Source organism: Setaria italica, chromosome III (assembly GCF_000263155.2).
Source record: "Setaria italica strain Yugu1 chromosome III, Setaria_italica_v2.0, whole genome shotgun sequence".
Lineage (NCBI taxonomy): Eukaryota > Viridiplantae > Streptophyta > Magnoliopsida > Poales > Poaceae > Setaria > Setaria italica.
Genome location: NC_028452.1, coordinates 10,684,067 through 10,788,298, shown reverse-complemented (window position 1 = coordinate 10,788,298; position 104,232 = coordinate 10,684,067). Strand labels below are relative to the sequence as shown.

Genomic DNA, 104,232 nt, shown 5'->3' with positions numbered 1-104,232 from the left:
GGCCCGCACGTTCCGGATCGGCCCATCCACTCATCCGTCGATCTCCATCGCCCCCCGCCCGCCGCTGCATTATTGGCGGGGAAGGAAGAAGGAGCGCTCTGTGGTGTGGTCTGTGCACGGAAGGACAACCATGGATGCCCCTGTGTAATGTCTGCGTACGAAATAGGCCAATGCTCGTGCTTTGCACGTACGGATGTCGGAGGCGTAGTGAGAATGGGATGCATCACGTATCCTGGGCCATGTTTAGTTACTCCCAACTCCCAACTTTGACACTATGCAAAAAGAAGATTCCCCATCACATCAAACTTGCGGTACATGTATAGAGTACTAAATGTAGATGAAATTAAAAACTAATTGCACAGTTTTGTTGTACTTTGCGAGACGAATCTTTTGAGCCTAATTAGTCAATATTTGGACAATAATTCACAAATACAAACGAAACGCTACAGTGTGCTACAGTGCTGTAACAGTAATTTGGCACCCCCAAATTCGCCAAACTAAACACGGCCCTGATAGAGAAGGGGGGAATCAAACAAGGCAGGGGACACACACCACCCACAGGCCAGAGCTCACATGGCACGTTGTACGTGTGTACGTGCAGGCGTTAGTGCATGCTCATCGTTCGTCGTCGTTCGATGTTGGGTCGGACCTGCCCATTGGGCTGTTGGGCACCCGAGTAATTCGATTTATTACTGGTCATCACAGGATGAACATCGGACGGGCAACAATCATCTTCAACCTTCAGCAGCGGCACCAAGCTTAGCATCTCCCCTCGATGAGAATCGTCTCCACTTTCCTCTCAAGCTAATGACGAGCCCTCAATGTCAACGAAACACTCGAGCGAGAGTGTTACCTCTCCCTGTGATGTTTGATCTGTCACGTGGCTAGAGACACGATTCAAAGGTGCCATTGATGGATTTGGTGTGTAGACAGGCTATTGTAAACACTAGAATTTATTTTTAAAAAAAAATGTTATGGTGGGAACTATGCATATCCTTTTGTTTTTGTTTAGGATTTTATAAGAAAAAAATGTAGACATGCCTTGTGCGTGTGCGCCCACAACTCCTCAGATAACCAATGCAAGCTCCAACGGGAAACCACTGCTACAACTACAATGCAGACATGGAGCTGGGACTGAGCCACACACGCGGGGACCATGCCTCCATGCATGGCATAGTTCGTGTGTTCGTTTAAAGCCCCTCTCGCTTGTCTCGCAGAGCTACATGCCTGGGTGTTCATTTAAAGGAGGCCGGCACCGCGCATGTACGCGCGCGTGACATCCATAACTGCAAGTCTATTCTGCTGTCATCCAAACGCGTTCAAACAAACGGGCTCGGATCGATCTGCCATGATGCTCCAAGGAGAGCCGCCCCCGGCCGATGGGGCCACGCCAGCGGCACGCACCGGACGGCGACGGGGACAGGGGCCGGCCGTTGCGTTGCGCTTGCGCCCGCGCGCGCGTAGCAGCAGGAGCAGAAGCAGGCAGAGGGGGGCGGGCCCGCGGCCATGTGACCGGAGGGCGCCCGGCCACTGGGGCTGTCCGTCCCCCCGCGGCGCCGGGAGTCGCGTGGCGCGCAACTGGCCGCGCTCCGTCGCCGTCGCCCGCCACCGGTGGCACATCGGCATCGCGCGCGGGCGGGCGGCTGGTCCCTCCGCTCTCGTGAGAGCGCACGCGCGTGCGTATCGACACGTTCCCGGGCCGCGTAGCACGTGAGTGGCGGCGCGCGACGGCATTCATGGGCCGTGATATGTTACGTGACTCGGGGCCGCCCATCCTCTCTCGATATGGTCAATCGGCGGCCGGTTCTGGTTCCTGAAACGGTGGTGAGACGGGCGCTCGCGTCTCGATCGGTTCTCGTTTCCTTCCCGGCGGCTTGAAAAGAGGAAGCTCGGGATTTTGGTGACCTGGGGTGGTTTGGTTGCTGCCTCACGTACACAGGCAGCAGCATCCAACCTCAGGTCATCAAAATCCAACATCTGAGATGGTTGCCTGGACCAGGCAGCTTTGACCCAAATCAAACAAGCCCGATCCGTGTGATGTCAAGCACCCAAGCTCACGGCGCAGTGGTCCTCGGCTCGGGCGTGCCGTTGGTCCCCTTTGCGCGCCTGGTGATCCGGTCGCCACCAGGCTGCCGCGGAGCCCCCACGCCTCATCAATCCCTCGCCGCAGGGGGGGCCGTCCTTCTTCCTGATCGAATAATCATGGAGGGCAGCGGCGCCCGCGCCCGCGCTCGCGCCGCTCGGTACGGCAGCCCGGTTAAATGACCCGGCAGGACGGAGCACGGCTCGCCTCGGCCGGCCGGCCGGCCGGATTTACTGTGACTCACGTACGCACGCGCACAGACCAACCAGCGGTTGCGCATGACAACGTTAACGCTGGGCAGTGTAGACGCAGTCGATGGTGCGAACTGCACAACGGCACGAGCGCAAGGGATTGGAGGATCCCGATTCCCAAATTCGTGCTAAGAGGGCCGGCTTTTACAGTCGAGCTGCAGTTTGCGTTGTAGCATGCGGCAGCACTGTTTCGGCTGCCGAGGCGTAACGAACGCTTGTTCTCTTGCCGCAGCTGCAGCCTTGCAGCCAGACAGGCAAGTAAGCAGTTTCGCTAGCTTCGGATCCTTGAGGGCCTACAGCTACAAGGGTGTGGCACGGACCCGTTGGGAAATGGTGGCAGCGACTGGGGTCGTGACACAGTGGTGATCTGGAGCTGTTGCGATAGCTGGTATAACGCGCAGCGCTCCGGGATGGCCGACCGGATCTCGCCAAGCACCAGGCCGGGCGTATCCCCTTGTCGTCCAATGCTTCTGATCTATTCATCTGTGAAGCAAGGTCTCGATCCGGTTTTTCCTTGCTAAATATTGGCTTCACCTTTTATTTTTGGAAAAAGTTCAATTTCCACCCTCCAACTAGCTGAAATTTAATTTTCAACCTACAACTATAAAACCGGATAGGGATGGCCATCCAACTGTCCAAAACAGAGCAAATTTGGCCCAGTTTTACATTTTCTAGAAATTTTAAAAGTTTTGGTTAATAAAAAAGTTCATAACTAATTCATTTCAATTCCAAAAAATATGAAGTTGGTACAAAATTTTCTAAAAATGTAGGCTATTTGTTGGTACTCTACTTGGAGTTATTTACATCATATTTGTTAACATTCCTAGTGCTTTATTGCTCTTAATAAAATATAAGGAACTTGAACTACTAAGTTTCAAATAATGCCAAATACAACACCAACAGATAGGTTACATTTTTGGAAATTTTTTGGCGCCAATTTGATATTTTACTGATTTGCAATGAATTAGTTATAATTTTTTAATTAAACTTAAACTTTTACATTTCTAGAAAATGCAAAACCGCTCTCGAAACCGCCCAAAGGTCAAATTTGCCTGATTTTAACAGTTAGATACCGCCCAAAGGTCAAATTTACCTGATTTTAACAGTTGGGTGAAAATCGGACTTTTCCCTTTATTTTTCATTTTTGGAGTTCATTTTTGGAGGATGGACAACGCAATCGTGAAGTAAGCAATCGTATTGCAACTTGTTTGGATAGGTAGGCTTTGATTGTTAGGGGAAACAAGCCGTTTCTTTTGCAAATTCAAAGGGATTCTGTCTAATCTGACACCTGGCTTTCATCACATCAGGGATCCGAAGAACACGGCACGTACCTGACATGGATTTCAGAAGAACATCAATATAAGTGGGATCTGCTACTTCTTTAAAGGTAGAAACCGACCCCTGTATTGCGAAATGCATACAAGTGAGCTTATGATTAAGATCCCAAATTAGCTCAGCTTGACCTTCATTAGCCATGGAATATCCCGAATTCAGCCATAAATTGCCAAGTACGGGCCTGTTCGCTTCAGCTTATAAGCTAATACTGTTTGGTGGCTGATAAACTAGCTGAATAAGCTGAAACGAACAGGCTGCACAGTTCACTCAAAAAACAGGAGACCAATCCGATCATGGCTATTGTAACTTATGATTCTGATCCAACATAGAAGTGCAGAGGAATGTAAATGCAACATCACCTCAATGGTCAACTCAACAGAGTTATACTACCCGTTATCAGGCTATCAGGTAAGATATCAGAGCCGATTTACAGACTGAATGATTAGATTTTTTTTCCCCAATCGACTGAATAATTAGATTGACTTAAAAGCGCAGCACGGGAGAAATCGTATGTGACAACATGAACATTTTTTTTTACTTCTACGATGTGAAGTACAGACTTCTGAATATATAAGCAAACTGATGAAAGTATCATAGAGGAAGCAGTAAGCTACCGTGATCTTTCAGAGACAAAAGCGACCATCTACTATGACACATGACAACCTCGTGGGCAAAATGGGCGTCTTACAGTAGGCCACAGATCTCACTGCACATGTGGAAAAAGACTTAGCACTTCAGATAAAACATCGCTCCCTTCAGCGCCATCGTAAACTCTGTTACATTCACGATTCCGTGCACGGCAAGGCACCCTATTTGTTCCGTCCAATCTGTTCCAGTGATCTTGGAGCTGCAGGAATATTGAATATGATTCAATACAGAGCAACAAATTGTAATGAAACTGATGTACTTGTTAACTACACATTACAGCTAAATAAATGAGCAGCCAACATTCGCTGATGTCATGTATTAACAAAGAATTATGGTCCAAGATACAATTTTCTTTTCTGAAAAGCTTCAAGATACTTGGTTCCAGCATACAATGAGTTGGTCTTAATCGTTAACAGTTAATATGAGGACTATATTGAACTTCATCCAAGTCATAAGTACTAAAGAAGACAGCTACAATAACATTACACTGTAGTTCACACTGGACAGAGATGTGCATTCCAAACATTCAAATGAGAATGTGTTAAGCCAAGCATGTTGGCTATGTCGCCATGAAATAAGTATTCACTATGATTTGCCTTATCATAAGGTTAGTAGTTTCAGCACTAAAATATTTTTTCTAGAGACCAACAGCAATGTCAGATTGTAAGTGTGACCGATGCATGCTCTGTCCACACTTTTCCCATGTTTGCGTGCCTTCACATTATTACCTTCACATTTATTACAGCTTTTGTTGTGATTGCAGGACAAGAACATACATAATTCAAATGCATACTTCAGTTGATTCTAAATTACCACAAGGACGGGTAACAGTGATCAGCAACTAATATAGTATGCAACCCAGCAACCCAATATAAACAAAATCATAGCACAGAAGAAAATATAAAATTATGCTTAAGATTTAACGTTGAACAGATCCTTAAGCAATAAACAGTCAAAGATGGACGAATGCTAGTGTGTACACGTACCCATGCCAGCAGCATCAGAACCTCTCATGATTCTAAGTTTTCGACAAATCGTAGTGAACAAGCTGCAAAAAGGGCCAAAGATAAATATATATACCAGTCATCAGAAATAACTAGTAAATGTATAGCTACTTCAGCAATAAAAAGGAAAGGAAGATGCAAACAATTCATGTCAGGTATCACAAACAACACAAGATGAGGAAAAAACTAATGAACTGCACATGGAAAAATAAAGGAACTGGGCAGCAAAACAATAGAATAGCCTCTTCCAATATAAAATATAAAACTTTCACAGTTGTGTTCTTAAAAGTCATATGGGTGCACATTCTTAGTAAAATCAGCTGTTGCGTAGGGAAAATGTTTCTCTTAAGAAGGTGAAATGAGAAATTCATAGAAATTCACACATTACCCAAACTTAATCTGAATCCTCTAATCCAAATGCCCAAAACTGAACTTTCCAGAGAAGCTGGTAAAATAAAACCCAATAGAATAGCCAGTTTTGCACACTAGTGGATCTAAACATTTGATCAAATTACAGGCCCTTCACTTAACGTTTTTCCCCAAGTTTTCAGTTGCCATATCTTAAATGCAAGTGTGTCAACCAATTGCAATTAGTCTAGAGTGTTGACAAAAATTATATCAATCTCCATCACTTTCAAGATCTGAATTCCAATTCCTAACTACAGTTGCATTAACAGAAAGGGAATCCTATTATTTGGGTAATGAAAGTACGAAACTGAATGAATATCTCAAACCACACTAAGTTAGGAACTCACTCCCAAGGCAGATCACCAACAAGCATCCAGTCAGCATCTTTGTCTTCATAGGTAAGGACATATTCTTGGTCCTGAAGGGCATCAGCCCTAGAACCATCAGTAAGCCTCTCCCTTGGTGGCTTGACTGAACTGCTTTTACCTGTAATATCAAAAGTTTAAGCATATGCATTTATTTGAGAAGCATCGATATTTACGTAACAAAGTAAGGCCTTGGTCCTAAGTAGGGCTAACAATGATTCATGTAGACAATATACCTTATTTTTATGGACACGATGATAAATGGTGTTTAAAGTTCGCAGAGTGATAGATCCAGAGAATTCTGGAACACATGTTAACATACAACGCCTCTCATTGTTCCCATCCTTAAAGGCATTTATAATAACGTTTACTACCATTTTTCATTCGTTTGCTATACCTTGCAGGAGGATAAGACCTTTAGGACATACTCCCTCCGTGCTTAAATAAATGATGTTTCATTTTTTAACTAATTATCTTGTCATAAACATCATATATTTAAACTGAGGTAGTACTTTGCAACTTCGCCTTATATCCTTTTTCTTTTGAAAAAAGCATTCTAAACAATCCTGGTCAATACTTATTTCTTGATATACATGCTGATCATTGACTAGGCAAAATAGAGTAGGCGCAAACTTTCAGCTAGTGCAAACTACTAGTCACTCCTTTCGTTGCTATATATGCAGAAGATTTTTAGAACCTAGTTAACAGCATGACTTTCTCTCTTTTTTTCTTTTGAAAGGGCATTCTACCTAGCCCCTTAAACAAATTAATTTTTGATACATTATCATTGACTAGTCAAAATAGTGCAGCGGCCATCATCCATCAACAACTACTGCCCATGGACCCCTCAAGACTAGCAGAAAACATTATTCCTAATTGTACATGTACTGGTGACGCACTAGCTCGTTACATCAGAATAACAGGTGTCATAACCGCATGGAGTAAAATAAATTGAGAATTGCCACAGAAGAACTTAAGGAAAACAGAAGCACTTACCAGTGATGAAGCAACTGAACATTTTCTCAAGACCAAGCGAGAGATCCTCATAGCTCGAATAGGTCTTGAGGTCCACCTTCCTTAGGTATGGAGCTCCATCCATGCTGACTTTAACATAACAGCATCCTGCCTCACTCCTACCTTCATCTTCCCCCTTTGTCTTTGCGGCACTCGCAGCTAGTGTATGCTTTCGGTAATTCCGAACAGGAGGCCATCCAACAACTTGCACCCTAGAACATAAAGTCCCAAAGATAAGTCCACGCCACACCAAACAAAATGAAAAAAGATTGTTCAACAAATGACAAGACCCATGATTGTATTATGTCCAAGCCTCCAACCAGGAAACAACACATTCCGTTGTACCCTAGCTGTATTTAGAGCCTACATGATACAGACTCTGACTGCTTCTCTCACACAACTTCCTTAGGCTTCTGTGACAATACTAGCACAAGTGGCTATAACTTGTGCAGTCGGTTATAACTTGGAACTGCCGTTTATAAGTGTTGATTTTACCAGGAAAATTAGCCTTTTGATCCATAACAAACTGCCGTACTGATGCTGATCTTGATGGTGTGCAGGTAACCCAGCTTTCAAGTGTAAGATATCCTGTTAGATGCTTTCTACAAAAGCAGATGGGTGAGCAGTTCTATCTAAAAAACTAGCAGGAAATTTGTTCCTCATCGTACGTGCTTAGGTTTCAATTGCTTCACTTCTATATTCAGTACTTACCAGCCACAATCAAGGCATCAAAGCATCATCAATACTGTCATTACAGACCTAACGAACTATCATCGCATACCGACATACAAATCCTCCACAGCGAAGGCAAAAGTTGGCCTTTATGACGAGCTAAGCTAAGAACAGTCTGAAATCGGATCATCCTAATTCGAAAGTCGAAACCAATTAGTTGCAACACCAACTTACTTGGCAGCCCGCGGAGCTCCAGCAGCGGTTTCAGCCACACCCTTCTCCTCCTCCCCCCTCACGACCCCATCAGCGTCACCGGCATCAGCATCCCGCTTCGCGGGCCGGTCGAGGGAGTCAGCGAACCCGCGCTTGGCGCCACCCCTGGGAGGCGCGGGGCCGAGCGTGAGCGCGGCGTCGACGTGCTCCGCCCCCGCGCCGCGGCCGGGGGACTCGGACCCCGGCAGCCCGAGCCGTAGCGCGAGGTGCGGCCCCGCCGCCCCCTCGCTGCCGCCGGAGCAGCAGGACGACGAGGAGGAGGACGCGGCGGCGCCGAGGCCGATGTAGTCGCGCGCCTCGAGCGGCGGCGGCATCGGGTGGAGTCGCGGACGGAGGGAGGGCGAGGCGGCGAGAGAGGTTGAGCTGAGGAGACCCGGTGGGGGGAGAGGCGCAGTGCAGCAACAGGGCAGGGAAGCGATGCCTCCTTTTTGTTCGTTCGTTCGGGGAGGAGAGAGGGAGGGGACGAGCCGAGGTGGAGCAGCTGGTGGCGCCTCTGCCTTGTTAAAGAAGAAGGCTTTGGCGTGTGACAGAAAGAAGTGGCCGACCGGACGAGGGGGAGCGCTTTCTGTTCTGCTCCCCGCTTTTCGGGCCGTGTGGTTTCCCCGGGTGCGCGTAGCGAAGGCATCAGCGGAGAGGAATGGCCTGGCCCCGGATAGGGATGGGGAAAAACGTGTGCTTGCCACGGTAACGACCGTTTGACCCTTGGTCTATGGGCAAGTCAAAAGCTCAGCGGAGATGGTGACTTGCAGCGCCCTCTGGCCACTGCGAGGGCAGTGCTCGCGCCAGGAGGGCCGTGAGCGCTCGATCTCCGACGGCCCGCTACCATCCCGCCGCTTTTCATTTTCGAAAAGTTTTTAATCACGTGACTTTCCATTTTTAAATATTATAACTTATATACATGAGTTTGATACATAACTTCATAATATAATTTATTATGAGATAATTTTTTAGCACAACTTTAATAGCGTGCAGAATTTATACGTACAATTTGTAAGAATAACTTCGAATTTTATTTTTTAAAAGCTGTAACTTATATGCACAATTTGTACGCATAATTTTTTCCTAACAACAATTTAGGTGATAAATTTTGTAATACAACTCTTATAATATACATAACTTATACGTGTAACATTTGTCAAAAGCGTAACATTTGTCATAACTTTTGAGAGAATGGTGTTAACAGAATTTATGCACATCATTTATACGTATGTACAATATAACTTAGTATAGAAAAAATAATTCAAAAGAAAAAAAGAAAAAAAAAGTGAGTCGGGCGGGCCCCGCGTGGGACCCACCGGCTGCTGGGTCGCGGCGCTTCCCGCGCAGACTCATGAGAAAAGTCAAAGGGTCAAAGGAAGAGGCGTACTATTTCTAGCTCAACCGCAGCCAATCACGCTTGTTCGTGAAGTTTTTTTGAAAAGGGACGTTTGAAGTTTGAACACGTGCTTGACTGACCGGAGCGTTACCTGCCGTCCTGCCCTATGGGTGCACTGCGAGCTCCGTCTAAACGGCGTATTAAGCCGGAGCAGAGTGAGAACTAGAAGGGAGAACAAAAGGGCGAAAAGTTTTAGGGGTAAGAGAACGGGGGGAAATTCCAGCCTCGAGTGTGACAAAAAGCAGAGCGCGCAGTGCCGGCGGTTAATACATTCAACGCAAGTTAAATGTTTCTTTTGGCGGCGACAGGATCTCGGCCAGGATCCCCTTTTGGGTTTTTAATTCCAGACAGCTGCCGCGCCGCTCTCGCCACCCGCCTGGCAGGCAACCTGACAGAGGGCCCGCTCGCAGAAGGCACGGCCCCACAGGGTCGCCGCAACAAAACCTCCACCCGCTTGTGTTCCTCTAATCCTCTTCGGGGCTGTTTGGATATGAGGTGCTAAACTTTAACAGTGTCACATCGGATGTTCGGATGCTAATTAGGAGGACTAAATATGAGCTAATTATAAAACTAATTGCAGAACCTTGTGCTAATTCGCGAGACGAATCTATTAAGCCTAATTAATCCATCATTAGCAAATGGTTACTGTAGCACCACATTGTCAAATCATGGACTAATTAGGCTTAATAGATTCGTCTCGCGAATTATACTCCATCTGTGCAATTAGTTTTGTAATTAGCTTATGTTTAGTACTCCTAATTAGCATCCAAACATCCGATGTGACAGGTGTTAAACTTTAACAGGGGTTTCCCAAACACCCCCTTCGATTCTTGTTGATCGTGGTGGGGGTGTGCATCGTACTGATGATGAGGAAGACGATGCGCGCCGCGCGGGTCTGGTCTCGTGAGGAACGACGCGGATTAAACTAATGGGGCGCGGAAGGCGGTGGCGGCCACGGCGTTGGGGCGCAGCGAGAGGGCAGGGAGGGGGCAAAGCAGGACGACGCGCGCTGCCGTGCCGTGCTCCGAATCCACCGCTCCACCAGCCACCGATGCCGTGTTCCACGGCTCCGGTTCCAACTCCGGCTCCCACGTTTCAGCGCACGAGGGGGAGAGTGGGGGTGGAGCCCGAGCCCCATCGGCGGCTGGTGGCGAAGGCGAACGCGCTGTCTCAAGCCGTGCCATCCCCGTTCCTGTTCCGCGTCGCGCTCGTGCCGGCCCCTGAAGGAGCCGCGTGCACAGGGGAAGGTGCACACGGCACGGCAGGCCGCGCGTGTTAGGCGAGCTTGACCTGGTTTCATGGCGATTTCTTTGGTTGGGGACGCCTTGCCTCTTTCTTGGATGCGGCGAATTCCTCGCTTTCACATCGCGGAAAAGCTCCCGTCCTTTCTTTCCTCCACCAGCCTTCGGCGTTGATCCAGGCCTTTCCGCTGTCGAAAATGCTGTGCAGTACAATCGTCGTAGGGACTGGAACTCGAGACCTGAAAACTTTCGAGGCGAGCCGAACCCATCATTTGTACGTGCGGGCGTGCGGGCATTAGTCGCTCCGATTATAATGTCCGTGCGGGTGCTACTAAAACCCACGGCCAACTGGCCAAGGCCATCATCATCATCACGGGACAAAACTCCTCCGCTGTGGCGAGATTTCAGAGCAGGGACGCATCATCGGTGGATCAGAATTGATGGCGCTGCCGCTGGCGCCTTTGACGCGACAATACCTGCGCAGGCATTGCATGCACCGGCACCGGCAGCCGCAGCGGCTGCCAGCTGCGCCTGCACCTGCACCTGCAGCAGCAACAAGCAGTGGGTGGGAGCACTATACTGCGCCGCTAGGAGTAGTTACCACTACGCTGCTAGCCTTTGCCCCCTGCTCCCCTTCCATGCGCTGCGCGCATCATCACCGCGCGCTCACCTCGCCGGCCGCCCGGCCGGCCATCATGCCGGTGCCGGTGGTGGTGCTCGAGAGCACCGCATTTACTCGCTTGCGTGCCTGCTCGCTCCTGGTTCTGCTGCTAGCATTCATTCGCCGATCACTGCAAAAGAGCTACAAAGAATAGTCCACCACGACAGTGGAGCTGCAGTGTGCTGCTGCCCAGGCGCCCCAATGTGTTTTGCAGTTTAGGGGATCCCACTTTTCTTTGAGAAGATTTGCATCGTCCCAATGCATTAGGTTGACCCAAAAAGGTTAAAACCCATCCAAAAAAACTTAGCTGAATTTCAAAGGCCTGTTCGCTTCAGCTTATAAGCCGGCTGAAAAGCTGAAACGGCTGATTTGTTGTGAGAGGAAAACACTGTTTGGTGGCTGATAAGCCGGCTGAATAAGCTGAAGCGAACAGGCCGCAAAACTTGCTCGTTCCAAAGGGAGTCTTTTTGCAGCCGCGGGCACGAGGAGCTTCTCCGATCCATGTTTCTTTTCCAAGGCCGCTTCGCGTCCTGGTGCGTGTGCCAGCGGCTGCTGAACGACGCACAACTCCAGCACGAATGCAGGCATGCTGTTCGTGTGGGTGAGGAGGACAGCCAGAGCCCAGAGCCGGGCAGCCGGCCATGCCTGCTCTGCTCTGCTGCCACGCGTGGCCGCGCATGACCACCTCTGTCGATGTCTCCACTCCCCCGGGTCGTCCTGTTTGCCGTGCCGTGGCTGTGCATCACAGATTCAGGCTGGTGCAGGCGCGGCAGCCCAGCCCGTGTGGGGTTCTCTGGCGGGTGGTGCCCGCGGTGGCCGCGACTGATGAAACTGCACCCGGGTCCTGAACCTGATTCCCTGAAAGCCAAGCGTCGAATCCGGCCGGTGTTTCTGAAGTTTTTCGTATTCTCCTTGGGACTGAGATCAATAACGCAATCTTTTGTTGGGAGGGAGGCTTGTTAATCGTATGGGCTACATGTGGGCCTTAATTTGTATGGGCCAAGCTAGCCAGGATATAACTGGTAGGCCGCCGCCGGAAGAAATGAGGTTAGCAGGCCCAGACACTAACAACATCTAAGCACTGAACTACTCCGACTCCAATGATGCATCACCATCGGCATCGCCATGTGCAGGCGTGCGGCGTGGTTAGATCACCAACCCCCAGAGAGGAGGACCATCATGCCCAGGATGAAGCTACTAGCATGGACTGTTGGCACCAAAGAGACCCCATCAGATTAGCACAAAACTTTTCCAGGCCACAGAGCCACTTATCCGTACGTCGAAAACCTATTTTGTCGCGGCACCAGCTGCTCGACGCGGCGTTAGTTGGCAGAGCTGGCTCTTGCTACACCGCACCGACTTCGTCCGCGTCACGACTCACGAGTCATTTTCCCCCTTCGCTCTACGCTGCTGCGCTGTGCGGTGCCTCGTTTCACCTTGAGAGACTGATTGGGTGTGTAACGGGAAAACACGAGATTACTGACCGCGTGTCAAGTGCCATCGTGTGAACACAAAGGGTAAACAGGGACAAACAAGCATGGCAAAAGGGTAGTCTAAACTCTAAATGTCTAATCCATTTGTTTAATTTTTGCGAAAAGATTCCAGTTGTTTTTTAATGAACGTAGTGGGCGAAGGTCACATCCATCAGCTAATGGGAGTAGTTAGCGCTTTGCGCTTTCACTAGGCGTTAACTAAAGCCAACGACGGCAACATCTTTGGTGATGTGGTGGACCTATGGCGGAGGCAGATTTATGGTATACAAACACTCAGTGGTTGCTCCAACAACCGGGACGATGGAGATAGTATCATCGTTAGGCAAAAAGCAGGGCATATCTTTCATATTTTCAAATCAACAAGACGGCATTCCCATTAACATGCACAGTGTCAGTGTCACATGTCCTTAGATTCTTCGCGACACCAATAAGAGCCTGTTTGGACCGGAGGAATAAAAACAGAGCGATGGAGAAAAATCATGGGAATAGAGTTTGTATGTAATGGCAAAACAGAGGAAAGGAAACATGAAGAAAACGTAAGAAGTGGTGTTTGGAAGGCACGAATAAGATCGAAACCAGCATTAGGTGGGTCCCACGAGTGGAGGGGGAAAACAGCCACGCACTTATAACCATTTGCATCTCTTAACTACTTAGCTCCTGACATATGGACCCAAGCTGAGATCATCATCAAAGTCTCACATATCTATCTCTCGTCCGTCTGGTCTACTCGTTCTCATCCCCTCCGGCTGGCTCTTCATTCATTCTTCACTTCTCTCTCGTGCTCATCTAATCAATCCAGGGGAGAAGCCAAGAAAATTTGAGCGAATCTGGGTCACCGAGCAGCTAATATTGAGCGGAGCAGGGTAACAAGAGCGGCAAGCTAGCGCTGGTTGGTGGCCGCCCACAGGACAGCGACGGTGTCAGTCCAGACCGAAGAAGCTTGGGGTCGGAACAGTTCTTCTTTAGCGGCTCAACACAGCTCAATTTTCTTCTGGTCTTCATGTGCGCTGCCTCAGCATGCGAGGGAAAGAAAACAACTGATTGAAGTGGATGTTTTATTTCCTGTGAAATAGCTAGGCTGCTACAGGATTCCAAAAGAAAGGAACGGAGGATTCCTCCATTCCAAACGCTTTGAGCATCTTCCTTCCTACGTTTTAGATTCCTACATTTTTCCTATAAAATTCCTCCAATAGCACTTAGCCTGTAGCAGCAGGAATGATCGGGCAGTATAGTAGTTAATCCAACGGCTTAGTTTTTTTTGAACAAAAAGAGATGGCAGGTTACCAATCGCCAAATGAAGCAGTGTTTATAAAATTAAAGTTCTTGTGTTGACTTTGATGCCATTGGCAATGACCATTCGCTGGGAATAATGGGTGAAACAAACTGGTTAGTTGCATCGTCTGAAGAATAAGAAAGAGCGCCAGCTACTACACGGAGGGCCGGAGGCGCATTATAAACACGAGCTCGCGGGACATGTCGGTCGGGTCAGTATTTTGTGCTGCTGCTCCCACCGGTCGCGAGCACTCCCACCGGTCGCTCCACGTGCTCGCCGGCGCTAGGAGCACGGTACCACGTCTACGCCGTTGGATCTGTCGGCCGTACGGGAACGGACGGCCGCGATCCGTGCTTTCCCACGAAACGCTAACCAACGTGGCCACCACTCAACAACTAGCCCACGCTACAGGAAGCCGCTGGTAAGGCGGGACCACTTGTCATCGGGCACCTACTCCTGGAAGATAGATTGGCCGTTGGATCATCCGTTTGGTGTTTCGGATGGGCGCCACCTGGCCATGCGCGGGACGGTGGCGCGTCGCTCGTGGATCCCGGTACCGCACCGGTTAAAGCCGACGACTGTTTGCCGATATCACCCTGCTAATGATGGGATTTGCGGCTATTGCCTTGGAATTAGAGAGTTTTTTTTTTAAAAAAAGACTTATCATTTGGGAGATATTTTGGGTTATGTCTTTGATTGCACGTAAAGGAACATCATAAGGTGCTGAGAGGGGCAGGAGCTTGCATTATACTAGTATTTTTCTGCTCATCGCATAGCATACCGCGAGTCCATGATTAATTAGCGAGCACCACTCTGCTTCATCAGGAGAAGAGCTGATCAAGAGTAATTTTTCTTTTCAACGAATAATCAAGAGCAATATATTTTTTCGACGAATAATCAAGAGTAATATAATGCATATTGTTTCAACTTTCTCCCAACCCCCCAAGTGATTAGACCAAGTCTAAAAAAAATGTTGAGACCAAAGTCTACACATTTTCCAGGCTATTGTTACATATAATAAAACCCAAGCGTGTGTAGAAGTCAAAAGGAAATGGTCTTAGTATTGTGAACGTGTTCGTGTAGAAAAATACCAAAAGGATGACTTGATTTAGAAGAGATCATTATTGCCACGACAATGACATAGCTAATAAACAATTCTTATAGTGTGATATTGCTGGCATGCCGCGTTTTACTTAAAAAAACATACTCCCTCCGTTCCAAATTGCTATTCGTTTTAACTTTTCTAAATACATAGCTTTTGCTACGTATCTAAACATAATATATATCTACGCGCATAGTAAAAGCTACGTACCTAGAGAACTCAAAACAAATAGTAATTTAGGACGGAGGGAGTAGCAAGAAATGTTAAGATAGTAATTTGGGATGGAGGGAGTAGCAAGGAATGTTAAAGATAACTTCAGATAGTTCCAACCAAAGATATCAAAGAGAAATAGAACCGATAACTTATGTCTTAACATGCCATCCACCATGCCACACTTCCTTTTAGAGAAGAGGTAATTTCATTTTATGTTTTTTTTGCAAAATCAAGTAAATATTAGGACCAAATTGACGCACCCTCTCTAGTCACGGGAATATTAGGACCACTTACCGTACTGTCAATATACGAGTTTGATAACCATGTCATGGCAGCTACGTTGACATAGAACTGGTTTCTAGTACTGGAAGTACCCTCGCTGATCGCATCCAGGCCACCTCCCTCGCTAGGATCAAGAAAGTCAAATTCATGTACATCATCGTCACACTGTACAATATCTACATCCCCACATCATCTTTCTGGAATTTGCATCTCCAATTTTCAGATGACACTCCTCTTGCATCTAATTTTTAGTAACAGTCCTAAAGGTCAAGAAGGACCACTGTTCCCTGCTGCTAGTCACACACAGCTTGACCCATTCATTCATCATCATTTAACCTAGTCTTAACCTGCGGTACAAAAAGCACAAGAAGACCGTGCACACGGGAGTCGTGAATGCTGTGAATCACTAGAATTAGTGATCAATCAATTACTTCAATTATGTAATTAATTAAATATATGATTATCACATGGATTAGTGATGTCATTAGCATTTACTAATTAGGGAGACACCTTTTGATGAAAGGACCACTTCGTGAAGGAGCCATGCCCCTTCCGAACTGTCACCCTCATGCCCCTTAGGGTTATATAAATATGTAAACAGTACAACAATGAGATTATTCCATTCCATTACATCATTCCACTTTTCACTTTCTAACATGTCATCAGACACTTTGTTGTACAATGAGCACAAGAAGAAGGACAGAGGCCAGATGGCCTCACCACTAGAGGCTAAGATGGATTCTGGACACTTACGCTTCATTGCCATAGAAAATGGCTTCCTTGTTCTTCTTCTCGGTGGCCGACGCTGGAACCTTGGCAGACGCTCAAGGTTTTGCTTCTACAACAGAGGCGACAACTTTTTTGCACGCCATGGCCGTCGTCCTGCAGGATGCCGCGGTTGCCATGGTCGTCGCTTCCGTGGTGGTCGAGGATGCCGTGGCTTCACTGGATGGGGACGCTAGTCGTCTCAGTGACGCATTCCTCGCCGCACTCCACCACTAAGTCCAGGCTAGCAGCCCAGCCTCTCATGGCCTGCAACACGCCAGGCGCTAACGACCACAAGCAGTTCCACTAGTGCCTCCTCCGAGCGCACACTTACGGCTACACCACCGTACACCGCCGACATTGTATCCACTGGATGAGGCTCACCATCGGCGGCGCCTCTTCTACTGACACCCACACCACTAGAGGAGCCACCTCGCCATCCTCTTGTGTTGCGCATCCGTCGCCCAGGGAGCACCATGGAAGGCATCGGGGTCATCCTGACCTCAACTCACTGGCGGCGGCGACAATGGTGGCGGTTGCCATCGCCGACTTCGGTCCTCAGGCCAGTCCCTCCACCAACAGTAGCCGCCACACCGCCATCACCTCCTTCACCGCCGCCACCATGACCTCCGACCTCGTTGGGAGTACCACGGCCGCCCATCCGAGCTTCACCGTCGGGATCATGGCGGCTCACCGGGGTGTGCCGCCGTTCTTCAAAGATGACGGTGGGCCCTCGCCCGCGTCCTCTACGACGATCTAGGCGGCGGTGCCCGCCGCACCGAGCCCCCTCGGCCGCATCGTGGCCGTTGACCGCTGCCCAGGCATCCGGCGCGGCACCTGGAGCTCCACCGCGTTGGGGCTCTCCTCGGAGAGCTGAACGGCCGGCCGGCGGTAAGCCGACAACTGGGAGGGAGGGGGCGGCGCAATGGAGGCAGAGGCGTGGGGCGGCGTCAGCACCAGCGGTGACCGGCGATGATGCGGACAATAGCGGGCGTGGCTCCGCGCGGCTGGCCGGTGGCGGCGGCTTCGGGGGAGGCGCAGTTAGGGATTGGGAACCTTAACCGGTTCCTCCACCGTTTTGTACAGGCTGTGCCCGGATGGGCCACTTGGGCTGCCACAAGGTCGGAGCCGGCCCGTAGGCCAGACCGGTGGTGCGGCCTGCACAGCCTGCAGGCTGGTGGGATGCTACGGGCAGAGCCCAGGCCGGACCATGCTACCTTGCCTCTTCTGTTTTACAAGATAGTCCCAGGCTTACCTTTATTTACATGTTTAGAATATTCTATTCTGCCTGGATTGTTATGTAAATATCTGTTCTCATGCACATTGTTAGATATACCATCAGGAATTAGCACCCATGTAATAAGGATGCCAACTTTACTGCAATAATTGAGCATCATCATGATCCGCAGATCTTTCATTGGTGTTAGAACAATCTTTACATATGCAATTTATTTTTATTTGCATGATTAATACTTAATCAATATTCTACATCAAGTAGAACATAAAGCAAAATTAAAATTAAGGCATATGATTTTGGAACAACACAAGGTGATGCGACCTAGACACCGGCTGTGTTAAGTTCTTTTCTAAGAATTTATCTGCCCAGAGATCGTGCTTTTAGGCAGCTTTTGCTCATCACTGAGAGGTCTACATCTTTTTGATGATTACCTTCAAAGTGTACATCCAATTTTCATATAAATGGACAACATTGAATACGACTATCAAGTCATTTATTCCTACATGAATTAAAATATCCTATACCTTAATTTTTATTGTAAGAATCATCTTATATTCACTATTTTGCTCACTTTACAACATAAATTTACCTCAGTAAATTAATCCTATACATGGTTCTCTCATGTAGAAAAATGGCTCATTTAATCAACAAAGATTTCACAGAACTTGCAGCAGATGGTACCAACTATTTGACTTGGGCTATGGATGTAAAAATAGTGCTTACAGCAAAAGGTTTTATTGGAACACTCAATGAACCTAATCCACAAACTCCTATTCCTGAAGCAGACAAGTTTAGAACCTTGCACTTTCTAAGGCATCATCTTCATCCAGATGTAAAAAATGAATACATCATGGAAGATGATCCTAAGAAACTTTAGGATTCACTCAAAGAGCGCTATAATCAACAACAAAGTGTAATTCTGCCAGAAGCAAGGCGCGAGTAGTCTCTACTCCGTCTTATGGATTTCAAATCTGTTGCAGAATTATGCAGTTCACAAGATTTGTTCCAAGCTTTGTTTCTGTAATCAACCTTTGGATGATGCAGAAATGATTGAAAAGACTTTATCTACATTTCTCTCCGCAAATAGGATATTGCAACAACAATACCGCCGCCACAATTACACCAAATATTCTGACTTAATATATGATTTATTTCAAATAGAAAAATATGATGAGCTTTTAACAAAGAACCATCAACTGCGCCCCATGGGTGCAACACCTCTGTCCGAAGTTCACTTCAATGCTCATAATAATAACAAAAAGTTTGGTGGCAAGAAATTCAAAAAGAATTTCAAGGGAAAAATGGAAGAAACAGAATTACCAGAAAGGCAAAAGTTCTAACAAAGGTAAAGGCAGTTTTAAGAAACATACTCATCATGACAATTCTCAAGTTTGTCAAAGGTGTGGTTGTGATAACCACACCACTAGAAAGTGTCACACTGCCAAGCATTTCGTTGATTTATACCAAAAATATGCTGGAAAGCAAGTTCATAGGGCATGTTTGAAGCGCACTTCACTACTCAATCTACTGACGCCAGTTGCTCCAAAGATGTTCCTGCAGAACACAACAATGAGAAGATCCCACCGCAATTGGATAACTTATTCAGCACTGACGACATGCTCATGGATTTTCAATCCAATGACATGTTTGGAGACATGAATTAGTCTCCATGCTCCCCAAAAGAACTTAGTTCTATAAACCATATTTATGTAATATTGTGTTGTAAATATTTGTTGTCACAAGTATTGTAAGACATATGATACTTATTTAAATAAAGTATGTATATATATAACCTATGAGTCAAAATCTTAATTTTGATATACTTATTTTAGATTATCCTATGGGGACTGTTGGGGACCGCCCCACAACACACCCTAAACGAAGCCGGTGCGGAGCCCTCCCCGACACCAACTTGACTTCGTGGTTACACTCTTCCCCGAAGTCGATGACTAATCGAAGCTAACTCGTCCGAAGATATTCGTTCTGTGGTTTTGTAGGCGAGGATTCCCGAAGTTGAGGCCTCCACGGAACTCCCAGCGACTCGATTTCAAGGAGATGCCATGACCAAAGCCCGAGGTTGGCGGGTCTCGGCCAACGAAGGTGGAGCACGCATGGAGGCGCACTCGGTGCGGGCAAAGCTGACGAGTGGAGGAAGGAAAAGTCAGAGTAGTCCTGGAGTCGCTTCAACTATGGATCACTTTGGTAATAAAGACTTTGGGAGGGGCTAGAAATGTAATCTCACTTGAAAGCGACATCCTGTGTAAGGGTTAAGTTACTATCTTGTACGAAATATGCCTGGAATGTAGTGGTTGGGTATGGGTATAACAGGTATACGGAAATATAACTTTATGGCACTATAAAAGGATGTGAACAGTCCCCTTTGAAACCGTTACTATTCATTGATAAGACAACCAAAGTTACACTTGTTCGGCGTATTTTCGCCTTCGTGTCGTGACCTCGCCTTACTTGCTTTGACGAGGCTCCAACAGGGACAATTCAAATGGTGGAAGAAATTTGATTGGTGGATAGTTGCACCATCAACACCATACTATCGCGGGCCGCGATGCTGTGATTGTTGGTTCCGGTCGGGCCACAATAATTCTCCCTATGGATATTCAAATAGTAATTGAGGATGCACTCCTGTATCCTGATTCAACTCGTACCCTATTAATATTACAAAGATACCCGTCGCAATGGTTTCCATGTGGAAACATACAGTGACAACAAAGATGAATATCTATTCATCACTAAAAATGATGGATATAACAAGAAAATGCTTGAGAAAATTCCTTCCCTATCAACAGGATTGTATTACACATACATCAAACCCGTACAACAAGTTGCATACAAGATAATTTTTCAAAATCTTGATGTCTTCAAGGTTTGGCATGATCGCTTTGGTCATCCCAGAATTAGGATGATGAGAAAAATTATCGGCAATTCAATAGGTCACAAATTGAATACTTCAAAATATCCCAAGCCTTCAAACTTTGTGTGCACGACATGTGTTATGAGAAAAGTAATTTTAAGACCCTCTTATCTTAAAATTAAGGCTGAACCACTACAATTTCTTAAACACATTCAAGGAGATATTTGTGGACCTATTCATCCATTAATTGAACCATTTAGGTACTTCATGGTACTTATTGATGCATCTACTAGATGCTCACATGTATGTTTACTATCCACAAGAAATCATGCTTTTGCAAGGTTCATTGCTCAAATTATCAAATTAAGAGCACATTATCCTAAATATGCTATCCAATCCATCAGGATGGACAATGCCGCTGAGTTTTCCTCACATGCCTTCAATGTCTATTGTATGGCTCTAGGCATTAATGTGGAACATTCATTTCCTTATATACATACACAAAATGGATTAGCCGAATCTCTTATCAAGATAGCAAAATTAATTGCTAGACCATTACTACAGAATTGGAAATTACCAACATCATGTTGGGGTCATGCGGTCTTACACACGCCGCTGATTTGATTCAAATCAGATCTAATGCATATAATACGGTTTCCCCGTTGCAGTTAGTACGTGGGAATCAACCAAGTATTTCCCATTTGCGAAATTCGGTTGCGCTGTATACGTACCGATTTCACCATCGCAGCGTACATCAATGGTCCTCATAGAAAATTGGGGATATATGTGAGGTACAAATCACCGTCAATCATAAAGTACCTCGAACTCTTATAGGGACTTATTCACAGCCTGGCACGCTGATTGCATTTTCGATGCGGACAATTTCCCGGTATTAAGGGGAGACTACGTACCAAACAAAATGCTAGGAAATAAATTCGAATGCCACCGGTATTCAATCCTTTGATCCACGTACTACAGAATCTGAACGTGAAGTTTAAAAGATTATTCATTTGCAAAACATTGCAAATAATCTGATCAGAGGCATTTACTGACTACAAAGGTATCACAAAATTATATAATCCTCTTATTAATGTACCAGAAAGATTAGCAATTCCTACTCAAGATCTCCCAAATCAAAATAAGACGGGGACATGTACTGTTACAAAGGATAAGGTTGCACAAAAACCTCCGCAGAAACCAAGGAAGGTTACGCGGTAAATGCAAATCAACATCAAGTTGGTAGAAACCAATTTAATATTGTAAATCCAAATAATATTGATGTTCAACAGATATATCACATACCCAGCACAAGTGCATACAATAATATAAGTGCTGGGACATCGAAAGACCCTGACTCTATTATTATGGGAAATCATGATGAGTCACAAGGGGTAAATGAAATTTCCATCAACTACACTAATTCTGGAGAATCACTCAATAAAAAGACTACAAATGTTGATATTTATTTTGCCTCCAAGATTGCAAGTGACCTTCAACCTGATCCAGAAGCTAAGTCCATGGCAGAGTGCATCAATCGCTCCGACTGGATCAAATGGAAGGAAGCAATCAAGGCAGATTTGCACTCGCTCAAAAAACGAGAGGTATTCTCCGCAGTGATACTTACTCCTCATCATATTTTTCCTGTGAAATTAAAATGGGTTTTCATCCGTAAAAGGAATGAAAAAAATGAGGTGGTGAGATACAAAGTGAGGCTTGTAGCACAATGGTTCAGAGACCCGGCATTGATTTTGATGAAACATATTCTCCAGTTATGAGTGGTATAACATTCCGATATCTCATATCATTGGCAATACAAAATGGTCTGTCCATGCATCTCATGGATGTAGTGACATCATATCTTTATGGGTCACTAGATTCGGATATCTACATGAAAGTTCCTGAAGGACTTGATATTCCGAACAAGAATCATTCTCGCAAGATGTATTGTGTAAAACTTCAAAAGTCATTATATGGCTTAAAATAATCAGGAAGAATGTGGTACAACCGACTAAAGGAATTCCTTCTACATAAAGATTTTTTCAATAATGATGATTGCCCATGTGTATTCATTAAGAAATCCTTAACTGGATTTTGTATTATATCTATGTATGTTGATGGTCTCAATATCATTAGGAATACACAAGATATAAATGAAGCACGCAACCATCTTAAAACGGAATTTGAAATGAAAGATTTGGGTCAAACCAAATTTTGCTGACGCTTACAGCTTGGGCATCTCTCAACAAGGATTTTAATACATCAGTCTGCATATATCCAGAAAATTCTGCAGAAATTCATATGGATAAATCATATCCATCCAAAACACCTATGATCGTTCGATCTCTTAATATTGATAAAGATCAATTCAAACCAAAGGATAAAGATGAAGAGTTATTAGGACCAGAAGTTCCACATCTTAGTGTCGTTGGAGCGCTAATGTATATCGCAAATTGCACAAGGCGTGACATTGCATTTGCGGTAAACTTACTAGCTAGACATAGCACTGCTCCAACAAAATGCTGTTGGGTGGGAGTTAAGAATGTTTTCAGATATCTCCAAGTCACAATGGATCTTGGCTTATTTTATAAATTTGGCCAAGACAAAACTATAATTGAATATACATATGCTGGCTATTTATCTGATCCCCATAATGCCATATCTTAAACAGGCTTTATATTTTTACATGGTGGAATGGCTATATCATGGAAGTCATCAAAACAGACTCTTATAGCCACATCCATAAATCATTTTGAAATAATTGCATTATTTGAAGCTTCACTTGAATGCGTATAGCTTCGCAGAATGATTAATCACATGGCAGAATGATTAATCACATACAACAGTCATATGGTATAGGTTCGATCACGAATCCTACAATTATCTATGAAGATAATTCTGCTTGTATTGCACAAATGAATACAAGTTATATAAAGAGCAATATTACAAAACACATCGCTCCTAAATTATTCTATCCTCACGAATTACAGAAAAATGGTGAGATAGAAATCTTGCAAACCAAATCATGTGATAACCTTGCAGATTTATGCATAAAGCCCTTACCAACATCATTATTCTAGAAATATATTTTTGGAATAGGTATGAGACGACTCAAAGATTTGCAAGCATCAGGGGGATATACATAATCTTTTATTATGAATATTGCACTCTTTTCCTAATGAGTTTTTCCTATCAAGGTTTTCTCATATAGAGCTTTTTATGAGGCAATATGCATTACAAAGCAATAATATATATCATATAACATTTTCTCCTATATTTTCCCTAAGGGATTTTTAAAGGAGTTTTTCCTATGACATATCTACATTACTCCTTATATTTTTCCACATGATTTTTGAAGGAGTTATACAAACACTGTTTACAAGATCACATGAAGCAATTGATAAGCACTGGAATTAGTGATCAATTACCTTAATTATGTAATTAATTAAACATGTGATTATCATATGGATTAGTGACGTTGTTAGCCGTTATTAATTAGAGAGACATCTTTTGTTGAGAGGGCCACTTCATGTGATTATCACATGGATTAGTGACGTTATTAGCCGTTATTAATTAGAGAGACATCTTTTGTTGAAAGGGCCACTTCGTGAAGGGGAAGTATCACCCTCATGCTTCTTGGGCTTATATAAATATGTAAACAGTGCATCAACGTCATAATCCCATTCCATTACGTCGTTCCACCCTTCACCTTCTAACGGCGAACACTGGTCAGCATCCGTGAATAAAACAGCAAGAATCTAGGGGCCCGATTGCAACCGGACCGGAGGCGCAACCTCCCCCTCCGACGGCGACCGGGGCGAGTCGCCATTAGTTTACTCGCTCCCCGCGCCACCCTTTTCTATCTACCCATCGCCTCACGCCCTCACCAACTCCCCCTGTCTGTCTCGGTTAGCGTGGAGAGAGAAAGGTGGGGGAGGGAGGAGAGGGAGAGGTCAAGCCGGAGCCGAGAACAGCTCAACAGCAGAGGGCCGAGGAAAAGGAGAGGCGTGGGAAGGCGCCCAGCACCCTCGAGGGAGAGCCAGCCAGCCAGCCACCCCCACCGCACCGCGGCTGCCGTACGCGGAGCAAAAGCCCTGCATCTGGATCAGGCCTCCTCCTCGCGCCGCTTCCTGCGCTCGCCATCGCCACCCCGGGCCGCCGCCGAGTGGAGATCCGCCCCCGGGCCTGGGCGCAGGCTGGTGTCTTCCTTCCCTGGTAAGGAAGCCCCTGCACCCTGCTTGCTTGCTTGGACGGGCTGCTGGCTTGCTTTGCCCTGCGGAATCCGATCCGTCCGGCTAGTTCCGGATTCCCGTGCCGCGCGGCGCGGTGGAGTGCTTGTAGCAGTTAATTTCCCACAGTTCAGCTAATTTCCGTTAAGGTCCGCCGCTGCTGGTTTGGGAGAAATGGCTTGTTTTTTTAAGGCGATCTTCTTAGCTCCTAGAGCCTTCAGCCTTGGGTACCTTTAGCTTTGGATCTTGCTGCTCTTGCAATTTGGCTTGCTGTGATGACACAAAGACCATGTATTGTTTGATCTTTGAGCTGAGCTGAGGTAGTTCTGGAAACTGGTTGTTTTGCAGGTACAATTGATTTGATTACCTTCGAAAATCCGCACCCCTGTTTTCACGTGATTAGAAAGGACAGAAAGTGCAGCAATTGTGGACTAAAGGGCTTGTGCTTTTGAGAGTACTTCAGGAGGAATACATGCGTAACGAAACCTTGATTCGGGAATGGTGTCCACTCGAAGGAACAGCGGGATTATCCTACGGGAAGGGCCGGTTAGGGACTGGTCCGAGTTTAATGACCCCTCACCGTCCCCAAAACTGCTGTATTCACAGTCCTATGTTGCAATGAGGGGGTTGCTGGCCTCGGTGGTGTCCTTGGACTTTTTCCTGTTGTCAAGCAAGCTAAAATCTGCATGGGCAGGTATGACGTCCCATAGGCATATTCGATCTCAGGAGAGATCGAAAACAAGGGGATTGAGCTGCAAGAGAGCCGCAATTCATCTGTTGCTGTGTTTCATGGTTGGCATTTTCATTGGCTTCATGCCATTCTTCTCGGTTGATGTTTATAAGAAAATTGTCTCTGAAAATGAAAGGCTTCCGTTCCACGAGAATGTGATTGAGGCGGAGATGATGGATACTAAAGTTAAGGAGTTGGAGACAGTTGTAGTCGAGAAAGAGGTCGAACTGATTGATGAGCCAGAAGTTGGAGAGAGCCCTCCAGTTCCTGCAATGTTGGATGACGAGGCAGATTTTGCTGAATCAACACGTGCATTACCTGCTATTAAAGAATCAGACATCGCTGTGAAGAAGCTGTTGATAATCGTGACAATTACTTCTGTTCGGCCACAACAGCCATATTACTTGAATCGGTTAGCCCATGTCTTGAAAGATGTACATGCACCTCTTTTGTGGTTAGTGGTGGAATGGCCTGAACAGTCCTATGAAACAGCAGAGATTCTGAGGTCTTCTGGGGTTATGTACAGGCATCTTATATGTAGAAAGAATACTACAAGTGTACGAAAGATCGCTGTCTGTCAAAGGAATAATGCAATCTATCATGTCAAAAAGCATCACCTGGATGGTATAATGCATTTTGCAGATGAAGAGCGGTCATACTCAGCTGATGTATTTGAAGAAATGCAGAAAATCAGGTCAGAACGCTACAGCATTTTTTTTTTCTTGCTGTACTGGTATACTTGTAGTGAACTTATCTACAGATTGCCTTGATGGTTCATATTTAGCTGTTAGAAAGTTTTATCCATGTAATTTATATAGAGATTTTAATTTTTACCCTTTAGCTTAACACAAAAGATGTGTGTTTTGTTGACTCATAAGAGCATCAAGTTAGTCTTGATATGAATGATGCAGCCAGAAAACCACAATGCTCTGATGTCTGTTCTGAAACCGCTAACCAAAAGTTTCAGGTCAAAAGATCTGCTAGCCTAGCCATATTTCAGTAGAATTTAAATGAGACACCCCTGCTTCCCTTCTCATGAACCGCTATGCTTTTTTCAGGCGCTTTGGCTCGTGGCCTGTAGCAATCCATGTTGGAACTAAGTATAGGGCAGTTTTGGAAGGCCCTATTTGTAAAGGTAGCCGAGTCACTGGATGGCACACAATCCAGACAGCTCTAAAGAAGAGTATGATTCGTCGATTCCCAATTGGTTTCTCTGCATTTGCTTTCAACAGTACAATGTTGTGGGACCCTCAGAGATGGAACCGCCCAGCTATGGATTCTGTTATAGTCCACTCAGGTGGAAGAGGTGGTTTGCAGGTGTGTTTTTATCTAAACTTCTAATGTAAACAGTGAACTGCAGTTATCAGATTTAAGTAGTTTTTCACATAGTTGATGGAACTTCAATTGGGTAAAATCAGCACTCATCCTAGTTGGTAGTTAGGATTTTTTTTACAGCTCTCCATACAGCATACTGCATAGATGATTAGCAGTAGTTATCCGCAGAAATGACCAATTTTGCTACAGAGCATAATACATTTTTGCTCCTCCAATCATATAAGATTTATAACGAAGAAAATCAGAAGAAACCATAAGTATCTTATGGATCTCTTCAAGCTGTCACCATTTATACTATAATCAAACAAATTGGAATGCATCATGGCTAACAAACTGTATGGTGAAAAGTTATATCTACAATTGAGTTCTACTTGTCTACTTGATCATAATAATGAGAAAATGTTCTGGCCTGACATGTCTCTTTGCAGGAGTCGAGATTTATAGAGAAGCTTGTTAAAAATGAACGCCAAATAGAGGGTCTTCCAGACAATTGCAACAGGGTTATGGTCTGGAATTTCAACCTGGAACCTCCTCAACTAAACTACCCCACAGGCTGGGCACTATATAAGTACCTAGAAGCCAACATGCCTGTAATATAGTTTCTTGCTGCTGCACTATGTCTGCTCCGAGAGGTGATTTTTCTCAGTCAGCCAGAAGCTCAAAGGACGTTTCCAGTGGCACGATGGTTCGAAATTTCAACTTCCAGACTCCCAGTTGGGTTGCTGGATGATGCCATCCTGAAGAGGTTGCACCAAAGATTACATGGATATTACGTGCAGAGATCTGCCTTCAGCATTGTCAGATCTGTTGCAGGGCCAATCAAGACAGGATCTTTTTCTTCTCTTTCTTTTGTGTATTCCTTTTATGCTCTTTATTTTTTTCTCTCTCCTTATATTCACCAGCTAGATACTGCATGTAGAGTGTTTTTTTAGGTTCTTCTGTTTTTGCATATGTGTTACCTTACAGATGTAAAAGCTCGCATACATTGAAACTGTTTAAGAGCAAAGGCAAATACCGTCTTGATACGTGAAGAGATTCCCCGTTTGGAAGGGAACACCGGTGAAGCCAAAAATAGTGGCTTCAAGTTCATTTTAACCTTTTCGGCTTACAAAATGGTTTCGTGCTACATTGCCTCGTTTTATGCAAAACAGGTGAAGTTGAGGCTAATATAGCCGGAACGGATACTGAGGCCTGCCCTCCTAAGCTAACCTTTTGAGCTGTTGATCCAGTCGTTTGTTGGCTTTTCACGGGTTGCTTTCCCACGAAGCAATGGCATTGCAACACTACGCTTGTGATTTGTAACAGTGAGGTTGGCCTGTTTGTTACCTTCAAAAGAGGTTGGCCTGTTTGAGGTCTGATTTCTTGGTCATTTGATAAACCTCTCGGCCGACACAGGTCAGGCGTACTGAACGGCGGTATGAATGTATGCTACGGCGTATCTTGGATTCTTTTCGTCAGAGCTGTTGTGACTTTTTAATGGTGCAAGTCTGTTTTTTTTTTACAAGCATGAGCATTTCACAAACCGAAATTACACCAGAGTTTCAACTACAGGGAAACAAGATACCAGGACTCTGTGCGTAGACATGTTCTAGCACACGATCTGTGTTCTATGCTGAAGGCTTGACTGTTTCATACAGTGATCTTACATGAGGTCAAAGATGGGTCTACACTAGTTCAGGATGAACTGATGGATTTGTAATGACTAACACTTTATGTTATAAAATCGGAAAAAATTGCAAAGACACAAGCGTCGATATGTCCGAGTGGTTAAGGAGACAGACTCGAAATCTGTTGGGCTTTGCCTGCGCAGGTTCGAATCCTGCTGTCGACGATTTACGTTTTTCCCCCAATTCTCCTCGTATTTTTCCTGGCTTCTTGTACTTATTTTTATCTACGTTTTTAAATGTCATTTTTCAATATATTTATCAATATTTAATTTAATTTTTTATCTATGAATTTGGTGCTAAATTTTGTTTGAATTTCTTTTGCAGCAAACAGATCTCATGGAGTCATGGTAAAGGATCGAGCTAGAGCGACGTCTGCAGGACCAGCTAGTGCGTGTCTATGTTCTGACAGCTACTGAAGGGCGCTTCTTCGGCCTGCTACCTGAATCTGAATGGCTTTCTTTTGGCAACATTTGAGTTGGGCTGGTGGCCTCTGCTCAAGTCATACGCTTGACGATGCCAATGGGCAAATCGACATCAGCAACGTACAGGCACGGTCATTGACCGTTCGTTCTTGGATACATCGGACCACTGTCTCTTGTATTGTTATATGCATCGCATATCAGGTGAGTCCAGCTCATTTGCAGCGAGAATCATTGTGAACGACCAGTTAGTGACCAATACAGGCTAATCCAGCATCCAAGCACCCGGCTACTTCCGGGGATGCTTTCGAGTTTCGCCGGCACTATGGTTCAGCTGCCACATCACCCGGCTGTCAACCAACTAACCCCACGGAAACAACCATACGATGCACGGAGCTCTGAGCTATTTCTCGTGGCAAACACTGCAACCTTTCCATGTCTAGTACCTTCCTGCTTCGTTGCCACCGTCTGAAGCATACCAAACGCTCTCTGCAGGCAACAGAAAACCCCAAAGAATCGAAAGGTATCACCAGCATCGAATGCCACTCATGATGGTCCGCGTACGCCTCCTTCTCAGCTGGTCCGCCCGCGGGCACCTTCGCTGGCTCGCGAGATCAGCTACCCCGTGCACAGCAGCGTGCCCGCGGCGAGATGGCGACGCATCACCTGGACCTCCTCCTAGTCGCGCTCCTCTACGGCTGCGCCTTCTCCGGCGCGCTCCTCGCCGCCGTTTCCCTGGCGCTGCTGGCCTTCCTCGCCGGCGCGCTGCTCGCGGCGCTCGCGCTCGCGGCCTCCGACGCGCGCGGGCTCGCGGGGCCGGCCGCGCGCGTCGCCGCCGCGGCCGCGGCCGACCTGAGGCTGGCGCGCGCGGTCGCCGTGTACGCCGTGGTCAAGGCCGCGGTGCGGGTGGTGCACGCGGCCCGGCCCAAGGTTGGCGCGCTCGCGTCGCGCGTCAGGAGGCTCGGGGCGGAGGCGGACCGACCGCCGGCACGCCGGCTGCATTACGGCGTCGTGGCTTCGGCTTTGTTCTGCCGAGCTGCGCGTTTCACTGCTGTGTAGCATGACAAATTACACATGCTGACATGCTACAGTTATAAAAAATAAAGATCTGAATAAATATATTGCAAGTGTGGAGATAAGGATTTTGTATCGTCTATCCGCGCTACGATTAAAAACAAATTTGTCTTCGAATTTGCATTAGTTAGGCGAGATTTGATTTGATGAGGAGCATGTGGACACTACTTTCAAACAGAATTTCCCTACTCTCTTTTATATCTTTGCTGACAATGGGGAAGGAGATGAGAGAGAGAGAGAGAGATGAAACTTTGGAAGGCTTGAACAGAAACTCTGGAATAATCATTGTTGTAACTCATTACTGTATTTGCCTTCAACATGGTTTCCATGTCCGATCGGAAGAATAAAACTTAGAAAACATGAAAAGCGACAAAAGGGGCTCTTGATATTATTGATTGCATTCCTCTGAGGTACACATTGCAAATGGATTCTCAAATTCGATACACTAGATGAAAACAAATCGCAAAGAATACACGTAAAACTGTGAAACTATTCAGCCTAGTATACAACAACGTATCCTCCTAAACCCAACACCGAAGCTGCTTAAGATCATAAGATGTATACAAACGAATATTTTGAGTGTCGTTGTATGGTTACAAAATTTTGAATAAACATTCTCAAGTCTCTGACCTGTTATCTTGGACTTGGTCAATGCACTGAACAAGAATTTGATGACACGACAAAGCCGTACCAGCACTATACACGAGCACCCAATGCCTGGAGCTGGTAAAGGGAAAAACATGGGTTAGGGCAACGGCTCATGTAGGCCTTTGTCGTAAAAGGTGCGGTTTCAGCAGATAAGCAAGACTCAAACCTGGCTAACGAGAAGATCCACTTGCTCCCTGTACATCTCTTTTAGGTCAACGATATCATTTCTTAGTTCTTCCAGCTGCAAAACAGAATCAAAATTAAAGTACATTTTAGAATAAAAAGTACTTTTACATAGTTTCTTTATGCACTTCTTATTTTTCAAACTTAACCGCAAATGAGTGTTTGCATTCCATACTGCACACTGTTACCACTATGTTCAATACTCTAGCTTACAAATAATTACCAACCAACTTTTCACTATTGCATAATGCAAACGTGTAAAATGCATTGCTGACACTTTAACTCTTTCTTGAATTCATCATACCCCCTACGATCCTGAAAGGGTCCTGTTTCCCAGCTTATAAAACAAACTAGTTTTTGTCAGGACTGATAACTAGACCCATACAACATTCATAAGCCTATGCCTGTTGGCTGAGCTTACCTGAACCATTTTCTTTTTTTTTTCTCGAACTACGCAGGAGAGCTGCATGTCATTTCATTAAGATAGAAAAGAAAGTACATAGAGAGGGGAGAGCCCCCAGACTAAGTACCGAACACACCCCAACACTCACAAAACACTACACACCCAAAACAAGGAAAGACCGACCAGAGAGCACCAAGCCTAAGATGGTGCTACAAGCGACCTAGAAGCAGCTCTTTGAGCTTAGAAGCTCCAGCCAAGCACCACAGGGTGCTTTCATTTGTTATGGCCTGCAGGAGCACCTGGGAGTTAGGGAGAACACCTTCAAACATGCAAGAATTTCTATGTTTCCAAATCTCCCAAGCCACCAAAATGATGAGCGAATTTAAACCCTTTCGCCACTGATTTGGAGCAGCTCTAATGACTTTGCCCCACCAAGCCGAGAAGCTAGAGGAGTTTACCGGCACATCAACTACCAGATTGAGATGTGAGAAGTCCAAATTTGTCTGGTTAAAAAACAAGCTAACAGCAGGTGTGGGGCTGTTTCCTGCGCTTGGTCACAGAACAGGCATGCCGGGGGGTGCTGCAGGCCCCTCCTGACCAGCTGGTTATACCTGAACCATTTTCACTCCTAGCTTCATAAGGTTATAGCCTTATAGGCAGAATGTACCCAAGAAAATGTAAACAGAAACCAGCCAATCAATTACTGATTAGTGACAGCTTATGATGCGTTGCATGGGAGCGAGAGCGATACCTCTTCATCACGTTCACCCATAAGTTCTAGAGCTTGAAAGTGTCTTTGTTTCAGAGCTTCCAATTCAGCCCTTAAGCCAGGCAGAGCAGCAGCTTCTGTCCGTAACTTTTCACACTGCATAAAAGTTCAGTTCAGTTTGCACACATACAGATAAAGAAGTAAAACTCTGATTGGAATGCCAGGATTTACTTGTTCTGTCATTTTCACCAACTCCTCTGCCAGTGAATTCCGAATAGATTCCAAAGAGGCCTGAAACACACCACCAACATCATTTTCAGAGAAAAAACGTTCAGATCAGATCAGATCAGGGTAACAAATGAAAAAAAAATAAAATCATGAATTTTTTTAGTGACTTCCGCCTTAATCAATATTAAACAAACAATATGAAAGAAATAATATAGCTTGAAAGGTTGCCAACAGCGAAGCACATATGACTTCATATATTGTAGGAACATTTCTTTATCAGAATATGATTCCGAAACCACCCAAAACAGCAACTCCCACTTCTAGACATGATCCGCAAGATTATGTGTATAGATCTGAAGGTACTAAGGATTTTCGAACCAGTGCGGGATATGACACAGCTAGGCAGCAGATATCATTTCCAGGCAATAAATAACCTACTAAATTTTAGATGCTGTTAGATAGAAGTCATGTAGCCAGTTTTTGGCAAAAATACGGTTGGCTTAACTGTGCAGGCATTTTGAAAGTTGCACCATTTTTTAAAAAAAGTAGTGTGAAGATATATTTTGGACAAGAATAAACTCAGTTGTACAGTGAAAATCATCCATAGTTTTCAAACTTATATACTTACTGCAGCCCCAGCTCTAATAATCAACTACTGTGAGTTTCTTAAAGTTCACTATGATTGTTTACCAGCAGGAGAAAGGTGACAAAACTTAATGGGGTACTAACTGCAGAACTAAACAGTTTGAGGTGAAATAACAGGAGGACGCATATACATACCAAGCGTGACATGTAAGAAGCCAGCTCTCCATCCTTCTGACGAAGTGCTGATTCAAAAGCACTTGGAGTCATGGTCCTCAGATAATATGACATATTACTTTCTGAAGACATTCTCCTCTCTAATGAAGCATTGTCAGATAAATCCAATGATGCTTGAAGGAAATGGCTTTCTTCCAGACTATTTATACTTCCAGAACTAGAGAGCTTTCTGAGAGGGGCATTTCCTTTGAAGAGCAAAACAGGAAATTGTTAGAGGGATGGTAAGGTACCAAAGAGAGGCAAAGAAGTAGGGTCTCACTCGCATAAATTAATTGGAATAAAATAAAATGCGTACTTGTTTGATCAGGAAGTGGAACTTTAGGTGCTTCACGGGAAGATGTCTTCTCAATTTCTGCCCTAGCAGCCTTTTCCCTTTCAAGGTCCTGAAAGTGCAATTCATGAAAGAAATTATTGCAGGCTTTCTAAATTTCTAATTAAGTTGATCATGCACGAAGAAGCAAGGTAAACCGGCCTGATAATTTCTTATCATTTTTTCATAGCAATCGTATAATTAGTGACATTAAAAAACTGTTCAAGTGAAAGAAAACCAAAGATCCTAAAGAAATTATGCGATTTACTAAGTTAAAATTAGGTTCATTAATGAAATTGGCAAGAAAACATCACTTTCATACACAGTTCTCAAATCAATCAAACACATAACTAGTAAAACGATATTTTTCTGAAATTATTGAAGGTAATAGTTAACTACCTTCTCAAGCAGTTCCCTGTGTTCTGCTGCTTCTTGCATCTCCTTCTTGTGCCTAGCCCTAAGCTCCTTTATTTCTTCTTCGAGTTGTTTGGCCCGTCCTTCTTGTATCGCTGCCTCCTCTTTAATTGCAAGGTACTCCTGTCTACTTTCAGATGCTCTCTGCCTCTCCTTCTCAAGAGATCGGCTCAGCTGTGTCTGCTCTGTTCTAAGAATTGTAATCTGCATATACCATAGTCATCCCAACATTACTTGACTATAAATCTAAAACTGAGGTTTAAAACCCTAATAGTAGCATTTTTTGCAAGAGATTAACGCGCAAACCTGTGTCTCAAGAACAGTTATCCGGGATAAACTTTGTGACAATCGCTCATTTACAGACCGCTCCTTTTCTTCTGCAGCAGCAGCTTTAGCTTCTGCTTCCTGCATATTCAAGAAAAAGAACAGATTATACTATGTTCTTCAAATATATCTTCCTGTATTTCTGCCTGATGCATTAAGTTGACAGAACCCTTATACTTCAAGTTTTCTTCATTACTTTTATGCAGCTACAGTAAAACACATTTTTTAACAAACCTGAAGGCGAGAGTTTAAGGTTCTCTCCACACCAGCCCATGCTTCCTCCCTACGAGCAGCAGTCTCCTGTTAACATTATCACACAATTGATTAAAACAAAAGCAACAGGAGCTCAATATGGGGGGGAAAGCAGAAGTGCGACAAATACACCAAGAATAAATAACAAACTAAACGTGAAATAAGTTTAAGAAAAGCCACATAGAAAGACCAATACCTGCATTGCTTCAATTTGCCTCAGGAGTGGTCTGGTAGACTCAGGAACTTGTGTGACCAGTTCATTATAACGAAGTTCACTGGCCTGAAGTATTAAATAGCGAAAGTGAGAATTGGTCCATGACTATTTTACAGCTCGGTACCAGCTAACCAAGAAGAGCCTTGCTTACTTGATACCGCTTTTGAAGATCGTCATAGTCCCTTTTTAGCCTTTCTTCCCTGAAAGCAGCCTGAAACGGACCCAAAGAAACAGTTACAGTCAATGGAACTGACATTGAACAGCTACAAAGTAGATGGTCAAATAGGTCACTACTCTTGAGGCATACAGCTAGATGGCATAGATTACAGTCAGGTCAGCAAATAAAGTAGTTACATCTACTAAGGATATTAACAGTTAGGTAAAAGGTCTGGATATAAATGTTCAGCATTTACCTCCTGTTCTTGCCTGGTAAGAGAATGCCTCAACTCCTCAATTGTCTTAATCAGCATATTTTCTTTTTCGCCAGCTTCTCTTAAAAGGCTCTCCAGTTCAACTTTGGCTTCGCTGTTGACTCTTGCTTCAGCCAATGCCTCAGCCTCTTTAGCTGCATTAAGAGCATTGGTGTAGAATTCCTTCTGAGCTGCAAGTTCAGTCTGATTTCTTTCTATCGTTTCTTGAAGCAACTTCTCAGTTGCTGCCTTGTCTCTCTTAATGCTCTCAACCTTAGTCTCCTCAACCTGTTTAGTCATAAATTGCTAAGTGCATGCCTACTTTTGAGGACAAACAGAACACGACATCTTGTTCAAGAAACGGAACTAACTTCGCTCCATCTATCTAAACATAATATGGGGAGAAAAGCTTGTGTAATTTCTATATGATCACAAAAAACAGCTATACAGGTAAGCTTCTTTGATTGCAACCACATCATGAAATACATGTGATGTAAACCCCAGTTTAAATGCACCACAGCATCAGGTCATATCAAAAGTAACAAAGAGGAGAAAAAACTGACTCCATATTATGAAATCCAGCAAAAATATGTATTGTTCATGATTTTCAAAAAGGTAAGCAGATTTTAATTACTTTGCATCACAACGTCAATAAGAAAAGAACTCAGTTTGGATTACATTAAAAATTAAAAAAGTGTATTTGTTTTACCTGGATCTTTGAGTTCAGCCGTTGTTTTTCTTCTTCAAGCTCACGAATCTAGCTTCAACAGAAGAACAAAAAAGTAGCACAATTGGTCATACTGAGCAAAGCATTTTATTATTTGAGCATGGCATAGAGTTTTAGTCCATGCCTGTGCCCTCAGTTTTCGTATTGTGGCTTCTTGAGCAGCTTGCTTTTTGGATAACTCCTCACCTGTTTCATAGTAAAAACAAGATGTTGATGTCAATAGATGGCTCAAAACCAACTCAAAATAAAGTGGAAATATTTACTGGGGATCTAATTGGGCATCTGGACTTTGCAGCATAAGAAGTAACATCAGCATGATATATTGTATTCCATGGTGGTACCAATGCTTGAAAAAGTCATTAGAATTTAACAAAGAGAAACAATGATTTGTGTATTCACGACATGACACTAGGACAGACCTTTGAATAATGAGATCTAACATTGATTCACCATGAACATAGTAGAATAGGCATAATACATAGGTCCTGCATACCTTCAGCCATGACCTGAGTGATAATCTCATCCTTTTCTTTCAAAAGGGCAGCTGCATCACTTTTCTTATTCTGTTCTCTCCTTAGTGTATCCCGTTCTTTAGTTAGTGCATACACCTAGACACATCAAGGCGCGCAAATTACAAAAGATTATGCCCTAAGCATAATATAATAATGTATAGATGAACCATGGCAAAAAAGGAAAATAACTGTACAGGTTGAACCAGAAAATAGAAAAGGAAAGAAAAGGACAGAGAAAACACACTCTAGTAACTTATATGGCGTCCTGGCAGTGGCATTTCATTGATCCCAAAATGCAGCTTACTGTTGTTTCTCCTTTTATCATTAAATTTGTCTCAACCAACATGAATTAGAATAAATGCATGAACAGTAAAAAAAATCTTCAAGACTAGCAGCCAGAAAACACGAGGACTGAATCTAGTTTACATTTCTGGTGATTATACCAAAAAATAATGTCTCAAGAATAAAGATTGTTTTTTACTACTGATTTTCTGGAACAACAGAAAAAGGAAATGAAGCTTGCTGATCAACTTCACATAGCATTCATCACATATCAACCAATCTATCCTTGGTGAGTGGTGTAGCTAAATAGCTGGTTGTTAAACACAGAAGAAAATCATAAGCTATTCCCACAACTAGCACAAAGAGTAACAAATTTGGACCATCACGCAAAAAAGCAGGCGATACAGTTGCAATAATGCATGCAAGTGTAACACTGTCCATTCAAGAACTAATGGGTAAAATCGTAGCATTGTGTAACTACACCTTCGCTAATGGTCATTACTCTAAATCTGGAAGCCACAAGTGACTATAGAATCATCAAGTAACAAGTTTTTTTTGGGACCATCAAGTAACAAGTGGTAATGTGCCTCACCTTCCTTTCAAGAGTTGCTACTCTCTGGTGATATTCATCCTTAAGCGCATCCATTTCTGCTTCAGACGACTTACTCTGTATCATATTAAAAACCAATCAATCGAAGATTAAAAATGTTTAAGTGCACTGCAGCTTTAATGATCAATCCAGAGAACAGTTTTCCAACATTCATATCATTCAGCTTCCACAGAATTTTACTAAAAACAGCGGCAATATCCAAATTTAAGATGCCATGTAGTGCTTCCAGAAGCAAAAGATGGAAAATATGCTCACAAACATACCTTGAGATCATCAATTGTTGCTTTGAGTTGCTCATTCTCATTCATCAATCTTGCAATTTCATCAGCTTTGGACTGTGGAAAGAATTAAGTGCTGTTAGGCACAAAGTGAATATTAAAGAGACAAGTACGATGCGACTAAATGAAAGAAGATGGGACCCGTAAACTATTAAATGTTTTCAAATGTACTAATGTCCACTCAATAATCATAAAACAGGAATTGCACAAATTGCTAAAATGCTTCCCTTCTTTTCCACAAAAAGTATGAATTCACAAATTAAAAATATTCTCTTCTATGTGGGAAATAATCTGAGGGTAACTTTGTTAGCATACAACTCCAAAAGCTTTAACTGAATTGCCAGAGCAGAGATTAGGGCATGTGGAAATGATACCTGCGATTGTCTTGCAGCACCTTGCAATGCAGCTTCCATCATCTTCATTTCACGTCTTAATTTCTCTAGCTCAGCAACAGAACCAGCAAATTCCGGAGTCGGAGAATTTGTGCTTCCAACAGATTCCTGAATCTTTTCTTCTTTTTTAAAATCATTCGCAGGAGAATCTTCCACTAGTCCAGCAGGCATATCTGTCGAATTGACCACCGACTCATTCTGCGAATGTGAATCATGCTCTGCAATTATGGACTTTGATTTGAAGTCAACGGGCTGCTCCGATACATTCTCCTCCTGTCCAACAACAGATGCTGTCCCTGCCACTATCTTATTGCTTTCTTCCTTATTTTTTTCAGTATTAATGCTGCCATCACGTACTTTGACTTCAAGATTAGTAGTTTTGTCTACCTTATTGCTGCCATCCTGTGGACTACTCATTTCTTTTGGGGCATCAGATTTTTGAGCAATCTTGTCCTCAGCTTCAATTATATCATCTGAACTAGCTAACGTGGACTCTGCTGGTTGTGATTGCGAGGGGCTCCCATCAGATGCGTCTTCCTGACCAGTATGAATAGATTCCCCTGTTTCGGTGTCACCTGACTGATCTATTTTGGTAGGTGAAGAAGATGCTGTACCATCAGGGACGTCTCCAGCAGACTCTCCAAGCTGATTCGGCAGTGCTTCATCACTAGGGCCAGAATGTTTCCTATCTTGATTGTCCTGGTTCTCATTCATAACTGAACTTATATCCTCGATGGAGCCACTATGAGTTTCTTCCGGTGGTGAAGGATGCGACAGAGATTGTGACGTTTCTGATGCTTCAAAATCTTCCTCCTTAGATATGGGTGACTCAGCAGAGCCATCAAGCTTTTCTTCTGCTGCTGAAGGATGTGTTGAAGTTTGTGGCGTCATGGATTGCTCAGAAACAGGTGACTCAGTGGAGATGCTGCTGTGAGCTTCTTCCAATTTTGAAGGCTGCTTTGGAGATTTTATTGTTCCTGATACTTCAGAAGCATCTACCTCAGATGTCCGTTGCTTAGTGGAGGTGCTATGATTTTCTTCCTCTGGGGACGAATTCTTTGGAGATTGTGGCTTTTCTGATACATCAGTTCCATCCTCCTCGCCATTTTGTCCCATGAAAGCCATGACAGGATTGAAGAATCCCATTCTATCAGAGTTGGACGTCCGTGATCCAGAAGCTGCATTAACAAATAAACATTCTATTTGAGCATGTTGATAACCATGTAAAAAAATAATGTTAAGGTAACTTTAACTATCCATAGGAAACAGTAAAAAAAAGGCAAGCATAAAGTTATTGCTTAAACTGCCTAAACCAATCAATACTACAGAATTCAGCAACTCAGAAAGAATGCAAAATCCGTTACACTTCCAACACTGGTAAGAGAGTTTGAAGAACTGCCAAAGCAAATCAATAGTACACAATTCATCAAACTCATAGACCGAATTTGGACAATACATTGAAATGAAACCAGTGATAAGCAATTTTTTGCCAAAACCAAGTGATAAATAATTGGACATATGCCAATTATCAACCACCACAGTCCACAGACCGGTCAGATATCAATTGAACGTAACAACTAAGACCACTGATCGCTCCTTCACCGTCAATTCTGACAGGACTATAAAGTCCATACACAGCCAAGCATGCACCAATGCCTCCCCATACACTACATAGGCGAATGGCAGGATGGAGGGTTGTAGCATTAGTGAGTCCGTATCGTACCTTCTTCATCGTCGCGCTTCTCCTCTAGGCCGAGCGCGCTGTCGAAGTTCTTCTCGATGTTCTTCACGCTCTCGCTGATCTTGTTGACGGCTCCGGCGATGTCCTGCAGCCCGCCCAGCGACACCTTCCCCGACCACCACGCCATCCCTGTCCCCGGCCTCCGATTACCGCCGGCTCACCACCTCCACCTCCGCACCAGCCACCCTAGATCTCGGGCATAGATCTGATCCGCCCAGCCGATCCACCGCCCCGTCCCAGGCGCGCGAACGGGCGGGATCTGGCTCCGCAGCCTCGCCCCGCCAACAAATTCAGCTGAACCAGGAAACCGCGAGAACGCGAGGCGGTCGGCGGGAAGCCGACGTGGCTGCGGACGGGAGGCGCGGGGCGGGAGCGGAGGAAGCTCTTCGGCGAGCTCCCGCCGCGCGGTGGCGAGGCGGGAGATGTAGCTGCGGGAGGGAGGAGTGGGTGGGGTTGGGTTGGGTCGGGGAGCACGACGGCGAGCTTGTATGGTGCGTTCGGCCGTTGGCGTGGGGGCGCCGCGTCGGCGTCGGTGATCGCCCGCCGGTGCGGTGTGATCTGAGCCGCCCGCGCGCCCCGCTCGGCTCGGTGCAGTGAGGCGGAGTGGATCGGTGGATCTCGACCGGCCGGAGCTGAGCCGGTCTTGACGTGCGGTGCGGCCGTGCGGGTGCGAGTGGGACTCGTCCCTTCGCTCGTGCTGCCTGCGTCATCTTCAAGACTGCGAGCAGTACACGCAGCCTACCTGGCCAACCAAACCTGGGCGTCGTACGGCATGGCCGTGTGGGCCTGTCAGAGGAGAGAAAGGAAAGAGGGTACTCCTCGTAAGCGGGTGAGGCTCGCGTGGGCTGTTGCTTCGCGTGGAATCGAAATCCACAGGAAGTTTTGGGCCCGTTCGGCCTTCAAGAAGTTGGTTCGATCAGGCTAAGCCCAATAGTCTGATTAGAAGCTGTGTTGGGCCTAAACTAAAGAGCCTGGCTATATACTTCGACCATTTGACACACCAAGAAAAAAACAGTCGACATTGACTAGTCATCACTGATCGGTGATCACCATCCATCCTTCAAACATTAAGCAGCCGATTAAATCTAGTTACCAGCATCAAGATTTCACGAGGAGCTTTTCTGTGTCAATGGCTCAATCATAAGTTCATAATCCATGCACTGCACACGAGGCCCGAATCAGTAGAACTGAAACTGTTACGAGCGTGATTTCTTCTTCATTTGATTCCGAGGGTTGCGACTAGGCGGACAAGGACAGCAGAAACCAACAAAGCTAGTAGTACAGTGCAGCAGGCGGGCTCCATGTTGGCATGCCAAGTCAGCTCGCAGCAGAATCAGGAGATGAGGATAAGCCTATCCGGAGCCGGCCACATGGCACCCTCCCTATGGGCCTTCGCCATCTCCGAGCCGCGCGAAGCTGCCCCTTCCCACACACGTCTCGGATCCTTAGCACGATCCGCCGAATTAAGTTTGCGCACGTACGCACTTGGACACTACCGGTAGTAACCTCGACAGTACTCAGCGAACGCCATGGCCTCCCTCGCCGCCGTCTCCGTGCAGCCGGTCGCCGTGAAGGGCCTCGGCGGCAGCTCCATCTCCGGCAGGAGGCTCGCCGTCAGGCCGGCGCCCCGCGCCGCCTGCCGCTCCGCCCGCAGGCCCCGCGCCGCCGTGGTGGCCAAGTACGGCGACAAGAGCGTCTACTTCGACCTCGACGACATCGGCAACACCACCGGGCAGTGGGACCTCTACGGCTCCGACGCGCCCTCGCCCTACAACCCGCTTCAGGTTGTTATGATCGATGCATCAGCATCCACTTAATTTCTGCGGTTTTTTTTGCATGCGCAATCTTACTCAAAACTCTGTTTGCTTCGAACGATTCCTGCGTTTGCAGAGCAAGTTCTTCGAGACGTTCGCGGGGCCGTTCACCAAGAGGGGCCTGCTGCTCAAGTTCCTGCTGCTGGGCGGCGGATCCCTGCTGGCCTACGTCAGCGCGTCGGCGTCGCCGGACCTCCTGCCGATCAAGAAGGGGCCGCAGCAGCCGCCGGTGCCGGGCCCGCGCGGCAAGATCTAAGTTCAGTTGCTCCTCCGATCCTCCTCCATTCGCCTACTAGCTTTGCTTGTACTGCTAGCTCCGATCATCACCATGGATCTCTGCCTGTTATCCTGTTGATATTCGATCGCTGCCTCTTTTTATCGATGTTGATATTGTACTCCGGCATATACAATTAAAATTGGTGCTGCGTGCCTCGTACAGCCTGTCGGCTTTGTTATCAACCAAAGTTCGTATATAGATAGTTGGGGTGCGACAACATGCATGAAACAAAATATATGATTTTTAAAAGGAAAAAGTCATATTTTCACACTTTAATTATAGCATAAGTCTAATTTTCAACCCACAACTACAAAACCGGACAACGAGGACCATCCAACTATTAAAACTGAGCAAATGTGGCCCTTTGGGTGGTTTCAAGAGTGGTTTTGCATTTTCTAGAAATTTAAAAAGTTTACATTTCATCAAAAAATTCATAACTAATTCATTTCAAATCAAAAAATATCAAATTGGTGCCAAAAAAAGTCTGAAAATGTAAACTATTTGTTGGTGTACTATTTGGCATTATTTGAGTCTTAGTTGTTCATGTTTATTGTATTTTATTACAAGCAATAAAACATTATAATAGTAACAAATATGATGTAAACAACTCCAAATAGAGTATCAACAAGTAGACTACATTTTTAGAAAATTTTTGGTACCAACTTCGTATTTTTTTATTTTAAATGAATTAGTTATGATTTTTTTATTGAACCAAAACTTTTTAAACTTCTAGAAAATGTAAAACCACCCTCAAAACTACCAAAGGGCCAAATTTGTCCGGTTTTGACAGTTGAATGGCCCTTTCTGTCTGGTTTTGTAGTTATGGGTTGAAAATTAAACTTTTGCAATAATTGAAGGGTGAAAATATGACTTTTCCCTTTTTAAAATGAGATTCCATTGCTTACACCCCTCTAGGGTCCAAATCCAGTGACCCATCCCACACCAGTTTCTGACGAATTGCAGGACCAATATTTATCCACTCTGCCATTACAAATATAACGTGCACTGGTTCACTCCCGTCAGTTGGTTGCTCCACCATGTGACCTGTGGACAAAAGGAGAAATAGAGGGAATACGTTACCGCAGTTGGATTGGACCGAGAGTCCGAGTAACTGAGACCTTAATGGGAGGAGGAGCGAAGCATGCTCAGCTATGGTTGTGCTCTTTGTGAGCAAGTAGGAAAAAAGAGAGGTGGAAGGAAGAAAATAGTATACCTTACATGTAAGCTCGGATTTTAGCTCTGTGTTGCTCTTTTTTATCGACCGAGAGAAAATTTATGGAGCGAGTTGCATCCACGCAAAAACCACCATCACAAGCAAAGTACAGGAAGTTGGCTATACTCACTACTACAAAAACGGTTTTCAAAGCGGTTGAAACGACATTTGCAGGGACGGGTGCGCTACTCACTCCTAGCTTTCGTAGCTCCAAATAGCTGTTTATAAGAGCGGGTAACAGACCCACCCCTGTAAAGCCGTTTCCAGGGGCGGGTGACGCCATCACCTGCCCCTGGAAGTGCATTTTCATGAGCGCGTGACGCCATCACCCGCCCTGGAAAAGTTATCTTTAGGGGCGGGTAACGCCATGACCCGGCCCTGCAAATCAATTAAAAAATAAAAAAAATTGTATGCACGGCCGTGGCCACATGCCACTTCTACCCATCCCCGTCGATCCCCGAACCCCGACGACCCATAGGGATCAACCACTCGGCAAACAGATGGGAAAACAGAAGTTCAGAACAACCAATCTCGATAAACTAGTCACAGTCATAGTCATAGTCATGGATCGAATCGAAGTACATGGTCACAAATCGAGCACAAGCTAACAGATCAACCACAAAGCTATCAACCACAAAGCTAGTACAAGTAACACATCGAGTAAAAGCTAAGCTCCCTACTAATACTGATTGGCTACAGGATGCGGATGCAGAGATTTGCATGGCAGCTCGTGAGGTACCCGCGACGGATCGTAGCCTTCGTGGACAACAGACGGAGCAACCAATGGCGTTGGCGGCTTGTTCTTCTTCGCCGGCGCTGCGGCTCCTCTAGTGCCTGACCCTTCCCACCATCAACTCACGTTGCCCGTGCCCCACCGCAGGGGTCGGCCGTGGCGCTCGTGCCCCATCGCCCCGCCCGTGGCTTGGCTGCAGGGTCCGGCCACGCCGCCTGTGCCCCACCGCAGGGGCCGCTCGCGCCATGTGAGCGCGCTGCCCGTGCCTTGCTGCAGGCCCAGGCGTCACATATCTGGGCTGGCCCAGGCGTGCGTTGTCGTTGTGCCTCTTGTTGGGCCGAGCGTTGCGGAAAGGTGGTCCCATTGGGGACCTTGGGTCTATGGACCCGTCAGCAGCTCCCGAGACCCTTTGGTGCTTTTTGAAGCCATGGAGGGGCTATCGGATTTTGACCGGCAGGTTGCTGCCCTGTCAGGAGGGACATACGGGAGCGTCGTTCAGCTTTGTCTTTTTGAAAAAAGGACGAGCCACATGTGAACACTAGCTCTGGATTCCTGATGATAAGAATAAGCTTCACATGGATATTGTATCGTTGCCTCGTGCCCATCGCGCCGTGGAGGTGGGTTGTCGTTGGGACTTTGGCATATTTCCCCTTTGTTTGTGGTGCTGTGTAGGGTTGCCGAGTAGGATCAGGTTGTAACAACCTAGCCTAATTAGGCTATGTTTAAATCTTAAACAAAGTCATTAGTGCATAAAGAAGAACTTTGGCAGTGGTGAAGGCAAGTAAAAGGACACTTTTGCCCCTCACAAGCTAAAACGTTGTTTGAGCAGTAACTTAAATTTTTGCTTAAGAACTTAAAAATATGTCCAACTAAGAGTTGTAGAAATAACTTTCCTAACAACTTTTATTTTTGGTGTTTTGCTGCAATCTGAGCAGAAGATCTTCAAAAACTCGAAGTACAAGTATGTGTCCATTTAAGAAAAACAGACTAAGTCCCAACTTTGGGGCTCTTTATTTTGAAATATCCAATATAAACTCAAGCTGACCTCGATATCAAAGTTTTAGATCTTCAAGACCTTAACAACTTTGATTTAAGGAGTAAGTTCTAAATCTACCCTGAAAGCCTTCAAAATCTAGGTCAAAGTCACCTAGTTTGGTCAACTCAGCCCAAGACTTGCAATCTAGACCAAGTCTAGAAATCAGATCAATCCTGTATCTTGGCATGAGTTTATCTCTCAAAAATTGAACCAAACATCAAAAAAATCTTTTATAAGAGTTTGAGAACTAATCTTATGCCACAACTATGTCAATTGGACTCTAGTCCGATTCGCTTCCGAAGCTTTTCAAAACTGCAGCTCAAGTCAGCCAAACACCCTGAAAACAGCCAAGCTGCTGTTTTTGCCTAAGTCCAGGAAACTGGCGTTCCTCCAAACTTTGGAGTTTCGAATCTCCAAATCCACCGCAAATTTGAACTCAGTTCAATTACAAAAGTTGGACTTTCGCCTAAGGACTACATCTTTTGTAAAGGGAGTTAATGTTGTGGGGTTCAAGATTTGGAAGATCTCGCGCTTGGAAATCGGCCCGGCGAAACGATCCCGCGAATCCCTCAGCTAGAGCGCGCCCGCGCCCGCGAGCTTCGCGCCCCGCTCGCCGCCCGCCACATGGATGCCGCTCACCGGCGCAGCGCTTCCGCCGGTCTCCGGCCACGGCAGGAAGACGCCTCACACGCCCCGCGCCCAGTGAGCACGCGGTCGCCCTGCCCTGTTTGTGCCGCGCCCCGCTCCGCCCGAGGGCACACCCCGCCGCTGCCCTGTCGAACACGTGCCCCCGTGCCCGCCTGCCAGAGCACCGCCGCCTCCAGCCCCAGCCGCGACAACTCCTCCCTGTCTCGCCAGTGACGCGTCCCGGCAAAGCCAATGTCACTGCGCACGCCTGCTCGTTTCGCCCATGCCTGCACGCCTCATCTGCCGCACCACCCTCTCTCCTCTGTCCGCCAATGGCGTCCCCGCCATTAATGGCCGTGGCAGCGCCCCGACTCCCCTCCGGTCCCGCTCGCCAGAGCCACGGCCCCGCCTCATTCGCCGCTTCGCCCTAGCCCTATAAAAGGGAAGCCCAACGCCGCCGGTGCCCCCTTCCCCGCTCGCCCTTGCCTTGCCGAAGCTCCCCTGCCCTTGCTCTCTGCTTCCGCCGCTCGATCCTCCGTGGAGCTCCCACTTCCGCTCAACCCCGCACCCCGCCGACACCACCAGCCGCTTTGCCTCCCTCTCGCGCAGCTCTAGAGCCTGCTTGTTTCCCACGAAGAGTGCCACCGCCGCTAGAACACCGCCGCCCTTAGCCACTGCCGCCGCACACTGTCCGCTATCGCGTTCTACCTCGACCGAGCCTCCCCGTAGCCCCCAACTACTTCAAACCGGCCCAAGGTGAGCCCGTAAGCCTTCCCGACCCCTTACCGCTCCAAGGCCGCTGGCGAGTCATCGGAATTTTAGCCAACCGCCGCCGCCCGCGCCCAAGGACCCAATTGCGATTGGGAAAGTTGAATCAGGGGCTTTAGTGCTAAAACCAGGGATCTTTGCGCGATAAAACCGTAGATCTAGGGGCAAGACCGTAAGTTTGCCACAATTTATCTTTTTATATCGGTAGAATATATGTTTAACTTTGAAAATTCACCAAAACTCGTAGAAAATTTAGAAAAATATCAAACCAATTTTGCTAGACTCAGTATAAAGATTAGTTTTTAATAAAAATACGTTTGGCGCATGTCATTGGTAGAACTAATGTTATGTGTTTTAATTCTTGTTTAAGCTATTTAAATCATAACAAATCATAGAAAAATGATAAAAAGTTAAATCCAACTCTCAAGTGTTTGTTTCAGATAGTAGAAGCTTCGAAAAATGATTTGGAGCCCAGCTCCAATGTTTAATCCTCTGTTTATTTTTGTCATGGAAGTCTAAGTTTGTTTTTGCCTTTTTGCATATCAATTAAACGAGAACTGAGAAAAATATGAAACCTTTTGGAATAAGTCAGTGGTGTAATGTAATTTGTGGGAAAAATATGGAACCCACCAGAAATAAAAATAGGTACCACTTTCCGATTTAGGGAAGAATAAATAGGGTAAATGTACACAAAAAGATGAAAAGATGCCCTTCACTAAAAATCGTGAAAAATTCATCAAAGGCTCTGTATCACCCCTATAACTCACTGTTAAAACTTCATGACCAGTTTCATTAAGGTGTATGCTATAAAAATGTTTATGTATAAGCTACCTTAAGGTAATAAAGGTAATATTGGAAGAGATACAAAAAAAACATTCAAAAATAGGATAACTTTCCGATCTAAAGTGTAATAAAGTTGAGGTGCATATATGTATGCAATCGCCATCAAACCAACCCCCAGCTTCGCACTTATTTAGGTGAACGTGGCCCTAATATAACTTCTTCTTCAGCACTAACTCATATTTTACATCCTATGAGAAAGTTTGGGAAATTAACTTGATGCCTTGCATTTCGTGTAGAGCTGAACCTCGCAGACGGGACTTACGAGCTTCACCCGGCGCCAGAAGAAGGAGCCGTAGCCGATCTGTCGCCCGTCGGAGCCGAGCCCGAGCAAGCCGAAGACCTGTTTGCTACCTCCCCGCGTGAAGGCAAGCCCCGGAGCATAGATTCCTATGTTTAAATACTTGCAATATATATTGGTCGTTTTGATTGTGCATTTACATTTTAGGAATTGCTTGAAATCGTACATGCATGAATTAGTGCCCTTTGATCTGAACACTAGTATGATAGCCGAGTAGTTGCAATGCCTAATAGGACTCGGTAAAATTTGAATGATTGACTGTCACTCGCGAGTTATAGGAGTTGTTTGCTTTCCTTTTGTGATAACTATAAGGACGATGGACGGGGCAGGGCTCTATGAACTGTTTTTGAAGGTCGGTGGATTGCCCCGTCTGTCTACATGAAATTGGACTAAGGTTGAGATGTGATAGTGTTCGTGATCAAGTGTTTGAAAGTACTAATCTCATACCTAGTATGGGATGGGGAAGCCTAGTACCTGATTGAACCAGAACGTGAGCGGATCATTCCACTGTCTCTGCAATGGAGTTCCCTTGCGGCTGCATATGGTAACAAGTACGATCATAGAACGACAGAGGCCGGGTCTATGGAGCCTTGTACCAAGGAAAGTGGGCCTGACACAGGTCTGGGAATTGATGGGGACGGCGGACAAGTGAAGCGACCTTTCGTGGTGCGCGGATGTCGTGAGATTAGGTTCGCCATGCATGGTTAAGAAATTCGATTTGATTCATCTGCCTCTCATAGATTGGGACTGCTTCATCGCTATGCTACGCTGAGTAAGAATGAAACTTGATGATGATGTTAATATTAATGCTTGTCATAAATTGTTTGGGAAACTATGCTTGTTTAGTATAGTTGCTAACGTAGACGGGTAAATGAACTTAGAACTTGTGACTAAAATATTGAAAGTAAGGACCTACTCTAGTCACTTTTAGCAAAAACAAACCCCAGAGCTAAAAAGCTTGCATGTCTAATTGTTTGTGGATTAGTAACAATGGTCGGTTAAGTCTTGTTGCGGTAGTCGCTCAGCCTTGTTGTGGCATATGTCTTTCAGGTGATGTTGATGCCTCTGAGCTTGCTGCAACTGTCACTTAGCCTCCCCAGCTTCCTCCTGGATGGACGGTCGAGTGGGATCCCTACTCGGATGGTAAGGAACGGGATCATTCATGTCATGATTGGCTTCGTCATGATATCCTGCATCGACGTTAGCTTCCACCTATTTATTTCTGTTTCTTGAAACTCTACAAACTATGTTTGAATTTTGAAACTCGATATTGTAATAATTTGATGCACTTGATTAATCTAGATGGTCTATTGTAATCTCTAGAACCACTCACCTTCGTGTGAGCTATACTTTCTCGATCCTGTGTTAAGTGATTTATCGGATGAAATCCGACGGACTACCAAGTTAACTTGATTAAAGTACATGATCGTGTCTTAGGCGACTTAAATGTGCTTTAGCTAAGTTAATTTGAGCGGTTCCGCCACAGCTGGTACCAGCCCTCGAGAAGAGGACTTGCGAAGGCCGCGGAGGGGCACCAAGTAGATATAGGCACCCAGCCCCCAAGGAAAGGACTGGCGAAGGCCGCGGAGGCACGCCGAGTAGATATGGGCGCCCAACCCTCGAGGGGGGGGGGACTTCGCGCACCCGGTGGGTCTAGCCCCCGAGCCTGCGACCGACTGGGGAGTCGATCGGAGGCTGAATCTTTCCAAGGTTGCGGACTTTTGTGTCCCCACAGGTCGGTATGAGGCGATCCCTATTGCAAATCGAGGCGTCTGTCTGTGCGTGTTCCTAACCACGACCTGTGTCGTCGGTAGGATTCCCAAGTCAGGATCTAGCGGCCCGAGCCCCCAAGCCCCGTTGGGCTTGGTCGGGGTCGGTCGCATCTTTTCCAACATCACCCCGTCCACGGTTTCCGCAACCGGAGGGGTTGAGCTGACGCAACTTGCCTCGATGGCTCGAGTGGCGGGCTCGGTGAGCTCCTAACAGGCATGTCCAAGTGGAATCTGGGTCCATCATTCGTGATGGGGTTAGCATAACCCTCATGTGGCATTCCACTACTCCTTAACCCGCCTCCCAGCAGATGCCCGAGTCGTCTGACCGACTTGGGTGGCCCGCTGGCCTCTCCTCGATGGAGATTCTGTGGGCATGGCTCAAGGTCAGGATCGAACGAGAAGTTGATATAACCTTGTCCGCTTTTGAGTGGGTTGGACGGAGGCCACTGGGGCTCATCTGCTTTTCCCTCTGGCTCCATTTGACGTGAGGTGGCCTCGAGTCCTTCGCAGACTGGCCTTCAAACCTCGGTCGGTCGCGGCTCATTTTGAATGAGCCAACTATTGCTTTGTGACGCGACGCAAAGCAATGTAATGCAATGACTATATGTATGAGATGAATGTATGAATGCATGTATGCATGAGATGTATGAATGAATGAATGCATGAATGAATGCATGTGTGCATGAGATGGATGAATGAATGAATGCTCTTGCAATGGGAAAGAAAACCAAGGGTTGATAAAATTACCTCGGTCGGGTTTTTAGGCATCACCCCATCTGCGGTTTCCGCAACCGGAGGGGTTGTGCCGACGCCACTTACCTCGATGGCTCGAGTGACAGGCTCAAGGAGCTTTTAACGGACATGCCCGAGTGGAATCCGGATCCGTTGTTCGTGACGGGGTCGGCGTAGCCTTCGTGTGGCATTCCACTGCTCCTTACCCGTCTCTTACCAAATGCCCGAGTCGTCCAACCGACTCGGGTGGCAGTAGTAAAATTCCATATAAGTAGTTAGTTCTTTGTATTATAATGAATTTTGCGGGGGACTGAGTGCCCCCGAATGAACAATTTAAGTTCTTTGTGATTGTATTAATCGTGGAGGGGAGCTTGTCCCGCCCGTCCTCGTTTTTGCCCTTAAGTAATTCTGCTTTTTGCCCTTTTCCTTTCAAACCAGCATGTTGACTGTAGGATGCAACCTTTAGAACTCGGGCATGGCCCACGAGGCTCAGCTGCTCATAACCGTAGGTCGTGGTGGGGTTCAATCGGTCGGGGGACTGAAGCGTAAGTTACTTAGGGTAGTCAGAGGAACGGGACGCCCTTTCGTTTGGGCGCGGTGCGTGATTACACGAAAGCAAGGAGGGAGTGGTACCACACCCCCGTGTAGCCTCCGAGCGACCCAGGGCGAGAGTGCTCGGGCTGGGGCGCTATAGGAGCGAGTGTCAAATGGAAATGACTGTTAAAATCTGAGTTATGGAAAGAAACGACGTAATGCTCAATGTTCCATATGTTGGTGAGGATGTTGCCGTCGTCATCCTTCAGTCGGTAGGCGTCTGGTCGGATCACCTGAGCCACCGTGTACGGTCCTTCTTGTCTTTCTTGTCCTGCTGCGCGGAGGGGCCCTCGTCCTGGACCTCATGCTTGACCTTGCCCATGTCCCAATCACCGCTGAAGACCGCCTCGACCGCCTTCTCGCCGAAGGCGTGGTTCGTGGCGATGTCGAGTAGGTCGCGGGTGGTCCACGACTTCACGCAGCCAAGCTTGTGGACCAGGGATTTGCAGGTCATCCCGGAGAGGAACGCGCTGACGACGTCTGCGTCGACGACATCAGGAAGGGAGTTGTACTGCTTAGAGAACCTGTGGATGTAATCCTGCAGGGACTTGTGGGCTCCTGCTTGCAATTCTTGAGGTCCTAGGAGTTCCCGGGACGGATGTACGTCCCCTGGAAGTTCCTGACAAAGACCTTCTTGAGGTCCGCTCAGCCGTGGATGCTGTCGGGTGGGAGAAATTCGAGCCATTCCCAAACGAACTCCCCTACGCAGATGGGGAGGTACTGGAATCATCATCCGCTCCACCAACTTGGCAGGTAAGCCGGAAGTCTTCGAGCCATACATCGGGGTTCGTCTCCCCAGTGTACTTGGCGATGTTGGTGGGCGGTCTCCCCAGTGTACCTGGTCGGAGGTGTCGGTCGGTGGCCGGATCAAGGTCTCGGCCTGGCGTCACATATCTGGACCGGCCCAGGCGTGCATTGTCGATGTGCCTCTTGTTGGGCCAAGCGTTGTGGAAAGGCGGTTCCATTGGGGACACCGGGTCTATGGACCCGTCAGTTGTCAACTACAAAATTTTAGATCTCGTCGAGCTCTACAACTTTAATATAAAGTTTATTTTCATCTGATATCGTACTCATTCACATATACTTATACATTAACATATACTCACGCATGTACTCATTTATTTATTATATACTTATATATATTTAGATCTCGTTGAGTGTTACAACTTTCTTATAGAGCTTCTCTATAACAGAAAGCGTTTGAAAATTTTAAAATTTGTAGATTTCAAAACTAAAGAACTTATAATAATATTTTGAAGTAATAAATAATCTCAAATGAAAAACATGCCAACTTCAAAGTGTCTGGTTTCATCGACCTCTATAATTTTGATATAGAGCTTCTCTATAGTCGAAGTCATTTGAAAATTCAAAAAAATATATTTCAAAACTAGAGACTTTATATTGATATTTTGAAGTATTAAACAATCTCAAATAGAAAACTTATCAACTCCAAAGTTTTAGATCTACAAGTTTGATCTAGAGCTTATGTATAGCCGAAGTCATTTGAAACTTAGTTTTAGATTTCAAAACTAGAGAACTTATAATGATATTTTGAAGTACTAAACAATCTCAAATGAAAAACTTTTGAACTACAAAGTTTTAGCTCTCGTCAAGCTATACAATTTTGATAGAAGTTTGTCTTCATCCAAGATCATATGAAAAAGTTATAAATTTATTTTCACGGGACCATTTCTAGGGGCGGGCCACGTTATCACCCGCCCCTGGAAATCATTTTCTGGAGCGGGTGATACTGTCACCCGTCCTGAAAATAGATGCTATTTTCAAGGGCGGGGCGGGGCGTCCCATGGTCCGCGCCTGCAAATGGTTCTCTAGGGGCGAGCCGGATGCTACAGTAATGCTCCCGTTTTGTAGGTGTGGGTGGCAATTTCACCCGCCCCTAGATAAAACAGGGCACCCCTACAAATTGTTTTTGTAGTAGTGACTAACGCACTAATGAGATCCGTTTAGCGCGACTCCTTCTGACTTTAGGTTCACCTACTTTGACATTGCAGTAAGGAGCTAGTTCGAGAATCAAGACGAAAATGAATCGATCGGGAGCCGATGAATCTACTTTTTTTTTTCTCACATGCTCCGAGTTTTTTGCACCGTCGGTGTTAGCGTAGTGTATTCGTAGCTCAAAAAATCCTAGATATGGAGCTAGAAGTACGTTTAGAACATTTGAATCATTTTATGTACTGTTTAAATCTAATTATTTAAGCTATTTTAATTTAACCTATAAACATCATATCCAACTAGGATCCCGGAACTGCAACTGTTGCAAACAGACCCGTATCCTCAATTAGAGCTAGTGGCATCGGGGCTGGCCCGGCCGGGTGGCCGCGGAGGATTGGAATTCCCCAGCCCAAAGTCTTCGGCGACGGCGACATTGCTTGTCTCCCTCCCTCTATCAAGCCTTTCCCTCCTCTCGCTGGAACACGCATCGATACGAGTAGAATCCACGTTCGCGACGGGTCGTCGCACGTCGTTGGTGATGGCACGCACCACGCATGTGCTGCGGAGAACGCATTGGTGTCGCGAATGTGCCGCCATCGTCTCGTCCATCAGTTACTTGGCTTTTGCACTTGTGCATGAATGCAGTAGCCGCCTGAACTCTGAGCAATGAGCATCCTGCGCATCCATTCAGGCAAAAGCGTTGGGTCTTCGTTCGTCGCCCGGCCAGAACGGAGCATCAAATCAAGCATGCACGCATGTGGAGAAGGAAGGTTGCTCTCGCTGCTGCTGCCTGCTGGTGGTGGGAGCTACGAACGCGCGCTGCGTCATTGTCGATGGGAGGGACGACGAGACCAAAGGAGGCGCTAGGGCTACTACCAAAAGCTGTCACGTGGAGGCCACCCGGGCATCTCGTCACCACCCGCGAAACGAGGGGGGCCGAGCCGAGGGCGCGCGCTGCCCTTTTTGACCGTGCCACTCTGTATAACGTACGCGCGCCTTTGGCTCCATCATCCTGGCACGGGAATGATGGTGATGATGATCGTGTCAGTACTTGCTTTTTGAGCCCAAGTGAGGTCAATTCGCTTTTTACATAAGTTTTATATGATCCCTGTGATTACAGCAATAATGTTCAATAGATGGACATCAAGTGCGTACATGCCTCTAGCTCCTAAACTATGATCGGGTTGTTTGCAAATTTTGCATTTTGATAGCGGAGTTAACAATTTGTAGAGAGTGTGTTATGAGTCCGTGGGTGTAGTAGTAGTTTTCTTGGTCACCAGAGCATGGAGCCCAACCGTTTACACACGGGCCTTTGGGGTCCAACACTAAAAGGAGCATTCTACTGGGCCTCCTGTATTGCATCTACTTTTATTAGAGAAAGTCCTTTTTAGTGTCTACTAGAGCCAGATACTAGCACAAAGCATACAAAAAAATTATACAAAGATATGGAGGTTTTTTTTTTTGGTAAAAGCAATTGTGATGAGGACCACCAACATCAGACAAGAAGCTAGTACGCTCTTTGTTTTCGCATAATTATACGTTGATTCAATGGCGAGTGCTGAGGTTGTCTATACTTGCCTGCTGCTGTGACCTACACCATTCGATGATTTGCTCATTCCATCATCTTCTCCCTCGTTGATTGGTGTCAGGACCATTAAGCTCTTCTGTATCATCATGTGATGATGTCTCAGTCTCAACATTATAGGAGTGAGCAGTATATTTCCTTCCGATCCATTATATTGGAAGTTCTGGAACCAATGCAAGTGTATGTAGCACGGTTCGTGCGGCTTTCTATTTGGACAAAAGTCCGAGAAGGGCATGATCATAAATGAGAACAGAACAATAAGGACACGTTCAGTTATAAGTTGGTGCGCCGTCCATATGGAATTGAAACAGCTACTTACCGAATTTTAGAGGCACAAAGCTGGGCTGCGGCTTAAACGTCCAGATGGAGTATTCATCTTGCAAAATCACTATTCTAGCATATGCATTAGAATGTAATCTTGTGAATAGTCGTGAGATCTATATAGATGGGGTGTTGTGGATGATGTTGTGTAATAGCGCCTTGATTCGGCTAGATTATTAATGCAACGAGGCAGAAAAATCGTCTCGCGTTTCGGTTTGGTTCTTTAGTAGCTTGAGCTAGATTGGGTAACATTCCAACTTATCGTGAGCTAGCTGGCAAGAGTATCATTAACAGATCCAATGACTTTTACAAGATTTAGGAGGTGAAATAACCCATTTAACATAAAGATAACAGATTGAATGACTTAAAACGTATAGCCCCAACTCAAAAATCATTGTAAGACAAGCGATTGCACTCATGTAGACCACTAGCATAAGATTACAGTAGATACAAATAGAACATATTTGAAACATATACATTATGTCTCATTTTATCTCGCGCCTCATTAATATTACAGAAATGCAAAGAAAATTAAAAACAGAAACATGACGATGAGCTATATCATAGTTTAAAGCAATTAGTACATACTAGCTTTCGTGGTTTAGTTCAGCTACAATTGAAAAAACTATAACAGCTTGGATTTAGGCGTAATTTGTGGTATGAGATAGAAATCTAGAGGCGAGAAGGTGAGAGTTTAGTAATCTCTTATTTGTTTGGTGAAGTTTTAGTGAGATAGAGAATGAAATTTTAGAAAGATAGATGCATCACAACCATCAGTTCTTGTTCACAAAACCCACAAACCAAATAAAGGATACAAATATCTGTTAAAACTTCTCATCTTATTTTTCATCAGAGGTGATGGAAAAAAAAACTCTAGTTTGGCTTAACCTACGAAAACAAAGAAAACTCACCACCTCTAGCTTACACATTGTCACTCTTAAACCAACGTGGTAGATCACCTGCAACATGACATTTCTTTTTTGTTACGTATCTTTCCGCCGATCCATCCGCACCCACTTGCTACTCTTAAAATTGAGTAAATAGAAATACACGTCGCCTGTTTTAAACATGTACTAATTATACATTTAATTTTTTAAATTATATAGTTTTTAAAGTAACAAATTAAAAATAGTTTTCGTGATCTAATTTGGCTATTATCCGGGGAAAAAACGGTTCTCGTGTGCCCACCTATTCTGTGTTTTGACTCAACCCACGCAGCCATGCAGGTGAAGCGAACTCACCGTCTTGCTAGCCTAGACACACGGGCCGCGCTGGCCGCATCACGCATCAGCGGGGTCGCACGGGTTTTCTTTCCGTTTTTTCTTTCTCCTCGCCACTTCCTTCAGGCTTCAGTCCTCCCCCTCCCCACAGCGCTCTCTCGCTCTCTCACGCGCGCACACACACACGCGGGCGTGTTTGGAAACAGCCTACGCAGGGCAAAGTTTGCTCACCAAATCGAAGTTCTCCAGCACCAAATCGAGCTCCTTTGCCGCCGAATCGAGCTCTTCCACCACCAAATCGACCTCCGCACTCGCCGGATCTCCCACCACCAAATCGGCGCTAAACGGACCCCAGTTTCTCTCGGCCTTCCTTTCCTAGCGGCGACGACAGGGCGAGCGCCGCCGCCCTCGCCCAGTTCTTCGTCGGGTGCTTCGCCGGCGACGAGCATCCGACAGGTATACCCGCCCATTCCCTTCCCCTTCCAGCTGTGCGAAATCTAACACCCAAAGCCCTGATGTGTGCTATTTGCATTCGGATCTGACCATGTACTTCACCTACTAACTTCGATCTTTTGCAAAAATTATGGGTGTACACAGTCCTGCACTGGGTCCGCTCCTGAACTCAGGTGGGATCCGGAGAAATCTGGGAATACTTTTCAGGAGCATGTGATCCTGAGCAACGGTGGGTACAGTCAGAAATGTCTTCCGTTGGGAGCAGCAGTGGCACCAGGGCGACGAATGGTGCCGCTGCCATCAGTGCTGCCGCGACGGCAGCAGGTTCGGCCGACGCCAGATTCCACTCCCAACTACTACAGCAGGACAGGGTACATACACTACGCGATTTCTTTGTTCCATGGGCGCATGAAATCGGATTCGTGCTTTAGCTGCAGCTTTTGCCTCGCATGCTTTAGATGTGTGAGTGAGGACTGGAATTTCTAGCAGGCCTTGACGGCCTAGATTGGCACAGCCTTTGCGTACTTAGTACGAATCGTACTGCCCAGTAGTTGGTTAGAGCTTGAAACTGGGGCATCTTTACCACCAATAATTAGGCTTCAGTACTGCATGCTTGCTTGCTTCTGTTGGATATTTTTGTTCAATTGACTTTTGTTTTTGCTGCTGATGTTGAAATGCACGCACTTGGCACTCCTAATTTATTCTTTTCAGTTCCAGAACACTGTCTTGCTCTTGCAATAGTATTTATTCCTGCAGATAATCTATATACTACAGAATTGTTGATTTTAGGAACCCTGGATACTCGAACACATTGTTTACAGTTGAAGTCAGTTGCAAAATAGCTTGTTCCTGTTGTATGATAAAAATCCTTTTCCACTTGAAGGCCTTCAGATTTTTGTGAAACAGCATTTCTTATGCTTTATTGTAGCACTGCCCTTTATGTTTACTTATTATTATACAATTTCCCTTTCCATAATTATAGGTAAAAATGGCTCTTTTTTATGTGCAGACAGAGATCACTGATCCTTTGAAATTTCATTGCTGAGCTAGTACCCATACATTTTATTTCTGTTTCTAGCAACAGTATCGTGCTTGGACTAATATGTGCTTCCGTACTATAAACAGCGGAGCAGATGGGCTGGCTGCTTTTCAGGCCTATCATGTTTTGGACTGCAGAAGGGTGGGAAGAGAATAGTTCCAGCAGCACGTTCTGATGGGAACGGATCAACTACTCGTGGGAATGGTGTCCAATCTGGTGCCAATTCGAACCAAAATGTGCCTTTGAATCTATCTCTTCTGGCTCCTCCATCATCACCAGCATCCTTCTCAAACTCAGCACTTGCTTCGACTGCTCAGTCACCAAATTGCTTCCTGTCAGTATCTGCAAACTCGCCTGGTGGTCCGACATCTAATATGTTTGCTGTTGGGCCATATGCTAATGAACCTCAACTTGTCTCGCCACCTGTCTTCTCAACTTACACAACTGAGCCATCTACAGCACCATTGACCCCACCACCTGAACTAGCTCATGCAACTACTCCTTCCTCTCCAGATGTTCCATATGCTCGATTTCTTTCTTCTTCTATGGATATCAAAACTGCCAGCAAGGAGCATAACATGTCTTTCTTATCAACAACCTATTCTGGTGGTTCAGGACTCCAGGCATCTTACCCACTTTACCCTGAAAGCCCTTGTAGCAGCCTCATATCACCTGCTTCAGCAACCCCGAGGACTGGTCTCTCCTCACCAATACCTGAGCAAGAGGTTCCTACTGCCCATTGGAAGACCTCTAGGTCAGCCTGTGACACACCATACTTCAGGGCTTCACCCATTCCTGAGCAAGAAGCCACTGCGCAGTGGAAGACGTCTAGATCGGCTTGTGACACACCATATGCCAGGACCTCACCAGCCAATATTTTCGGGTTGGATTCATCTACCCCGAGAAACTACATGTTAGATAGCAACTTCTTTCGGCCAGCAGCATCTGCTCAATTCTACTTGGACCAGGCTCAGCAGACATTTCCACATAACAGCGGGAGAGTTAGTGTCTCCAGGGAGAAGCAAGATGCTGATGAAATTGAAGCTTACAGAGCCTCATTTGGGTTTAGTGCAGATGAAATCGTCCAAACTCAGTCTTATGTGGAGATACCAGATGCGCTTGACGAGTCATTCAGTATATCACCATTTGGAAACATTGCTCCTGCTACTGAGATCTGCGCATTTAATGATCTGCCTAATGAGGCTCAGAAGGTGGATAAATCATTTGTCTATGTGAAAGATGGCACAAGTCCAAAGAAATCAGCAAACCAGCTCTCCATTGATTCTCCAAATAAAGTGCTGCATTTGGACATATTCAAAGGTAAATAACTTACTATTTGTTTCAACCATTCAGTTGTATATGGGCATAGCAGGATCAAACTGTAGATATTTCTTGCTACTACACCAAATAATTATCTGCTGACTTGAAACGCTACTTTGTAAGCTGAACTCCATGTCTTTTATCAGCCACACCAGATTTTGATATGAACAGATTTGTAATTCCCTTGCTAATGTCATGTTTCATCAAGTGCTTATTGTGTTTCTATCCTCACATTGCAGGAACAAAAGGAGGTCATCAGTGTGAGCATGAGGGTATTGTGAAAGATAGCCATCCTTTCAGAAAGGCAACTGATGAAATATTGCTAAAACCCATAGAAGTAAGGAAGAAATCTCCTCCTGGCCATTCGTGCTCGGATGCAGAAATCGAGTACAGAAGGGCAAGGAGTTTGAGGGATGCCAACGGCGTTTTATCGCGGCGCAGTGCATTGGCAAGACAGCTGCACTAATAAGTTACTAGTATGCAGGATAATTCCATAGTTCATGTAGCCTAGTGTCATCGAATGTGAGCTGTTGTTAGAAGTAATCTGTAGGCGAAGAGTAGCCTTTTGTCGTATCTGGGGATTATATTGCCAGATTGTTCACTCTGGATATGTGATGGTGAGCTTGTACTCTGTTTGAACTCCAAGATCCTCCTTTGTAGACACTCTAATCATCCGCATGAGCAGTGAAATGGAAGGGCGTTGGCACATTACAGGGCTTGTGTTTTGGTGTCCCTGATTTGGGTTGTGTTCTGATGTGGCTTGTATTTGAAATTTGCAGCCTGCTGGTTGGACATATTTATGGTGTTGCTATATCTGTGCAAATTGCTATCTGCTAACAAATCCCATAACGAAGAAGGATATTGTTCCAGAAGATGCATATATACTGAATATATCTTTTGGTCATCTCATGACTTGGATATTGAAGTCTGAAAATTCACTTGCAGCATCTTTCCTGAGCGTATACTAGATGTTCATGTTATATAAAATGTCCATCTTCAGAATTCTTTAGTGTGGTGTCCAGTTTTGCTTGTTCCCTGGATTTGCCCTGTAGGATGCTCTGCCTGCCCTAGAGGCTAACTGTCAAAAATATACCAGGTGTTATTTTTGTGTTACCTTCAGTAAAGAATTGATTGTTCCTGCCTTCCTTGGTTGTTTGAAAAAGGTTGGGGCTGCATTGTTTTAGAAGAATATGGGGAGATTCGCCCTCGAAAGTCTTTTTGGGAGAGAGATTCTGGATGCTCTGAAAAATGTTTCCTCAAGCGTATCCTCCTTGATTGAAAATGAATATAATTTGTTTGATCGCTGACATAAAAACAGGCAATTCACTGGTAACTCGTTTACCTCTGAAAGTTCAAGCTATTGGTCGTCCATTTAACTTTTTGTGGAAAGTGCTCAAGAAGAGCATTTCGAGCAAGGATAGCTTAAGAGGTTGGAACGAAGATGGGAGGTGTCAAATAAAGTGATTAAGAAAATAAGGGCTTGGTTAGGGTGGTTATGATGTGATGACTAGTATGAACTATGAGACGTTTGTGCTTGCTTTAGAATTTTTCTCTTTAGTCATTCCATTATGGTAGGCAAGGGTTAGCTGCAGTTTCATAAAGTAGCATGTCTGCTTAGATGCTGATGACTAAAATAGTATCCATTTCCATATCCTCTCAGAAATGATCTTTTATTGTTTTGTAAGCACTGCGATTTGTAATTATGGAAGTCATACGATTTTTGCCCCATTTTCCATGTCCCAGAAATAAAGTTCAACTGAACAAGGTGCTACTAGGGAAATACAATCTTTCCCCCGAAACAGACAAGCACAAATCTCACAGGCCTTGAGGGTCAGTTCATGAGTTTTGATCTTATGACTATTTCTTGTAAGCATGCCAAGACTTCATTGGCATGGCCTCATGCACCAAAACTTCCTCTGAGTTAGTTTAGACAACCTCAGAATCCCCCAATTCCAAATGTCATGATGCTTTGGACATCTGTGCTATGTACAAATTTTCTTCCAAAGGCTTCCTGGCAGCATGATCCATCTATCCTCACCCCTATATCAGCTAGTGTCTAGCTATTGGGCTTCTTGTTCCACCCAAATTATCAAGGTAAGAAAACCTCTTGGTTGCAATTGATGAGATCTTTGTCAGCTTTGGACCGTTAGCGCCCTCCTTGCCATGGTCCCGTGGGCCCACTAAGTCGAACAGCGTCGCTGTAACTGGTTCCATTCTCCTCAACTTCTCTACCTCGGCCTTAGCATCTGAGACAACCTTATCTGTGTCGTCTGAAGTTAAACTGAGGATTCTCATTGAATCCACGTTCTTTGGATCTTGAGCAGCCAAGTCGGCGTTGAGAACATCTTCGATTCGAGACATAACTGTGAAAGCTAAGCTCTCGAGAGTCCTAGAGTAACTCTCCAAAATGGCAAGGCCAACATCCTGAAAAGATTTAGAGGGGACATATGCAAGGTATCAGGTATGTGAGTACACAAAGCACTGTAGCATATCTGTAAAGGGCAATGGGAATTGTGAATGCTTTCTGTACCCTGTTGCATTGGATTTTGCTTATATCTAGAGTTGATTGAGCAATGCCAGGAAATCGGTGCTTGATAAGGAGAAAAACGTTCTCTGCCCTCCCTTCAAACATTCCCCTCTTCTCGTGACTGACCCCATGTCCCCACGACAATTTGCTGTCCTTGTGGGTCATTTTCTTCTGCCAGATGACTACTGAGGCTTCAACTCGGTTCTTCAGATCAACAATATTGTGTTCATCAGACAAGTCTACAGAACTTAAAAGTTCTTCAGGGTCAAAATAATCGTCAGTTATAAGTTTGTACATTGAATCTCCAAGGGTGGACTTCCCATTCTAGCAGACAACAACAAAAGGTGGTAGAGTTATATTGTTAGAATTGTCGTAAAAAGAATACGGCAAGCATTAGCAGTCTGGTCTTATGGATCACCTTTGGTAGGGACTCCATGTATGATTCTGGAACCTCCATTTCCATAAGAATATTAGCATTGATGGCCATTGCTGCCTTCAGCACTTGTGCAACAAGATCCTTCTGGTGCTGAAGCCATTTCCTGTATGCATCTGACAGACCATTAGGAGGGACCCTAACAGTTGGGAGCCACCATTTGTCATCCTGCCTCGGCATATTGCCCTTCTCCGATTCGTCTGCATCTTTCGACACATACCAGAACTCCTGCTTGTCGTTGAAACTATCAAGATATTCCTGTTCCACGAGAGAAATTTGCAATGCCAAAAGTTAGCACCTCAGATATCCTTCTGATTGGTTCAGTAGAAGATCAAGATGAGCAGGCCCATGCTTACAAGGAGCATTGCATCGAGCTTGCGCAATGCAGGGATGTTCATTTGTAGATCTTGACGCTGCTGGGTTACCATAATCTGTTTTACAGGAAGACGGGTCAATTCAAGGCAGTTGAGTTGAAGCAATGGTATGTACCATTGGATAATTGAATTTGTGACAGTGAAGCTGAATAGTACAACAAGAGGCACTGAAATTGGGAATTTCTTACTTCCATGCAGGTCCCGTTCTCGGACACCTGCTGCGAAGGAACAAATTCGACAATGTGATCGGCGACTGACAAAAGCCAGTCGATCTCCTTCGTCCACCGCGCTTTCTGGTCGGCCGCCATCGGCTGCAGACGGCGCTGCTCACCAAACACGGAAGCTGAAAAAGATGTCATCACGAGAAAGAACGCCAGGTTAATCAGGGTTTACCCGCAAGATTAGTGATGGCTCAGATTAAAAGTACGAATCAGAAACCACGGACGGCCCAGATTGTGGAATCGCGGGAGGAAAGAAAATGATTTTTCGAAAATAATAGGGAAACAATAGGATCCGTGAAAGAGAGAATGGATTACCAGCAAGATTAGTGATGGCGTTCGAGAGGGCAAGAGCAGAGGACACCCCCTTGCCGGTGCCGGACATGTCCTCTCCGAGCAGCAGCTTGGAGAACTTCTCCTTCACCATCTCCGCATCTGCAGCCCATCAAACTCAAATCATTTCCCCAGAAGATCGCAAAACAAGCGCCGATAGTCCAGGAGCAATGGTCACCTGAGGGCGGGCCCTCATGCCGGACCGGCCTGGGCGGCACCGCGGGCGACGACGAGCTCCCGGCCGCCGCCTTATCCGACGGCCCCCCGGCCAGCGGTGGGGGAAGGTCAACCGACAGCCGGCTCCCCTTGGACCCACAGCTCCTCGACAGATTCCGCCTGGCGGAAGGCGCCGGCGGCGGCGGCCCCTCCATGGGGCAGGTGTCCGTGCCCTCCGTGGCCAGCGACAATCGCGACGACGACGAGGAGGAGGACGCCGACCTCCGCCGCCTGAACGAGAACCTATCGAGGCCGTGGCCGATCTTCTGGAACGGCCGGGCCATCACGGGCGCATGGCTGGCGCGCGCGCGCGCGCTCTACAGCACCACCCGCGATGTCAACGTGGAAGCCTTTCTTGGCAGAGAGAGAGAGGGGACGGTGGCTGGCTAGATTTCAGGGGGGCGAGGAGGGGGGCGTTGCGATCTGCTGGCGGGCTGCGGTGGCTCGCTGTTCGTGGGTGGCAGGCGGAGCAGAAATTGTTGGGTTCCTGTCCGTCCCTTTTCCCTCCCGCAGCTTGGAAAACGGCAACGTTTCCAGCATGCGGCGCGAGGCTTTTTCTATCGTGCGCGGCCGCCGGGCTCCGGTTGGCTGGCTGACCCGCCAAATATAAGAACATGCACGCCTTAATTTGGAAGCACGGCTCGCGAAATCTTCCGCTGCTCGTGCCGATAATGTCACGAGCCGTGCAAGGCGGCGTTGGCGACTTGGCGTTGGCCTCCCGTCGTCCTGCTCCCGCGTGGCGTGCCTTGCCCCGTCTCGTGGATGGAAAGAGTACGGCGGAATAAATATGCAGATGTTTCACCGCGGTTCGTATTGCGGTTACATTTGAAGAGCGTTAAAAGCATCAGTTAAAACTTAAAAGAATGGTAGGTTCAGTGAAGGGTTTCCTTCCTCGGCCACGAGCAGGTAAATTCCAAGCCACAACCCAGCAGAAGTAAACAGGATAGTTTAAGGTCTCGTTTAGCAGGGTTGTAGCTATTTTGACTTCAGCTGTTGCCTCTCAAGTGAAATAGCTTTTTTTTTACTTTGGCTGGTCAGGTTGAAAAAACGTTCGGCAAAACAACTTCTGCTAGATGTTTAAAATGGATAACTTCTGCTAGATGTTTAAAATGGATAGAAAGAGTAAATGTTCGTAATACCTTTTTTCTTTTCTCTTTTTCTTCTTTTATTTTTCTTTTCCCTTCCCATTCTTTTTTCTCTTTACTTCCCATTCTCTCTCCTTTATCCCATCTCTACTCTGCCTTATCACTTCTCCGTCGCCTCCACCCACCCCGTCTCCCTACGCCCGCGCCACCAGGCACCTCCCTGAGGGGGCGTTTGGTTACTTTTGCTTATTTTTAGCACGTGTCACATCGAATGTGTAGATACTAATTAGGAGTATTAAACGTAGACTATTAACAAAACCCATTACATAAGTGGAGGCTAAACAGCGAGACGAATCTATTAAACCTAATTAAGCCTAATTATTCCATCATTAGCAAATATTTACCGTAGCAACACATTGTCAAATCATGAACTAATTAGGCTTAATAGATTCGTCTCGCTGTTTAGCCTCCACTTATGTAATGGGTTTTGTAAATAGTATACATTTAATACTTCTAATTAGTATCTAAACATTCGATACGACGGGTGCTAAAAATAAGCAGGGGAACCAAACCAGGCCTGAGTTGCCGTTGCTCTCCGCCTCCCTCCCCCACCTCTTTCTTCCAAGGACATGGATGTCAAGACATGATGAGGAGCCGCGGGAAGCCACTTTTTCCGACTCCCTCCCAGTCGAATAGCTTCAATCAGCACGATTCGTGGAGCTTCTCTGCGAAACCGTTCACCATCTCGTCATAGCCATTCGCCATCTCGTCGTCGTTTGGCAGAGCTCCAACTTCAGCTGGTGGAGAAACCGAAGCTAAAACCCTCCCAAACCAAACCTGAATATGCGCTGCACTTCGCACGAATTACAACTCGCAAGCAAAGCGAACATCAAACCACGAAGCCTTCAAAGTTCCGACATTGCACGCCACAAGTAGCAAGAAGGGTCCTCTAAAAACAGCAAGAGGCAAGGCAACTTCTCATAAAAAAAACCTCCGGCGGGCAATCTCGTGCATTTTATTATTATTTTTTCGCATGCCCTGCTACGGCCCATTAGCCACTCGGCGAGAAGGCCCAATTAAAACAACCACCACGAAAAATATCGTGGATGGAGAAAAAAACTGGGTTACGCTTACGCCGCCGAGCGAGGAGGGAGCGTGATGGCCAGGGAAGGTGACCTCGCGGACTCTCGAATCGGACGGATTGGAGCTCGATTGGGGACCAAATCGGATGATGGAAAAAATCGGGTGGCGAGGAGCTCCAGAACACTCATCCGTCGCGGCCCGAGCCGTACTTGAGCCCGAACTCCCGGAAGCCGATCTCCATGTCGGCGGCGGCGACGAGCAGCTCGGCCGCCTGCGCCGGCTGCAGGATCTCCACCGCGCGCTTCATCGTGCGCAGCCGCAGCGCGTCCGCCCTGTCCAGCACTGCCCTGAGCCGGCGCACCAGCCCGCGCACGTCCAGCTCGGTTTCCCCCGACGGCGACGGCGCCGCCGCCACCACCACGCCGTGGCCCTCCTGCACCTGCGCCATCTCCCGCGACAGCGCGTCCTCCTCCGCCACCATGCGCCGCTGCAGCTCGTCGACCTGCGCCAGCTGCGCCGGGCTGAGGTCGCCCAGGTTCCCCGACCGCACGCCCAGGAGGAGGTCCGGCAGCTGCGCCTCGAACCGGCGGCCGGACTCCGTGTAGAGCAGGTGGACCAGCGTGGTGGGGCGCCACCCGGCGAGCCAGTACGCGGCGCCGCGCTCCGCGGGGCTGGCCCACGGCGCCGACAGCGTCCACACCGGGTCCAGCTCCGCGCGCGCCGCGCAGTAGGACTCCAGGTGGGCCACGAAGCGGCCCACCAGTGCCTCCAGCTGGGCCGGATCGTCGGACCAGCGGGCCGAGCTGAGGTCGCGGCGAAGCGAGCGCAGCCCGCGGAACCAGAGATGGAACCGCTGGGTCGCGGCCTCCAGCTCCATTCCTTCCCCAAACGGGGTCACAGGCAGCACCGCGCACGCGGCGCGGCGGGCGGGAGCCGGGAGGTGGTATGTGTCAAGTGTCAACGGCCACGCGTGGGCGGTGGGATTTATAGGGTGCGGCCGCGCCATCGGAGCCGTGGAGCGGAGGCGAACGGACGGCTGCGGGCGCGCGCCGGCCGGGCGTATGAGGTGGCGAAAGGTGGCGCGCATGCAGGAGCCCATGTGTGCCCAGAGCACTGGCTGTCTGGTTCTGGGCGGCGACGCCGTCACGCCGGGCAGGCGGGGCGGGTGGTTCCGAGTGACATGTGGCCCGACGTGCCAGTGGGTCTATGGGTGTGGTGACGCACCGCTTGGTTGGCGCCGCCCACCCAATAGATGGAGCACTAGAAACTGGAGTTGAATTTTCTCGGGAAAACGGATGCTTACAGCCTTACAACCTACTCGATCCTGCAGGCACATCTGGTCACCGGTCGCTGCCTTCTTCTCAGGCGAGTGCGAGTCCCCGTTCACGGCCGCCCACGCTCGCTTACTTGCCGTCGCCGGAGAAACGCTCTCAGCTGACCAGTCGTCATTTGCTCGTTCTCGAGAGGACATCAAGGAAGGAAGAGTGTTCGCTTCACTGCGTGACGCGAGCTGACGGACTAGCTGGCCGGTAGACGATTATCAGTTCATCACCACAGCGGAAGTTTGGGCCATTTGAGGCGAAAAGTTTTGGGTTGGATTCCATTCCATCTGGCTGGCTGCAGACGTTCTGCATGGGGGCGGCACTCATGTGTTCCACTGTTCACTCAGCTGTGCTGGAAACAGGAGAGTGTTCTAGGCGGCCTGATCTTGGATTATAATAGCTGGCCAGAGAAAGACAATGCGGATAGTGTCGTCTGCTAGTGCCCCCAAGGTCAGATTTCTACTTTCCGGCATCAATCATGGAGTTTTTTATGTGCCGGGCTGCCGGCGATGGCGGGCGGCGTGGCCTTTAGAAGCTCTCTTTGGCCTGCCTGGCCAGGGACAAATACCTCGAGCATAACACTGAGAGTGCTGGTCTGACTTTGCTATGCTAATATATGCTGGCAAAACACTAGCTACGGCTATGCTAGCACATTTTTTCTGATGCCTGATGGCACCTTCAGAATTCAGACACATGATGCAAGGAAAGGCACTGCCAAGCATCCACGAGGATAACTATTTCTACAATTTTACATTTACACCAGGTGGCATGTCACAGCAGTTGACGTGCTGGATGCATGCACAACGGTTGCTTAGAACGTAGAAGTATGCACAGCGTGAGCCTGCAGGGTGTTTTCTTCAGAAAGCATCGGATGGATAGCATCCCTTCTCGCCAATGATTAGCTTCCTTCCGCGGTCGAAAGAACCTCCAGCTCTGCCCACCAGAGCGGAGACAGTCTCGGCGTCGCAGCCACTGGCGAGATGCCTATGGCTTCCCTCAGCCTGGCAGTGATCTCCCTCATGCTCGGTCTGTTCATCGGGTCACTCTGGATGCAAGCGTGGATCACCTTGCCGATGACTACTAGCTCTTCTTCCTTATGATCCTTCAGTGTAGGATCAAGCAGAGAGACCATGCTCCGGTCACCGTTGTTTATGCACTCCAGAGCCTAGGAAGGAGAAACACAGCATCATTTGATTTTTCAAGATGATCTCTTTTTTTTTCAGTTAACAGGATGTTCCTTCGTTAATATCATTACCAAGCTGACGAGTGAGCGCTCGCGTGCAGGTTCAGGAAGCTTCCCCGAGATGATCTCAAGCAGTATAACACCAAAGCTATATACGTTCCCTGCTAGGGCAGCAGACACTTGTTCATGGTGACGGTCAAGCTCACCATTTGTCGGCGATTTCCCTTTGGAAATCACTTCGTGCCAAACGCTCATGTCAACGATCTGCAGAAAGCACTCAGGTTGGATCAAGTTGATAGATAGTTACTTCACTTTGATGCTAAACAGCTCAACATGCGCTGATGCTGGATCGATCTGGTAAAGTGCAGGGTCTAAAAATTTCAAAATGGAAATAAGGCTTAGGTTATAGGACTAGGAGTATGCACCTTTGCAGCACCATCTTCAGAGAGCAGTATGGAACTGGACTGCAGGTCAGGGTGCACCACTGGAGGGTTGAGCTCATGCATGTGTTGGATGCAGTATGCTAGTCCCATAATAATCCGCATCCTACCTCGCCAACCAATGTGCTCAAAATCCTCACCTGCAAAAAAAAAACCGAAAGTGTTAATTAATTGTGAACAATATTTAGAAAACTACCCTGCTCAGTAGATGAATTAGCAAGAACAATTTTTATATACCATGAAGACTCTCATAAAGTGTCCCATTCGGTGCGTATTCAAGCACCATCATCCTGGTGAAAGGTTCCTCCTCCTCACAAAAGCCAAGCATATTGATGAAGTTTTTGTGGTTTATCCGCGACAGTGAATCTATCTGCTCATCCATCAAAGAAATCGGGTAAAATGTAAAATTTTCATGCTAATACGCGATACACAAATGAGTAAGTTGTTCGTTTAATTGCCAAAATGTGGATAACCTTTTTCCTGAAGCAGCTCTCTGAATGCTGTGACCACTCCTTGCTTGATGTAATCGTAGTGGATACCACAGCGATCTCAACACCAGATGATAAAGTCCCCTTGTAGACAGTGTAGTGTGGATAACTTGCTACAATGTTGCTGAAGTCCTCACAGGCACGTTCCAGCTCTGACAGCTGTAGTTTTGGTACTCCTGAAGCACATTCAGAGCAACAGAGTTAACTGCAAATAAGCAGCAGCTCAAGTGCAAGTTAAAAAAAAAGGTAAAGTGCTCAGAAGTAAAATCAAACAGCAAAGTGCCAGGTGAACCTTCTAACTGGATAACGGAAAGTCCAGAGAATCAACAGAGCAACCGAAAATATTATTCTTTTGTATTTTTTGGCAAGAAGTACAGAGATGTAAAATATTGTTGAGCACATGTATGAACTTGTAGCAAATAAAGCAGTACCTGTGACAAATGCCTTCTGCAGCTGGCCACTGAGTCCTGTTTTCCAAGGGCCTATGGTTGCAACCGCACTCTTGCGACATGGCAACACCCAGCAAGCTAGTCCCGTAAGCAACAGCAGGCCGACCGCGGGAAGAACAATCCAGTACAACCACCTCATGGATTTCGACAAATCATGGAACTTAGACGCGCGAGGTCGATGAGGCACCGCTGCAGGCGGCGGCGCTACCTTCTTGGGATCATTCCCCCCTTTTCGACTACTGGATGCCGGAAACGAGCCGCTTCCGTGAGAAGGAACGCGAGGAGCAATTGACACGGGAATATAATGTTCCGAACGCGCAGCAAGATTGGTTTCCTGGAGCAGTCTCCGGTGGCTGGCTTGCGCCGCCGGCAGATACACGGAGGAGGAGCCGCCCATGGCAGAGACAGAGTGGAGGGTCAACACGGCAAGCACGAAAGAAGTCGATGCATCCATCGTCGGCGTGCCCAAAATCACATCAGGTGGTGATCAGACAACCCTCTATGCGATCTCCCTGAAAAATTTCAGAACCACCGGAGTCGTCAGACACTTACATCGCCGATGAACAGCTGAAGAACGTGGATGAGAAGAGGAACAGGGGCGGGTGGAGGAGGACTTACAGTGTGAAGAGGATCAAGACGAGAAAGGATAATTGGAGTTGTTTGGTTTGGTGGCAGTAGTAGTTGGAGGAACCGGAAACACACTTTTCTTCTTTTTCGAAGGAAATAATGGGGAAGAAAACAAGCAGTATACTAAAGAGAAACGGGTGAAGTTTCGTTGCTCATTGCAGCGTCACCTCTTTTTGTCAAAGATCGGTTCAATAACTGGGGCTGGGAATAACTCTCTTTCCATGGAACAGTTCAGCTCCACGCACTGGCAGTAGCTCCTTGTCGGGTAGCGGCCACGTACGCTGGCCATGGCGTCAATCGCCGGCGCCCAAAGTTTCAACGCGTAGCGTTTTTAATCGCAGCCGCGCTGCCCGCGGTGGTACTAGGCTATACCAGCAAGGCAGCCACGCGAACCTAAATGCGTACGAACGGGTCCAGAACACGCGTCCGCCGCTTGCCCGAAACAAAGACTGCAGCGTGACGTGCAAACCCACGACGGAAACTGTCCGGGACAAGGCGCCGCCGCGACGACCTTGGGAGCCGGCCGGACTCCAAAAACGATCGGTTCCAAGCGGTTTTCGCGATGCCGGAGGCCGCGCCGAGCGCGACGACCCGCCGGCATGACTCTGCGTCTGGAGATCGGATACGCGCGCCGCGGGCGGGAGGAAACAGAGGCATGGACCGGCTGGTTCTGAATTGTAGCCGTTGCGGTTGGTCCCCAGGCACGAGCTGTCGTCGATTCCGGCAGGCGGAGGCGCGGAGCCGCTTGTCGCGGCGAGGAACGCGAGCCAGCCCAACAGGACAGGCGCCTCTGTGGATTGCAACGGCCAGCCTCTTGACTGACTCGCTGGACGGCGACCGCTTACCTGCAGCCGAATCGGTCTTCCGTCTATCCATTGCTGTGTATCGCCGTTGTTGGTAAAGCCAGCCCGTAGCCCGTTACTAGTTTGGCATATCCTGAGCGTCACAGTATGAAATCCAAGGGAAAAAGACAGAGCCGCAAGGAGGAGGAAGGGTTCAATGGCTTGTGCTGGAAGGGGCACTGACTAGTGACAGAACGTTAAGGTTAGATAAGTACGTAGTGGGTGTAATTACTCGTCAATGACAGCGACAAACGCGAGTCGTTGACTTGGAGCATTGCTATCTCTGCAGGTTAGTAGTAGTATTGCGTGCTAAAAGATATCAAGCGATGGATACCTGCCCTGCGCTACCAATTCACAAGTAGGAAGAGTTCAGAACTCATGCTATCAGAATACTGAAGTAATAGCTCGTTCATTAGCGAAGTCATTTCTCTGAACACGCATCGAGATCGAGGGTAGGCATTATTCGGAAGCTATAGGCTATGGCTAAACCAAGTACTACCTGCTGATACAGCACTCATGGACCAACAAGAAGTAGTCACAGTGGAGTTAGGAAGTAGCCCTGCATACATAGAATGAAGGAACTGCACAAACTTTACTGACGAGAGAAAAAAAAATGCAGAGATACCGAGTACCGCTCCAAGAGCCATCTGTGCTGCCGCTGCTTCTTTTTGAGAGGGGTTGGGGTGTTCACTTGTGAGTTGTGACTGACTTGATGCAAACAAGCATCAGCCCATTCCTGGCGTGTGGCCGCGAGACATCCCATCCGTGGCGTCGTCACAGACGCGGACGCAAAGTGCCGCAGGCAGTGGCAAATCTGATTCTTCCAGAAAAATCAAAAAAGAAAAAGAAAAAATCAACAAAAGAAAGTGGGGAAGGAAGTGGCGAATCAAGGATATCACAGGCCCAGCCCAAACAGAGCCCACAGAGACAGAGGGAGAGAGATGATGCGCAGAGTAGGAGGCCGTCGCCGTCGTCCTCGTCACACACATGCCGCTGCCGCCTTGCTTATCTCTCCCCACACCCGGTTCTGGCGTTCTGCTGTCCGGTCGCCGGACATGCTCCAACGTGTTGTATTTTGTAGACTTTTAGTAGTCAACCTTTGTTAAATCCACGCTAAATTTAGCCGGCCTTCTGCTGCAATTTGAAGCAAGCAAATCTCCTGAAGATGGCGTCCAAAGCCTCTCGTTGTCTGATTCTCACACTGCACTGCACACGCTATTGCTCATCTGAACGTTTCCAGACACGATGCCTACCTGGAATGGCCAAAATCTTACCCCTTGGTGGCCAATCCGTGCTGCCCACCTCTGCAATTTGGAATCCGACAGCCCGTCGACGACTAAGAGGGTGTTTGGATGGGAGGTACTGCTAAATTTTAGGAGGGTCACATCGGATGTTCGGACGCTAATTAGAAGGACTAAACATGAGATAATTATAAAACTAACTGCAGAACCCTATACTAATTCGCGAGACGAATCTATTGAGCCTAATTAATCTATCATTAGCAAATGATTACTGTAACACCACATTATCAAATCATGGACTAATTAGACTTAATAGATTCGTCTCGCGAATTAGACTCCATCCGTGTAATTAGTTTTGTAATTAAACTATATTTAATACTTCTAATTAGTATTCAAAATGACAAACATCCCTAAAACGCGGCAGCGCAGCGTAGGAAGTGGACAGAAACGGAGTGTGCTCGTACCCAAACCCACCCGCCAAAGGCCAAACCAAATCCGTAGCCGATCTTCTAGAAACCGTCGGGCGCAGCAATAAAGGAGCGCGCTACAGGAGCGCTAGATCCGCATTCCGCAGGCACGAGCGGATTTATTTTTCCTATCCGAGCGGCGCCACACGGGGGTTCTCCTTCGAGCAATCTCCGCTCGGCCCTGTGCCGCCACCACTGACGAGGGCACAGGGAAGGGAAGTGGGGGAAGAGGAGGTGGTGCGCAGCGTGCGGAATGGCGGCGGCGTCGCTTGTATCTAGGGGGGTGCAGGTGAGGCGGGAGGGGGTGGCGGCGGCGGAGGAGGAGGACAGGTGGGCGCGGCTGCTGCCGGAGCTGGTGGCGGAGGTGGTGCGGCGCGTGGAGGCGTCCGGTGGGGAGCGGTGGCCGGCGCGGAAGGACGTGGTGTCCTGCGCCTCCGTCTGCAGGCGGTGGCGCGACGTCGCCGTGACGGTCCTGCGGCCGCTGCCCGAGTCCGGGAAGATCACGTTCCCGGCCTCGCTCAAGCAGGTGAGGAGCCCGCCGGGAGCTGCGTGAACCATCGATTCGCTGGGTGTTTTGGTCAATATACGGCTGATTTTGTATCTGGGCTGCCGCATTAGAGCTGTAGAAATGCCAGTTTTGTGGAGGATTTTGGGAGATAGGATTTGGGCATTGCCACCATGGCTACGAACTGTTAAAATGCTGTTTTAGGAATCTAGAATAATCCTTATATTTAGTTCAGGTGCTAATGTTTCGGCTTAGGCGCTAAATAATTTGATAGTGTATGGAGAACTTTATGTTCTTAGAGCATCTCCAGCAGTCTCCCAATAAATGTTTCCCAATAATTAGTTAATAGGGATATTCTAATATCACTTTCACCATTATTGGGAGAGTTGCTTTTGCAGTCTCCCAATAATCTCATCCCAATCCAACTACCGTATTGGGAGAGTCACAACTCCTCCTTTATTTAGGGAGAGTTGGGGTAACTTATTGCGTTGTTCCAATAATTATTGGGAAAAGGGAAAGTTACAGGGAGACTGTTGGAGCACTACTTTCTTATCAACTCTTTGGATTGGGGAAAGGGAGACTGTTGGAGATGCTCTGATATGCTCTGATGTCCCAAAATCTGAATATATGGCACTAGTTTTACTTGTGCTTGTAGTCCATTTTTGGGTTTGAGCATCTTAAGCTAATTTTTGCTGAAGGTTTAAAAGAGTAGGTTCAGGTATCTAGTCTAGTTTTTTTTTGGCAATTCTATAGCTAAAACTGATCCTTTTTTCCTCCATTCCTTGGATTTAGTTCAGGTGCTAATGTTTCAGCTTAGGCGCTAAATAATTTGATAGTATATGTGTTTGAAGAACTTTATGTTTTTATATGTTCTGATGTCCCAACATCCAAATATATGGCACTAATTTTACTTGTCATTTAGTTTTATGAACTGTCTATTAGGGCTGTGGCTGTCTAGTTTTGAGTTCATAATTTTGTTCCAGACACGCCAAAGGCTTGTAGTCTTTTTTTGGGTTTGAGCAGCTTAGCACAAATTTAGCTGTGCTACTTTTTGTTGAAGGTTTAGAAGAGTGGGTTCAGGTATCTAGTCTAGTTTTTTTCAGCACCTCCATAGCTAAAACTGATCCATTTTTCATTCATTCCTTGTGATTTGGACAGCCAGGGCCAAAAGACTTCCCGATCCAGTGCTTCATCAATCGAAACAAGAAGAACTCTACGTTTTATCTCTACCTTGGATTTACAAACAGTAAGTTCATATGAGATCACACGGCTCTGCCCCTCATACCTTGCTGTATTATTCATATTCGTCTTAGTGGTGAACTTCAGTCTTAAATAACACTTTGGCAGGCAGTGTGAATAAAATGGTTTGTTGTGAGTTTCCATTTTTTTCCCTTTCATCTTTGCTATTCGCTTTGGTCAATGTGTTCAGAGCTCGTCTTCACTGAATGCTGTGTTTGAATTGCTTTTACATATTTGTCCACAATTCAAAGCTCATCTTTACTGAATATTGTGTTTGAATTGCTTTTACATGTTTGTCCACAATTCAGAACTGAATGTTATGTGTTATTTCGGTGTAATGCTTGATAGAGCACACTAAAGGATTTTTTATTAGCACAAGCTCATAGTGTGGACAAAAGATTTACATACCTTTTTTTTAGGGCAAGATTTACATACCTTGGACATGCCTTCTGATAGAACGCAAGAGGAGATTGTGTGCATAAGCTAGTGACAAAAGTTTACATGGATCACTGGAATAGTTTACTCAGTGCATGCTTGTTTAAACATTATTCATGTTAGTTTACATTGCTATTCTTTCATTATTTTATTGTCCACTAAGCTTTTTTTTATGACAAAATGTTTACTAATTTTTAATTTTTGAAGATCTGACATCCACCACGGGTAAAGGGAAGTTTCTCATGGCTGCTAAAAGGGTTAGACGGGGTGCTCACACAGAGTACATTATTTCTCTTGATGCTGATGATCTGTCACAAGGAAACAGTGCATATGTGGGAAAGTTGAGGTACTTCCATGCAATGCATGGTTTGCTTATACCTTTTAGTATATCTTGGACGCATTGCTTTGCTGACAGATAGGGTTCAACTTTAAAATTCATGAGTTTTAATTGACAATTGACAATACCTGCTACAATAATACATGATCTATGAAGTTCTTTTCATATTTACGCTGGGCTATTGTACATGAGCGTGAGCATTTGAGCCAGTACTTGACATAAGATTGATTTAACTTTTCCATTACTTTTTCTTTAATCAAGAAAACAACTATAATACCTGGATATAGACTGTCCATGTTGTCTCTTATATTTCTTTAATAAAAACACAAGGTCTTATTGTCTTGCTTCGTTCCTCTTGATCTTGTGGATTGGAACTCTGCATGTTAACAATCTCTTGAAATTTTAAGTTAGCAGTCATGTTGCAGTACATTACTCCACTCGCCATTTGATTTCTTGATTCAGACAATTTGGACAAGTGACTGTTTTGTCAGTCATGTGTTTGTGCTGTAAGCTTTGAGGTATTGACATAACTGCACTCCTGCACCTATTTCAGGTCTGATTTTTGGGGAACAAACTTCAAAATATATGACAGCCAGCCACCCTATGATGGTGCAAAGGCGTCAAGCACTCGATCTATTCGCTGCTTTGGAAGCAGGCGAATCAGCCCCCAAGTATTGTCAGGCAACTTTGACGTTGGACAGGTTTCCTACAAATACAACCTGCTCAAATCCAGAGGGCCTAGGAGGATGTGTTGCACCATGGAGTGTCCCTCAGTTCAAGAAACCTGGGAGAATTCCCTCGAGGTGAAGTCTCTAAGGCGTACGGGTACCACTGTCCTTAGAAACAAAGCTCCACGGTGGCACGAGCACTTGCAATGCTGGTGCTTGAACTTCCATGGGCGAGTGACAGTTGCATCAGTTAAGAATTTCCAGCTGGTGGCTACAGCCGATCCGACCCATCCTGATAGTGCGGGGGATGATGAAACCGTTCTCCTGCAGTTTGGTAAGGTTGATACTGATATCTTCACTATGGATTATTGGCGGCCTCTCTCAGCATTCCAGGCGTTCGCCATCTGCCTTAGCAGCTTTGGGACGAAGCTAGCTTGTGAGTAACCTTGTTCTTTAGTTCTTCATGTCACAGTATTTGCGCACTTCAGCAGTTGAGTCTGCCAATGCTCTTCTCCGTGCTGTTACCATGGCTTTCTGAGTTGTTAAGAGTTAGCTTTCCTTCAGGTTAAGGAATAGTTTCTGCGTCCTGTGCAAGAACTGTACACGTTCATTTCTCTGAGATGGAAAAGTATGTAGGCTTAGCTAGTGCTGAGAAATGAAAAGAAAAGGGCCTCTTGTATATATGCACTTAGACTGAGGAGCTACAGTTTTCTCTCTTCCTTTGAGAGCCACCATTTTATATATTGTTGTAAACTTGATTATGCAGTTTTGAGTAATACCATCATGGTGATTGGTGATCAAAATTCAATGAATTTGTGTCATCTGTAGTTTGCACAGAGAAAATCTGATTGGTGATCCAAATATAACAGATGGTTTCGCAGTAGCGAAGGAATATAACTGCAGTATCGAGCCCTCTAAAACGACCTGAAAATTCCGAGTCCGACCATAGTGCTCGCCTACAGTGCCAGGCGAAGTCGCTGATGCTATCATCTAAATTCGCCTGCAGAGCCGCTTAAGGCAATAGGCCATTCAGCTGCAACCTTCTACGTTAACGGAACCTCTGCTTGCCTTGGCGACGTCAGCCTCCAGTGTCTCCATCTGCTGCTCAAGCAGCCTCAGCCTCTGATTCATGCGATCCAGCCTCTTCGTCACAGACTCATCTGCCAAAAGGACGTAAGAATCGGTCAGTTTCTCTTACTGAACACCGGAAAATGGTAACAGCCGAAGCAGACGAGTTCAGTTCAGCGTACCGAGCTGCGTGATGAACTGTGAGACGGTCACCCCCTGACCGTTTTTAGCAGCGCCCGCCGTCCCGGTGTTGGGTTCACGCGACTTGGATGACGATCCGCCTCTCCTCCTCCCAAGCATATCTTCAGTCTAGCTGCTGCTCCTACTTCTACAAGCTGCAGGTCTCAAGCAGCTCACTGAGGTGTGACTGGTGCAACGACCAACGAGGCTCACAGTGTGCTTATATATGTGTGGCTGGATGTACTTGATCTTTCGACATGCCCCATAATTGGATGCATCAAGCATCGGGTGGATTTCATGCTGTGGTCTAACGATTTCACTGATCGAGCTTGCTCCAGTCAAATGTTGGGGGTCAGAGTCAGACCCGGCGACTTGGACCGGAACCCTGGCCACCAGTTACGATGACCAGGGGGGAGTTCACTTCACTGGCTCGTGACTTGTGAGAGTGATCTTAAACGGCTAAACCCTTAGCGTTGGAAATTTGGTTGAACTTCTTTGCGCACAAATAGACGCAAAACTGTACTCTAGAAACACGCGCGCTTATAACAGTTAACAGTTTCAGTTTGCAACTTTGCATACCTAGGCTTTGGTGACAACTGCCCAAGATCGCTGCGACGTGCGGGCAAGTTCAGCGCCGCCGCGATTGCCGTTGCTCGGACTCCATCCGACGACCAGCCCCCGCATCTTTCTGGGGACTGGGGGTCGCCGGGTCGGTGAACGGTGACAGCCCCACCCAAACACTGCCGGAGCTTACCCTGGCCGTCGGTGCCCCCGGTCCATTCGCGTGCGTCGAGCTGAAAGCTTCAGAAACTTGCGCGGCCTGTACCTTGCAGGTTGATCGCGGGTAGAAGACGGCACCAACTTTTTGGTTAGTCTCCCCCTCGTACAAATCGACGCAGAACTGAAAACGGCGTCTCTGACTCTCTGTGTTCTTCACGGCCGGGCAAGCATTTTTCAGCCATGAGCAGAGGCGCGGCAGGGCCGGGTCATCGGTCCGGCACAGGATACCACGGTCTGAGGCCTCACGTAAGTTACCGCCCTGCCTGCACGCTGCAGCAGCCGTTTCCCTTGGAACCGAAAACGCTGCACCTCCGCGCAAAAAACTGGCATGAGGACCAGGGACGATGCAACGTTAATGGCGTGAAGGCCCTGCCGGGCTCGAGCATCGCCAGTGGGCAGCGGGCAGCAGCGTCGTGCACGCGCGACTCCGTCACCCTCGGCGCTGTTCGGGTCGTCTGAAAAATCGTTGTTTGGGCGGCGTTGATTGGCCGGCATACCACCGCCGTTTCAACTCGAGCGCCGCAGGCGCTGGAGTCCTTGCCCGCGACGGCCTGCGTTTCCGGCGTCACAGATCTGACTACGCCTCAACTCGGAGGACTACCTCTATCTTGGACCCTTGGTATGTAGCCATGTAGGAGTACGAACTAGTGTTAATCGCGCAATTGAACAAGACAGCCAGATCCACGTACAGCAGAATCCTGCGCTGCAGCCGTGTCAACTTGGTTGGGCAGGCGGATCCACATCCAGGGAGGCAGGCGCAGCTAACACGGACTACGGGGGGGAGTGTACAGCCAGGGCCAGCCGGCCCGGCCGGAAAACGGGGGCAGGGGTAAAGGCAAAGGCAAACCGACGGGCGGGCGACGTGCTGGTACCGGCCGGCTGGCCGGCCGGCCGGGAATTGATGGGTGGGTGGTGGGACGTGGGGTACAAGCAAGCGAGCGTTACTCGCGGCGCTCGGGCCGGACGGCCGGACGGGGGCCCGCACGACGCCGGCGGTGGTTCCCGAGTCCACGCCGCGCGCGCGTCGGCGTCGGCGCGTGCGATGCCGTGCCGTGCCGTGCCGTCCGCGCTAGTGCGTAACAGGCAAGGGCGGCCACTGCGGCCCGCGGCGGGCGGGTGGCGGCTTTCCTTTCGCTGCCCGCCGGTCGCACGGGACAGAGTAGCCGGCGGCGGGTAGACTAGAGACTACTAGAGAGGATAGTGGAGACTGGAGACTGGAGAGGCATGGCGCACGGGCCACGTATGCCGAAAGGAAAACGCGAGGCGCCGCCCTTCACGGCCGGAAGACGGCCACCGGTGTCGTGCGGCAGCTCGTGCGTGCTTTTGGGGCTGCCAGCCTGCCACGGTGTGGTGGCCGGCCCTTATTACCGACCCCAACCACGATTCAAGCGACTCATTCGTGTTTCATCGATCGATTCCGGTGATGACAAAGCGAGGTTTAGGGGACCGGTTCGCCGAAATATCTTGCTTCAGGTTCAAAAGGGACCGCGGTGGACACACGGTGAGGTGACCGGCGGCAGCAAAAGAGGGTGGCAGAGGCGTGACCGACTGACCGTGCGAGAGGTGCCGGCGCCCGTCGGTTCACGGCCATGCCAAGCAACGACGGCTTCTGGTGGACCATGGATTGATGGATGTACTCCGTACAGGTTTTTTTTTGAATCGCCGTGAAATTCGCCAAGGCTACCCCGTTCATGTATCACGGTGATCAGGTGATACCATTTCTTCACTTGAACAAATGCTCCAAACAAATTCTGACGACGATGCTGCCAGGGGAGATAAAAAGGTGAAAAATGATGCACTAATCCTAAATCCCGTGGACGGACGAAGTTGACGCGCCGCGCCCGCCGCGCCGATGATTAGCCGCATCGAGAACCCCATGTCCATGTCCGGCCGAGGCCTTCGCCGGCAAGCGCCATCTGCCGCGCCGCGCCGCGCCGTGCCGTCCTCTTTGCCGGGCAAAGGTCGCCACCACCCAACAGAGACGACAATAATTGCCCGCCTCCCCGCACGCGGGCCCCGCCCAGCAGCCCTGTCACCCACCCCGCGCCGCGATCCGCGAGCACGCCGAGCCGAAGCAAAGTGGTTGTCTTCTCTCTCCGCCTCCCTTCTCTGAGTCTGAGAGCGCCTCTCCCAGGCTCCCACCCGACTCCTCCTTCCCTCTCTCTCCTCCTCCTCTTTCGGCGCAAGCCGACCAACGGCGACCACCTCAGCAGTCACCCGCGATCCCACGCCCCCCACCTGACACGCCCGCGTCCGCGCGGCTCCCCGTGCCCCGAGGCCGCGCGAATTCCCCGCCCTGCCCCTGCCGCCCGCCACCCCCAGGGGGGCACGCCAGTAATTTCCCGCCGCCACCGCGTGCCGTCGGGTCTCCGGACCCCGGTGGGCTATCGCCTCGCCTCCTCGCCCGGCTGCGCTACGACGCTGCTCTGGCCGCCCGCGCCTCTCCCCCCCTCGGTCCCCACCCACCCCGTCTCCGAACCCAAAACCCACCGGCCTCGCTTTCGCCGGTAACCCGGTCAAACGCATCCAACGGCGGGCGGCACGTCTCCGATCCGGTCACCACGATGCCAGTGCCAGCCCCCGCCCGCCGGTCAGGCCAGGTCGCCCCACCGCGTCGTCACGTGCGACGCGCGTGCCGTGCCGTGCCGGCCTCGGCCGGCGCCCCACCCCTCCCTCGCCGTGTCCTTTTATTCCACCCGCCTCGCCCTCACCGCACCTCCCCCCAATTCACGCCACCACCACGACTTCCGTGCTCGTCGTCTCCCCGGGCTAGGGTTCGGTGCGAGATCTGATTCCGGGCGCCGCCGGAGGAGGGGATGGAGGTGAGGGAGATGGCGATGGCCGCGGCGGCGGCGGCGGCGGCGGCGGGCGGAGGAGGGGGCAAGCTGCCGCCGCCCAACCCCAACCTGCCCTACAGGGAGGACTGCTGGAGCGACGGCGAGACGGCCGCGCTCGTCTCCGCCTGGGGCAGCCGCTACGTCGAGCTCAACCGCGGCAACCTGCGCCAGAAGCAGTGGCAGGAGGTGGCCGACGCCGTCAACTCGCGCCGGGGAGCCTCCGCGCGCCGCCGCCCGCCGCGCACCGACGTGCAGTGCAAGAACCGCGTCGACACCCTCAAGAAGAAGTACAAGGCCGAGCGAGCCCGCAACGCGCCGTCCGGCTGGTCCTTCTTCCATGAGCTCGACCGCCTCGTCGGCCCCACCCTCAGCGCCTCCGCCTCGAAGAGGCCCCCTTCGTCGTCGCCGGCTACTCAATTCGCCATGCCCATGCCCTTGCATCCCCCGGCCGTGAGGAACCACGCATCGCCTTCACCATCCCCGCCTCCGCCTATGGCTTTGCCGCTGCCCAACTACCACCACCGTAGGTCTCCGCTTCCTGCTGCTGCTCTGATCCAGAAGGAAGCTGCAGCTGCAGCCGCACCTGTGTCTGATTCGGAGGACTCTGATGATGTGGGTGGTAACAATAATCACAATTCACAGCGGTCGCCGTCGCACTCGGTGTCATCACTCTCTGGCAATAACAAGAAGCGCAGCAGAGATGAGGCTGGCAGTGGTGGTGACAAAGGTTGCAAGGAGCTAGCAAGGGCGATCGAGGCTTTTGCGGAGATGTACGAGCGTGTGGAGAGTGCTAAGCAAAAGCATGCATTGCAGATGGAGCGGCAGCGAATCGAATTCCTGAAGCAGCTAGAGGTGAAGCGCATGGAGAATTTCGTCGAGGCCCATGTGAAGCTTGCTAGGGCAAAGCGCCCTAAGAAGACTAAAGTGGGTACAACTGATGGTGCTGGTGCAATGGAGTTGGTTGCCACTGTTGCTTCGCTGCCTTTTGTCTCCACCTCCACCCTCCTCTGATGTTGGGGGAAGCGTTCAGGTATAAGTCCAAACTTTAGATTAGCATCACCATAGAATGTTGTTCATTTATTTCGTTATTCGAATTACAAGTTTATAACATTGTAATCCTAAAGTAGATATGCCAATGCTTTAGTTACTGATGAGGTCATTATGTTTTATTAAAGGGATACTTTGTGGATGCTAACAGTAATGAGAATGTAGTGATATCTCATGTGTGTTTTCTTAACAGAGAAACTAACTCATGATCTTGTGTATTAGAGGGTCTGTTTATGAGCGATAGTTTGCCAAAAAGTAAACAACCTTCAGCATCTCTGGAGAGTGAAAAATCTTCGGCACCTTCAGCAGTCCAGTTTGTGCTGGAGAATTTTGTACTGTTGCCTCTCCTTCCTTAGTATACTGTGAATGATTTGAGCTGAAGTTAAATTCAAACACTTCAGTTGGTTTTGGTAGCTCACGCTCAGCTGTGTAGGGAGGGTGTGTGTTATGGCCTCCTTTTGTTTTCCTAGAATGCATGCTGATAGCCTTTTCAAACTTGTTCTCTGGTATGTGTAAACTAATTTAGATTTGTGAGTGAAAATCACAGTAGCAGATTCAGCCGGCAAGGTAATTTATGTTTATTTTTTAATGTAATTCTATACTATTGTATTTATTATGATTTTTTTGCTAATATATAGTTAGGAAAGCTAAAATTGTATGTTTGAGAGGGGTGTTGATATTCAAAGCTCAAGAGAATGGAGGTACTCCCTCCATCCCAAATTGCAGGTTGTTTTGACTTTTCTAGGTGCATAGTTTTTGCTATGCATTTATATGTAGTGTATGTCTAGATGCATAATAATATCTATGATCCTAGAAAAGCCAAAACGACCTACAATGTGAAACGGAGGGATTAGTTGTTTACATGTAGTTGATCCTAGATTCCTAGTTGAGCTGAGTTTGACAAGTATTCAGTGTCAAGTTTGGGCACAAGCCATGCTTGCAGCTTAGTATTTGATCTCTCATTCCTAATGTGCATTAAAAGGTAGATTTTAAGAGGCTTCCACCATGCTTGGTACGAGATTCGTGGATGAGGTATACTGGTGATCTGTTAAGATTATTTTGGTTTTCTTATTTGACCAGAGTATTCTTTGATCCATATTATTTTACTGCTGTATTTCTGGTGTTTATGAATCGAACTCTGCTGCGTGAAAAATTTGGAATCTGGTCTTGTCGCAATTTGTGCAATGTGTTACCCACAGGTTCCACTTGTACTAGTGTTTTGTGCCATAAGATGTTTGTTTACAGTAAGAGGAGCTTGTAACTTTTCAGTTGTTGATCTTGTAACGAAAATTCAGGCTAACTCATGGGGGTATTATTTCCCAGGTCCTTAGCAAACCATTCTGTCTGGATGCTTTTTGCTGTTATCAGGCAACAGATTAGTGTCCGATACTTGTCTAATACCTATGAAAACCACGTGTTACTGTTCTTTGAAATTTAATAAAGTTAAAGCTTCTGACAGCATATAACCTTAAGGAGAGTTCAGGCTAGCTAAAACAAACCGAAGTACCGTGTATTTACCAGGAAATATCCATACTAGTTGAATTTGGATCCCTGCTTTGTAGGCCTGGATATTGTCTAACACATATCAGGGTCTGAGGTCCAGGTTTATTTTCTGTGCCCTAGTCCTGGCTATCTTTCGGTTGAAGTGCTTGTGCAATCACTATTAAAACTTGTCTCTTGAACCCACCTTCTCTATATACAACTTGAAGCTCAATAAGCCACTAAGCCATAGGTAAAGTAAATTGTGAATCGGACTGTCAGACATTTCACATTTGGACGCCTCTATAATTGAGAACAAGAACGATATCACAAACCGATTAGAGGTTGTGAAGGCTGATTAGTCCTTAACTAATGAGGCTCTGAAGAACAATGATTTATTGCTTGCTCTTTTAAAACTACAAGTGAAACTTGCCTTCTAAATAGTTATCTTCTCTTTCATAAGAAAAGCAAGTTATGTGACATGTTATTTAGCATTTGTCGAAGAAAAATATGCCTCAAAATTGTGATTTTATTAGTACTTTTCTCTTAGTGATGTATTGATACCTTACTAACTAAATTCTCTTTCTGCAGATCATGGGATGGCGTTCTCTGCAGTGAAGGGCCCCTTGGTAGCGAACAATATTGTCGTTGGGGTATTATTTAGTCCGAGCAGTTCTTCTGAGGTTCATTCAGTTTGTAATTTAGTATATGAAGGTTAATTGAGGACTAGAAATTCTTAGTGTAAAGCTATGTTGGCGGTGTTTTTCCCGGCTCTTTACCTGATTGTTTAATTGACGATGTAGCTCAGAGTGTCTGACCTTGTCTCCAAAAATATGGTGAATGAAAATGGTGTCGAAGTCATTTCCTATTCACGTCTGGAACTGGAAACATGCCATTCGTAGCAAATTGTAATTATTTGTTTTGCTGTTCGTATGCTGGTCTCAGGTTTCCCGCACTTGAGGTACGAGAGGTTCTTGCCTGTTCTCATGTAAGCCGCGAATGGCATTAAACCCGCTTGCAGTTGCAGCTGCTAGAGCTTGTATGGCACATTTCGTGTGTGAAACTGTGAATGCACGATTGACGCTTGCAGTTGCAGCTTCTAGACCTGGTACGATACATTAAGGGGGTGTTTGGGAAATACCTCTAGTTTAAGGGGGTGTTTGGGAAATACCTCCTAAACTTTAGGATATGTCACATCGGTTGTTTGGATACTAATTAGAAGTATTAAATATAGTCTAATTATAAAATTAAAATTTAGCACCTGTCACATCGGATATTTGATGCTAATTAGAAGTATTAAATATAGGCTAATTACAAAACTAATTGCACAGATGGAGTCTAATTCGCGAGACGAATCTATTAAGCCTAATTAATCCATCATTAGCAAATGGTTACTGTAGATTCATCATTGACTAATTAGGCTTAATAGATTCGTCTCGCGAATTAGCACAGGGTTCTGCAATTAATTTTATAATTAGTTCATATTTAGTCCTCCTAATTAGCATCCGAACATCCGATGTGACACTGATAGAGTTTAACACCTAGTATCCAAATACCCCTGAAGTCGCGGTGCCCGCAGGTACATGGTGGCTGCCAGGATCCTCTCCTGGCAGGTCTAGATGGTACGGTGCCTGATGCATGTCCAGCTAGTGTGTTTCTTAGTTATATTTGTTTTCTGAAATTCGTATGCTTTTGGAATTCCTATGCCTTTTAATGTGAATTGGATGCCAGAAAATTAGATACTAGTTGGCTGTGTAAAATCCGGTCATTTGGATACTAAAAATACCACGATTTGGATATTGTGGTTTGTTTTCGATTAGTACAGTTCTATGCTAAAGACTTGGAATTCCTATGCTTTCTACAATGAATTTCTAACTTGCTATCCTAGATTTTTCTTAATATGAAGCTTCTACCTTATTTTTACATTCACATATCTTTTGTTTTCTTTTTGCAGATTGGGGCCTGCCATTTTGGTTTTGCTGTGAAACTGGATGGATGAACTGCTCCTGTACTGCTGTTGGATGGATGAATTGTTCCTGTCTACTATTGAAACTTTACCTTTAAATATCACGAGACCACCTTAATTATTCTACTTATGTTTCTTTATTTTGTTGAACTACTCATGTCATGAGACTACCATTTTGAGCCCTCGGCAACAAGCCATCTATTTTTGTTTGTTTTGGCCAAAGGAGACCACACGGATGTCGCTTGCCTAGCTTGCCGCAACTGATCCTCAGCTGTTAAAGTTGCATGCAAAGAGCTATTAAAGCCCAGTTTGGTAGGTCTCCTCTGGAAACAGCTTCAGCTCCTCCAGTGGAGTGGCTTCTCCGATTCAACTTGAATCCTTTTTAAAAAATCATTTGGCAAAACGGTTCTTCCGTGTAGTTTAAAATAGTTAGATAAGATGAAATACCCATAATATCCTTTTCCTTTCCTTTCTTTTCTTTTCTTCCTATTTATTTTTCTTCTTTTCTCTTCACATTTCCTTTTCCTATTGCTATTTCCTTCCTTCAACCTCCCACCGCCAGCCTCCCATTCTTCTCCCCCCTTCCCTATCCATTCTCCCCCACCGCCCAGCTCCCGGTCCCCTGGTCGTCTCCGCCCCCGCCTCCCGGCCGTCGCCATTGTCCGCCTCCCGCCGTCGCCGTCGGCCACCTCCCGCTCGTCTTCGCCCCCGCCGTTGCCGTCGGCCGCCGCTCGCCCGTCGCCGTCGACCGCTGCCCGCCCGGAGGCGCGTCCGCTTGCCTACGGGACCTCCCCCGAGGGCAAGGGTGGGAAACGAGGAGGTGGAGCTGCGAGAGCCCTTTTTTTTTTTGGCTCCGCCTCCCCGAAATGGCTCCTGAGAGCAGGATTCGCGGGGCTCCGCCGCCGGAGCTGGAGTCCTTTCGGGTGTCCCGCACCCTTTGGCAGGGCTTTGGGAGAAGCTGCTCGAGGAGCCGCTCCAGGAGCCCCGCCAAAACGGGGCCTAAATGTTCTTACCCATAGAAACTGCTATAGAAATCATGCAATGGGGAGGTGATGTCAACATATACATTTATTGATCTCTCTCCTCTCGACACTATCCATAGACATCATGGGTTGGGATTGCCTAAGATCTGCTAATAGCCTCTAGGTGCAGATAATGAAACGGTGAGCACGAATCTGGACGCCTGGAAGCTATATAGGGTGATAGACCGTCAAGCCCACCGAGGGCATTGGGCCTTGGTCCATGTTCGACCAAGGCGCGTTTGGTAGCCTGGGCTGCCTCAGCCGGGCCCGTGAGCCAGGCTCCAGCCAGACGGGCTAGGCCCATGGGGTGCAGAGATGTTGATTGGCAAATCTGCACCCCATGGTGCTAGCTGGGCTGGGAGGGTGTTTGGTAGGGTGGGTCGGCAGCGGGCCTCCTTAACTAACCCAAACTGCCATAAAAAAATGGCGTTTGGTAGCCTGCACAGGGGAGAGTTGCCTTCACCACGCGCAAACGCTGGTGAAGGTTACCCCTGCCCAAGCGCCTAGAAATGCATAGATCAAAGGATTTTGAATGAAACTGACTTAATAAACAAGCAATTAGGGAGGTCAACAGCACACTTGCGAGCAAAATTTATAGCGGAACAAAATTACATCGAGTTGACAATGTAATTAGCAACCTAGTTAATGTAATTAGGGGCTTCCTTGCATGAGAGTTGAAGTAAAACCAAGCAGGAACATGGTACAGAGAGCAATAATCACTTGCAAATGCCGACATTGATGAAGAGAGCAAGCAGAACCACAATGACAGCAAATTTGAGATCAAAGAATATCCACCAAGCCATTAATCTCCAATGTTAACAAGTAATGGGTTAAGATTTAGCAAAAAAAATTGCAACCAAGTTATCAAAAGTGCATGAAAACCAAGTCACCATCACTTCAAAATGGCTCAGCTTATGAATAAGTAACTAGAGAAGGTTTCCATGTGCCTTAGCAGCAAGCAACGTCTCCAAGCCTCCTTGACAGCAAGTAAAAGCATCAGCATGGGCAACAGAAATAAACTCAAGTTAGGAAAATCAGGTAAACTGAACAAAATCCTCATACATAACTCATTTGGTTATTCATCATTGGCTAAAAAATGATGCATGGTTCAGAAGTGTAGTACTTGCCTAACAAATAGGATAGGATAGAGGTAGGAGTTGCCTCCTAGTGAGGCAGTCAGAGGAACCCTGACTGTATCACTAGGAGCTAACACCTGCTAGGGTCCTAAGGGGTGCATTTGGTAGCCAGTGTGAGCATTGTCATCATCATCATGCCGTCCACAGAAATAATATAACTGTAAAGCAAATCAACAAGGCAACAACATAATAAATAAGTGGGTTCTTATTTAGGCTTAGCTCAGGATGCATGCGCCAAGGAGCTGCCTAATAGTGAGGCAATCAAGGCAAGATATGCCTTGTTTGCCTCAATATGTAGGCAGCATCTTGCGGCATGCATGCACCACCTTTACATCATCGCCACTTGAAATCACATAAGGCGTCAGAGAGGGTTGCTTGTGTGCTACTTATAAGTCATACTCGCCAAGCTCGAGTGGATGTTAATCAAGTCACCATACAACAACTTAACCTAGGTCCACATCGAGCTTGGGGAATACAATCCAAGCTCAGAACTCGCAACCCTTTCATCATCCACATACATAAGTGATACATGGAAATCAAAATAAAACCTACACAGAGACCTCACTATATGGAAATTAGATGCATCACCTTTATCTCCTCGTGCCTCAAACACTTGTTTTGTACCAACTGCAATTCGATAACAAAAACCAAAAGGTCAGAAGAGGAATGTGATAGGTTTGAGCAACCCTAACCTCATCATCCCCAAACATGCAAACACAATTTCACAGCACCCAACATGAATGCCTCAGTACAAGTGCATCACAGGCATGAAAACATGTATGTTGGGCCTCAAATTACTACTAAAATCTCCAACTATCCATATAGACATGTGGACTCAAAAGTGGCAGCAGAAGAGCAGAAAGAGAGTAGAACAGAGGCAATTAAGTTGAAAAGATACCAAACAAAGAACAACATATATAAGAACCAGAAGATAGGTGCCACTTCATCATTGTCTTACCCAAGGGTAATCATCACAGGCCAAAAGACAGGAACTCAACATAATCAACAAAAGCAACAAGGTAACAAGTTAAATAGCAAAACCATTAGCAACAGGAATAAGGTAACAAGTTAAATAGCAAAACCATTAGCAACAGGAACATGATCACAAGTTAAATAACAAAACCATTAGCAACATGAAAATGATCATAAGTTAAATAGCAAAACCATTAGCAACAGGAACATGATCACAAGTTAAATACCAAAATAAAGAACGGGAGGAACACATCAACATGGCAAATAAAGAGGTAAAGAACAGCAGCAGAACAACAACATGTCCACATGGAAAAATACTTAAGTAAAGCAAACTAGGATGTAATGTAAACAGGCATACATGGCATCACATCACAAGCATCATAGGCATATAGCAGTACTAGATCCATCATATTACAATACTTACATACTATGCAGTTTCTTAGCACATAGCTAGTACCAATGTCTTAACCTTGCCATGCTGCCATAAAACTTAATCAGTAATTAGCCACCCCCATGTGAAACCAAAACCCACCACAAAAGACTAGGTGCAAGTGAGGCTACACCTAACAGGTCAGACCTACGTATATAGAGATCTGTGCAAAATAAGGGAGTGGTCAGGGATGAAGACATGCTCAACTGTTTTCCCTGAGCTAGAAGGCACCAGCACCTACCACATGGTCAGTAGTAGTGCTTGTCCAGCCAGGTCCTAAGCCAGAGGGTGCGGTGGCTATCGCCCATCTTGACAAATGCATTGCCCTGGGACTTGTTGTCCAAGAGATGGCTAAAAGCAACAATGAGGGCCTCCTCAGAGAAGCCAGGGGTCAGTATCACAATATTGTAGAGGTTAGGGTGCACCTGCTCAGACCCAGTCTCCCTCAGTGCAGCTGCCACATTGTTCACAGTATCGGTCATGTTGGTAAGGACAAGTACCTCCTCCTCGAACATGGCAGACCTCTGTGGTAGAAACTCCCAAATTAAACCAGCTCAAGTGTGCTAACCATCCTCTTAGTAGTTAATCTGGTGACCTGGTGAACAAGTAGTGCACCACGAGTCTACACACATGATGAACTGCCGAGACAATCACCCTTCCACGTACCGACGAAATAGCCCACGCAATCATGTCGTGTAGACGTGAAGGCACAAACTGGATGAACCGCAGTTCGGCGTTCTACAACTTCCTCAGAAATCGAAAGAACAAGTTTGCAAGCCTCTCAAGACTCACGTTGAAAGAAGAACTCAAAGAGTTTGTATTTCTAAAGTGGCAGTCAAAAAGATGCCCTTGTATCTATTACATGGATATATATAGCACTAGTGGAGTTTTTAGTTGGATAAAATAAATGAGAACATGCAGTGGGAAGTCGTAACTCTCCTTCTATTAATAGCCTGGCCTAATGGAACTCTTTGGATGGTTGGTATTCTTCTGCATGCTTGTACATGTGTGAACAGCAACCTGGTTGGTGATTGGTTTCCTAACTCATGAATTTATTTGGTTTGCACATCCACGACTGATCTGCATGGTAGCTGAATGGTCCATCCTCTCTATGCACGTCCAGGCTCCTTAGTCCATATATTTGGAGGGCAGAAACCACATCATCCCATGCCCATTTGTGCACTCCATCATTCCTAAGAACATTAAAACAAGTACTCAAAAGCATAGGCTCATTCAAAATAATCTGATTATTTAACACAAGGTTAGCGTTCATTTGAGAATGCATTTCCTTCTCCAATTGTTTGGTTCTGCGCCTTGTAATTGGACCCAGTATATCAGATACAATTTCATTAGGAGGTGGAGAAGAGTGGATGCTAGGGATGTCCTCATTAGGAAGTCTAAACAATAAAGCACGAATAAAGATACATGATGACATAAGTAGCCCGCCAACATGTCATCCAACACGCGACCACCTCAAGGCGAGGCCGGAGACCACTCAGCCGACCAACCTTCAAGTAAAGGACGGACGACCGTCTTAAGGTTGACCAGCAACCAATTCTATCATTTCTTCACTAGTACCTGAAAGTAAAGAACAAGGCAAGGCTGAGTATACTAATACTCAGCAAGACTTACCCGACTATGGTATATACTTAGCCGACTCCTATTATGAAAGGCTTTTAGCTGAGGGGTTTGTTTTGCCAAAAAGAAACTAAGAGTGGATTCTTACTTTCAAGTTTTAGCATCCAAATTAAAGTTGAGCTAACCATTCTAAGTGAGCAACATTTTCAAAACTTTTCAGTGTGTAAAAACAATTGATTAGATAACAACATCAACATCATTTCTCATTTCCTTTAATTCCACTTCTTACACTACAAGGTTTTGTCACTAATGCCATGGTTTTTTTTGCAACAGACGATGTTCGTTGCAATACATAGGGGTTATTACGACAATAGTCCTTATTGGTTGTAATTGGGTGCCATATTGCCACCATTTTTGTAGCGTTGCGATTACAATTTTAATGGTTGCAATAGGTACGCTATATCGCAATGAATATATGTTGGTTGTAATTGTGGCGACGTTATTGCCACGCTATTTTATAGTGGTGGCAATAGTTGTCCATATTGCAACGATTATAACACGTTGTGATAAGTACTATCATGCGTTGGAAAAGAGTCTTAGATATAGCAACGAACATAGTGTTGTTGCAAAAGAAATCTTGGTTATTACAACGAAAATGGTGTTGTTGCAAAAGAAATCTTGGTTATAGCAACGAAAATAGAAAATGTTGCAAATGAGTCTTAGATAGTGCAACGCTAATATGAATCATTGCAACTAGTATTAGATATAGCAACAAAAATGGTATTGTTGCAAAAGAAATCTTGGTTATAACAACAAACACTCGAATCGTTGCTAGACAGAAGGTGCTATTGCAATAATATATAGTCGTTGCAATGTAGGGGAACGCATGGTTGCAATAGATGAGTTTGTGGGTGCCGCCAACTTGGTTATATTGATGGGCTTTTATTTTGGCCCACACATATGGCAGGCCTTTCTTTCACTTGCTGAGAGGCCTAATCCTGATCGATCTCCTAGCGTCGCCTCCCCTCCTCCTTCGCACGACTCCTCACGTTCTTCGCGTGATGCTGCCTTCGTCGCGCGATCGCCGCGTGCCGTCGTCTTCCCTAGCGCGCGAGTTGCCGAGTACCAAGGAAGCGTCCCCTTGTTAGTTCTCCACGATCTCATCGCCTCCCCTCCTTCTTCGGACGACTCCTCCCCTTCTTCGTGTGATGCTGCCTTCGTCGCGCGATCGCCGCCTGCCGTCATCTTCCCTAGCGCGCGAGTTGTCGAGTGCCAAGGAAGACTCCCCTTGTTAGTCCTCTACGATCTCTCGACGTAGGATGACACGGGCGTTGTCCGATTCCATCCTCTCAATGCAAGGTATAAAATCGATCCAGACCTATCACAATTAATGTGCATGCTGATAAACTTGAGTTTTTCAATTAGTATGTATATTCATTCAGTTTTTATAATACTTGTTGATAGTAATAATACTGATGGAGGAACCTATATTTTATGCAGGTTATTCTGGAGTTGTATAGTAGTACAAACCTGTGCTTAAATTATTAGTTGGGTTTTTTGCAATATGGCACATGATCATGAGGATCGTAGTTGGATGGAATTGTCACATACAGATGTTGCGTGGCAAAATGGAGTTGCTAAATTCATTGAAGATACCTTTGATGGCACCTTTCCAGGACAGACTGCGCCCTGTCCATGTAGAGGATGTCGTCGCATGGCATATCAAAATAAAGAAGTTGTTGGGTTGCACTTGAATACCAGAGGGTTTGATCCGTATTAAAAAAATAGCATCATACTGGTAGATCTGCTAAACGTATTGTTGTGGATGATGATGATCGGGACGTTTGTGAAGGTGAAGAAGGTGATCATGATGATGACATCTCATCCACTAAACTGCTTTCATCGCTAATTAGTGGTGCCATACATGGTGAAATTAGAGGTGGTAATATCGAGGAGCCAAATGAGCCAGCAAGAAAAATTTTCAACTTAATGGAAGAAGCTAGGAAAGAACTATACCCAAGTTGCAAGGGAGCTACCCAAATATCTTTTATTGTGAGGCTATATCAGATTAAGTGCATGTTCGGTACTAGCAACAATGCTCTAGAGCAAGTACTGTTATTATTCTGCCATGTGCTCCCCAAGGACCATTGTGTCCCAAATACCCTGGACAAAGTTCGAAAGATAGTTCGAGACCTTGGCTTGGACTACCAAAAGATTCATGCTTGTGTTAATGACTGTGTGTTATTCCATGGAGAAGAGTACGAGAAGTTGAACGCATGTCCAAAATATGAGGAGAGTAGGTGGAAAGATAAATATTTAGAGTGTGGTGGAGATGGCACTGGTGGAGTAAAGAAGAAGCTCTTACCTCGTAAGATACTGAGGTATTTTCCACTTATTCCTCGACTGCAGAGATTATATATGAACGAGATCACATCGGCGCATATGCGTTGGCACAAGGAAGAATTGGTTGAAGATGGGAAAGTGCGGCACCCAGCTAACTCAAAGGCATGGAGGCACGTAGATGCCAAGTATAGTGCATTTGCAAGTGATCCACGTAATGTTAGGGTGGGACTTGCATCGGATGGCTTCAATCCATTTGGGATATTGAATGTGACTTACACTACATGGCCAGTGATCCTAATTCCTTATAACCTGCCTCCTTGGTTGTGCTTCAAACAATCCTATTGGATGACGTCAATGCTAATTCCTAAGCCTAAATCTCCAGGAATTAACATTGATGTATATTTGCAGCCTCTGATCGTGAGCTTAAAAAGCTATGGGACAATGGAGTTGATATTTGGGATGTGGAAAAAAAGGAAAATTTTACTCTGCGTGCAATGCTACTTTGGACAATTAATGATTTTCCTGCATATGTGATGTTGTCTGGTTGGAGCACAAAAGGTAGGTTTGCTTGTCCTTATTGTCAACTAGCTAGAAATGTAGATCGAGCTCAAACCCTACAAATATGTTCTATACTTAAATATGAACAAATTTAAGAACAACAAGCACAAGAGACACAAGGATTTGTTTCCCGGAGTTCAGCTTCACACCTTGAAGCCTACGTCTCAGTTGAGGACCCACGAAGGGTGGGCTTTTCACTCCTAAGCCACTTTCCTCCCTCTAGCGACCACAAAGATCAAACTAGATTCACTTACTCAATCGTAGGGGTAATACAAACTTCCCGAGGCAGCCACAATCCTTGGATGCTCGATGGGCAACGCCTAGCCGGCTAGGAGCTTGAAGCTCCAAGAGTAACAAATGTGGAATCACCGGTTTGATGAAGAACAAGGTGCTCAAGAGATGGAGATTCAGCTCACTAGCACTCTCGCTTGCTCTCTCTTGAATCCCTCCTCAAATCCCCACCAAATCTCACAGAGAATGCCAAAGGGGAGCAAAGAGGGGAGTTAGAAGCTTTTCTAAAGTTCAGCACAGTGAGAAGTCAAGAGAGCTTCTGTGGGAGGGGGCGTGGGGGTATTTATACTCCTTCACCCTGAAACTAGCCGTTGAGAGTTAAGTTCTGGATTTTCCAGAACTTTCTCTGAAAACTTCCGGAAGCTTCAGATTCTTCCGGAAAACTTTCCGGAATAATCCGGACCGACGAAACTTCTCTGGAAACTCTGTAACTTCCGGAATATTCTGGAAGATTTTCTAAAAAATTCCGGAACTCTCAAGTTAGCACCATTCTAAGTAACCCCACGTGATGTGCAGGTGAAAAGGTGTCTCTCATAGGTTTGTTAGATCATCTTGAGCACCTTTTTCAACGTAAAGGCTAAAGATTTCATCCTTCTTAATAGTGCAGCATTCCTATACTCAAATTCAAATCGAAAATAAATTTAGTCTTCAAGGTATGCCATTTATTTATTCATTTCCGATTGAGGGGTCCATCACAAGTGCTTCAAGACAAATAATCCTTTTAAAACTGCTTATGCACTTGAAACTTTATTAGATACTTAAGCTTGGATCATTAAATCACCAAAACCCACTTAAGGATGCCAAGATACTCTTCACATAGCCACGATGGCTAGTGAAACTAGTGTAACAGCTCTACCTAAATTAAGTTCTTTAACTCTAAACCAGTGAGAAATCCCTGAGTTAAGAAGTGAAATAACCTTTTTAAGCCTAAGAAGCTCTCTTTTGGAGTTTGTTTTTAAAGCTTGAAATTCTATATATAAACTTACGTTTCTGCCCAAATAAGAGTTTTAAAACTTTTAATTACAACAACTTTTGTTAAAAGCACCTTGTCTAATTCAGAGTGGAAAGGAGTCAAAACAGCAACCCAAGCCGACCTTCCTAAAGGTCCCTAAAAATTTCTTAAGTCGTGGAATTCGAGTTTTCCTCCATCTTTGCAAGCTTTCATCTCCCGTTTTCCTATCTGAGCTCGAGTCAGAGCCTTAATAGAAGTTGTAGTACCTCAAGAGTGTTCTAGCTTTGTTACTCTGACCCAGATCCAAATCGGACCCGATTTTGTTCAAAATCCCGGTCAAAGTGGGGTAAACCAGTCAACTCACCCCGGATGCTTAAAAATCCTAAGTCTGGAATTCCAGATTTTGGCTAACTTTGGCCGGAATTATCTTTGAATCCTTTCACAATCTAAACTGACACCTTAAACAAAGTTTGAAGAACTACCAGAGTTGAACAAGTTTGTTTAAGGGAGTTTCGGGTGTGTGTTAAAAGATTCGGAGAAGGATCGCTCCAAAGCTGGTCTGGCTTGCTGCCCGAGGGGAGACTCGACGCCCGCGCGCCCGGGCATGTTCGCTCGCACGCCGCGCGCCGCGTGGCCGCCGGCCACCAGCAGCTCGCCGTCGCCCTATCCCCAGCGCGACAGCGACCGGACGAGAGCCACGGCGCCCAACCCGCACCCGCGACAGGACGGAGCAAGCGCAGGGCCAGCCAATCGCCGGTCGAGCGCGAGTCGCCTTCCCGCCTGCCATGGCTCTGCTCCGCCAACCCGGTTCCGCCCGTTCGCCGAGAAAGCTGAGATGCCCCCGACGTCCCGCGTCTCCGCCCGCTCACCCAACCCCCGCGGTAGCCTTTCCGCCTTGCCCGCCCGACAGACCGAAAGCCCCAGACGCGCGCCGCCCAAGGTCAATCGCCGCCGAAGACCATCCGGAGCTCCGCCTCTTCTACCCAATGGCGTCGACGGCCAATGGCCGTCTCGCCCGAGCACTCGCCGCTCCCGGCCTTATCCTTTCCCCACCGGAGCCCGCCTCGACCCTCCGCGCCACCCCGGCCCTATAAAAGGGGACCCCCTCACCGGCAATGCCACCTCTTGCCACCGCCTGCATCTGAGCTGCCGCCTTCTCCTCTGCGCCCTGCCTTCTCCTCTGAGCCACCGCTTTCTTTCCGCGCCGCCGCCAGGCTTCCGTGGAGCTCACCCCTTGCGCCACCACCACACTCCGGCGACTTCGCCGCCACTCGCGAGCCGCTCCTTCCAACACACCAGTCGCCCGCTCCTCCGCGCGGTACTAGAGCTTGCTTGTGTCCACCAGAAGCACCGCCGCCGCCGGACCACCGTCGAAGTCTCGCCGCCGCCCAAGCCTTCGTGCGTACAACCTTCCCGCCCCAGCCTGCTCCTGCTCGTCCCCAAGGCTTCACCAGTAGACCTGGAGGTAAGCTATTTAACCTCCCTGTCTTTCCGTCTCGCTCGACCCTTGTCCGTTCGGTTCGTCCGACCCCTGTCCTTTTTCGTTTCGCCCGACCCTCTGTTTCGGTTCGCCCGACCCCTTTTCTTTCCGCCTCGCCCGACCTTTTCCCGTTCGCCTCGCCCGACCCTACCAAGTTCGCCAACCCTTTCTCCGCCTCGCCCGAGGGCTCGGTTGTAATTCTTTTTCTTTGATCCGAGGGTATAGGTGAAATGTTTTCGAGGATTCCTCTGTGTTGAGTCTGAGGACCTCGGTGCGGTTTTTCCTTAAACCTGAGGGTCAGACCCTATGTTTTCCTCAAGCCGACCCTATCCTCCTGCTCTCCACCTACAGAAGTTGATCTCCCCCACCTTCTCCGTAGCTTTGCTACAAGCGTCCGTGTTAGAACAAGAGTGTGTCGAAATAACCATCCAAAATGTTAACCCCTGCATTGCATTTCCGTGTAGAGTGAATCTCGCCGACGGGACGTACGAGCTTCATCCAGCACCGGAAGAAGACCCCGCCGAGGAACAGCTGTATCCCGACGAAGGAGAGCCCGAACCCGCGCAAGACCCCGAGGACCCGCAAGCTTTTTCTGAAGGCAAGCCCCGGTGCATGAATCCCTGTTTTACTTTCATGCCACTTATTGATTACTTGATTGCGCATTTACGTTTCGAGAAGTTGTAATGAAACCTTAGATGCATAACTTAGTACCTTGTTTTGAATACTAGTTGCTACGGCCGCGTAGTTGCATTGCTTAATAGGTTTCGGTAAAAGTCGAGTGATTTCCGGTCACTCGCGAGTTATAGGAGTTGAATGCTTCAGTTTTGCCGAAACTATAAGGACGACGGACGGGGCCAGCCTTGTGTTTGGTATAAGGTGGATTGCCCCGTCTGTCTAAATGAAAATGAACTAAGGTCGAAACGTGTCAGCGTTCATGATCAAGTGATTGAAAGTACTAATCTCATACCTAGTATGGGATGGGGAAGCCTAGTACCTGATTGAACTGGGGCGTGGCATACCTTCCAGCTGTCCTTGGAATGTCGTTCCCATGGTGCATCATGTGGGTGCAAGTGCGGTCACAGTGCAGCATTAGGCCGGGACTGTGGAGCATTGCATGCCAAAGGAAGTTGGCCCTGACACGTGCCTAAGGGATCGATGGGGACGGCTGACAAATGAAGCGACCCTTCGTGGTGCGCCGATGTCGTCAGATTAGGTTTGCCATGCATGGTTAATAAATTCGAATCGATTCGTCTGCATCTCACAGTTTGGGACTACTTGATCGCTATTCTGCACTAAGTAAAGATGGAACAGGATGATGATTTTTAAATCTTGATGTTGTTAAATAATTGTTTGGAAACTACGTTTGTTCAGTATAAGTTGCTAATCTAGAATGGATGAAGAACGTAGAACATGAGCTAAAATATTGAAAGTAAGGACTAACTTTAGACGCTTTTGGCAAGAAAACCCCAGAGCCAGAAAGCCTTGCATGTCTAAGTCTTGGTCGCGTCCTTCCGACGGGTCAGTCTTGCTGAGTACTAGTTGCTCAGCCTTGTTGTGGCTAATCTTTTTCAGGTAATGTCAGTAGCTTGGGAGTTGGTACCACTTGGCCGACCCAGCTTCCTCCAGGCTGGACCGTCGAGTGGGATCCTTCCTCGGACGGTGAGGGAAGGAATTTTTGATGTCATGATCGGCTCCGTCATGATGTCTTGTATCAACGTTTAAGCTTCCGCTAGTTTTAATTTGATCTCGGACCATGCAAAAATTTCGGTTTGAATTTCAAAAAAAAAACTCTGATGTAATAAATTGTTGAACTATGTTGTCAGTATGGAATGTTGTAATCTCTTTTCTACTCACCTTCGCGTGAGCGATGCTTCTCGATCCTGTTTACGTGGTTTTATCGGAGGAAATCCGACGGTCGACCAAGTTGACTTGCTTAAAGTGCATAATCGCATGTCAGGCGACTTCAATGCATTTTAGTCAGGTTAATTTGGGCGGTTCCGCCACAACTAGAGCCATCAAAAGGCTCCTCCACAACATCAGCTCTATGCACACAAACTCCAAATCCAGTTCAACAGATCAATCAAGGATCATAGCCTCAGCTGCTACTCCAGGTAGCCTTCCAGAGGTTCATCCTAAACAACATCCAACAATTCAAATTGAACTTAGGCAAAAACGATCATCGCCACGATTGCTACCGAAAGGTAGCCTACCAGAGGCTCACTGCACATAACATAACTAGCAATATGCACAGTTTCATGCCAACAACTCCACATCCACGCATTGTCTACACAGGACATGTTAACAACATGAATAAGTTAATGTAGCCGCTGCAAATATCAAGAAACTAATAGATCTAGGAGTACACATGCTTATCTTGCATGGATACCCAACTAAGCTCGAAATAAAACCCCAACATGAGGTTACCCCAAGAACCTAAGGCAAGAAGTGTGTGGATTTCACACAAATTAACCGGGATAGATAGAATAATAGTACCAACAGATCGTAAAGAAGTGAAAATAACAACAAAGCATGACAGTTGTACACGATGGCGAGGATACCCTACTAATCGCGCAAGAAAACCCTAGGATAAAGTACAGCTTCCCTGGAACTCAACAGATCTATTGCATTTCCATGAAATAAAACTCAATAGATCGAAGCAAAGTACCAAAGATCCGTCGTAGGAGCCCACATCCCATCACATAAAAGAGGCAACGGCAACCTAAGGACATGAGGGGAGGAGGTCCGGGACATACCTGCGCGAAGACAAAGACGACCATCATGGGGAAAAGGAGGAAGTAGTGCATGCTGGTGGAGGACCCGAGGGAGGACTCAAACAGTAAGAACACAAGGCAGATCTGCTCGGTGGAGAGGAAGAAGCAGGTCACGTCAGGGATGAAGAAGTTGCTCAGGTGGCCGCGGATGAAGAGGTTGCAGATTTGCTTGGTGATGAAGACGAGGGATGGATCTAGTTTGAATTATTTGCAATAAAATATTGGCTACAATCGAGGAGGTCTTATCAATGAAATTTCCATTTATACAGCTCGATTTTATCATAAGCTTGTGATTTAGTTTTTGCTTGAAATAAATAATAATTGTTCCCATGGAACCTTCTACTCAGAATTGACCATTGATCTCCTAGTTACTGCGCGCGATCTTATACTGAGGTGCTCCCTATCGGTTGTTGGAATGACGCGAGAATCATTGCTATTTGACTTGGACCTGTTCTGAAAAAAGTCGAGATATTTCCCCCTTCGTACTACCAAAAAATGAGATTCGTACTGAGGTGCACCATCGCTTTTGTAGTGACCCCTCCGGGGTCCCGGGTTGCTTTGGCGCACCATGGTCAAAGCCCGGGTTGAAGCCCCTAAAGGGGATTGCTTTCAACCAACATCCAGCCTTAGTGGCCCGAAACCCCCCAATCACTATTGTAAACAAAGTAGAAAAAGCACCAATTTCTGTACCGGTTCTACCACGGTATCTAATTCTGTTCGCTCCCCATGCTTTCGCACCCCAGCGTCAGTGGAATAGAAAGATTCAACGAGTAGTGGTAGAAAGCAACCATAATACTACAACTTCAACAACTTTGGCTGTGAAAACTCTTGGTCTTGGAGCATAGTGTTCCTTTATTTAGCATTGGTCCCTCTATAGCATACCGAGACAGATGGAATGAAAGAAAGAAAAAGTAGCTCCGCAGCTCACCCAGAAGAAGAAAGACCCGTCGCTAACAGTTTATCCGAAGCATCCCAATGGTGTAAGACCGTTGACTATTTGGGAAAAAGGAGGAAATGAGATGGAGAAAAGGGGATTTTAAATAGAAGCCTTCCGTAGAAATTGTTGATACGACACAACCTATAGCTAACTTGAGCCCTTGCGCTGAAGATGAATGGGGCTAAGCGATCTGCCAAATCTGTGGGATGTCAAAATGCAATCCTGACATTAGAAGTAGCACATTTCGTGGTTAAATCGTGAATTACAAACAGCTGAAAAAGCTTTATTGCTATCTCTAGTTCGCTGCTGACGAAGACCCAGCACTCACCGGAGAATATGTACCCACGCTCGCTGAGGATGAAGACCCCACGCTCGCCGATGATGGCGACCACGAACTGTGACGACTGACCCCAAATCTCTCGAGTTCATCTTAATCCGAGTCCCTGATCCCTATCTCAGCCTTCCCGAGTTTAAGTACTCAACCTCCAGTCCGGTTCCGACCCCTGAGACCCGACCCCTCTCCGCTGGCCTCCAGTTCCGACCCCGCCGACCCCAACTCACCGCCGGATCCTTCTAAGTCTTCCCCAACACCTCCCTTCAATCTGACCGGTGGACCACGGGATCTTTTCCCCCAAATCTTCCGCGACAGGCGCACTCGAGTTGCATGCTCACTTCAGAGTTCCCCCGCCGCATGGCTCAACTCCTCCGACGCCCGCCGCTCCGCCTCGTCTTCGGCCCGCGACCGAATGGATTCTCGCGCCCTCCTCCCCAATCGCAGCGGAAGCCCCTCTGCAACCTTTCTGCAGCACCTCGCCGCCCGCGCCCATCATCACGTCGCCAGATCCCGACCGCAGAGCCCAATGTCGCCCGTCTTTTCCGTCACCTCGTCACAGTCGCGCTGCCCGGTCTTCGCTACACGACGATTCCTCCTCCGCCAACCCCGACCACGGCAGCGACAGCTCCTTTTCCCGCCCTGTCAGAAGCCGCCCGACAATCTGTTGCTCCGCGCTCGCCCGCGCGCCCGCAGCCGCCTGTCTTCTCACCTGTGCACCCTCGATCCTAGCGCCGTTTTCTCGGTCACTTCCATCAGCTCCACCGCACGACGACGCCCGCCTCCGCCAAATCCCAACCACCGGCAAAACCGCGCCTGCGCCGCCCTGACGCCAGTGCCCAATGACCTCCGGCGTCATCCCCGAAGTCCTGCTCCACCATCCCGTCGCTCAATCGCCGCCCGGGCAGAGCACTCCATTGCTTCTTCCCCGGCCTTCGCGCCGCTCCCCTTCTCACTCCCGCGCCGCTATAAAAGGGAATGCGCAAGCCCCGCCGGAGTTCCCCTTGCCCTAGCTGCCATCTCTCTTGCTCCTTGTTCGAGCTCACAGCGCCACCACACTAAGTCCCTGAGGAACTCTCCTCTCCGCTCCACACCGCTTTCCCCAATCCACCCAGCTGCTTGCTCCTCCGTGCTGCGTAAGAGCTTACTTGTGATCCACAAGAAGCACCGCCGCCGCCGGAGCACCGCCGGACATCTCCGCCGCAAGTCTTAGTGTTCCAGTTCCTCCGCCCGAACCTGCTCTTCCCGACCCCAAGCTTCCCTTGTAAGACGAAGGTAAGCTGCCGACCCCTTTTCCGCCTCGCCCGACCCTTCTGTTCGTCCGACCCCTTTTCCGCCTCGCCCGACCCTTCTGTTCGTCTGACCCCTTTTCCGCCTCGCCCGACCCTTCTGTTCATCCGACCCCTTTTCCGCCTCGCCCGACCCTTCTGTTCGTTCGACCCCTTTTCCACCTCACCCGACCCTTCTGGTCGTCCGACCCCTTGTCCGCCTCGTCCGACCCTTTTGCTCGTCCGACCTCTTGTCCGCCTCGTCCGACCCTTCTGTCTGCCCGACCTCGGTTCCGTCTCGCCCGACCCTATCTGTTCGGTCGACCCTTGTCCGCTTCGCCCGACCCCTCTTATCTGCCCGACCCCGGTTCCGTCTCGCCCGACCCTGTCTGTTCCGCCGACCCTTCTCCGCCTCGCCCGAGGACTCGGCTGTATCTTTTTCTTCGAACCGAGGGTGTATGTGTAAAACTTGGGGACCTTTCAGCGTTGAGTCTGAGGACCCCTAGCACACCAAATCCTCTAGATTAAGGGTCAGATCATAAGTTCCCTTCCTCCGACCCTTACCTCTTGATCTCCACCAACTCCTTGAACCTCTCCACCCTCCTGTAACTTGTCGCAAGTTTCTGGGCTCAGACTTGCAAGTGTTGCTGTTGAAATAACCGTCTAAATGCTAACTCTTGCATTGCATTCGTGTAGAGCTGCGTCTCGCCGACGGCTACTACGAGCTGCACCCGGCGCCAGAAGACGACAGTGTAGCTGAGCTCCTGCCCCCAGAAGCCGAAGCCGCCCAAGCAGAAGAGCAGCTTCCTTCCTTCTCGCTTGAAGGCAAGCCCCGGATGCATGAAATCCCTACGTTTTCCAAACTTGCGCATGCCTTCTTTAACATGCTTGTGCATTTACGTATACGAGTTGTTTGGAACCCTAGATGCATAACTTAGCTCCCTTGATCTGAACACTAGCTGTTGGACCGAGTAGATGCTTTGCTTAAATAGGAGACGGTAAAAGCCAAGTGATTTCCTGTCACTCGCGAGTTGTAGGAGTTGAATGTCTACCCTTCCGTTACAACTGTAAGGACGATGGACGGGGCAAGGTTTTGGGTAACTCTTTGGTGGTCGGTTGATCACCCCGTCTGTCTATGAAACTTGCTAAGGCCCGACAGTGGTGGTGTTCGTGATCAAGTGTTTGAAAATACTAACCTCATACTTAGTATGGGATGGGGAAGCTTAGTACCGGATTGAACCTAGACATGAGCGGTCGCCCCATTGTTCTTGGAACGGAGTTTCCCCTGCTAGCTGTCGCACGTGGTGGCAAGCGTGGTCACAGAACGGCAGAGGCCGGATCTGTGGAACCTTGCACCAAAGGAAATGGGCCCAACACGGGTTAGGGGATTGATGGGGAAGGCCGACACAGGAAGCGACCCTCGGTGGTGCGCGGATGTCGTGAGGTTAGGTTCACCATGCACGGTTAAAGAACTCGAATCGATTCGTTTGCCTCTCACAGTTTGAGACTGCTTGATCGCTATGCTACCCTGAGTAAGAAAGATATATGATGATGACATGGTCTTGTTGATATATATATACCTTTGGTTGGTTCTATGATTGCTTAGAATAGGTTGCAAAACTTAGACCGGATAATGAACTTAGAACCGGAGCTAAAACTTGAAAGTAGGGATCTACTTAGTGCTTCTTGGCAAACAAACCCCTTCAGCCAAAGAGCCTTGCATATCTAGAAGTAGTGGAGTAGTTACTCCCTGTCGGTTAAGTCTTGTTGAGCTTAGTAGCTCAGCCTTGTTGTGGCTTTTTCTTTTTCAGGTGAAGTTGCTGCTCCCGAGCCTTCTTCTGTTGGCACTTGGCCGCCCCCGCTCCCTCCGGGCTGGACGGTCGAGTGGGATCCCTCCTCGGACGGCGAGGAGAGGGATCACTGACGTCTTGGCTGGCCTCACCAAGAACGTTCGACCCCTGCGTTTAGCTTCCGCTTGCTGTTTTACCTTCTGTTGTTTTCTTTTGAACCTTGTAAAACTCTGATGTTGGTTTTTATGGCCGAACTAAATGGTTAAGTTGTTTAACTCAGTGGACTTGTTGTATTCTTTGGAACTACTCACCTTCTTGTGAGTTTGCTAACTCGATCTGTTCAAGTGGTTAATCGGATGAAATCCGACGGCACTTCGTGTTAACTTGACTTAGGCATGGGTGTCGCATGTTAGGCGACTTAACCCTGTTTAATCAAGCTAATCCGAAGTGGCTCCGCCACACGGACGCCTCCGGATCAGGCGCCCCGCCACCAGCCGCACCGTCGCCTAACTCGTCGGGTGGAGAGGAGAGGAGAGGAGGGGTCGAGTAGGAACATGAGAGAGGAGAGTGAAGGAGTCGTGGGTGGAGGCAGCACGTTTGGGGGAGGAGAGGCGAGCCGGCCGGGAACCCCCGCTATCATATCGGCGGGACGTAGCCCTAGCCAGCCCAAAAACTGGCGCGAAGGCCCGCTCGGTCTCCCGCCTTCCCTCCACGTACGTGAAAAGGCACTCACGCAAGCTTGCATCGTGTGAAATGGCTGAAATTGGCTTTCCACGTGGTGCAGTATGACGGACCGTTTTTGCAGGTGGCGACCTAGCCTGTGAGCCCCTCCGGCCTACCAAACAACGTGCCTACCAAACGTGGTGCGGCCAAGAACAAATCAGGTTGTTCGTGTTGACTAGCGCAACCTGGCACTTCTATTTATTTTCTGGAAACATGCAGCTCGTACAATCACTCATGTAGTCGTATTTGTGATGTGGTGACATTGTGACAACAGTGATCAGGGATCTTCTCCTTTTCAACAAGTAACGAATGTTCCAATAAACTTTGACAATTACGGCATATGTATAATTGTATATTCGGAAAATAGACTAGAGCAGGACGTGGTGTCAGTAGTAGCGATGGACATGGAAGACCTCGATTTCCATGTAAATAGTTGGAGTTTTTTCTTTTTAGAGATTAAGGCCCTGTTTGGTTTGGGGCTGTTAAAGTTTAGGGACTAACGAGGTATTTGGTTCCTATGGACTAAAGTATTTTGACTAAAATTTGCACCTTTTATTCCCTAAATAGGTGGACTAAAGATAGTCCACTAAACTGGACTAAAAGGTGTTGGGGACACCCCTGCCCCTCACCGTCTCCCCCCGCGCCCTCCCACCCCCGCCGCTCGGTCCCCTCCTGCCCTGCCCCTGCCGCCGTCGCCACCAGCCTCCCTCTCGCCGCACTCCCGCCCAACTCCCACCACCTGCCGCCCCCGCCGCCGCCCAGGGCCGTGCGCCGACGGCAGCAGCCGCCCCAGGCCGCACAGCGTCGTCGCAGCGCGCCACCAGCGGTCGAAGATCGGTGGAGGTCGTCATCACCAGAGCAACCGGCCGTAGATGCGAGCGGGTGTGCTCCTGCTCCTCCACCGCCACCTCCACGACAGCACCATGGACGGCCACGGCCATAGCGGCTCCAAGGCTGTGGCTTACTCCTCTACGAGGGGTCCCGTGGGGTTCCCGCCGCCGCCCCCGGAGAAGCGGCGCTGGCGAGGAAGACCGCAACCCAGGTCCGCCACCGGCTCAGTGCCTACAGCAGGAGGGAGGTCCAAGGGGGCCACGCCGCCTCCGCCACGTCCTGATCCGCCATGGACGGGCCACGGATCCGGGGATCCAATCCTGGGATGATGCTATTTTGCACGCAGGGGTACCGGGGGTAGAGGAAGAAGGATAAAAGTGTCTTTATTCAATAGTATTTATGGACTTTAGTCCATTTTAGTCCATGGAACAAAATAGACTTTAGTTCATGGACTAAACTTTAGTCCATGGACTAAGGAACCAGGGGCTAAAGTTTAGTCCCTTTTAGTCCCTAAACTGCCAAACAGGTGACTAAAAGGGGCTAAACTTAGTCCCAAACTTTAGTCCCACAAGATTGCTAAAAGGGACTAAAGGAGACTACTGACAGGGTCTGCCCCTCATTAATGCCTCCCTCCCGCCTAGCCCCCTCCGGCCCAGCACCTCCCACCATCGCCCCTGCCGTCCTCCCGCCCGGCCACCGCCACCGTCCTCCCTCCCGCCCGCCGCTCCCACCGCCGACCTCCCTCCCGCACGACCACCGCTGCCTTCCCGCCTGCCGCCACCGGCCTCCTGCCCGCCCGACCCCTGCCGCCCGCCTGCCGCGACCCCCGCCGCCCTCCCGGTCGCCGCTCCCACCGCGGAGGCACTGTACCACGTCACCCG

At 47.3% G+C, this 104,232-nt stretch overlaps 10 protein-coding genes, 1 long non-coding RNA gene and 1 other non-coding gene across 12 annotated transcripts; 6 read left to right on the top strand and 6 right to left on the bottom strand.

The window, feature by feature from the left end:
- Positions 1-4,033: 4,033 nt before the first annotated feature.
- Positions 4,034-8,564, bottom strand: LOC101786423 (auxin-responsive protein IAA19). Its single transcript, XM_004961192.4, has 5 exons — positions 8,015-8,564; positions 7,091-7,320; positions 6,077-6,215; positions 5,304-5,365; positions 4,034-4,516 (listed from the first exon to the last, which is right to left on the bottom strand). The coding sequence occupies exons 1-5, from the start codon at positions 8,365-8,367 to the stop codon at positions 4,479-4,481; spliced, it is 822 nt and encodes a 273-aa protein (XP_004961249.1). The 5' UTR covers positions 8,368-8,564; the 3' UTR covers positions 4,034-4,478.
- A 15,846-nt stretch (positions 8,565-24,410) lies between these two features.
- On the top strand, positions 24,411-27,886 carry LOC101785620 (probable glucuronosyltransferase Os05g0559600). The gene is made up of 4 exons (XM_004961190.4): positions 24,411-24,776; positions 25,139-26,214; positions 26,579-26,837; positions 27,284-27,886. Exons 2-4 carry the CDS (start codon positions 25,289-25,291, stop codon positions 27,452-27,454), a joined length of 1,356 nt encoding a protein of 451 aa, XP_004961247.1. The 5' UTR covers positions 24,411-24,776; positions 25,139-25,288; the 3' UTR covers positions 27,455-27,886.
- Positions 27,887-28,604: 718 nt separating this feature from the next.
- TRNAS-CGA lies at positions 28,605-28,686 on the top strand. The gene has a single exon. It is a non-coding gene; the product is annotated as a tRNA-Ser (tRNA).
- Positions 28,687-30,383: 1,697 nt separating this feature from the next.
- LOC101786021 (golgin candidate 5) lies at positions 30,384-40,121 on the bottom strand. Its single transcript, XM_004961191.4, has 19 exons — positions 39,454-40,121; positions 37,713-38,908; positions 37,324-37,395; positions 37,043-37,117; positions 36,150-36,264; positions 35,781-35,842; positions 35,639-35,686; positions 34,933-35,217; positions 34,671-34,730; positions 34,502-34,585; positions 34,288-34,353; positions 34,036-34,134; positions 33,715-33,933; positions 33,301-33,388; positions 32,967-33,190; positions 32,190-32,249; positions 32,001-32,114; positions 30,830-30,904; positions 30,384-30,738 (listed from the first exon to the last, which is right to left on the bottom strand). The coding sequence occupies exons 1-19, from the start codon at positions 39,596-39,598 to the stop codon at positions 30,712-30,714; spliced, it is 3,114 nt and encodes a 1,037-aa protein (XP_004961248.1). The 5' UTR covers positions 39,599-40,121; the 3' UTR covers positions 30,384-30,711.
- A 731-nt stretch (positions 40,122-40,852) lies between these two features.
- Positions 40,853-41,760, top strand: LOC101785215 (photosystem I reaction center subunit VI, chloroplastic). Its single transcript, XM_004961189.3, has 2 exons — positions 40,853-41,255; positions 41,362-41,760. Exons 1-2 carry the CDS (start codon positions 41,001-41,003, stop codon positions 41,539-41,541), a joined length of 435 nt encoding a protein of 144 aa, XP_004961246.1. The 5' UTR covers positions 40,853-41,000; the 3' UTR covers positions 41,542-41,760.
- Positions 41,761-55,336: 13,576 nt separating this feature from the next.
- Positions 55,337-58,787, top strand: LOC101784820 (uncharacterized protein At1g76660). Its single transcript, XM_004961188.4, has 4 exons — positions 55,337-55,713; positions 55,855-56,081; positions 56,836-58,069; positions 58,309-58,787. Exons 2-4 carry the CDS (start codon positions 55,956-55,958, stop codon positions 58,533-58,535), a joined length of 1,587 nt encoding a protein of 528 aa, XP_004961245.1. The 5' UTR covers positions 55,337-55,713; positions 55,855-55,955; the 3' UTR covers positions 58,536-58,787.
- A 982-nt stretch (positions 58,788-59,769) lies between these two features.
- LOC101784413 (rho guanine nucleotide exchange factor 8) lies at positions 59,770-62,737 on the bottom strand. Its single transcript, XM_004961187.3, has 7 exons — positions 62,133-62,737; positions 61,940-62,056; positions 61,592-61,746; positions 61,386-61,460; positions 61,015-61,287; positions 60,600-60,920; positions 59,770-60,493 (listed from the first exon to the last, which is right to left on the bottom strand). Exons 1-7 carry the CDS (start codon positions 62,452-62,454, stop codon positions 60,119-60,121), a joined length of 1,638 nt encoding a protein of 545 aa, XP_004961244.1. The 5' UTR covers positions 62,455-62,737; the 3' UTR covers positions 59,770-60,118.
- A 1,499-nt stretch (positions 62,738-64,236) lies between these two features.
- On the bottom strand, positions 64,237-66,096 carry LOC101784001 (transcription factor TGA9-like). Its single transcript, XM_004961186.4, has one exon. The coding sequence runs from the start codon at positions 65,435-65,437 to the stop codon at positions 64,523-64,525; it is 915 nt and encodes a 304-aa protein (XP_004961243.2). The 5' UTR covers positions 65,438-66,096; the 3' UTR covers positions 64,237-64,522.
- Positions 66,097-66,277: 181 nt separating this feature from the next.
- Positions 66,278-69,131, bottom strand: LOC101783604 (protein MALE DISCOVERER 2). Its single transcript, XM_004961185.4, has 7 exons — positions 68,839-69,131; positions 68,203-68,732; positions 67,757-67,947; positions 67,521-67,653; positions 67,269-67,423; positions 66,916-67,107; positions 66,278-66,825 (listed from the first exon to the last, which is right to left on the bottom strand). The coding sequence occupies exons 2-7, from the start codon at positions 68,672-68,674 to the stop codon at positions 66,559-66,561; spliced, it is 1,410 nt and encodes a 469-aa protein (XP_004961242.1). The 5' UTR covers positions 68,675-68,732; positions 68,839-69,131; the 3' UTR covers positions 66,278-66,558.
- A 2,313-nt stretch (positions 69,132-71,444) lies between these two features.
- On the top strand, positions 71,445-75,384 carry LOC101782791 (tubby-like F-box protein 10). Its single transcript, XM_004961183.3, has 4 exons — positions 71,445-71,923; positions 73,061-73,148; positions 73,784-73,922; positions 74,467-75,384. Exons 1-4 carry the CDS (start codon positions 71,651-71,653, stop codon positions 75,023-75,025), a joined length of 1,059 nt encoding a protein of 352 aa, XP_004961240.1. The 5' UTR covers positions 71,445-71,650; the 3' UTR covers positions 75,026-75,384.
- On the bottom strand, positions 75,385-76,154 carry LOC111256707. Its single transcript, XR_002676948.1, has 2 exons — positions 75,832-76,154; positions 75,385-75,741 (listed from the first exon to the last, which is right to left on the bottom strand). It is a non-coding gene; the product is annotated as an uncharacterized LOC111256707 (long non-coding RNA).
- Positions 76,155-78,734: 2,580 nt separating this feature from the next.
- LOC101782384 (trihelix transcription factor ASIL2) lies at positions 78,735-82,901 on the top strand. Its single transcript, XM_004961182.4, has 2 exons — positions 78,735-80,476; positions 82,564-82,901. Exon 1 carries the CDS (start codon positions 79,426-79,428, stop codon positions 80,455-80,457), a length of 1,032 nt encoding a protein of 343 aa, XP_004961239.1. The 5' UTR covers positions 78,735-79,425; the 3' UTR covers positions 80,458-80,476; positions 82,564-82,901.
- The last annotated feature ends 21,331 nt before the right edge of the window (positions 82,902-104,232 follow it).

What these genes read in the sequence shown, in the direction of transcription:
- LOC101786423 (XM_004961192.4), bottom strand. Translation starts at nt 8,367, where the DNA reads ATGCCGCCGCCGCTCGAGGCGCGCGACTACATCGGCCTCGGCGCCGCC. An exon ending in GTTCAGTTGCTTCATCACTG is followed by an intron (nt 6,216 to 7,090) that starts GTAAGTGCTTCT and finishes TTGATATTACAG; the next exon opens with GTAAAAGCAGTTCAGTCAAG. An exon ending in TTCTGATGCTGCTGGCATGG is followed by an intron (nt 4,517 to 5,303) that starts GTACGTGTACAC and finishes ATATTCCTGCAG; the next exon opens with CTCCAAGATCACTGGAACAG.
- LOC101785620 (XM_004961190.4), top strand. Translation starts at nt 25,289, where the DNA reads ATGGTGTCCACTCGAAGGAACAGCGGGATTATCCTACGGGAAGGGCCG. An exon ending in GAAGAAATGCAGAAAATCAG is followed by an intron (nt 26,215 to 26,578) that starts GTCAGAACGCTA and finishes TGCTTTTTTCAG; the next exon opens with GCGCTTTGGCTCGTGGCCTG. An exon ending in GTGGAAGAGGTGGTTTGCAG is followed by an intron (nt 26,838 to 27,283) that starts GTGTGTTTTTAT and finishes GTCTCTTTGCAG; the next exon opens with GAGTCGAGATTTATAGAGAA.
- LOC101786021 (XM_004961191.4), bottom strand. Translation starts at nt 39,598, where the DNA reads ATGGCGTGGTGGTCGGGGAAGGTGTCGCTGGGCGGGCTGCAGGACATC. An exon ending in CACTCAGGTCATGGCTGAAG is followed by an intron (nt 35,843 to 36,149) that starts GTATGCAGGACC and finishes ACTATGAAACAG; the next exon opens with GTGAGGAGTTATCCAAAAAG. An exon ending in TGGTGAAAATGACAGAACAA is followed by an intron (nt 32,115 to 32,189) that starts GTAAATCCTGGC and finishes ACTTTTATGCAG; the next exon opens with TGTGAAAAGTTACGGACAGA.
- LOC101785215 (XM_004961189.3), top strand. Translation starts at nt 41,001, where the DNA reads ATGGCCTCCCTCGCCGCCGTCTCCGTGCAGCCGGTCGCCGTGAAGGGC. An exon ending in CGCCCTACAACCCGCTTCAG is followed by an intron (nt 41,256 to 41,361) that starts GTTGTTATGATC and finishes CTGCGTTTGCAG; the next exon opens with AGCAAGTTCTTCGAGACGTT.
- LOC101784820 (XM_004961188.4), top strand. Translation starts at nt 55,956, where the DNA reads ATGTCTTCCGTTGGGAGCAGCAGTGGCACCAGGGCGACGAATGGTGCC. An exon ending in AACTACTACAGCAGGACAGG is followed by an intron (nt 56,082 to 56,835) that starts GTACATACACTA and finishes TACTATAAACAG; the next exon opens with CGGAGCAGATGGGCTGGCTG. An exon ending in GCATTTGGACATATTCAAAG is followed by an intron (nt 58,070 to 58,308) that starts GTAAATAACTTA and finishes CTCACATTGCAG; the next exon opens with GAACAAAAGGAGGTCATCAG.
- LOC101784413 (XM_004961187.3), bottom strand. Translation starts at nt 62,454, where the DNA reads ATGGCCCGGCCGTTCCAGAAGATCGGCCACGGCCTCGATAGGTTCTCG. An exon ending in GCATGAGGGCCCGCCCTCAG is followed by an intron (nt 62,057 to 62,132) that starts GTGACCATTGCT and finishes GATGGGCTGCAG; the next exon opens with ATGCGGAGATGGTGAAGGAG. An exon ending in ACATGGAGTCCCTACCAAAG is followed by an intron (nt 60,921 to 61,014) that starts GTGATCCATAAG and finishes GTTGTCTGCTAG; the next exon opens with AATGGGAAGTCCACCCTTGG.
- LOC101784001 (XM_004961186.4), bottom strand. Translation starts at nt 65,437, where the DNA reads ATGGGCTCCTGCATGCGCGCCACCTTTCGCCACCTCATACGCCCGGCC.
- LOC101783604 (XM_004961185.4), bottom strand. Translation starts at nt 68,674, where the DNA reads ATGGATGCATCGACTTCTTTCGTGCTTGCCGTGTTGACCCTCCACTCT. An exon ending in GCAGAAGGCATTTGTCACAG is followed by an intron (nt 67,948 to 68,202) that starts GTACTGCTTTAT and finishes AATGTGCTTCAG; the next exon opens with GAGTACCAAAACTACAGCTG. An exon ending in CTGAAGATGGTGCTGCAAAG is followed by an intron (nt 67,108 to 67,268) that starts GTGCATACTCCT and finishes TGCTTTCTGCAG; the next exon opens with ATCGTTGACATGAGCGTTTG.
- LOC101782791 (XM_004961183.3), top strand. Translation starts at nt 71,651, where the DNA reads ATGGCGGCGGCGTCGCTTGTATCTAGGGGGGTGCAGGTGAGGCGGGAG. An exon ending in CTACCTTGGATTTACAAACA is followed by an intron (nt 73,149 to 73,783) that starts GTAAGTTCATAT and finishes TAATTTTTGAAG; the next exon opens with ATCTGACATCCACCACGGGT. An exon ending in GCATATGTGGGAAAGTTGAG is followed by an intron (nt 73,923 to 74,466) that starts GTACTTCCATGC and finishes CACCTATTTCAG; the next exon opens with GTCTGATTTTTGGGGAACAA.
- LOC101782384 (XM_004961182.4), top strand. Translation starts at nt 79,426, where the DNA reads ATGGAGGTGAGGGAGATGGCGATGGCCGCGGCGGCGGCGGCGGCGGCG.